Here is a 144,179-nt window from a genome sequence, read left to right on the forward strand (position 1 = left end):
CCCACCTGACCCATCATGGCAGGATTGCCCATCCTGCAAACAACTAACCCCCCTTTATTTCACTCTCTGGGAGGAATACACAAAGACCAACTGCCAAGGTATTCAGAGCCATGTGGCCCAGGACCCAGGCTGCAGACACTAAATGGTTGGGAAAAAATGTCAATTCTCCAAAAGTGGCTTTTTCAGAATTGGTACTTAAAATCCAACTTTACCATTAAAAGAGGGTTTCACCTTACAATTGATTGGAGTCCAACCTTAACATTCCTATCTGGTCCCAATCGAAAGTTAGCACTTATAAATCGTAATAAAGGTAACCCAGAGATGCAATGAAGCATGAATGGTGGGTAATGAGACAGAGACAATGACATCATAACATTGAATATATTACATAGTGAGCATATTTACATTGGAATGCAAGAGATGTAGAGGGTCAATAGCCAGATATGGGGGGGAAATGGAATGAGAGGTGATGGTTCTGATAGTTGATTTTCAAGGGGACTTACCAAAGCAAAAAATTAACATTGTTGGCTACAGTAGACTAGGATTTCATTCAAATGGATTTGCTCAGGAAGAATGAAAGATCTCATCCTGAATACTACACACGGCAATTTGGCAAGTTCTATTGGATGATGGCTGGAAGAGTGCAGTGATTGTGGGAGGGCACAATGCCAGAGGATCTGGCCAAGATAGAAGAGAGGGGTACCGTGGATTGCAGGAAAACAAGGGTAATTTGTACTTTGCTATATGTACCAGTTGGCTTGGAGTCAGTAGTTAGAAGTAGGCATTGCGGAGTTGATCATTTTATCCAATAGGAGACAAAACATATTATTGCAATCAGTTGAGGAGGCTGTAACTTCAGTCTTTTGTGCATAACTATTCACAATGTACAATGGGATACAAGGAAAATATGATTATCCTGTAATTTTGTAAAAATGCATTTTGTGACACTAATCAGAGATAGTGTTCCCCTACTTGGGGGCTACTGTGTTCTTTACTTACCTTAACCTTCTTTTAATTTTTAGACATTATTTTTCAGTGCATAGTTTTTCAAACAATATTTTAAATAATTAAATTATTAATATCAGTAAGCACTTTTTTCAATCATTTGCACCTTGATAGAGCCTGATAAAATATAGTTAATATACCTGTGTTTCTTGGGTAAATATATTATTACTAGAACCAAGGATATTTAGTTTTGCATTTGGTAGATACTTTTGGAAAATACTTCATTTAAAAAACATAAATATTAGAAGAAATATATCTGATGACTAGCATGATACAAAGAAACGGATTTCCCAAACAAGATTGCAAACAACCACATCCCTGGATGGATCCCGACTTGGATCAAATTGGTTGACACCTAGGACCGATCTTAATTACACTGGGCCCGATTCACAGACAAAATCCTAAACTTACTGTCAGGCTCCTTCTTCTGGTCTCTTCGGGGCTGTTCTGAATTACCTATAACTTCCCCTACACAACTCCCCCAGAGCCTGAAGTTGTAAACACAGGCAACTAGGATAGTCCCGCAGGGGAAGGAAAGGAAGGGGACAGCGGGGAGGGAGATCTGAAATGAGAATGACAGACAATTAGAATACACCCCGGTACCACCTTATGAGAACCCCCACTTTCTTTCCTTTCTCGTATGTTCTGGTGTTACCCCTACCTGTAAAGGAAAATATGGTGGACCTGAAACCTAGGAGAAGAGATTCAGGGCGATGCCAGGGTGTTGCAACCAACTGCAGAGGAAGACACAATATATAACATGTAACTCTCATTCCTATGTGAGCTGAACTAATGTACAAACTATCCTTCTGCCTACCAAACAATGTCTATTTTCATTTTCTGTAGTTGTAACAATCTCTTTGACTTGAAACCCCCACCTCGTTTCTCCTGTACAGGGATGAAATGAATGACAAAATATCGTGAAGACAACACATAAAGGTTCAGAAGTCAAGAGTGAAATTCTCTCAATGTGTTCTACCGAACCTGCACAACTCCTATGCTCCACAGGCGTCTAATGACTCTTAGACGACCATGCAATCACGTTTTCTCCCTGCAATGAGACGGCAAGGACACGTCTCTTCCAACAGGGAGATAGGGTAAGTATTTTAGAAGGAAACTTAGAAATGCCTCAATATCCCGCTAACAGCGAGTCTCAACTTGGAGCGACTTAGGTAGTGTACCCAAGCCAGAGCGGGGTACTATTAGTTCCAAGGCAATTAGGAACCAAGAAGGATCTTACCGGAACGGCAGCATACCAACCCACTCCGTCATCAGGCAGGAATAATCGGCGCTGTCGGCGTCTTCGGCGAGCTCATTACTTCCTGGTTCTGCGTGGCGTGGTTCACGCACGCAACGTGTCCCACGGAATGCTGGGAAATGTGGTTCTATGCTTGTGCTGTGAACGCCATTGTTACGCTGTGTAGTAACAGCGATCCGCGGATGACAGGAATCATGACACTTACTACTTTTGGTATTCACAGAAGCTAGGATTTTGTCTTCATTTTGTCTTAAGACAGTAGTAAGTTTAGGATTTTGTCTTAAGTTAGTTCTGTGAATCGGGCCCACTGTGTATAAGATATGCAACAACATCCAGTCAGTGTTGGACTCTCACTACCTCTGCCCCTTTTTTCTTCCAAAGACATCCAACCCCAAAACTATAAAAATCTCCTTCATTAGCAACCACAAAACAAAAATGTACTCACTCCTCTGAAGATAATGGCACTCAGAGACTGTAAACTGCTCTCACTGGTAGGTAGGTGGGTAGCTATGTACCTGGTAGGGTACAGGAGTATGGGTGTGAGTGCATGCACCCTACACTTTCCCAGCACCTCTACAGGAGCATGGATAGTGTTATAGGCATCGAGAGAAAACTTCCCCAGCTGCTCATTTAAAAAGAGTTCAAGCTTTCTCTTCCTGCACGTGGTGCAGCTGAAGGGAATCCAGTGGCCAAGATATCCTGCTGGGGTCCCATAACAATCCCGAAGTCCCCATCCAGGTGGGCAGTGTGAACAGCAGCTCTTTTCAACAGCGCCTGCTTGAGTTAAGCGCCTTGAATGTATATGGTAATGCACTAAACACCTTTACCAAACTCTATCTGTTTGCTTGAAAGGACTTGACAAGATGTTAGTTGTGTTTGCACATCAACAGGCTGCGGGAGTAGAGGGGGCAGCAACATAAGGGACAGCAGGAGAAGGGTGGGGCAGGCAACATGAGGGGGGCACAATCTCACTTGCCTAGTGGTTTGTCACTTCTTTAACGCACATGGCCTTGGATGTAGTGCACAGAGAACCTTTGTTGCTGATCACAGGAAAAAAATTGAAGGAACATTGGTAGGTAGGTAACAAAGGTAGTGTCAGTTAAATAAAAACATTACAATAAAAAAAGCATAAACTAAGTTGCATATAAAACAATTTTTGATGATTAAACAATATTCCATTGATAAAATATCCATTTCAAATTAAATAATGCATTTAAAGTATTGGGTAATTGTCTTTGTTCAGAAAAATATTTGAGTGCAGTTAAAAAAATGTAATTGTACAGCTAATATGTCTGTCTATGGGTTTTGCGTTGGAAGCACATGGCGGTGGTGGCTGCGACAGTTCTTACAGCATTCTTTAGGAACACTGGTTTTTCATAAACAGAGAATAGGCTTAATTGTTTCTGCTGTCCTTTTCCACAAACAGCAATCACTGCTAACATTCTAGGGTGCAAACCAGGGGTCATATTAGCAAGAACCTCGTTAAAATTATCGCCGTTTTAGCGGCAGGAAACTGCAGCTAAAACAGCGATAATGGGCTTGCTAATATGCGTTCTCGAATTCCAATACAAGCCCAGGTTAGATGTGCAGGACATCTAACATAGGCTTCTAATGGAATTCTATAACGCATATTATCAAGCCCATTATCGCAGATTGAGCGTCAGTTTCCTGCCGCTAAAACAGCGATAATTTTAAAGAGGTTCTTGCTAATATGCCCCCAGGTTCTTTCAGATTATGATATAGAAATGTAGAACAGCCTAAATCTGGGGACAGCGACTTTGGTTGCTGCAACCAAGTTGGAGTCTAGATAGGGCTGTCTGTGTATTGTTGTGTAAAGTGTTGTTAACATAATTTGAGAATTTGTTTTCCTACAGATTACAGATCTTGATGATATGAAATTAATTTTGTATTTTTCTTGATCAGGACTTTTCATGTCTTTTTTTCCAGTGCTATTAAATACAATATTCCAAGGAGATTTGAGATATTCATAAGGGACATAAGCTCCTCTCTTGTAGTCATAAATCCAGTTATTCCTCTGCTTCCTACTTTTATGATGTTTTTTGTTCTTATATGGTCAATGTAACAGTCATTTATACAACTGAGAGAGTTGGTGGAGTTTAAGCCTAGTGTCTTTCTAGTCTCAGTCGAGGATATGGTGTCGTTTGGCTTAATTTGAGTATATGTGTATAAGTTTGATCAATACTCATTCTGAATAGTTTATTTCTCTCTTGAAAATTACTGCCCCATATTAGAGATTTGCCAATATTTCGTTTTTTAGACCCGTAATTGTGGGTCCTATTGTGCTTCGTCTGTATTTTTGTGAAAATTGCTTTACAGCTTGTGTTGTAGTGATCAAGCACATGATTTTTTCTTCGTGTCGAAGCCAGTTCAAATTAGCGTTGATTACAAGGCCAAGATTGATGTAATGCAGCACTTGTTGGCCCAGATTTGAGTTATGTTATATGCTGTTTTATAACACGCTCAACTACTACCATCCTTTACGGGGTTTGATTCACAAAATTTACATAACCCAGCGCAAACTTAAAAAAACTTTTAAAAAGTTCTTTCTATCACAAAACTTTTTTTGTGCTGGAAAACTGCCTCAAAGCGCTGCAATGCGTTACTCTGCATCATATGGCATTCCTTGAGTGCTGTATGGGCGTCCCATTGCAGCCACCCATTGTTTTTTTTATTTTTATTTTTTATTTCAAATCTTTTTTATTTAAGAAGGCAGAAGGTACAACAAAGAAAAGAAAAAGCAACAGAGAAATATGCATGGGTGTACACATAAGATTTATACATGAGGATAATGTAACCTAATATATATAACAAATCATAAACAGAGAGTTCTCAGTCGGTAAGCAATGAACATAATATCCATACATATGAAAACCCATTGTTTTTGACGCAAAACCCTAGCTACAAAGAATAGTAGACAGGGAGTTACTCCAAAAATAATGCCACTTTGAAACAGAGAAATGCTTTTATTTCTCCTAACTTTCCCACTTCACAGGTGTGCTGCACAGTGCAGAAAACATCGGAATTGGACAAAAGTTTTTAAGTTAGTCTAAGTAAAGTGTTTTGTACTAGAAGGTCACACTTCCAATACATTACCATTGGAAGACTCACACAGACACTCTTGCACTATGGTTCACACTTCCAGTACATAACCTGTGCAAGACTCACACAGGCTGCCTTGCACTATGTTGCAAAGGTGTGTGCATGACTCTCGGCTGTCTGAATGTGCTCCGGTGCTACGGAGAGTGGAGGAGAGTGCAATATCTCTGTAGATATGACACTTTTATGCTCTTTCCCTGTCGTGCAATGCAGCACAGCAACGTTTACTGCTGCTCTTCGTTCTAGGACATCCTTGTAGATCTGGCCATTATATTCTATTGCCAGCTCTCACTGCCTTCACTCTGCTCGTGACAATGCTAATTCACCATACACTCAAGAACCCATCAATTATGACGCTTGCACTCCCAATCACAGCTTTGCACTTCTCTTCTAAAATACCCACGATTCATTCCACCCTGCTCTCATCCTTCACCTCCACAATATTTGCCAGTCTAATGCCAATACTTACGGAAAGCCAGTCCATGCTGTGCGACCTCTGACCTTTTCAGGTGTCACATTTTCAAAGATTGTACTCCAGCATTTTCTCCCATTTAACCTCTTTATTAACCCACTCCTTTCTCACTGAACTCTACCTTCAATGCTTCAAAACTTGTGTTATGTAGTCACTATTAAAAGAAATGATCTATAACCCATTGATAACACTGTCTCACCAGGTTCCCCGTTTATCATGGTCCTTGAGCGTCTGCTCCAGTATTTTACTTGTCACATCTAATCATGTGTCTAACTTCATCACCCCAGTGCATCATGACTGGACATCTTCTATCCCCTATTCTGCTTGACCTCTCAGGAGCCTTACACATTTATGATTATATCATATCATATCATATCATATCATATTATACCATAAAATATCATATCATATATCATATCATATTATATCATATCATATCATATTATACCATAACATATCATATCATATATCATATCATATTATATCATATCATATCATATTATACCATAAAATATCATATCATATATCATATCATATTATTTCATATCATATCATATTATACCATAAAATATCATATCATATATCATATCTTATTATATCATGCCATATCATATCATATCATATCGCTTATCTCATCATATTATATCATATCATATTTTATCATGTCATATCATATATCATATCATATCATGTTATATCATGTCATAACATATTTTATCATATCATAGCATAACATATCGTATCATATTATATCATGTCATAACATATTATATCATTTCATATTTTATCAACATCTTCCATCCCTGGTTTAACATGAGAGAAGATGCTCGGGTTGCATAGTGATGTTGAAACTGGGCACAAAATTGTGCTGTGTCCTCTGGAATGAGCTGGTTCCTTCTATGGTTTGGGGTGTGTTTTAGGGCATTCGTTTTTTGGATGGAGACTGGGGCGGTGAAAGCCAGGCAGGTTAGAGGAGCATTGTGGAAGAAAATTAATGGAGTGAGGGTTTCATTCTCAATTCTCAAATGAGCCATGCATGCACACCACAATTTCCCTTGTTAGGCTGAAATAGCTGCTGATAGTGAGTCATATAACAGGCGTGCCACTTTTACAACACGCTGGATATAAATTAGTCTTTTCCATAATTGAAAACGTTATTTAAACAATTTATCGCTGTTTTTATTTTTTTTCCAAGTCCTTTAAGAAAAGATTAGCCAGCAGTCCTTCAATTCTGTAATTAAGACAGCTAATGAACTGGCGCAGTACGCTGCGGTTTCCATCGCGTTGGTAATTCAAAATAATGGCGCATTAATTTATTGCAGAATTACAAATGAATTACAAGCTGTATCCATATTCATACCAAGCAAATTCATCATGATCAGACGTTATTACAATGGATAACACACAAATGAATCGTGGCTGGGTAATCAGCGGCGAAGCCTGGGAGTCATGGGTCTTCCTACAAGGAAATGCAGGGAAGGAAAAGTGCCCCTAGTCGGTATATAAATACAGATATAATTGAGGTACAATGGACCAATCACACCCCTGCCCCCCCCCCCGGTACCACTGCACCTGCTGCACTAATCATGACCACACTCTAACTTACGAGTCTCCAAACTCCCCATACCTGCTCGCTCATCTCCTTCTCCCCTTTCACGTCTTCTTCCCCATCCCTATCCACTTCCTCTTTCTTTCCTCTCTTCTGTCTTGCACTCTTCCCTAAATTCTTCCTCCCTTCTCTCCTAACATCCTTTTTTTGGCCCCCTTCTTCTTTTCCCACTTTTGCACCTCCTTAGCTGCTGTCTTTTATTCTGTGATCATGAACTACTTTTTCCATTTCCTCTCCTCTCCTTAACCTTCTCATTTTCTTTCATCCCTTCTCTCCTCCATTTCTCTATCCTCAACTCCGTCCTGAATACCTCAAAACTCCCCAAAGAGTAAACTCAAGCCGGTCTCGAGGCAAACTCGGGGCCTCATTTACTCGTTTTTTGCTGCGCAGGGCAGCGCTGCAAGTCACTCTGTTCTGCTACCCTGCGTTGCAAGGAAAGGGCAGGAGTGTGCCGTATTTGTGACATATGGTGCCTTCCGGTCCTTTGCGCCAGTGCTTGTGCACAATTTGCTGCCTATCGCTAATGCATGCACCCTTGCAAGAGTGTCTGCCTTGTTGGCAGGATTGTTGTTGCGCAGGTAGGGGCACCTTTCTGCACAAAAACAATCCATGGAGGCGTTTCCCTCGTTCTATGTGTGCTGCAGAATACAGTACACATGGAAGTACACATGGAAAGAAGGAAAAACTTTGGGAAAAGACATTTCTCATTGCACCTGCTCAGGGGAGGTGTAAGGTTTTGGTGCTGCCCCAGGTTAATGTGATTTTGTAAATCAGGGCTGCTGCAAAATCCATACGTGGTGCGTGGGAACACCCACCGCAACGTCCATGGAATGACTCCTTCATGCAGAGTAAAGCAACACAGCAGTTTGGGCTGCCTTGCCTTACTCCATATCTATCAATCAATCAATTAATCAATCTGTATTTATATAGAATGGCTTGTTACCCCGGGGGGGTGGGGTATCAAGGTGCTAATGGAATGGAGAGTGGCTTTGTGTCGCCTCATACATATGACTGAGGGGCCTGCTCTACTGGGGAGACACAAAAAGTGATGCTATGGCTGCGCAGGCCTCTTGCAAATGACCCCCTTTTGGTTTGAAACAAATGTTAAAGGGCTGCCTTCAAACTAAGTACGATTCAGAAAAGGGGGTGGTGATGAACAGAGTGTCTGAATTAAGCAGTAATTTGCATACAGCCAGGTTCTGAAACTGGGATGGTGCAGTGAGCTAAAAAACGGTGTTGGATCTAGCCCTGATCTCTTGACTGGGTGAGAGCTTTCTGCTTAATTCAGAGACTCTGTCCCTCACCACCCCTTGTTGTAAATATTCAAACTAAGTACAGCTTGTGCACGGCAGACTGTGCCCCGCCCTCGCACATCTGAGCCCCGTTGCCACTGCACCTGCTGCATCACTGGAAGGTACATCCCTGGCTGGCTTCTCGTTTTATTGAATGGCCGGTGCTGGAGCAGGATTTTTTATCAGCAAGTCGTAGTTCAAGTACACTGAGATGGCGGCTTAGGTTCTTATGCGGTGGGTGACATTGCGGCCTTTCTATAAGACGTCTGAGCCGAACTGACTGGGAATGCATGCATTGACTCCATATGTTGAATTTGAATAAACAACGTAAATGTTTTTTTTTATCTAGACAAAAGAAGGAAGTGTTTTTCCAAAGGCAAAAAGTCAGTTTACCCCCCAAAAAAGAAGAAGTGGTGCATATAGATGAAGGAAATGCACTTCAAATCACTAAGGGCCCAATAACGGCTAACCCCAGGCGAAGCACTACGCTACGCTCGCATAGTTTGCGAAGTTTGCGCAACTTTGCACTACGCGAGCTGCACGTAGCACAGTGCCAATACGGGTAGCGCTGCGTAGCCTAGTGCAGCTGTCATGTTTTGCTTGCTCGCGGTCCTCAACGTCATGTTCGCGACCGTGAGGAAGCAAAATGACATCCCGGTGGGATTCTCAACGCGGGGAGGTCAGGTTTCTCATTGCGAGTGGTCGCGCATGCTCGCGATGAGAAACTACCAGTCCGCGTTGAGAAAGCTGTCGCTCGAGTAAAAATCCACTCGAGCAGCAGAAAACTACAGCTCGCACTGTGCAAGATGCCGTTTTCAATGATTGCACAGTGCCGGATGCTTGCCCGCACTGTGCAATCATTGAAAAAGCATCTTGCACAGTGCGAACATGCTACTACGCAGCTCGCGTAGTGCTATGTGAAGTTCGCGTAGTGCGAAGTGCACTTCGCGTAGCTTCACGTAGCGCTACTTCGCGAACAACGCCCACCCCTATTAACGACTCTAGCAGTCCAAGGAATGCCAGACTCGTGTGGGTGCAGCAGTGGCAGTTCAGCCACTGCCAGACTTGTGATCCGACTGCCCCTTTACAAATTTGGCAATCAGGTAAAGCATGTAAGAACAATGAACGTTTTGGGTTGATGGAGTCCCTGTGTTGCCATGGAAGAAGACAACTTCTAAATGCTGTTCTTCCTCTTCATTATTGGTCCTCAATTGTGGAATCAACATTATTAGTAGTGCCATCTAGAATAATATTTAAGCATATTTATTAATTTAGAGGCACAAACTTTACTGTTTGAGTAAGCAATCGTCTTCTCCTTTTAACTTCTGTTCTAAAAATAGTTCCCTGTTCTAAAAATTAATCACTGCAAATGATAATGCTCCTCCACTTCCTTCATGCATTTTTCGCTATTGTCATAGTAAAGCTATCTGCAGTCACCAGTCTTGCACTGCACCTCACAGAGATAGAGACTGTTTACCGACAGAGGAGTCATGGAGTCCCAGCACCCTGTAGATCTGGCTGTATTCCTCACTTCCTGCCCTTCAACTTTTACCTCAGGTGACATCCAGTCATCATGGAATGGATATTTTATTAATCCATATTTAGTAAGCCATAATCTGTATTTTATATATGTAGGGAATTGGGTTGGAGGTTGGCTGGGGTATAAGCCACAGTCAGGCAACAAACGCAATCCTAATCAAGATAAGAAGTAGGCAAAGCCCCATTTAACCCATGCTCACCCTCTGGTTTGGCACAGAGGAGTTAGGTTTAACTTAACGGCAATGCGTAGAGTATTTTTGCAACGCTTCAAACAATAAAACAGTGAAACACCACACAAAAAGATTCCACACCTGGTATAATAAATAGAACTTTATTTAATAAATAAAACAAGAAAAAAGCAACATAAATCCAATGAGCAGAACATGAGATATGAATTTTTAAAGAATAAACTGTAAAAGTGCTTGGAAGTGAAAATTGCTTTCTTAGGATATCTGATCTTGCCGGCCTGGACAAAGTTGAAAGTTCAGGCCGACTGCAATGGAGCGCAGACTAGATACTGGAACCCAGTGAGGCTCGCAGAACAAAAGTACCTTGATCCTGGCAGCGTTAACACCGAAGGTGCAGGGTGCAGCCGAAGTGAAGTGTTGGTGTTGATACACATAGTGGTAGTGATACGCCTGTCCTGATCCACGCAGCAGTGGCAATGATCCTGCTCTGATGAGTGAAGAGCTGAGATGCAGAGACTCGGCATAGTCGTTGAGGATGCTGTTGATTGAGATGCAAAGATTTTGCCCCCGGAAGAGCATTAAACAGTGGTGGTTCCAAATGTGATGCCGAATCTGGCCGGCCCACGAAGCACCGGAAATGCGTAGGTTCTGGTCCACACAACAGGATCGATGAGCTGGTTTGGGTCCAGGCAGCAGGAGAGATGCACTGGTTCTGATCCATGCCAAGGTGCAATAAGCTGGTTTTGATCTACTTAACAGAGGTGATGCGCTGGTTTGACAGAGGACTCATGGATTTAGCTGGAGCAAGCACCTTAGGCCCCCTTCCAAGGGTCAAGGACTGGGGTGACACCACTTTGCAGGGCATAATCACACATGGCAGAGTCTGGGTGCAGCATTAGGTTGGTTGGAAGTCTTTTATGTCCCTAAGACTTCAGATCAGGACGTCAACCAGCTAGACCTTGAGGTCACTCTGGGGTCAAGTGATGCAATTCCTGTCCTTCTCACCCAGGCAGGGGAACAGCAGGCAACAGGACAACACACCAAGACAGGAGTCCAACCAGGCAGTAGTCCTGCATAATAGCAGTCTTTCAGTAGCACTACAGGTCTACTTCCTGGCAGAGTCTTAACAGGTTCAGAAGTGTACTGAAGTGGTGCTGCAGAATATATACATTACCTACTGGTGATTGCCAGAAGGTAGCTATAGTTAGGATGCAGTTTCCATAGGAAGAACGTTTTTTCAGTTGCCAATAACTTTGGCGTCATTTGATGAATCCTTGCGAAAGGTTAAAAAATAATACACCAGTCCCTTCAGTTGCTGCCTTGAAAAATGTTGGGGTGATCCATCACGCAAGTGCCTAGAAAAGGGGGGTGTCCCAAAATGCTTTTTCTCCAAGTTAATTTCCTTAAGAAACTTTAGACATGGCTACAGCTCAAACTGCTCACCGGATTTACACCAAATTCGGCACAAAGGTAGCTCTTGGTCCAGAAAGCACTCCTTTTGTTGAGTGGTGTAAATCCGCTTAGTAGTTGCTGGGAAATGTAAAGATTTTTCAGATATTCCATTGTGTCCATGGTGGCTCTGTGCCCTCCTCTGATCTTGTGCCTCAGATCTCATTGGCTGTCAACACTTCAAATCAGGAAGTGTTTGGCAGCCAAATTGTGACTCGGTTGAACTGAGTCACAAGAAAAAAGATTAAAAGAAAAAGGAAAGGGGTAGGGTAGTAGCACCCTGACCAACCTATCGCTCTTGGGTGGGTCCTACAGGGAACCCCCAGGGCCAGAAATACATTTACCAAAAAATATTTCAGCTAGAAACAAAAAAAAAATAATAAAGCACGGGCTACAGCGCTTCATGTAATTTAGGCCCCGGGTGAGCCAGGTCCCGAGATCAATTAAAAACCTCCCTGGGGATGAAGACAAAGGAAATTGGGGGGCAACGCTGCCCTCTGCAGCCCCAGGGACGGCTACCTCCTGAGGCCATCTGAAAATATTATGCGTGGGGGGCCTCTGGCCCCTCCACGCAGCCCTGGGGACCACCACCTCCTTGAGGCTTAATTAATTTTGGAGGGGGAGCTGTAGATGGCCCTAGGAACTGCCACCCCTGCCACCCCTGCCTGTAAATATGAAACAAAACACAACAAAATGCAAAAGAAAATATGTACACTTTCGAAATCATAAACATTCGATATGTCAAACCAGTCGTTCACATGTATGTGTAGCAATGAGTCGAAGCATAGTCCTATAAATTACATATTATTATAGTTGCATGTCATCAAGTGTAAAGGCGCACGTGTGGCTAGACTAGTTCCCAGTGACAGCTGCCCACCTCTTCCAATGATATCTCATATGTTAACGAATCACTAGTATCCAGGCATGGCATGCAAATATAGGTGCCCAGTGTTGTGGAGCCAGGAGAACAAATACAGTACTATGACATTCGTCAATGTTGAATTGCAATAACTGAGTGTCACATTGTGTGAGACGCCATGACTCACAATAGGAGAGGTAGGCAGCTCTTTAGGTTGATGTTCTAGTCAAATGTGTAGTGCGTGCTGTTTATAATGCAATGTGGATAAACCCATCTCCTAGGGGTACTACCAATTGTGTCTAAGTGGGCAAAATATGCACTCTGTACACGTGAGAAGAAAGTATAATATCACACATAATTTGGAGGTTCAAAATATAATTTAATGATGCCTTGTGCATCAAAAGTGTATCTACAAGCAAATTGACTAATAGTAAAACAGTCTACACTTGGAAAGAACAACATGGGCCTACTAGTTATTGTCATAGTATGGAATATCGGCATTACCACAAATGGTCACTATGGATAAACACATATCTCTAAAATGTCTTGCCCATACCGCCCAAGTATGTCACCAATCACACGTTGTATAAATTAGATTATTCAAAATTGTCATGGCGATAAAATTATAACTCTTGAACACATTGTATAACAATAGTAGACTGATCTACCTATTAGGCCCAAGTTGGCGAATGTCTTACAGTTCAGCTGGAGGCCATTTTTAGTAAGGCAGTGATTAACAAAAGTGAACAAGGGAATGATCAACTCACTACTTTTAAGTCTGGCCAGTGTGGATACCCAAGAGAGAAAAGACAAAATAAGTGATTAAAACAAATTAAAATCAATACTACTCTCTACAAAAAAACTAAAGGAAGGAAACACTGCTACAATACACAAAAATGTCAACCCAGATGTACTGATAATCCCCACTGGAGTTGAGGCCCAATAGTGTCTTAGTGTCAAAGTCTAGAACAATTCTAGATTCAAGGGCGCACAATCTTATCTACCGATTGCCACCCTGATATCTAGTCAAGTGGCATCAATTACTACAACTCTCAGGAGTTTCTCATTTTGAAATTGTGTATCAGCAAAATGTTGTGCCATGGAATACAGTTTGTTCATGTTGCGTATCGCCCGCCAGTATCTGATGAAGGATGCGTTTTTGGCCTTGTGGTTGGTACTGCTGAAGAGATGACACCAGTGGTAAGTTGGGATCCACTTTATTCCGTCTGGTTACCTCCAGATCACTGCACCATCTGCCGCTGGCACTGCACCACGCATTCCAAGGTAGAACCTCCATAAGCCTTCACGAGCTCCGACCCCAAAACAATCCAACCAGATCCCAACACACCCCCCTTCGTTCAGAACACCAAAATAACTGAAAAAGAGAAAACAGAAATTAGCAATATGAAGTAAATGCATAATATATAGAAATAACATAGCAGAGTAATGTATAAGAGCAATAACACAAGCACATCACATAAAATCGGTGAGGAAATCCATGAAAACATAAAACTCTACAACATAATGTAATCTTGAAACTTGGAAGGAAAAGATATCAACCTTGTAGAGGCACCCCTCATAGGAATACAACCAAAATGAACATCTTCCATCCTATGAACAATACTAGACACAATCGCAGGAGAAGAATGAACACCAATTCTCTTGTTGACATAACCTACCTTAGATTCCGGTACCACAAAAACAGCACACTTATTCCATACCTTGCCGTTCTCTAACACCTCCACATGATCCTTCACCACAGACACACTCGTGACTCGCCTTTGTGGATAAGGCCAGGTTTCTTGACTCTGACCCAATCACCCACCTTAACTGACAAACCACCAGAATTTCCAGATCTAGTATATACTTGGCTTAAACGGCAGCTCTGACATCCAACACATCCATTGTTGTAATATCTTCCTATCAACCTCTCTCCAGGACATCCATTATTTGGAACCTGCAACTCTACCTCTGAGTAAGGTGAATGGAGCCATGCCCGTGCTAACATGAGGTGTAGTCCTAACAGCCCACAACATGTCGTTAACAGCTTGCCGCCAATGCAAACCATTGACTAAGACCAGCTGTAAATGTTCCTTGATGACACAGTTGAAGTGCCCAACTAAACTGTTGCTGCAGGGATGATAAAGGGAAGTAAGAATATGTCTTGCATTTCCCTGGAAACAAACTGAGTTCCATTGTCCGACACCAATTCTTCAAGAAAACTCTCCCTGAGAAACACACCATAAAAAAAATTAATGACAGACAAAGAATTCACATTATCCACGAATCTGACCTCAGGCCATTTTGACATGTTATCAATAAGGACCAAAGCATACTTGGGAGAACTCCCAATGAACCCAAAATGACCAGCAATATCAAAGGCCAATTTACACCATGGTGAATTTTTCACTGCCATGGGAACAACAGGGGAAGGAAGGGGATCACCTGAGACTTACAACACAGATACAGCAGTCATGAACATAGTGTTCAACATCTCTGTCTAAGCCAGGCCACCAAAAATACTCCCTGACTCTGCATTTCATGGCACGAATTCCCAGATGACCTTCATGGGCCAAGTCCAAAATCTTCTAGCGCATGGACACTGGAACCACCAATAAGCCACCTCTCCTTAACACACCATCAACCACAGATAACTCCTCACCGATCCTTTTGTAAGGAATCAACTAGGAGGGACAATCTTTGTTGTTGGACCAAATACCAGCTAAAAAGTAAATAACCATTCTGACCTCTGCATCACTTGATATGGCTTGCAACCAATCTTGTTCAAAAAGTGCACGCCTACAGTGTGGCATATTAACAAGCGGCAGCGTTAATTATCGCTGGCTGCGCCTAGCGCGTGTTTCCCTATCACCGGCTATTGCTGGAATTCATCGCCAAGCTAGCGCTGTATTTTTACAACGCTTAGCGCATTGGCGATGAAAATTCCAGCGATAACAGGGAGATGTCCCAACATCGCAGGAAAACCAGCGATGTTCCCTGCTGAACAGTGATGACCTTGCTGATACGACCCTGTGGTCATAGCCCCACATTCCACCTCCCATGCAAAGTATGCCTAACACTGGATTTTAGCAGACGTTAAAATCCAGCGTTAATGGGCGGTTTGCGCGATTTTGTTCATCGCTACGCTGACCGGGGCATTGTTGTAAATATCATGAAGCTGCCTTCGCGATGTTTCCCAATGTAGTCTATTGGGGCACGCTTACTTTACATCTCACTAACGAGGCAATGCAAAGCTGGTGCTAAATCACGGAAACACGCGCTAGCGTGTCCTTGCTAATATTGAGATAAAATTATCGCCGCTTTTTGGCCGAAAACGGACGCTAAAGTGGCGATAATTTTACCTCACCCTCGTGTTAATATGCCTTGACAGTGTTCTCAACCGCACAAACCATTTCCAAGTCGTCAGATGCCAACACACACTCACCACATGAGAGGGGTAACCTAGATAAACAATCAGCTACATGGTTCATAGCACCAGCTACAGATTATAGATGGTAATAAAACTCTTGCACTCTGTTGCACCCCTGAATCGTGCATATGTGCACATGTGGCACACATTCATGCCCTAGGGGCATGTATGTCTGCCACATGCCACTTTTAAAAAAGCACAAAATTGCTTTTTTAAATGTTTTTGATATTCACCACCAACTTGTAGTTGGTGGTAAATACCGAATCCTTAAATAAAAAATGCACTCACTTGAGTGCTCCCTACATAGGATTTAAGGAATTTACCGATTCTGTATTTTAAGGATTCGGTAATTTACCGATTCCTAAAATTACCGAATCTGTAAATTACCGAATCCTTAAATCCATCCACCTACATTAGAAAAAGCTAAATACCGGTCGGTAACGGCAAATTTACTGATTTTCGGCCGTTACCGACCGGTATTAAGCTACCTACATATGGCCCTAAATCTTTTGTCTAAAGTTTTGACAATGGATGCACAGTGATCAACAATGAGTGAATCTGCATCATTACCACCACTCACATGAGTGCTTACTAGTAACAAAGGTAATGTTTTTAAAAAATACCTACCATCAGAACCTAAGTTGTAAATTAACAAAGCTTTCTTCTTTTTTAGAAGTAAAAGTATCTCCATCAATGGCCTCCAAATAGGCATCAAACGTATCTTTCCACTGCTGCCGTTGTAGAGGTGGAGTACCTGCTGATTGCAAAAAAGGTGGAGGTGCCAAAACACGATCCATGGCTGTGCGTGGATGAGTTGCTGCCCAATACCTACAGCAACCAATAAGTCCTTATGTCACAAATTTAGCTAAAACAACATACAAAAAATAATTACACTTGTGACAATGCTACAACGCAGATGTGTACATAGGAGAAAAAAATATAAGCGTTAATGGTTAACACAAAAGCATTCTTTCGCTAAGCAGATATCCAAATTTGAAAAGATATTACCAGTTGGTGTGCGCATCACCGAGTGCGCAAACAAAATGTAAATGGAGAATCAAGCAGTGATGAAGTCTTAGGGTGTGTACATCACCGAATGCACAAAGTGAACAGAGTTCAGTGTGTGTGCGCATCACCGAAAGCACAAGGAGAAACGGATTCAGCACTCAGTAGAGTAAAAATGGTGTGCGCATCACTGGATACACAGCGTTGGAGAGAAAGCCCTGATGTGGCCTTGATGCGACAGATGCGTCAGACTTGATTGTTTCCGTCTGACGTTGGAGCAGCTTTTCACGCAACTGCGCAAATGCAGAAATAACATCACACGCCTTGTGACAATAGTAACAATCTGTGACCAGGCAACAGTGAAAGCCTGCACGGACTGCCACAACTCTGTGAGCACAACCACCGCCTTGAAGACAAGGCTGGAGCACGGAGATCATCCACAGGATCGCTTCAAACCCCAAAACCACACTTGGGGACCACGAAGGACACGACGCTCCGTGCTCCACACCGACAAAGAGCGCGAAACAGAGCAGGCAGAGGAGAATTTCCAGGTCTACACAGCTGAACAAATCAAAGCGAAACAGGAAACAGCGTGGGGCTGCACCCAAGCACACCACAGATGGGGAACCAAAGGCACCAGACCAACTAATCGCCACTGCTGAGATGACACCAGGTAAGTTGGGATCAACTTTATTCTGTCTGGTTACCTCCAGCTCCCGGCATCAACTGCCGCTGGCACCACACTACACATTCCAAGGCAGAACCCTACGAGCCCTCACGATCTCCTAACCCAACACATTCCAAGTAGATCCCAACAACTGCCAATGTACATTTTTCCACATAGACACAGTAAGTGCAATTTTCAGTGTTACACTGCTAAAAATGGGCGCTCTAATTGACACCTCTCTCCAAGTAGGTACCCTTGCTTATAGTAAGGGTAAGGGGAATACACACTTTTGATCCCTGCTCACCCCCTTGGTTGTTTGGTCCGAGCAGATAGGGTTATACCAGAGGCAATGTGTAAAGTATTTGTACTCAAATCACACAGTAGCACAGTGAAAACAACACAAATGAACCCCACACCAGTTAAACAAATAAGGTATCTTTATCTAAACCAACAATGTCAGAACATAAAAAATCCAACATACATATATTAAAATAGCACTCAAAATCAGTTACTTGCAGAAATAGCACTTGTAGAAACAAATTGCTCCACCTGGGTCTATTACGGCGTTGTGACAGGCATAAATCCAAAGTACGGTGTCAACCGCGAGGTGCACCATGGCAGGCACAGAGTCATGCAGACCCCCAAACAACAGTACTTTGGTAAATGAAGTCTATGGATAATGCACAGCCTCCTTGAGGTGAATCGTTGCTTCCGAGGTCTAGGCCTGTTTCCTGGTTGCCACAGGGGAGGTGAGGCATCATGTCCGTGTCGACGAGGCGATGTATTAAGTACAGAACAGGGGAAGTGCCATCGGCGGTGAGGCTTCCATTCCGATGAGGCAATGCGTAAACAAAGAGGTCATGAAGTCATCCTCGTCAGTGTTAGGCTCCGCGATAGTGGGATGCCGGCGATGGAGGTGACAGCGGTGGTGCATGCACTGGCATCGGAAAGGCTGATAACTGCAGTTGTTGGTATGCATGGGAGCTGCGGTGTAGGTGGGGCTGTGCATATTGCACTGCACAAGTGATGGCCGTGACCTCAGTGCAGGTCGCGGCATCATTGCGGACGGTGTTGGAGTTGTTTTTCTTGCATTCTTTAAGTTTCTTCCAGCTCCCAACAGCAGGAACAACCTCCAGAGGCCCAACCCTGAAGGAGGCACCTCCTGACAGGTCAGAACTCCCAGCAGTTTAGTTCAGGGAAGCTGGTGGTGAAGTCTTTGTGGTCCTGACTCTTCAGAACAGGAAGCCTGCACACACAAGCACTTTGAAATTAGTCTTCAAGCAGGTTCTCAGCAAAGTTACAGTCCTTGTCCTCTTCCTTGGCAAGCAGTAAATGCAGGCCAACCCAGAAAAGCACACAGCAAAGGGGCAGAACTCCTCCTTACAGCGCTCCAGCTCTTCTCCTTGGCAAAAAGTTAATCTTGAGCCAGGTAGTGATCTAATTCTCTGGGGTTTAAGGTCTGCTACTCAAACCCCATGTTATCTTTGTGCTCTTTGTGGCAATGGTCTCTGAGCCCAGTCCAAACCAGTTCTGTCCTCTCTAGTGCAGTATCACTACTGGAGGTGGAGACATTTTGCAGAGGAGACACTGCCTATTGAGGTGTAGGTTAAAGTCCTTCCACCACCCTCAATGCAGCCAAGGTCTATTCAGCTCAGCTCTGAATCCCCCAGGAAAGGTATAACACGCCTCAACCCCCCTTGTGGCTGTCAACAGTGAATGCACATCCCCAGCCCCTGTCACTTTAAAACCAGACAGTCAATACACAAACCAGCAAAGGGACAGAATGGTTAAATAAGAAAATGCCTACTTTCTAAAAATGGCATCTTCAAACACACAGTTTAAAAACTATCTCCCTTAAAAAATGGGATATTACATTCTGAGGTCAGAGATCCTAAAATCAATTTTTCCATCATGTCCCAATTATACCATTAAGATGTTACTAAATAATTCCCATGTATGCCTATTAGACAGATAGCCTCTCAATAGTGAAAAAGTGATATTTAAAACACACCAGTACATTTCCCATATTTTACATACACAGCTCCGTACCCATGGGAGTACCTTGGACCTACCCGAGGGGTACCTTACGTGTAAGAAAAGGGAAGGTGGGGGGCTGGCAAGTGGGTGCACTTGCCAGGTCGACATGGCAGTAAAGACTGCGTGCAGACACTGAAGTGGCAGGTCTGTGGCACATTTGGGAGGCTACTGGTGTGGGTGGCACAATCAGTGCTGCAGGCCTACTAAAAGTAGCCTTTGATTTACAAGCGCTGGGCACACTCAGTGCACTTTACTAGGTGCCTATTAGTAATTCAAATATGCCAATCAGGTATAGATAATTATGATAAGAATTTACACAGGGAGCACTTGCACTTTGACACTGATCAGCAGTAGCAAAGTGCCCAAAGCATCCAAGCCAGTAAAAATAACAGAATCCAGCACAGCATCAAAATTACAGGAGGTAGAGGCAAAACGTCAAGGGGAACCACCCTAAGGCAATCAAGTCTAACATAGACAGTAGAGTTTTCTTCATAGTGAAGTACCTAAAGGAGCTCGGGATCTGGACTTGGGAACAGTTTGAGCTGCTGCTGCAGGCCTTTTATTTCATGCCACAGTAGAATCAACATGTGATTTGAAGAGTGATATGTACATACTTAGCCCCGATTTCATCTGTCTTTAGTATGTGTCAATGCTTAATAAATATCCTCCTGATATTTTAAGCCTGGTTGGAAAATGTAGTGATGAACTTTACACTGTCTGTCTCATCTTTATGTTTGCCATACCATGCTAAAGTTTAGAAATAGGCACTATATCTACTCTAGCACTTGATTTTCCTATTATTTTCTGGCTATATCCTCCTTCTTAGAATCTATGACTCATGCTTTCCCTTTCTCTTTCGAAGTGTACTTTAGTGCTGCAATTAGTTTTGGCAAGAAATAGTTTCCCATAGGGGATGCTGTAAATTAGGCTAGTAGGGTGTACACAGTTAGCAACCAATAATCTGTTACTGGGTTTAGGTTTTTTTAATAGCCTTTTGTCAAGTTTATTATCATGTACTGAAATCTCTACAAGAAGAAACGAAATCTACCCTAATGGTCCGGTCATTAAAATTTAAATTGTACTTGTTCCTTTTCAATACAGAAATAAATTATTTGGCTGACTTCTCATCACCTTACTAGTTGCTGAACACGTCGTCATTAAACCACCGTTTCTTCAAAACTTTCTACAGTGCTGGCCATGTGCTCCTCCCACCAGCCCAAACTTGTTCAGGTAGCTGGGAGCAAAGCAGGTGGCCATCTCAGTTCCTTGAGACTGTTTTTATAGTTGGGCATCGAAAAAGAAAATATTGTGACCCAGTAGTCTATCATGTCAAGTGGCATTTCTGAATGAAGTAGGAGGGAGGTGCACCTAGCTCTCATAAAGTGCCTGCATGTTTGCAAAGCTAGATTGTGCTTATTGCCTGTGTATAGACTGCTGACATCACCTTGGGGTACGTGTTATAGGTACTAGAGATAATTTTAACTGTATCTGCTGAATTTGTATGGTTTAGTTTGTGTGAAATTTGATCCTATATTACTCTGTAACCTTTGTGTTTTTCATTGAATTCCTATATTTGTATGTGTTAAGTAATAATTACCATTTGTTAATCTAACCTCTCCCATGCCAGGCCCTAGGTCCAACCCCAAAAGGCAGTCAACACAGGTCCGGGGCACACAGCCCCCTCCCCAGGCCAGTGCCAGCCCTGGTGACCCCATCCATCGTGGCATGCCACCTTTTGTTAGGTCGATGGAGGTACATGGCCCCCCAGCTGTATCTGGCCCCGTGGACCCTATCCCCCAAGGCCCATCGCATGAATTATGGTGGAAGGGGGCCCACAGCCCCCCTCCCCAGGGCAATTTAGACACCGGCCACCCCAACTTCTGGGCCTGTTCTAATTATAAAGGGGTGGGCATGCCGCCCCCCCCTAACAGGGCCTCAGGAACCCGTCGCCCAATGCCCACCCAGTAAATGATGGGTGTCCTGAAGCCTACCCAGAGAACACAATTCATATAAAAGATTTGCCATCTCCTGGGGCACGGCCTTATTCTCAACAGGGAGGGGGTTATGCAATTTAAATCTCCTGCCAAGCAAGAGCAAAGCGTCAGTCTGCTCCCAGCGGGTGAAAGCTTCAAAAATCCTCCAGCCTACTGGGAGCTAACTTTTCATCAGCTTCCCTGCCCGCCATGAAGCAGGTAGGGAAACAGATGAAAAAAGGTATTCCGCACACAGGGAGCAGCTGTCCTTGCTGCTCCCTGTGTGTGGGAGCAATGCCTACTTCAGCTGGAGGCAGGGAACTGGCAGCGACCAGGGGGGACACTGGGGATAGCCCTGCAGCCCCCAAAGAAAAGAAACTGGGTACCCAGGAGTGGGACAGGGCACACACCATTGACAGGAAAGGCCCCGGGATGGGATTCCCTGGCCAATATTGGCCCAGGGAGGAAGGCTGTGTGTTCCTATTCCCTTTTAGATATTGGCCAGGCCCCGGGTGATGGGATATCCGGGACCAATATTGGCCATGAGGAGGGTGGCTGCTTGCCTCCCTCCCACTTCAGACAATGGCGGGGCTATGCGAGATGGGGTCCCTGGGTAAAAATTCACCACGAGGAGGGGAGCAGCATGGCCCCCTTCCCCAATTATCAAAAGAATAAGCCCTGGGGAATGGACTCCCCGGACCAATATTGGTTCATGGATAGGGGCTGTGTGACCACATCCATTTATAATAAGGCCGGGCCCCAGGAGATGGGGTTCCTGGGCCCATGCCCTCTCCCCTTCTAAATTTGTCTGGGCCCTGGGATGGGTTTCTAGGGGCCAGGTGTCAGCCCGGGGAGCTGGACGGCTGCCCCCTCCCAATTTACAATAAGACCGGTCCCCGGGAGATGGGGGTCTTCAGCGCTGAAATATGACCCAGGGAGGGGGGCCACATACCCCCTCCCATAAAAAGAACTGTGGCAGGCCACAGGAAATTGGGTACCCGGGTCTAAAATCAGCACAGGGAGTGGGGCCCCATGTCATCCTTCCAGCTTGGCTGCCTTTGGTAGATTGACCACAGGACCTGGCCACAGGCCAGTCACTCCCTGTGGCCATCCCCTGCTGTGCATGGCCACGCATGGCCAAGCCTAAATGATTATCTGTATATTTAGAGAGAGATAAAAATAACTCACTTAAACACACCACAATAATATTAGCCCTCCTGCAATGTAATAAAAATAACATGAAGACATGTTAAACGTCACTTTCCTGACAGCCCAGCAAATCCCCCTCGCAATCAAGCATGTCAGCCCAGCAATGCATGACCTGCAACTGGGTGTGTGTGATTCCAGTGTAGTGGTGCGTGCTGCACCACTCTTGCCTCCAGTGTACCTTCCTCTTGGAAAGACTGTAGCGCTTACCAATCCTGCTGCCTTCTGCCTGCATGGGAGGGGGGGGGGGTGTACAAAACAAAACAGCACTGTCACCTGCTTCTCTAAAAATATGCTGCCTTCAAATGGCCGGCACAGCGCCTTCAGTAGCTCGTGATGTCCTGCCTGCCTCTACCTGAGGGGTGGGGTGGGACAAAAATAAAATTAAGATAGGCGGGGGAAACAATCTAAAGAGAAAACACCGGAATAGGGAAGTTACAGAAAAAGTAAGAGTGAAGCTGGAGAAATGGGAGGGGGCAGGAAAAATGTTGGAGGTACTTCTATGGGCAGGGCAACACTTGGGAAAGGGCAGGAAGGGGCAGATTGGAGTCAGGCCCATACCCTCATCAAAAATGTTGAATGGATTGTGTATGTTGGTTTTGTGCATCACAGTCATTTGTGCTTTTTATCTTGGAAAATCTATCTTCATGCCAGTTTTAGCTTGAGGAGCCAAAACCACATTTTTCATAATACATTGTAGTATTGTGTAGTTTATGAGATATTTTGCAAAATTTCAATAAGAAAAGAAAATTAGCCAGGTTACACCTAGGCCTCTTAAAGACTCTCTTTTTACCATGCTTCCATAAATCACAAACAATTACTATAGTGAAATTTCTACTCCGGCACTGCACTTTGATGATGGCACAGATATTAATTTTAATTTGGCCTACTAGAAAATATCACTTTTTACACCAAAGCATGTTTGCTAGTATAAATATTGCACACATTTTTTCAACATTGTTTGAAAAAATGTGTTTTCGTTTATGCGATAGACTCACTTGTAGCAGCTAAACTATCTATGGGGAGAACATGTGGTCTTTCAATATTTACAAACACTAGGGTTATGTTATCGTTTCCTTAACCACTCCCCTGTTCCCTGCGAGACCCCTTCCAACCAATATCTTGTGGTACTCTTGAAGATTTCAGTGACGTGTCACCCTCATTAGTACTGCACTCAAATGTGGATTCTTTCAGCTCAGCATTTGTATTACTCAAGGTTGTTCCCATGGATTCTGTTGGGTATTAATACATATATAATATGTGCCAATAATAAAAGCTGCTTTATAATTGGCTAAAACTAGTTCAACCATAAGCACATATCCAAAACACACAAAAGTCTACTTCTGTTAACTAGATTCTGAGCTTGTAAAATTAGTAACCATATTTAAATACAACCATTCCTACCAATTAAACATTTCAACTTATATCAACTGCCAGTGTCAACCATATATTGCTAATAAAGCATTTAAAGTCAACAAAAAATGTTTGAATCTTTTTATACACCTTTTGACTCCATTAAATGCAATCATAGAACCAACCACCAGAGGTCGTTGCACTCCCAGACTGTAGAACAGGGGTACTCATAGTACGGCCCGTGGACCGGTGGCGGCCCGGCAAGCCTTCCCTGGCGGCCCGCGGACCTTGCACACATCATACCAGTGTTTTATTTTATTTTATTTTTTAAAAGAGTGTCTGCAAACTAAGTTACATCAGCGCGACTCGTAGACTCTGCTGCTCTGTGGGGGCCGGCCGGGCGATTCCTGCCATAGTTAGAGTGGAGCTGCAGGGGCGCTAAGAGGTGAACAACACAGCCTCATTAACATGCTAATGGTCTGTTAAAGACCTGTTAATGCGCTTGTGCGGCTATGTGTGTTTGTGTGCTCCGAAGCTGTCTCAGTCCGGGCTGACACAGAGGCAGGGTGAGATGACAGAGGGAGAGGGAGGGAGAGGGAAAGAAAGGGAGACAAAGGGAAGGTAAGGGAAAGGGAGACCGGGTGACGGAGTAAGAGAGGGAAGGAGGGAAAGGGAGGTAGGAAGGGAAAGGGAGGGTGAGGGTGAGGGAGGGAAAGGGAGTGATAGTGAGGGAGTGAGGGAGGGAAAGGGAGACCAGGTGAGGGAGTGAGACAGGGAAAGGGCAGGAGGGAAAGGGAGGGAGGAAGGGAGGGGAGGGAGGGAAAGGGAGTGACAGTGAGGGAGGGAAAGGGAGACCGGGTGAGGGAATGAGAGAGGGACAGGGAGACAGAGGGAGGGAGTGAGGGAGGGAAAGGGAGACAGAGCGAGTGAGGGAAAGGGAGGGAGAGAAAGGGAGTGACAGAGTGAGGGATGGAAAGGGAGACAGAGTGAGGGAGTGAGAGAGGGAAAGGGAGACAGAGTGAGGGAGTAAGAGAGAGAAGGAGGGAAAGGGAGGGTGAGGGTGAGGGTGGGCAAGGGAGTGACAGTGAGGGAGTGAGGGAGGGAAAGGGAGACCAGGTGAGGGAGTGAGAGAGGGAAAGGGTAGGAGGGAAAGGGAGGGAGGAAGGGAAAGGGAGGGGAAGGGAGGGAAAGGGAGTGACAGTGAGGGAGGGAGGGACAGGGAGACAGAGGGAGGGAGTGAGGGAGGGAAAGGAAGACAGAGGGAGGGAGTGAAGGAGGGAAAGGGAGACAGAGGGAGGGTAAGGAAGTGACAGAGTGAGGGAGTAAGGGAGGGAAAGGGAGATAGAGCGAGGGAGGGAAAGGGAGACAGAGCGAGGGAGGGAAAGGGAGACAGTGTGAGGGAGTGAGAGAGGGAAATGGATGCAGGGAAAGTGAGGGAGGGTAAGGGATGGAGGGAAAGGGCGTGACAGAGTGAGGGAGTGAGGGAGGGAAAGGGAGACAGAGTGAGGGAGTGAGATAGGGAAAGAGAGACAGAGTGAGGGAGTGAGAGGGAAAGGGAGACAGAATGAGGGAGTGAGAGAGGGAAAGGGAGGGAGAGAAAGGAAGGGAGGGAAAGGGAGTGACAGAGTGAGGGAGTGAGAGAGGGAAAGGGAGCGAGGGAAAGGGAGTGACAGAGTGAGGGAGTGAGAGAAGGAAGGGGAAACCGAGTGAGGGAGTGAGAGCAGGAAAGGGAGACAGATGGAGGGAGACAGAGTAAGGGAGAGGGAGGGAGAGGGAGGGAGGGAGACAGAGAGAGAAAGAGAGCGAGAGAGAGAGAGAGAGAGATGTGTGTATGCCGGGTCTGGTGGCTCAGTGGACGAAGGTGTCCGCTGCAGGGATCAGTGATCAACCTCATGGTCATTTTTTTTAATGCCGTAGCCCCGCCCCTCCCCCACTGACCCCGCCCCCACTGGTGCTGCCCTCGGACACAAACCACAGTGTAAATTTGGCCCCCGAGAGAAAGTTTGTGAGTACCCATGCTGTAGAACAAACGTTCTACCCTTGGAGGCGCCTGAAAAGGAATGAAAAGTCTTGCCAGGTCATGCCCTTTAGGACCTGGGAAACATAGGGTTTATGTTTGAAAGTTAGTTGTGGGGCTGACTACTGCAGCCCCAGACACTTCTTTGAACATAATGATGGTGCCCCTGCTTGCCTTGGGTTACCACAAAAGGCCAAAAAGTACGCAAATCATCCTCTCCTGCCAGGAACTATGCATATTTTATAACTGGCTTCTGCTGATATACTTCTCTTGTGCGGTCTCATGCTACGCATTACCCAGTGCACCTCCAGCCACCAACAACAGTGCGGCAGTGTGGGAAGTCCACCCCAGTGATGTGCAGCAGGCTTTTCAGCTTCCGTTTCCAGCAGGGGCCGGTGGTTCTTGGTTGATGCCCCCGCCAGAACAGAAGCACTGCACCTGCTGTGCTTGGGCTCTGGTGCTGCAGCAGCAGCCCCAGACACATCCTTCTGCTCCCACCTGCAGGTGAGTGCAAAGCAGACTGCTCGCCTTCTCCTGCTCCTTGAGTTGCCACTTCGTTATTGCATGGCTCAGCCTTTCTTTCTTTCTTGCTGCCCCCTGGGGTGTTGGGGGATCCAGGAGGCAATTGAAGATGGGGGAGAGGGACGCACGCATGCCTCATCCCTTGGGAATTATTTATATCAATCAAGTGCCACTCCTGGACTGTGGCCCATCCCGGGAATACTTTTAAAAATACAGTGGAGTACCAAACACTCCTTTTCTGCAAAAGGGATTAGGGTAAAATATTTGAAAGGTTATAACTTTAGGCCTGCTGGTCTGATTTGGACAATCCTGGGCTCATTGCATTTCTGGTGGTGGGCCCTAGCCATCTGTAACCTTTACAGCAGGACTCGAGGCCTCAAGAGTGGCAAACATTTCTGGAAGCTGGTTCCAATGACTCTCTTTACTACCTTTTCTCCAATGTTTAGTCTCTGGTGCCCTTCACCTCCTACTGAGGCACAGACACCCAGATCTTATCCCACGTGGTCCTGTGGGGGGTAAGAGGGAACCAGCCTCACTGGCCCTAGAGAGATTCAGTGGTCCTAGGGTCAGCTCTAGTCAGAGTCCTTAGTCCAATAGGCTGTCAGAAAGTTTGTCCTTTCCTGCTCTCCATGGTCTTGCCCCAGTGCAATTCCTGTGCCCAACTCTATTTCTGTCCCTCATGCAAGAGCGTTTAAATGGAGGTCGAAATCTTTAGATACCAGGCACTCCCGGACAAATCCTCGGGTGCCAGTCTACCCCTGCAAACCTCTCCCAACCTCTACCAGACCATGCTGGGACAAAGTTAGATGGCTCCATCAAGTGGTCTCTCTGCACATCTCTTCTGTGAGCCTCTGCTCCAACCCTAGCTAACATCATTGGCAGGTACTTCCTAACAAGACTTCCAAGTGAACCCCCTCTTGTGTTGTTTCCAGAGGTCTGGACTTCCTCCTTTGTTCAGTGGGCCTGGGCTGCCCCAACCCTAGTACAGCGTGACAGCTAATGAAAAGATGCAGATTTTCTCCCCCCCCCTTCCTCCTGAAGCAGTATTAATTACTTTTTTTGTGGGGAGTACTTTGTTGCCTCTGCAGGGGAGCAGAGTAATTAACCTGGCCCAGTAGAGTGACAAAAGACCTGGAATTTAACTCTTAGCTGAAACAAATAAAATGTCAATTCTGAACAACTCATAAGATGTACATGTTTACATATTCAAATTTGGCACTCATGTTTCACCCCAGCTTGATGCCTTTCTGGACTTTGTAGGCTTCAGGAAAGCAAAACTGCATTGGGCAGATTTCCCCTTTGTATATAATACAGTGACCCTAAGGCCTAGCCCAGGTAAATATCCAACCTTGCAGAGTCCCCTCTATGCCAGGCTACCTGTACACAGTGATTGGGCTTTGCACAAAGGTAGTCTCACATGTGCATCTCACACACATTGGTACACATATGTCCACGTGATCATGGGTAACCATTAATCAGCCAGGTGCCACCTTACCCTTACTGCATTACAGCGGTCTTATCTTAAAAGGCGGACACTGACAGTAAACATGCGCAGTACATTCACCATGTGATTACCATGGGTGAGATACAAGCTATGAGACTAACCAAAGTAAAACATTTAAAAAACACAGGCGATGGCAAAAGCAACATATCCAGGTGGATTGAATGCCTTAAACAGGTTCCCAAAAGTGAGTGCTGGTGTCATCCACCTGCAACCACCACCACAGATTAATAACTGCTGTTACGAGCAGCAGTCATTTGAACCAGTGCCTGTAATAAGGCTTTAGTTGCAGACCGAGTGATGGAGGAAATGTGATGGCTGGGATCAATGTGTAATCATTATTCAAAGAGTGGTCCTGCACACCATGTGTTAGGCTAATTAATCCAAAGTATTTGACCTAAGTAGTCAATTGAATACGCTGTTTTGCGGGCTTTCACGTGTAAAAGGGATTTGGCCCCACATCCCTGGGTACTATAACAAAAGTGGAGACAGTGGAAAACCACTGCCTGCGTGAAGCACAGCTGTAGACAATCAATGTCTCTAAAAATTTCAACAAACTCTAGTGATGTCAAACATAATGTTTATACATTCTCATCAATGGTAGATGCATTTCTTTTTAGGAAACAAAAGAGTAATACTTGACAGAGTGAAGAATTAATGTCATTCTCAGCAGTTCAAGTCATATCCAAAACAATTTAGAACATCAACACTTGTACATGTACATAAATCAATGTGCAGCCACTGTTACAGAAAAAGAGTACAAATTTCAATCCCAATACATTTCGGGTTCTGAATGAAACCTTCTTCAGGGGTTATATAATATGCAAATGATAAACAATTCTCCGAATCCAAGGGAGCGATATGCTCCTCCTTAAGTGACTTGTTGTGCGTTATGTTGCATTTCAAGCAAAGTGTCGTCCCACGGGTGGCGCATGGTAGTTTTCATGCATGTACCCATGGATTTGATGCTCGTTATTCAATATTTACAAAAGTTTGTAAACCTTGCATTATGTCAAATTGGTATGCCTCTGCGTATGAAGGAACAAAATAAATTCTCCTCATTATGTCTTCATTCTGCATTTGAAACCACACAAACAAATAGGAAAGTGGCTCTTTGGATTGTTTTTGTGCAGGAAGTAATTCCTTCCTGCTCAAAATCAATCCTGCCTTTAACATAAGCACTGTTGTACTTGCTGCAAGGGTGCCAACATTGGCGTAAGTAGCTACCAGTGCAACAGGTAAAGAAGATAGCAGAAACGCTCCATATCTTTGTAAATAAGGAGCATTTCTGCCGTCTCCCTTTGACCAACACTGTGTGAAATAGAGGTGTTGTGAAACATAAAATATATTTAAATGATTGCCAAGCAAGGAGTGTGGCCACAGAATGTTCTTCAACGTGCCAACACCAGTGGACAATCTGTTAAGGATCTTGCGGTACCCACAGGGCACTCATACTGTGTTCTCTTGGTATGCTGATTAAATCTCATCCTTCCTTATTAATAACTCCATGTATGACCCTGTATGCTTGTAGGTGTGGTAAGCTATGAAGGACTTCGGGTGCAATGATTTCAAATGGATCAGTGATTTGAAAACGTATCCCAAAGGGGCAATCTTGATATCTATCAACAAATAATGTGGATGGTTAACATTTTCTACAGGCTGGTCAGTGGCTGGTCAGTTTCCATATTAATGCTTGCTTAGTTTTGATTTGTGAAGTGCATACTCAGGTCATTTTTTTCGGTTTAGCCACAGAAGTAACCCAAGATGATCTGCAATGAAGATACTTGTGCCACAAGTTTTGCCTGCCCTCCAACTGGCGAGTATAGATGTTAATAAAATGCCTTCACTTCTGGTGTAACTTTTGAAACCATGGCATGCAAGCCTGGATTTAATCCACTTGATTCACCTCAGCTCTGACAGAAAGTGTCCTTGAAATGGGAGCCTTTTGAAAGGTAATTCTTTGGAAAGGCTTCGGAAAAATAAATTGTTGTTTTTTATTAAAATTGCCAAATGGGACATGTTCTTTGAAGAATGTCTTTAAAGCCTGGTGTTAATGAAAGACAATCCATCACAAATGAGATTGTGTCACCTTTACTTCTACTCTTCATGCTCCAATAAGTATTTCGCTGTGTAAAGGCAGTCTGTGCTATGCAAAGGATAAACTGGCACCTGGGGGCAGATTTATGTGAACTGGCGCATCCCCAGGGATGCGCCAGTTAACTAGCGCCACAGTGCGCCACAGCTCCGCCAGCCATGGTGCGCCGCATTTATAATGCGGCGCACCATGGTGCAAAAACGGCACAGATGCGTCACGCATCTGTGCCGGAAATGTGGCGCATTGCTGGAGTTGCGTCGCAAGCGCAACGCAGCTCCAGCAAGGCTCGGGGGTGCCCCATTTTAACAATGCTGCGTCAAGACCTACGCCTGCTTCAAGCAGGCGCAGGGTTTTGACGCAGCATTGGCTTAAAAGTGACTGAGTGAAATCTCATAGATTTCACTCAGCCACTTTTGCGAGGCGCACCTGCCCCGGAACGCCCACCCTGCGCCGGAACGCCCACAAGCGCGCAGGGCTTTACAACGTGACGCATCTGCCTAGATGCGTCACGTTGTAAATCGTTCGTAGGGATGCGCCACGTTTACGTCGCCTTGCGTGACGCAAAAGCGGCGTAAACGTGGCGCAAGGGCCTCATAAATCTGCCCGGTATGGTCTTGTGAGCAGAGATATTGTTGAATACACGTTTCCTCATTGTAATATTCAAAGCGCTAGCCTGAAGATGCGGGGTTTCACGTGATGTACGTGGAATTTTGTCCACTTTAAAAACAGCTGGGCCTCATTTATGAAAAGTGACGCATCGCTGCGTGAAAACAGCGAGGCGTCACTTTTCATTGCGCCCTCCTTGCAACACCAATGATGCGTCATATTTACAGTATGACGCATCATTGCGCAAGGAGTTACAGATATGTCAGTATTTCTAATGTATCTGTATGGCGCAAAAGTGATGCATTGCTGGAGTGTGTCACAAAAGTGACGCAACTCCAGCAATGCGTCCTTTCACATGGGGCAAGCCCCATGTGAAAGGGCCTGTGTCAGTCCTCCGCCTGCTGTGAGGCAGGCGTAAGATATTGACGCATTTGCGTCCTAGAAGTGGCGCGGTGAAATCTTATAGATTTCACTGTGTCACTTCTATGATCTTTTCCTGCGTCAGAACGCCCCCCCTGCATACATTATACCTGGCGCAGGTATAATGTAGCGCAGGGGTTTACAAAGCGACGCATCTACCTACATGCGTCACTTTGTAAATATGGTGCAACAAGGCCCATTTTTTACGCTGCTGGTGCGTCACAAAAAGCGGCATCGTAAAAGTGACGCACAGCCTCATAAAGGAGGCCCAGCTGATGGTAGGAGTTTATTTTCAAGACAGCAGAGGTGCACACCCCGGAAAGGGAAATACAAATGTGTTTTGAATTGTTAATGTAATTGCATAGGATGAAGCCAGCTGACCTCCTATCAAAAGGGCTGGGCTTGAAGATGGCGTTTCCAACTGAAAGTGAATTTGTTGAATGAAAGAAGAAGTTTGTAAGAAAATTGAAGAACTTCTTTTACTTAATTATTTATTAGGAGCTTCAATCAATGTCATACTGTCATCATTTGTTATTTCATTGTTTCGGAATATACCATGAAACGTAAACGTAAACAGGAAAGTGTTACCTTTGCAGTTAGAGGCTGGGGTTACATGTTTAAGTAGTTTGAAGGTAGTGACTGGTATTGTTAGTTTTCGACCTGGTTCCTTTGCAGGATAACCCCCAGAGGTTTGTGTCCTGTTGCCGAACCTGTGTTTTTCGCTATTAGGACTGTGCCTCTTACCAATGTTAACAAGTGTGAAGGGGCTTGCATTCTCTCCCTAAACATAAAATTGGCATGCACCTAATTGGCACATGTAAGTTACTAGTAAGTCCCTAGTAAATGGTACTACATGTACAGAGGGCCTGTAAATAAATGCTACTGCAGTACTCATTCTACCACTCACTGAATTACCCTTGTAGAACATGTAAAAGGTCTGCCACTGCTGCCTGTAGTTGGATTTTATGTTACAATACTGAAACTTCCACTTTCAGAAAGTTGGCATTTTCATGTCCTAACCAATTGTGCCTTCTACAATTGTCCTGGGTGACATGACTGTGAATGGCTTTAATGTTGGAGGTTGTGTATTGCTTATAGACGGTAGCACAAAGAGGGCTAGGGTGTGGACAGGATGGGCCATCCTGGCAAGATGAATGTGAGGGGCTGTGGTTGTAGACGCAGATGTAACGCAGGGAGACACATTGGCAGCGCTGATGCTGTAAGGTGCGGGGAAGCAGCAGGCAGAGCGGGCGGACAGCATTCATGGTATTGGATTTCTGACCTCCTTGCGGATGCCAAGGGGCCAGAGCTTAGAACTGGCTATTCAGGGTTGAAACTCTCCCCAACATGATGACTTCATGGATGGTCGAGAACTACTTAAGACTCAATGGGATAAAATGGAGGTCCTATTTTTTGGAGATAAGAAGGACATCTGATGGGAGGCTTGGTGGTCTGACACGCTTGGTTCTTGCCCTTGCCCTTGCATTAGTGCCAAAAAAGGAAGCATCATTGTTGACTCTTCCCTTTCCCATGGCCCACAAATAAATAGAATAGCTCTACCTGTTTTGGGATGATACGGATTCTCAGGAAGATCTTACGTTTTTTTCTCCTTACCATCACAGAAACAGGCCCTTGTGTTGTCTAGATTAGACTACTGCAATGTCTTTTATGTCGGGATAAAAAAGGGGCTCTTACACCGACTTCAACTTGTGCAGAATGCCGGCTAGGCTGGTGATGGGCCTCCCTAAATTCCACTCTGTTTCAGCCACCATCAGAAGTCTGATTAGATTTTATTCCACTCTTTGACTCTGATTATTCTTGAACCAGTCCTCCTTACTTGCTTGTTTTAATCCAAATTAGTGATATTAATTTGGTTTCTCTGTTACACACGGGGTCCGAACCAAATGGAAGATAACTGTCTATAAAAAATTATTGTGAATAGCATATTATAAAATTGAGAAAGTTTGCACTGCAGAAGTATTGATGTTCTCCCATTGTTTGAAGAGAGGGGAGAAAAATATGTAAGCCTGGATTCTTGCCAGAGTATTGAGACGGTTGGGGGGGTTATCTCATCCCTTTCTCTTTAATGGTGATCTGTTGGTAGACTCCCAGAGGTTGAAACTCCACCTTGGAAAAAGTGGAAGATGAGTGTCTTTTAGGGAACCTAAAAAAGTCTATGATCAATGTATAAATGATGAATTACAAAGGTGTAATTGGATTCCTGGCATTTTAAATAGTGTATGCATGACCCGTTGTCTTCTGCTACCCTTTGATTAGCAATGAGCTAAAGGTAATCTCCTGGAATGCAGCAGGAATAAAGAATAGCAGGAAGAAGTTGCAATTCTTATGCTTGTTAAAGGTGGATGTGATTTGCCTCCAGGAGTCATGGTGTGATGGGGAGTTTCAATGTGAAGACTATTTTATTTTATATTATAAAGCTAGGCCATCTAGTAGGGGAGACGCAAATGGGGGAGTAGCATTTCTCTTGTCCAATAAGTTCAAGTGGAAGTATGTTTGTCATACAGATCGCTCCAATTTATTTATAGCTGTAACTCTGTTCCATTTGGTGGGGAGCTTGGTGCACTACCCCTTTTACTGGTGAACGTTTATATTCCGCCCGATATACCCTATGACTCACTCTTGCATAATGTTTTTTTCCTCTGCATGCACCCTCTGATGCACTCGAGTATGTTTTTTTCCTCTATCAAAAAATCCTTAGATAAGGAACAGGCTCCTCATGAAATACTGGTATGGAAATTAAATTTCAAAATATCCGATCATGCTTTGTATCAAATATGTGATGCTGAAAAGAGGAAGCCCTGAAAATCCCTCCTATTGTTTTTCCAGCAAAGATAAAAACTGATAAGAGTGGGGCACTTTTATTTGACCTATTGAGAAGCTATGAGTGTATTGCTCCACATGGGAGATTACCCTCGGACTCCCCTGCACAATACACGCACAAATCTCAGAGGGTAGGGGCTACAATGGATTATGTGGTGATTTGCAGTATCTCATTTTACTTGTTGGATGACTTAAAGGTGGTGGACACGTCCATTAGCATCCATTGCTTGTTGTTCTTTTCCCTGGGATTGAACATGTTTCCGATTTGTTTGTGGAGGTTAGATGGGATTATGTGGTGATTTGCAGTATCTCATTTTACTTGTTGGATGACTTAAAGGTGGTGGACACGTCCACTAGCACCCATTGCTTGTTAATCTTTTCCCTGGGATTGAACATGTCTCCGATTTGTTTGTGGAGGTTAGATGGGACCTCACCTACATTTGATAAACAAACAGGGTGAACCCAGTGTGATCATAGGATGAATACTAGTCTAAAGAGTAAATTAGAAACTACTCTTGAAAATGTAGATGCTTGGGTGGGTGATGAATTGAATAGTTTCATTATATTTATGAAGTTGATAGTAGTAAGGGCCAATTGAAAATCACCCAAGTCCAACTTCAAGCCTATCCCCCTCCAGATTCTCTCAATAAATAGTGAAATAAATTCCCAAGTTAGGAAACAACATGTGCTGTACTCACCTGAGAGGAATTCTAGGGCATATTTATTAAAGAGGCAAAGGAGTCAGTTAAAAGCACGCCTAAAAACAGGCGAGTGACCGGCTATGGGTTGATGTATGAGAGGCAGCTGCTAAGGGACATATGAGGTCCTTCTGACTTCTAGTGGCAGAAGTTTGTCGGTGAAGAATTAAATCTGTTCACTGAGCATTGAGGAAGTTAGCTGGATTGACTTAATCTCTAACCTTTATGCAGCAAATTGAAGGGTGGTTGATCTTTCCAAGCTTCCATTAGTAAAGAAAATTGAGCTGGCTATCTGAGGAACGCGTGCCTCTGCCATGAGGAGCCCGGATGAAGTCCTAATCTCTGCAATAAAACCAGAAGCATCACTTTGAAGCAAAATATTGTTCCAGGTTTTTAAAAGCTTCTACAACAGTCGGAGAGTTCCCCCTCCTGGTCTGTAAGCATTATAGTCCCACTATTTAAGAAGGAAGATCGTAAACTGCCAAGGAATTATCGTCAGTTCGCTCTTCTATATGCAGTGGGAAAAGTTTTCTCAAACTGCTTTCTGTTTCAGATAAGCGAGTGGGCTAAAGATAATAAAATTATACCACTTGAGCAAATGGGGTTCAGGAGAAACCATAGAACCATTGATAATGTAGCTGCTCTCCAGTTGATCAATGAGACATATGTCAGAGGAGGAGTGAATTATGCATCTTTGACAGACTTCTCCGGAGCATTTGATAAAGTAGATCAATCTCTGCTGTGGAGAAAACTCTTAAGATTGAGTGTAGAGTATTGTTAGGCAGAGATCAGGGCCTTTCTAAAGAAATCACAACCCAAAATGGTCTAAAACAAGGGTACCTCCAAGCCCTGTTACTTTTTTCGCTATATATTTCGGACCTCCCTGCCCACCTAACACAGGGTAAGGGTATAGCTCCGACAATTGGATGAAAAGAAATAGCTTGTCTATGATGTGTAGATGATGTAATAATTGTGCACCTTATTCCTAAAGGTCTAAATAGTTGTCTGGAGGCATTGCAACCATTCACTGATATTCATCATTTGAAGATCAACATCTCTAAAAGTAAAACAATGTGTTTTCATGGTAAGAACGAACCCACATACACCCATTTCTCTTTGTTCCTGAATCCCCAAAAGCTAGAAATCTGAGGAATATAATCTGTGGTAACCTTGGCGATAATGCCCATATTGAGAATAACATGAGTAAAGCACAGTCTCAGGCTAAAGGTTTGGGTGCTCTTTATAGGGTCACTGACAGAAGACATTTCTCCTATCTCTTAGAGCTTTACCAAGTGAAAATCCCTGCCTCACTGCTCTATGGTTTGGAGCCGATTGGAGTAGCTAAATGGGGCTTCTTAAATATAATGGAAGGGCAAGTGTTAAGAAATATCACCTCCGTGATTTCGGTGAGAGCTTTAAGGTTTGAAATGGGCTTGAGAAACAGGATTCAAGACCGGAATCCTGTATTTTTTGTCTGCCCGGCGCTTTTACTACATCGAGGAAAATGGCTGAGGCCCACATGCTTGCAGTTATCTATAAAATTTGCCTCAGAAATACTACAGTAACTTTATGATCCCCCTAATGAAATTTTCTGCAATCGAACGTTTTACTTGTTTATGTATTTTTTCGTATTGATTTTACTGTGTTCATAGTACTCTTGTTTTAATGTTGTACTGTATTTTAATAAATTGCTAGGAATTAGAATATCAAGTGTATTCGTATTTTGCTTGTACAAGTCAGAGCTTTATTTGTAAAATATTACATCCAGGTGCTCAAATTATTTCCGGAGGCAATGCCAATTTTTCTGGCTCCACTCACTACCTCCACTGGCTCCTCCCACTTATTCTATTGGCTCTGCCCACATCCTCAATTGGCACTGCTAAAAGCCTTATGCAATACCGATCTGAATTTCAGCAAGGGAGACTTCCTCAAGTAAGGTTTTAATAGATTGTTCCCCCGACCCTGTGAAAATGTTGAAAAAATTGGAAGCATTTAAGGCACAATTTAGGATACATTGGCTAAAATGACTGATGCAACTTCTGCAATTTAACACATCAGTTAGGGTTGACTTTACTAATACCAATTTAAATCTACCCAAACAAACACTTTTTAGTTAAATTAGGATAGCCAAAGACTGGGAAAAACATAGCTTTCTAACCTGTACCATGCTGTTTACATCTAGCGCATTGATGGCAGTTTACAGCTCATTGTGCTAGATCATGATTGTAACTTATTAATTGCACAGTAACAAAGGGGTCTTTGTGACATAAGCAGCATTCCACTGAACATTGCACATGGAAAGGGGCGACCACTCGGTCCCCTTGAACGTATGGTTGGGTGCCCCGATCCCCCCGGGAAGCCATTTTGGGCGGGGGCGTGTCTCGGCTGGTATGCCCGAAGCGGCGTAGCCGGGGCGTGCCTTTTACCGCCCAAGAGGGGTTGTCCTAGACACCTACACCGATGACCACGCCCAGTAGGCGTACCGGAGGAGGGTACACGCCCTCCCGCAGAAGAATAAATAGAGCGGGAATCCGAAGAAGCGTCCTCTTGTTCCTGTGCTCTGAAGGCTGCACCCACCCATCGCTCGTGAGCCCTCGACGGAACAAGCAGCAATTTTGAGAACTTGTAATTTTGTGGTTTCTCTTTCAGTTATTTGGAGTTCAGAGAGTCCAGGACCTCGTTGATCGACTGGGAGCAGAAGACTCGAAACCATGGCTGGCAAGAAAGCGGGAAAGGGTTCCGAGACGGATAAGGTGTTGCGCTTATTGTCGAACCGGATGGTTTGCATGGACCGAAAACTCGGACAAGTCCAATCGATCGGTAGAGGTTTGGCAGAGGTCAAAAAGCAGCTGGCTGCACTGAGCAACCAGGGTCATCCGAAGAAGGTAATAGGCCCGGCCTTGCCGGGAGTCGTCCCCGAGGGTAGAGGGAAACGGGTCAAGACGAGGGCGGTTTCAGGGGAGGTCACGGTCCCAGAGGTGCCCCCGGTCACCCCCCTCATGCCGGCAGACAACCCGATACCAAACCCAGATATGGGTCAGCCGATCCCGGTTGCGATTACTCCCGTTAATAATGAGGAAATGCCTCCCGAATTGGCCATCCAGTTGGCAGCATGGCTCAAGAAAAAGGCAGGAGGCGCAGTGACCCCTGGAGACCCGGCCAAAGAGGCCAGACTACTAATCAAGCAATTGCGGCAGTCGAGAGATGTCGCAAAGGCAAATGTTCCTCTTGTTTCCCCACAGGTGGCACCGGTAGGACCTGCAGTTGGTAACGAGAAAACGGCGGGAACAACGGCCGAACCGGGTAAGCTCGCATTGCCAATGGCGGGGGAGGGTTCAATACCCTTGAGGCGGGAGAAGGTGGCACAGCACATCCCTATGGCCACAAAAGAGTTAATATGGGGAGACAAATATGTTAACATGTTTTCATTATTAACTGACCATCGCGAGATGGAATATGCTAAAACCCAGAAGGTTTGTGGCACCCGAGCATCTGGCGCGCCAAAATGGCGGAATTCAGGGTGGATGAGACAGTAACGAACTGGGTCAAGGCCTTTTCCATATTTACTGCAGTTATGGGGGAACGTAAACCCGAGGTGATGACTGAATTGTCTTGTCATCAAAATCGTATTATGGATTTCTATGCAATGTATGAGGGGGAGGAATGGAAAGGTTATGACATGAAATTCCGAAAAGCGAAAGAGTATGATGCTACTTTAACTTGGGATTGCCTGGACTCGGTGTCATGGCACAAGCAGCTCCTGCCAGGGGCGGCAGGTACGTCCTCGCCAGGTGGGAGCGGGTCAGGGGTCGTCCGCCAAAAGCACGCAGTGCCCTTTCGAGCGGGCGCCGGTGGGGATTACCAGCCTAAGACCGGCGGGAATGGCAGCAAGCGTGGAGTCTGTTGGGGCTTCAATCGAGGCAACTGTAACAGACCGCATGGAACATGTAGGTTCCGGCATGCGTGTGCGGGCTGTGGGAACTCCTCACACCCGGAGAGTACATGTAGATCTAAAAATAGCGGGTCGGGAGGGAAAGGAGGGTCTAAACAGGAGTGAGGTAGAATGTTGTGACCGATTACCTACACCCGTTGATCTCATGGCTATGACTCCTTGGTTGAACAAATACCCTGATCATGTATCCGCTGGGGTATTGAGGAAGGGATTCTTACATGGCTTCCACATCCCGGCGGGGGATTTTCGGGGGGACTCCTTTTGTAAAAAACAGTTATCAGTACAGCACAACCCAAGCGTGGCAGAGAAGAAGATTGCAAAAGAAGTCAGCTTAGGGCGAGTGGCAGGCCCTTTTCATCGCCCGCCGGTGGCGGAGTTCATCTGTTCCCCGATAGGGGTTGTCCCGAAGAAAGACCCAGGGGAGTTTAGACTTATTCATAATCTGTCTGCTCCAAGGGGTTCCTCGGTGAACGAGGCCATTGACCCAGAAGTTTGTTCAGTGCGGTACGCATCGTTTGATGATGCCGTGGCCATGTTGAATCGCCTGGGCACCGGGGCGCTGATGGCGAAATCGGATATCGAATCGGCGTTCCGGTTGCTCCCGGTACACCCACAGGATCAGCGCTTGCTAGGTTTTGCATTTCAAGGGAGTTATTACATGGATAAATGTATGCCTATGGGTTGCTCTATTTCTTGTGCCTATTTTGAAATGTTCAGCTGTTTTTTAGAGTGGGCATTCACCGAGGCCACAGGGCATAGGCATGTTATGCACTATCTTGATGACTTCCTGTTCTTGGGAGCAGCCGGCGATACGAAATGTGCGCAGGCGCTGCATGACTTCTGCATCCTCATGAGGGATTTCGGAGTCCCATTGGCACCAGGTAAGACGGTTGGACCATCTACTTCACTGGAGTTTCTGGGAATTGAGCTCGATTCGGTGGAGGGATGTTTCCGTCTTCCGATGGAAAAGGTGGCCAAGTTTAGGGCTTCCTTGACGCAATTTCTGGGCAAGGAGAAAGTGACCCTGCACCAGTTACAACAAACAGTAGGTCAGCTTAACTTTGCCTTAAGGGTGATACCAATGGCCCGCCCCTTCTCACGCTCTATTGCACAAGCTATGGTTGGTCTCAAAGAGGGACACCACTGTACGAGACTGTCGGCAGAGGTTCGCCAGGATATGCGCATTTGGTTGGCATTTCTGGCGGACTTCAACGGTCGAGTCGTGTGGAACAAGCCGCCAGCGTCTTCAGATGAACTAGGTCTGTGGACTGACTCAGCGGGGAGCGTGGGATTTGGCGCCATCTTTGGTAATCGATGGTCGGCGCAAACATGGCCGACGTGGTGGCACTCCAGCGGTCTCACAGGTAACATTGGGTTCTTGGAGTTATTCCCCATTTGGGTTGCTCTGATGGCATGGCCAGACGACTTCAGGGACCGCTCAGTAGTATTTTGGTCGGATAATATGACTGTTGTCGAATGCATTAACCAACAGGCAGCACGCTGCAAATGGATCTTGAGATTGTTGAAAGAAGTGGTGCTGCTTTGCATGAGACTGAATGTACAGTTCAGGGCGAAACATGTGCCAGGCGTACTGAATCATGCAGCTGATGCACTCTCTCGTTCACATATGCAGGCGTTCAGGGGTTATCTACCCACAGCGGACCTAGTGGCGGCACCATTCCCCGAAGCACTATGGCTAATCGGTGCCCCGGATTACAAGACCTCGTGGCAGCAAGCTTAGCCCCCAGGACGAGGAAGGCATACGAAGGAGCGTTTCGTTCCTATTGCACATTTTTGGGTCCAACAGGGAGTCAGAGCTGGGGTCAGGAGGAATCCTTCCTGGGGTTCCTGGTAGCGCTGCACAGAGAAGGCCGATCAGCGACAACGGCCAGTAGGCATAGGGCGGCCATTTCATTCATGGCGCAGGTGCATGTCATAAAAGACCCAACGGGTTCCTTTTTGGTTAAGAAGGCCCTTCGTGGCTGGCAGCGCCTCGAGGGTCGCAAGCAAGATGCGAGGCGCCCGATTGGCTTAGACAGGTTGTCTCTACTTGTAGCGAAACTAGACGAGACGTGCTCCTCCCATTTCAAAGCAGTTCTGTTCCGGGCAGCGTTCGCATTAGCATTCCATGGGGCTATGCGGGTGAGCAAACTGGTCGCAAGGAATAAGAAAGACGTTGAGGGAGGTTTGTGCAGGGATCACGTCCAAATTAGGGGTGATTCGATGATGGTCTCGATAGCCAGGTCCAAGACTGACCAGGGGGCTATGGGAAACAGTGTTGTCGTGCAGCGCGCACGAGGGTCCCCCACCTGCCCGATAGAGTGTATAGAGGAATACTTGGCACTAAGGGCGGCTACATGGGGGGGGAGTTTGCTGAGGCACAAGGATGGCACCCCACTGACGAGGTTTCAGTTCCGGAGGGTGCTAGCACTGACAATCGCTGCTGCGGGCATGGACCCGGGCGATTTTGGGACCCACTCCTTTAGGATAGGGGGTGCTACTGAGGCTACAGCCAGGGGTCAGAGTGCAGAGGAAGTGAAGCAGTTGGGACGATGGTCCTCGAATTGCTTCAAAAGGTATGTGCGATTGCACATGTTGTAATGATCAATTGACATGCACTCACGCTTCTTGTCTTTTGTTTGAATTACAGTTTCGCGAGCCTGTCACGCGGGGCGGAATTTGCAGTCGACCCAGCACCAGGAGACCAGCGGTCAAGGACCACCGTCTGGAGAGAGAGTGGTATGGGTCGTGGGCCACTCATATGTGAGGCGCGCCGGGGACGTATTCAAAGCAGGTGACACGACTCACGCAGCTGGGGAATATGGGTACAGAGTGGCCTTCCATGGGAAGGGCGGGCTCGTTTTGACCAATTCGAGTCATTTTTTGAGGGTCTCTTAGGGGGGCAAAGGTCACCGCCATCTGTAGTCATAGTACACCTGGGGGGCAATGACTTGGTGACACTGGGTAGACGAGTGTTGTTTGAACAAATTTTGTCTGCTGTTAGCTGGTTGGCTAAAAGAATCCTGGGGTGCACGATTGCCTGGTCTCACATGATTCCCAGGAAGGTATGGCGGGGGGGCCTTTTGGTGTCAGCACTGAACCATTCGGTGAAAAGGGTTAACAATAAAACTGGTAAATTGTTTCGCTCTTCGCAGTTGCATAGCATTCCTCACGGGTGTATTCGGGGTGATCTCATGTATCTGAATGATGGGGTTCACCTGTCCAGGGAGGGGAATGATTTACTCATAGGAGACTTCAAAGCATGGCTAAGGGGTTTGAGGAAGCATGACCTTTAGGAGGAGTAGGGGGGGCCGGATAGTCGGTCAACTATCCGGCCTGTGGCGATAAGGTCATGATCGGTGAGCAGTAATTTCAAGGTCCCTATAGAGGGGCGCCACCCAGAATGGATGGGAGCGCCCGGGGGGAGGCGGCCATTGGCCCCTCCCACGGGGAAGCGGCACCCACTAAGGATGGGTCGCCTAGGGGGAGACGGCCATAGGCCCCTCCCAGGGGGGAGGTGGCTAGATGCCCCTCCTACTAATTTCCCGGGGGCCGGATATCCGCTACGGCGGATAGAGAGTGTGGGGATGGGGGGGAGTCCACGCTGTCCTTCCTACAGATACCTCCCACGGGAACTCGGACGACCTTTAAGATGGCGTCGAGAGGAAAGGGGGCCCCCACCACGACAAGGGAAGTTACAGTTGGCAACGAGGGTAGAGTCCTCTGCGCATGCGCCACTCACACCGTGAGGTCGAGAGTTTTGGTAGTAGGGATCTGACACCGGTTAAGACCTTGCCGTTGGCCTTTAATGCTAGGATGTACAATTTTAATTTAGAATGGTTGCATTTGCAGGATGTTAGACTCGGCTAGGAAACCTTTGTATTAGAGATCTGTTAAGGTTAGCCAAAGAACATGTCTTCATCGAAATGTAATAAATGTAAAATTGTACATGATTATGAAACTTTTATTTAATGTTTTAAATTTTGTTTCATATTTTAATAAATACGGCCGGGAGGGTGACTCCCTCCCGCCTTCCAAAAAGTTCAAACCTGTGTCCGACTTCCCATCCTTGGGGATTGTGTTGGGAGGGGGTGACGGGCATCCCGGCCATATGGAAAGGGGCGACCACTCGGTCCCCCCGAACGTATGGTTGGGTGCCCCGATCCCCCCGGGAAGCCATTTTGGGCGGGGGGCGTGTCTCGGCTGGTATGCCCGAAGCGGCATAGCCGGGGCGCGCCTTTTCCCGCCCAAGAGGGGTTGTCCTTGACACCTACACCGATGACCACGCCCAGTAGGCGTACCGGAGAAGGGTACACGCCCTCCCGCAGAAGAATAAATAGAGCGGGAATCCGAAGAAGCGTCCTCTTGTTCCTGTGCTCTGAAGGCTGCACCCACCCGTCGCTCGTGAGCCCTCGACGGAACAAGCAGCAATTTTGACCCACCCACCAGCCCCTTATGGCAATGTTTGTTTTGAATAAAGTTTTGCTGAGATAGGCCTTTTTTCCTTTGTAGAAAAGTAAAGGAATGTTAAGTTAAGGATGTGACTACTGCCTGTAGGATAATAATTTTCTTTGTAGGAGTGAGCAGTCGATGACACATCAAGGCAATGTCAGAATTTTTTCCTTCCTTAGTAGGTAAACAACTGTCGTATTTATTTTTTGGTCGGGCGGTAAGGTCATGATCGGTGAGCAGTAATTTCATGGTCCCTAGAGGGGGGCGCCACCCAGAATGGATGGGAGCGCCCGGGGGGAGGCGGCCATTGGCCCCTCCCACGGGGAGGCAGCACCCACTAAGGATGGGTCGCCTAGGGGGAGACGGCCATAGGCCCCTCCCAGGGGGGAGGCAGCTAGATGCGCCTCCTACTAATTTCCCGGGGGCCGGAAATCCGCGACGGCGGATAGAGAGTGTGGGGATGGGGGGAGTCCACGCTGTCCTTCCTACAGATACCTCACACGGGAACTCGGACGACCTTTAAGATGGCGTCGAGTGGAAAGGGGGCCCCCACCACGACAAGGGAAGTTACAGTTGGCAACGAGGGTAGAGTCCTCTGCGCATGCGCCACTCACACCGTGAGGGCGAGAGTTTTGGTAGTAGGGATCTGACACCGGTTAAGACCTTGCCGTTGGCCCTTAATGCTAGTATGTACAATTTTAATTTAGAATGGTTGCATTTGCAGGATGTTAGACTCGGCTAGGAAACCTTTGTATTAGAGATCTGTTAAGGTTAGCCAAAGAACATGTCTTCATCAAAATGTAATAAATGTAAAATTGTACATGATTATGAAACTTTTATTTAATGTTTTAAATTTTGTTTCATATTTTAATAAATACGGCCGGGAGGGTGACTCCCTCCCGCCTTCCAAAAAGTTCAAACCTGTGTCCGACTTCCCATCCTTGGGGATTGTGTTGGGAGGGGGTGACGGGCATCCCGGCCATATGCATTACCATCCTTTAATCTCCATAGTACACATTATTTGCAGCAGGCATATCAACCATCTGTGCTACCTTAGATGAGTCAAAACTGTCACTAGGCGAAACTCTGATCTCTCTCCAGCAGGTACTTTCATCACCACAGTTAACTCGGCAAACTTATTGTTCCATAAAAACTGTCTTTGACATACAAGGAACTCTGCAGTGCTTTTCAAACTCCTACACTGCTACAAAGGTGGGCCCCCACCCTTCTAGCCTCCGTGTACAGCATGACCGGCCTTGATGTAGATCATATATTCAGTACAGATGTAAGTCTGTGCTAAAGGGAACAGAGCAATCTTTACATTATGTATAGGTAGCTCACTCTTAGTAGCAAAGAGTAGTCTTCCAACATTCGGTATTATAGAAAAGCAGCACAATGTGTGCAGTAAGGACAGCTGACACCATCTCTGCATTTAGGAAGGTGAGTGGCCTCTGTGTAATCCAACCCAAAACTCTCCCCACCACTTTGTTCCACTCTTGTAGGTTCTTTCTCATGCCTGCTTTTTCCCACTGTCACAGTTTTTCTGTCTTGTTCCGTTTTGATCTATCACAAAATCTTTCAATTTGTATGCAGGGCAGTTCCCCTTAGGGAAAATAATATTTTAAAGTGCAAGGAATTTGATAGACTGTTACCTGAGGCCTTAAGGTATTTATTTGTTTTAATGTCCAAGCTCTTTGCGCACAATACACAAAAGTCAGTGCTCCTCAACCACGTTTGACGACCGCGAGGCCCGGTAAATCTGCACTTCTTACACCGGGTTTGCAAACAAAATGTGTTTAATTCGAACCAGCCATGACTTTATACACAGGTCTGTTGTTGCTGTGTTCTACCCATCCGCATAGCCCCTGAGTCAACCTGCATGGTTCAGCCACAGGAAGCCTCATCGTTCTGTGGACGAGATCGACTGTTCTCCCCACACGCCCCCAACTGGGACTTAGGCAGTGGAAGTTGGCCTTTACTTTCTGCATAATAAGGCTTTCAAGTGAGGTGACAGGAAACCCTTGTAGCTTAGGGGGAGAAACCCTAGGACTCTATAACTAAAATTTGAGGTTAATGAATTTGCAGTAGGGTTCTGCCAATCCTATGTAACATGAGGTGACATCCAGTAGTCCTGTTACTGATGGCTTGCCCCGTGATTTTTCCAAGGTACATAAAATCAGTATTGAGTATTGACCGCAGATGTAATACTAGACTGACTCCTTCCCAGCTCTTCTAACTTTTCAGCTGCTTGTTGGTAAGCTATCATATTTCCCTTAGGAGGGACTGCCTCTGGATGACGAGGAGAAAGCAGACAGAAAGGAGGGTGTGCTCTGTGCTGAGAAAATTTGCAACAAAATGAGCGCGCGTCTCTTCGATTCAACCTCAAGAGCTAGTGCCCAACCGCTGGTGCCTGCGAAAGGAACATTTTGTGATATCCTCCCAGGGCAGAGGTGGTGTGTGAGGAGAGACTTAAAGCAGAGGAAGAGCAGAATAAATAATATGCACAATGTGCAAAAGAACTTGGGGCTCTCTGTCTTTGGAAATTCCAAGCGAATATATGGCGAGACCCACCTACTGCACAATGGTGCAACATGCAAGGTAGCGTACATTTGACAGTCCATACTTGCTTCGCCTTCACAGTTCACACTCTACTACTAGCATCACGTTACAAAATCACTACTTACTGCTACAGCCTTCTAGTTTTATTGAATCTGAGGCATGCTGCACAACACACTTCTTGCTTCATGTCATCGGTTGAAAAGCGCTGCGGCTGCACAGTATGCTTGGGCAGGCCGTGTCGAAAACACTGACCCCATTGGTCCGACTCAGGACACACATTTGATGATTTGCCAAATGGGGCCGGAGCGCGCTAATGAGATAGTTTGTAAGCGGTCATCATTGGTAACGCTTGATTGGAGTGACCTGAAATTTGTGATGAGGCAGGAACCCTGGTAGTTTCGGAGTGGGTGCCTCATAAGACAGGCTGCTGCGGCATCGAATTTGTAATGTTTTACACACACAATCATGTGCAATATCAGCTCTTCACCGGGGAGACCCATGTGAATTTAGTGAGCAGCCAATATCGTGTGTAGACCTGGCCCTGAAAATGAAGTGCCGGTGCTTAGCACCAGAAACCACTGGCACAAATGAAGCAGTGGTCCATGTGTAATATTGTATGTATTTTAGGTGGATCCCTTTGTATTTCTGTAACATAAATAAAATAAAATAAACTTGAAAACTGTATCCAACCCCACTTACATTTCAAAAGACTGTGCCTCCTACACACAGAAAGGAATCTGACACAAAGCCTGCCCAGTTGTTTTGTTACCTCAAACTTCTTGGAGTCTTGACAGGGCAAGGGAAGAATTTTCAAGAACCAGACTTGGGCATAGGCCAGTGTTTTCCCCAGACACAAAGGCTGGAACCAGGTATAAATATTGGACCTCCAAGAGCCACTCATCATTATACTCCTGGACCTGTGGAAATTAAAGAAGGACTGTCCTGCCCCCAGCAGACTGCCTTGCTGCTAACAGAGGACTACCATGCTGATTGAGGACTACTGTGCTCTCTGAGAAGGAAGACTGGACCTACTCCTTTCATCCCAGGCTAACTTCAGTTGGCTGACCTCCTGTACAAGCTACAGGGACACAACAAGCTCCAAAGGCTACCCAGCGAACCGGCTGAAACTGGAACTGCGTGGACCTGCAATTGGACCTGTCTGAACCCTGCTGGCTTCTGCTGGAGTCCTGATACCCAAAGGGTCCCCCCCAAGGCCCTGGATGCTTGGTTGGCATCGGGCTGAAATCCCCTCAAGAAAAAAAGGTGATATCCTAAAGTTAGGGCTCTTTGCGCCCCTGAACAGGTAGTACCTTCATACTGAGACTGCCAGCACAAAGTTCAGGTGAAGGCCTGCACATTGTGCTACAGCAGTGACAGCCTGCGGTGACTGCAACGTGAAGCTCCACAATGACCATCCAAGAAGCATGACTTGCTCTTGGTGCTAGAGTAATGACCATCTGTGCTGCTTTCCCTGCTCTTTGAGGTCTCCTCCACAGCAATGAGATCCCTTCACAATGGACTTTGAGAGGGTATCTCTTTCAGCAGGACTAACCTGGTCCATGCATCTGACCCATGCTCTATTGTGGTCGCTTTTGCTTGTGACTTTACCCCAGGTCCAGCATGACCAGATGAGTGTGAGTGGTGCTTTGTGCTTTTAGGCACTATATCTAATTACAAATTTACAATTAACAACTAACAAGAATTGGGGTTCTTGCCTGAGTGGGGCTTCATCCCCCCTCACCAATAACCCAATTTCTTGCAGACGGAAAATTATTAAAGCTCTTGGGAAATATGCTCTAGGTGGGCTGCAAGTACCATGAATCTCTTCGTAGCCGAGCCATTCACAGAGATAGGGCATGGAATCTGTTGGTGGTTATAATTTATATTTCAAGAAAAGGATGCCTTGGACCTCATGCAGTCCAAAATGTAGGAATGTGGGACCTTTCAAATGGATCTAAGGTATATATTGGAAAACCAACATTAGACATGATGTTATAACATTCTGTTAGTTTTCATATTTGCCTCCGATTGATCATTGAAGTAATTTCTATAAGTGATAATGCTGTTTTGTGAGCCTAAAGGTATCATTTGTCTTTCTGTTCTCTTTTTAATCAGGCGTACACATGTTTACAAACTGAATATCTTATCCTAATATGAAATGAGGAGGAGGCATATATAAAACTTAACATGTTTCATGATTAAGAAATGTATTTCTTTAGATATTGCTAGTTGTCAGGTTTATGTGTAATGTAGAAGTTGCAGTTCAATTTGTAACATTTTGTGGCCTTCCTTTTCATCGAGTCCAGAACTAATATTAATCTTCGTGTTGACTGGTTCAGCATGGCCTGCTTTCCACATTGACTCTGAGGAAAGAAACCCTGACTGCTCGGTGCAAAGCTACCCAAAGGTGAGCACAGGTTAGACAGCGAGTGTAATCACCCGCCCCTGACAGGAGCTGGAGGTTCTGCCTGGCTGGGGACTTCCCTTCAGCCAACCAGAAAGTGCCTGGTTCCAACAAAGTGTGCTTGGAACTCTAGGGGCATATGTACAAGGAGCTTGCACCACCGCAGCGTCATTTTTGTTGACGCAGTGGCAGCGCTTTCTTAGCTTCATTTTTACAGGGGTGACGCATCGAGGCAGAAGCGTCAATTTTTGTCAGCCTGTGTTAGTTTTTACCTTCATCGAAATCAGCTTTGTCGTGTTAGTTTTAATATATGCAAGGTAGGCGTTCCCACCTAAAATACACCGCAAAACAGACTCAATGGTATTTTTGAGATTTTGCAAAAGTGGCGCATCTTTGGGAAGCAGGTCGATGAGCTTGAGATGCTTCAAAATTCCTACACCTCTGAAACTCAGGCGTACGAATGACGCATTGGCTGTGGCATAAGTATCTGACCAGCTGAAGTGACTTGAATCAGTGTAATATGCAATGTCGTCACATCCCCTCATCAGGAAAGTGTAGGTAACATAGTAAATATCACATCACACATCATCTCAGACTTGTATGCACTCACACTATACTTTCACGTAATATGTCGCACATACGTAGTCATAGTGGTACGCATGAGTACAGTATGCCCACTTGTATGTGTGACATCCAGGACCACTGTAATAGAGTGCAAGGTGAGTTTTTCACCTTTTCACACTCTATTTCTTTGGTCTCCACACATAAGGCTATTTTATTCACTCAAAATGAACGTGAGAGAGCGCAATTTGAATGGAAAATATATCCGTACCATATTTACAGGCTTGTAATGTAAAGATTAGCACTGTAATGTAAAGTTAGAACTTGTAACGTGAAATTAGCCCTTGTAGCGTAAAGTTAGCACATGTAACTTTAGTAATGAGAAATGTATCTGTATTTACTCTAGAATGTGCATTAGAATTAGAAAGGCCCGTATATAGGTTGGGCTAATATAGAAACGTGTGAAAATGCTTAAGAACAGTAGAACGTGCTAAACGGAATTCATGTACGTATGCAATTAATTAAACGGAGAACGAGATGAAATGTAAATTGAAGAAACGTGCAGACTACATAGCACTGTGTAAGAACGAGGGTATAACATTGTATTTTATGTAACATGGATTCGATTATAATGAATAAGTTACTAATTCGACTATGTATATGTGTGTTAAAAGTCATACGGTATAGAAGAGTTTGTAGGAATTCTAGAATGGTGTGTTCATATGCTATTTTAACCTAACGGACCAAGGGTTCGCAAGAGAGTAGTCCACTGCATGTAATTTAGTGGTCCCAGGGATAGGGGGATAGCTTTGATCTGTACGTGCGAGCCAAGAGTCAAAGGCCTCGTTAAGTTAAAGTGACAATGCTGGATGAAGTTTTATGGCCTAGTGCGATAAGGGACGTTTGGAATTTGGGGTCCTGTTTCGAAGTGTCTGTTTTCGAAGTGACCAGGGGGTTACAATCACAATTGTAATGAATAGAGCTCTCTTGAGGTGATAGACTTTGGTCTGGAGGTGTCAACTGGAATGTCATGGGGTTACCAGCACGACGGAGACGGCGCCATGAGAAGCAAGGTCAACTTAACAGACGACACGAAGAGACGAAACTATGGAAAAAACCCAGAAGCAGGACTACGTGAAATGTGTACGTAGTGGGCGTCTCAAAGGGGCGTTCCACCCATGCTGTGATTTTGTATTTAGGGACAGCACCCCGGGGAGAAGGCAGAGCAGAAGAGAGCAGATGGCCTGAGCAGAAGGAGAGCAGTAGGCCGAGGACCCTTAGAGAGAGGATGGGTAGGCAGAAAGGGTACTGCTTCTCGACATAGGTTTCATCAGAGATTAAGAGAGTTTGAACTTCTTTGGAAGTCAAACGGCTGACACCTTTTTAGGTCTCGGAACTGCGAACAGATTGCGAAGCAATCTGTCGTTCCGAGACTCTTTTGTAATCATTCTGGCTTTCAAGGAGTCAAGGGAGACAGACAAGTGAGGTGCACGCGCAACCTTGGAACTGGGATCAGGTCGCGCGCGCTTCCTGTTTCCCATGGCTCCTTGGAAGCAGACTCACACGAACGCACACACATACAGACCCCCCCCCCGCCGCACATACACACACTCACCCACACACACTCACTCACACATACACATACAGAACATCCCCCCCTCGCCGCAGCTCATGCGCACGCACACAGAGACACCTCCCCCCCCCTTCCTACCTCGTCTTGGCGTGTCTTTGCGCTCCATGGTGACGTTCGCCAAATGAGGGTGAGCACTGGACAGACGGTCTTGCACAAGGACGGGCAGGTGCACAGTCGTCAACAGGCCCCCAACATGTCACCGAGCACCTAAGGAGGGGCACCCTCTTTCAACAGGACACACCGGCTTGCCCCAATCGCGTGCCGTCCCTGCCTCTCAGATTACGTGCTAGTGCTCGCGCGCAGCCGCCGTTCACGGCTGTACGTTTTTGTGTCCCATAAAATGTGTCCTTCGAATATATTTGATTTAACGTTGCCACTAACGGGTTATGCTTTTTGGGTATTGAATGTATGTTTGTTTAATTTCACCACTTCATTCGTCTATAAACATGCGCTACTCCCCTTTGTCACTTGGGTCAGAGAAAAAAATAAAGATAATGTTTTGGTATTTTGGAAATGCCAAGTGCTAAGTGATTACGCCAACTCCATTTTGTACATTAATGCATCGTTGTGGTTACCGGTTCTATTATCACTTCAGCGTTTTCATATCGAGTCTTTTGTGGTAGTTTCGTCAACTTCTTTAAATTAGGGTCATTTTAAGAATGTGGGGGTCCTCGAACAAGAACTATACTTGGGGGAGGCTGTTCAGTTCAACTGTTTTATTTATACTGTTTTATTTATTCTAATGCAAGTAGCATGGTGCTAAACAACATTGAATTTTATGCGAAATGTTGTGACGCAGTCATCTATACACAGGAACTATAAACGTCCCTTTCCCGGAGGTGCCGTGCGGGGTTTAAGGCTTGGAACGTGTCCCCTCTGGGCAAACTTGCCCATTTATGTAAAAGCCTGAGCTGTAACTTATCAAATATTTTACTTTGCGCACCCTCGTCCCCTTGCTTTATCCAGAAGTACATAGGGGCTTATTTACAAGCCCCTTGCTCTGCCGGTGCGCCACTTTTAATTGCGGGAAAAAGTGACTCAACGGTGGCGCAAGGGGCTTGTAAAAAGCCCCATAGTGTATATGTTTATACATTTTCGACTTGTTGTAGGATGCTAACCCACTTAGTGCAGATGAACCATAACCACTTAAGAAGATGTAGACAAAAACCTTCATATTCAATGTATTTTCCATATACTATGGCTTGCATAGTCTGATAATTACATTAGAAAAATTGGTCGTACTTTTCTGTATTTTCATCCGTTTGACCCAGCCTGCACGCGGTCGCACTTCCTTTTACATGGAAGACAGTAAAATGTCTTGCATCCCCACCACTGCCATGCAAACACGCACACCACCACTGCCATGCACACACAGACACCACCAGCTGAGTGCAGAGTGCTGAGTAGTGAGTAGTGAGTTTCCAGAGTGCAGAGTAGTGAGTGCAGAGTAGTGAGTAGTGAGTGCAGAGTAGTGAGTAGTGAGTGCAGAGTAGTGAGTGCAGAGTAGTGAGTGCAGAGTAGTGAGTAGTGAGTGCAGAGTAGTGAGTAGTGAGTGCAGAGTAGTGAGTAGTGAGTGCACAGTAGTGAGTAGTGAGTGCACAGTAGTGAGTGCAGAGTAGTGAGTGCAGAGTAGTGAGTGCAGAGTAGTGAGTGCAGAGTAGTGAGTAGTGAGTGCACAGTAGTGAGTGCAGAGTAGTGAGTCGTGAGTGCACAGTAGTGAATGCTGAGTAGTGAGTGCAGAGTAGTGAGTAGTGAGTGCACAGTAGTGAGTAGTGAGTGCAGAGTAGTGAGTAGTGAATGCAGAGTAGTGAGTGCAGAGTAGTGAGTGCAGAGTAGTGAGTGCAGAGTAGTGAGTGCAGAGTAGTGAGTGCAGAGTAGTGAGTCGTGAGTGCACAGTAGTGAATGCAGAGTAGTGAGTGCAGAGTAGTGAGTGCAGAGTAGTGAGTAGTGAGTGCACAGTAGTGAGTAGTGAGTGCAGAGTAGTGAGTAGTGAGTGCAGAGTAGTGAGTGCAGAGTAGTGAGTGCAGAGTAGTGAGTGCAGAGTAGTGAGTGCAGAGTAGTGAGTAGTGAGTGCAGAGTAGTGAGTAGTGAGTGCAGAGTAGTGAGTAGTGAGTAGTGAGTGCAGAGTAGTGAGTAGTGAGTGCAGAGTAGTGAGTAGTGAGTGCACAGTAGTGAGTGCACAGTAGTGAGTGCACAGTAGTGAGTGCAGAGTAGTGAGTGCAGAGTAGTGAGTGCAGAGTAGTGAGTGCAGAGTAGTGAGTAGTGAGTGCACAGTAGTGAGTGCAGAGTAGTGAGTCATGAATGCACAGTAGTGAATGCAGAGTAGTGAGTGCAGAGTAGTGAGTAGTGAGTGCACAGTAGTGAGTGCAGAGTAGTGAGTCGTGAGTGCACAGTAGTGAATGCAGATTAGTGAGTAGTGAGTGCAGAGTAGTGAGTGCAGAGTAGTGAGTAGTGAGTGCACAGTAGTGAGTAGTGAGTGCAGAGTAGTGAGTAGTGAGTGCAGAGTAGTGAGTGCAGAGTAGTGAGTGCAGAGTAGTGAGTAGTGAGTGCAGAGTAGTGAGTGCAGAGTAGTGAGTGCAGAGTTGTGAGTAGTGAGTGCAGAGTAGTGAGTAGTGAGTGCAGAGTAGTGAGTGCACAGTAGTGAGTGCAGAGTAGTGAGTTGTGAGTGCACAGTAGTGAGTGCAGAGTAGTGAGTCGTGAGTGCACAGTAGTGAGTGCAGAGTAGTGAGTCGGGAGTGCACAGTAGTGAGTGCAGAGTAGTGAGTAGTGAGTGCAGAGTAGTGAGTGCAGAGTAGTGAGTAGTGAGTGCACAGTAGTGAGTGCAGAGTAGTGAGTAGTGAGTGCAGAGTAGTGAGTGCAGAGTAGTGAGTAGTGAGTGCAGAGTAGTGAGTGCAGAGTAGTGAGTAGTGAGTGCAGAGTAGTGAGTAGTGAGTGCAGAGTAGTGAGTGCAGAGTAGTGAGTGCAGAGTAGTGAGTGCAGAGTAGTGAGTAGTGAGTGCACAGTAGTGAGTAGTGAGTGCAGAGTAGTGAGTAGTGAGTGCAGAGTAGTGAGTGCAGAGTAGTGAGTAGTGAGTGCAGAGTAGTGAGTAGTGAGTGCAGAGTAGTGAGTAGTGAGTGCAGAGTAGTGAGTGCAGAGTAGTGAGTAGTGAGTGCACAGTAGTGAGTGCAGAGTAGTGAGTAGTGATTGCACAGTAGTGAGTAGTGAGTGCAGAGTAGTGAGTGCAGAGTAGTGAGTGCAGAGTAGTGAGTGCAGAGTAGTGAGTAGTGAGTGCAGAGTAGTGAGTAGTGAGTGCAGAGTAGTGAGTGCAGAGTAGTGAGTGCAGAGTAGTGAGGGCAGAGTAGTGAGGGCAGAGTAGTGAGGGCAGAGTAGTGAGTGGTGAGTGCAGAGTAGTGAGTAGTGAGTGCAGAGTAGTGAGTGCAGAGTAGTGAGTGCAGAGTAGTGAGTGCAGAGTAGTGAGTGCAGAGTAGTGAGTGCAGAGTAGTGAGTAGTGAGTCCAGAGTAGTGAGTGCAGAGTAGTGAGGGCAGAGTAGTGAGTGCAGAGTAGTGAGTGCAGAGTAGTGAGTGCAGAGTAGTGAGTGCAGAGTAGTGAGTGCACAGTAGTGAGTGCACAGTAGTGAGTGCACAGTAGTGAGTAGTGAGTGCAGAGTAGTGAGTACAGAGTAGTGAGTAGTGAGTCCAGAGTAGTGAGTCCAGAGTAGTGAGTGCAGAGTAGTGAGTAGTGAGTCCAGAGTAGTGAGTGCAGAGTAGTGAGTGCAGAGTAGTGAGTGCAGAGTAGTGAGTGCAGAGTAGTGAGTGCAGAGTAGTGAGTGCAGAGTAGTGAGTAGTGAGTGCAGAGTAGTGAGTGCAGAGTAGTGAGTGCAGAGTAGTGAGTAGTGAGTGCAGAGTAGTGAGTGCAGAGTAGTGAGTAGTGAGTGCAGAGTAGTGAGTAGTGAGTGCAGAGTAGTGAGTGCAGAGTAGGGAGTAGTGAGTGCAGAGTAGTGAGTAGTGAGTGCAGAGTAGTGAGTGCAGAGTAGTGAGTCCAGAGTAGTGAGTCCAGAGTAGTGAGTGCAGAGTAGTGAGTAGTGAGTCCAGAGTAGTGAGTGCAGAGTAGTGAGTGCAGAGTAGTGAGTGCAGAGTAGTGAGTGCAGAGTAGTGAGTGCAGAGTAGTGAGTACAGAGTAGTGAGTGCAGAGTAGTGAGTGCAGAGTAGTGAGTGCAGAGTAGTGAGTGCAGAGTAGTGAGTGCAGAGTAGTGAGTAGTGAGTGCAGAGTAGTGAGGGCAGAGTAGTGATTGCAGAGTAGTGAGTGCAGAGTAGTGAGTGCAGAGTAGTGAGTGCAGAGTAGTGAGTGCAGAGTAGTGAGTGCACAGTAGTGAGTGCACAGTAGTGAGTAGTGAGTGCAGAGTAGTGAGTACAGAGTAGTGAGTAGTGAGTCCAGAGTAGTGAGTCCAGAGTAGTGAGTGCAGAGTAGTGAGTAGTGAGTCCAGAGTAGTGAGTGCAGAGTAGTGAGTGCAGAGTAGTGAGTGCAGAGTAGTGAGTGCAGAGTAGTGAGTGCAGAGTAGTGAGTGCAGAGTAGTGAGTGCAGAGTAGTGAGTGCAGAGTAGTGAGTGCAGAGTAGTGAGTGCAGAGTAGTGAGTGCAGAGTAGTGAGTGCAGAGTAGTGAGTGCAGAGTAGTGAGTAGTGAGTGCAGAGTAGTGAGTGCAGAGTAGTGAGTGCAGAGTAGTGAGTAGTGAGTGCAGAGTAGTGAGTGCAGAGTAGTGAGTAGTGAGTGCAGAGTAGTGAGTGCAGAGTAGTGAGTAGTGAGTGCAGAGTAGTGAGTGCAGAGTAGTGAGTAGTGAGTGCAGAGTAGTGAGTGCAGAGTAGTGAGTCCAGAGTAGTGAGTCTAGAGTAGTGAGTGCAGAGTAGTGAGTAGTGAGTCCAGAGTAGTGAGTGCAGAGTAGTGAGTGCAGAGTAGTGAGTGCAGAGTAGTGAGTGCAGAGTAGTGAGTACAGAGTAGTGAGTGCAGAGTAGTGAGTGCAGAGTAGTGAGTGCAGAGTAGTGAGTGCAGAGTAGTGAGTAGTGAGTGCAGAGTAGTGAGTGCAGAGTAGTGAGTGCAGAGTAGTGAGTAGTGAGTGCAGAGTAGTGAGTGCAGAGTAGTGAGTAGTGAGTGCAGAGTAGTGAGTAGTGAGTGCAGAGTAGTGAGTAGTGAGTGCAGAGTAGTCAGTGCAGAGTAGTGAGTAGTGAGTGCAGAGTAGTGAGTGCAGAGTAGTGAGTGCAGAGTAGTGAGTGCAGAGTAGTGAGTGCAGAGTAGTGAGTGCAGAGTAATGAGTAGTGAGTGCAGAGTAGTGAGTAGTGAGTGCAGAGTAGTGAGTAGTGAGTGCAGAGTAGTGAGTGCAGAGTAGTGAGTGCAGAGTAGTGAGTGCAGAGTAGTGAGTGCAGAGTAGTGAGTGCAGAGTAGTGAGTGCAGAGTAGTGAGTAGTGAGTGCAGGGTATTGAGTAGTGAGTGCAGAGTAGTGAGTAGTGAGTGCAGAGTAGTGAGTGCAGAGTAGTGAGTGCAGAGTAGTGAGTCCAGAGTAGTGAGTGCAGAGTAGTGAGTACAGAGTAGTGAGTAGTGAGTCCAGAGTAGTGAGTCCAGAATAGTGAGTGCAGAGTAGTGAGTAGTGAGTGCAGAGTAGTGAGTGCAGAGTAGTGAGTGCAGAGTAGTGAGTGCAGAGTAGTGAGTGCAGAGTAGTGAATGCAGAGTAGTGAGTGCAGAGTAGTGAGTGCAGAGTAGTGTGTTCAGAGTAGTGAGTGCAGAGTAGTGAGTAGTGAGTGCAGAGTAGTGAGTGCAGAGTAGTGAGTAGTGAGTGCGGAGTAGTGAGTAGTGAGTGCAGAGTAGTGAGTAGTGAGTGCAGAGTAGTGAGTAGTGAGTGCAGAGTAGTGAGTAGTGAGTGCAGAGTAGTGAGTGCAGAGTAGTGAGTGCAGAGTAGTGAGTGCAGAGTAGTGAGTAGTGAGTGCAGAGTAGTGAGTGCAGAGTAGTGAGTAGTGAGTGCGGAGTAGTGAGTAGTGAGTGCAGAGTAGTGAGTAGTGAGTGCAGAGTAGTGAGTAGTGAGTGCAGAGTAGTGAGTAGTGAGTGCAGAGTAGTGAGTAGTGAGTGCAGGGTATTGAGTAGTGAGTGCAGAGTAGTGAGTAGTGAGTGCAGAGTAGTGAGTGCAGAGTAGTGAGTGCAGAGTAGTGAGTGCAGAGTAGTGAGTGCAGAGTAGTGAGTGCAGAGTAGTGAGTGCAGAGTAGTGAGTACAGAGTAGTGAGTGCAGAGTAGTGAGTGCAGAGTAGTGAGTGCAGAGTAGTGAGTGCAGAGTAGTGAGTGCAGAGTAGTGAGTGCAGAGTAGTGAGTAGTGAGTGCACAGTAGAGAGTAGTGAGTGCACAGTAGTGAGTGCACAGTAGTGAGTGCACAGTAGTGAGTGCAGAGTAGTGTGTGCAGAGTAGTGAGTATTGAGTGCAGAGTAGTGAGTATTGAGTGCAGAGTAGTGAGTATTGAGTAGTGAGTAGTGAGTGCAGAGTAGTGAGTGCAGAGTAGTGAGTGCAGAGTAGTGAGTGCAGAGTAGTGAGTGCAGAGTAGTGAGTGCAGAGTAGTGAGTGCAGAGTAGTGAGTGCAGAGTAGTGAGTGCAGAGTAGTGAATGCAGAGTAGTGAGTGCAGAGTAGTGAGTGCAGAGTAGTGAGTTCAGAGTAGTGAGTGCAGAGTAGTGAGTAGTGAGTGCAGAGTAGTGAGTGCAGAGTAGTGAGTAGTGAGTGCGGAGTAGTGAGTAGTGAGTGCAGAGTAGTGAGTAGTGAGTGCAGAGTAGTGAGTAGTGAGTGCAGAGTAGTGAGTAGTGAGTGCAGAGTAGTGAGTGCAGAGTAGTGAGTGCAGAGTAGTGAGTGCAGAGTAGTGAGTAGTGAGTGCAGAGTAGTGAGTGCAGAGTAGTGAGTAGTGAGTGCGGAGTAGTGAGTAGTGAGTGCAGAGTAGTGAGTAGTGAGTGCAGAGTAGTGAGTAGTGAGTGCAGAGTAGTGAGTAGTGAGTGCAGAGTAGTGAGTAGTGAGTGCAGGGTATTGAGTAGTGAGTGCAGAGTAGTGAGTAGTGAGTGCAGAGTAGTGAGTGCAGAGTAGTGAGTGCAGAGTAGTGAGTGCAGAGTAGTGAGTGCAGAGTAGTGAGTGCAGAGTAGTGAGTGCAGAGTAGTGAGTACAGAGTAGTGAGTGCAGAGTAGTGAGTGCAGAGTAGTGAGTGCAGAGTAGTGAGTGCAGAGTAGTGAGTGCAGAGTAGTGAGTAGTGAGTGCACAGTAGAGAGTAGTGAGTGCACAGTAGTGAGTGCACAGTAGTGAGTGCACAGTAGTGAGTGCAGAGTAGTGTGTGCAGAGTAGTGAGTATTGAGTGCAGAGTAGTGAGTATTGAGTGCAGAGTAGTGAGTATTGAGTAGTGAGTAGTGAGTGCAGAGTAGTGAGTGCAGAGTAGTGAGTGCAGAGTAGTGAGTGCAGAGTAGTGAGTGCAGAGTAGTGAGTGCAGAGTAGTGAGTGCACAGTAGTGAGTGAGTGCACAGTAGTGAGTAGTGAGTGCACAGTAGTGAGTAGTGAGTGCACAGTAGTGAGTGAGTGCACAGTAGTGAGTAGTGAGTGCACAGTAGTGAGTAGTGAGTGCACAGTAGTGAGTAGTGAGTGCACAGTAGTGAGTGCACAGTAGTGAGTGCACAGTAGTGAGTGCAGAGTAGTGAGTATTGAGTGCAGAGTAGTGAGTATTGAGTGCAGAGTAGTGAGTATTGAGTGCAGAGTAGTGAGTATTGAGTGCAGAGTAGTGAGTATTGAGTAGTGAGTAGCGAGTGCAGAGTAGTGAGTAGTGAGTGCAGAGTAGTGAGTGCAGAGTAGTGAGTGCAGAGTAGTGAGTGCAGAGTAGTGAGTAGTGAGTGCACAGTAGTGAGTAGTGAGTGCACAGTAGTGAGTAGTGAGTGCACAGTAGTGAGTAGTGAGTGCACAGTAGTGAGTGAGTGCACAGTAGTGAGTAGTGAGTGCACAGTAGTGAGTAGTGAGTGCACAGTAGTGAGTAGTGAGTGCACAGTAGTGAGTAGTGAGTGCACAGTAGTGAGTGCACAGTAGTGAGTGCACAGTAGTGAGTGCAGAGTAGTGAGTGCAGAGTAGTGAGTATTGAGTGCAGAGTAGTGAGTATTGAGTAGTGAGTAGTTAGTGCAGAGTAGTGAGTAGTGAGTGCAGAGTAGTGAGTAGTGAGTGCACAGTAGTGAGTGCAGAGTAGTGAGTGCAGAGTAGTGAGTGCAGAGTAGTGAGTGCAGAGTAGTGAGTGCAGAGTAGTGAGTGCAGAGTAGTGAGTGTGCAGGGTGAACAATTCCAATCCATACCACATAATTCCATTACACACCACATGCATACACTCCATAACACATGGCTAAAAGGCATTGCCATTTACAATGCCATTAGCTCTAACTCAAATAAATTCGAGACCTATTGCATTTCCAATGCTTGTTAGGTAAAGAACTTGTTGAGTAGGGATGTCATCTAGCATAGAGTAGGGACAGATTTAACTTGTTCATTCTTTTCTGTAAATGACGCAGCGTATCCATTTTGTGTCTATGCTATTCAATTTGCTGATTCTAGAATTGGTTTTGATTGTATTCTTTTGTAGACTGAGATTCTTTAGGGAATTTATGTTCCTTTTAGTTCCTGTATACTTGTTTAATCTTATATTGAGAGGATTGTATTTGCAAATAACTTTGGGATTATATTAAACTTTTAAACTCTACCAGTCGTAAGTGGTTCCTCAGAGTTGCGTCAGTCTATGGGGTTGATTTAACTTATATGGGTTTGCCTTTTACTCAATGACAGTCAATAATCGATCCAAAAAGGATGAATGAGATAGGTATCTAGGTGATCAGATAAGATATCAAAATCTCATTCCCCGCAAATGCATCCCCTCTGATTGCTGTAGTTGTGTTAGTCTTATGACCAACTACAGCAATGCGCCACTTTTGGGCTAGATGCCTTTCAGGATCCTACCCATGGATGTTTCAGAAATACTGAAGCCTCCTTGGAACCTTGCGCTGGAGCCCTGTATTGTAAATAGGGCGCATCCATGGCTTCATAAGGTTTTTTATGCAGACGCAAGAAATGTTAATGCATCGCTGCCTTGGAGCAGCAATACATCATTTCTTGTAAATAAGGCCCCTAGAGGTTTGTGGCATGTTCCTTGGTATTCAGTGAATCTTGAAAAATAAGGAAATCTAAGCACTATACTATATTCTGCCAGTGTCACATTGATCATACCTTTCATTATCATCCAAAGGGGACATGTGGTGTTTCACTAGCGGAGAAGATGTGACCGAGCGGCCAGAGCTGCTGACTTGGGAGCTGGCGATCTGTGTTTGAGTCTTGGCATTGATGTAACATCCTGTAATTCTGGGCAAATCACTTAATCTCCCTGTGCCCATGGACAGCGCCTGGATACCCTCATGGGTGATAAGCCACGCTATATAAATTTACTAACGAGTAATCCCATTGATTACCAGGTCCACCACTTACCTTTGCAGTGCCACATTATTTTAACAGCTGTTTTCACTAACGTGGGTTAAAATTCCAGTGACCTGGGATGACCTTGCTTATAATGTAATATGGATGCTAATGCAAAAACTGTATGCTATGATCACCTCCATGAAGGTTGCTCGGGAAACTGGGATACATATCCCCTCAGCCCTTTATTGAGGTAATCAGCCCACTGAAAACTCACACAGCCACTTTCAGTCAACCTAGCCTAAACATTTCTAATGTCATCCCCACCTATTGGTAGCATCTGTATTGCCTTAAAATGCTTATAGCTGCCAGAATCAGATTCCCAATCCGCTGCATTGTCCACGAAGCAACCCGTAGTAATGCTCCGCCTTATCTAATCTAGTTGGTCAAGATCTCCCATAGGCATAGAGTTCAAGAAGTGATAATTCGCTCCTTCATGAAACCCCAAAGATTAGAACCTCTTCTGCTCAGAGACAACCTTTCTCCAGTGTTGCTCTCTCAACATGGTACTCTCTTAATCTGTGTCTCAGAACTCTAACACAAATAACCGCCTTCCTAAAACAACCAAAGAACCACCTTGTCAAACAAATAATTACTCTGTTTTTGCAACTAAGGCTGGTGACCATCAAATAGTCTGTCTCGGATTCTCAGTTCATAGGCTGTCCATTCTGTTGATCTCCAATTCCCCTTCTCAGTATAGAATGTTTCAAAGTAAAGTGCCCTATTGCAATGAGGTCCAGGTGCACTAAAGCTAAACATAAAAAATGACTTGAATAGATGTTCGTCTGAGTAAAACACACACCGCCCTCACATGGACAGAAGCTTAAAACTCTAGTACAAATGCAGCACCTGAAATACACACTAAAGGAAGCTGATCAAAAGGTCACCCAACCTTAAGCAAATCAAAGCATAGAACAGCTTCAAACTCGATACCTCATAAGAGGGGTGGGTATGAACACACGAAAATTGTGAAAGTTAACACATTTTCACAAAACTTTTGTAACATTTTGCAAAATGCACTTGTCCGTATTTTGCATGGAAATTTAAAGTGGGTACATACTGTGAATTTAGGTCATGCGAGATGCAGGCAGGAGACTGGTTTGAGAAGAAAGTGTCTCTTGGCAGTGATTTTACTCTTTCCGTGAGACATGTGTTGTCTTTCAGTTGCAAAGCATGTGAAATTTCACACCTGTAAAAATCTTGTAAAATTTCACAATATTCATGGAACACAAAAATTCCCAAATTTCATGAGATATTTCACATTGCAAAAATATTTTACTGGGCCTACTCCATATTACAAACAACTCCACCTGTACATCTCCTAGGTTAGAGGGATGTTTCCATATTGAGAGGTTGTCATTTGTCTATTGACTGCTAAATGTTTCTGTATTTCAAGTGTACGAGGCTAACGGATCCTATCTGAGACAAGGATATAAGTAGAGCAGCTAATATTTTAGTCTAGTCTTATCGCCAGGATATTGTTTTTCCGAACAATTCAAACATATTATACTTTACAGAACAATGGGGCATATTATCAAGGGGGCGATGGGCAATTTTCGCGCTTTAGCAACCGTTTTCGCCGCTAAGCTGTGAAAATTCTCTCGCCCTATTAGCAAGCTGTCGCTAACAGCAGTTAGCGGCAAAAACGAACACCTGCCCAGACCAGTTCTTAGCCATGTTATCCAATGGGAGGTGGATAACATGGCTAGAACATTTAGTTGCTAATGCGTGAATATCGCTGTATTCTCAGCGATATTCACGTTATCGCAGTAAAAATTATCGCTTTGGAGATAAGCGTAGATAATAGCACATTATCTCAGCGATAATTTCCGGCAATGCTAAGCCTAGTTAGCGATAAATATCGCTAATCGTTGGTAATATGCCCCAAGACCTTTAGTTAAATAGTTTCATCCATTTGTCTTTTAAATAGATATTCACTGTTTTGTCCGCCCACCACAGCATATAACATGGGTCCGCCCGCTTTACCCATTGGCTCCCATCAGATTGAGTGACAGCAAAAAACATATGCACATTGTTCAAATTATTATTATCAACAAGCTTTTATAAAGCGCAACGTTCATCTATACACAGAGGCGGTGCCTCCATTAGTGCAGAGAAGCATGGCTCCCCGCCCGCTCACAGCAGAGAAAGCATGAAAAATACAACAGTAATGAAGAGATTTAATTACCAATTTATTTTTCAGTTTAGTCAAGCTGAGTGGCAGTGCTGTGCGGGGCAATAGCTGTTGATTGACAGCAGGGAGCAGTGTTGCTGGCTACTCTAGTGTATACTGCGCATGTCATTTTGGCTGCCTGCCTTGCGACAGCCAGCCTGACACGCGCATTTTAAACCTCTCCACTCAGCTGTGTGGGTGGAGAGCAGGCAGAGGCCCCCTGAGGCTGCAGGAGTGTTGAGACAGCCTGCTCCAGCCAATCCTGGCACTGCTCTCATGCTACCTAAGATTATCAGCAGCATGAGAGAAGCATCAGGAGCAGTTAAGAAAGTTGCCCAGACACTTCTTGATGCCTTGGTGCCTCAAACTGCAGCAGGACCCAAGAGATACACAAGGCGAGGTAGTGGGTAAGTTGTTATTTTCTTTTTCAATAAAATTGCTTTCATGCCCACTTGCAGTCAGTGTGAGAAACGTGCATTGCCTTGGTTGAGAGCTGTGCTAGTTTCTCACAGTGCCTGTAAACTGATGAATGATTTTGCCCCACCATTTTAAAATTTAAATTTTAAGCGGTAACAACTGCCTATACAGGTATCATGGAACTGCTATGTTGCATGTCATCCTCTTAAAAGAAAGAACCTTTCTTCTCAGTGACAAAACTGATTTGAAGTGTACACTTTTATTATGTTTATTTTTTATAATAATTTTAAATACTGCACCTTTATTTTGACTACACTATTTTTAAAGTTTATGTTATAGAGTGTTTAGTGATATTGTAACATTGTAGTCACCTGTAATATGAATGAAGATTTTGTATAGTTGTAAAGTATTATACAGTGGAGTAAAGGTGATGATTTATTCTTAAGTCATCATAAAATAATAATAAAAAGAATACATTGCACAACTGACAGTCTTGCTGTTTAAAAAACATCACCAGCAAAACAGCTGCATGGTGAATATTTTTAAATGTTGCATTTTTATTGCCAGCATTTGGTGGGCATCTTTAAATGGTGGCTTGTCTTTTTTTCATATTTTTTTGTTGCATACCCTTGCAAAAAAAGGAAAAAATAAACAAATAACCAAGGAACCAGCGTGCTACACCAGCCTGCCAAGGCAAGAACTATTGGCTTTGCCAATGTTAACTCATTGCAAAGCTGCTGCCATCAAGCGCTATTTAACTATGTGCTGATTGACAGCACTGGCTCTATTAATCCCTGATTAGATTAAAAATGGAAAGTTAGACTTTTTCTGACAGGTTTACCCAAAAAAATATCAGCTGATACAATGGAAGCCTAGCAGAGAAGATTAAAATCACCAGAAGGATACCGTGTACATGATTTTCAAACACACTGCAGCAATGAGGTGACGTCGACAAAATGGCGTCAAACGTTCAGGAGCGAGACTTGTTGCAGCAATGAGGTGACATCGACAAAATGGAGTCTAATGAGCAAGACGACCTTATTGAATGCGAACCTCTACATTTGTAGAGGTTCGCATTCAATAAGGTCGTCAATAAGAACAGAAAAAATCCTCATTAGTGGAGCCTTCCTGCAACCCATGGCATATACTACCACGAAGGGAATGCGCAATGAAGTCACAGCGCATTATTTTTATTGACAAAAATAATTAAATAACCGTTTTTCTTTCACAAGGGCACTGGTGCGGCACATACCCTGGGGCCTGCTCAAAAGGCGATGCTTCCCCTTGCCGCCTCTTTCTTGTTAGCAGAATATTTTCACAAAACAAAACAAGTATTGATGTGCTGCGCAGATTGATTGATGGGGGTTACATGGCTGATCGATGTCCGTTAAGAATTCTAATATTTCCCGCGCCACTCACAGGCCAAACAGAGGCTCTTTGAAGGCAGGCATGCTTGTGTGAGAGGGAAACACGGTTTGCCTTATTGAGTAAGAGGAAGGCAAACCTGCGGGTGAAAAATAAATCGCCTCCTTTGATACTGAAGGAATAGTACTTTTTAGCTATAGCTACAAATTGGAAACTGTTGACCAATTTCTGCTTTTTTAGCCATCAGCACTATCAGAGAATGCACAAAAGCTTCTAGTCTTGTCTCAGAGCACTGATTCTCCCTTTCTCGTCCCAGAAGTTCTACGGATGGATGCTTGAATTACCTTGGTGGGTGACTCATAACTAGGTTTACTTTCTCCAAGCTGATAATCCATGTCGTTTCGGCCCCTTTTGTTATTAACCCCTCCCCTGCTGGTGACGGAACCACTCCGTCATCAGCCGCGGTCGCGCTGTGCTTATGACGGAGCGGTTCCGTCACGGCCCGCTCGGCACGCCTGCGCATCGCGGATTCCGCGCCTGCGCTGAGCGTTCCATTGAGCAGGCGGGGCCGTGACAGAACCGCTCCATCATGAGCACAGCGCGACCGCGGCTGGTGACGGAGCGGTTCCGTCACCAGCATGGGCGCGCCGCGCGGCACCCCCGCCCCCTTATCACAGCGGCGGAATAGCCGCCGCAGCGAAGGGGTTAATTTCCACATGAGCACCATAAATACACCTAATGTTCTAGTACCACTTGACTGGACACTAACACAACAAGCATTTGCAATGCAATAGGTCTTGCATTTGCGAGAGTTTATGATATTGGTATTGTAAATGCCAATGCCTTTTATTTCTCTGTTTTGATAATTAACACATAAATAAAAGGCATTGACATGTACAATGGCAATAACTCAAACTCTTGTAAATGCAAAACCTATTAAAAGAGGCGGCCGCCATTGTCCCGGGCTTGGAAAGTGAAAGCGCGCATGATGCAGTAGGAGAAAATCATTAAAGAAAATAGTTCTTACAGACTAAATAAATCATACAGTGTAACTAGAAAAATAAAAGGGCCAGTCCTCATGCGAGGTTACAAATAAAGACAAGGCGGTACTAAGGAGGGATTATAAAGCCTATGAACAAATTAGAAGCCAGCATTTACGAAGGACAATGACACAAGCCAATGAAAAATATAGATGTAGAGTGGTCGGAGCTTCAAGTCCATACTCGATTACAGCATGTCTCGCAGAACAGTGCATACGCTGCCCAGGCTCGACTTAAAAATTATGTAAAAGTGTGGCAGTTATTATACAAAAGCTTAATGAAGGACATGAAATAGGAGAAAAATGTTTCTGTGATTTGAGAATGTGATGTCTTAAAAATACATGCATTTATTAATTTTATTAATTTATAGATGTTGCACAAAGCCAGCATAGCGCTTTGGTTCACATCGATTGGACTGGCCGGTGTTTATACAACTTGAATCATGTCTACATTTGTATATACGATGAAACAGCAACTCAATTCTATGATTTTAGACAATGCGCCAAATCTGCAACATAAATGATTGAACTGTGCACCTAGTATAATAAGGTGTGCTTATTGGTTTGTACAGAAAGTGGACATCCACTAATTTGTAAAATGGCAAGTACATTTTTGGGTGAACATTAGCCACATATTAATGAAGTTTCTTTATCGTGCTGCAAAACTGGCACAGTACACATAAAAACACCAACAAATAAATATTGCCACATTCTTCGTTCCCTCAGTTATTAACGACTGTGACTTTTCTGTACCAATTCTCTAAATTTGCCTAGTTAATTGATTAAAAAAACTGAGGCATCATTTGTAATGTTATATGCACTATTTACTTACTTAAGTCCATCAAATATTAAACAGACTTAGAACTGGAGTCTTTAAGGATAAACACGTGCTCAGAAACGGCACACTGAAGAGCGCTTTACATCTGATTCCAAAGCCACATAGCATCCATCGATGAGATGCGGCAAATCAATGTAACCCTCTTTTTTTTGACTGCCTGAGGAAGTGCTCCCCATCTCTTCTTCTGACCTGTGATAATCATTGACCAATCATCTCCAAAAGAGGTTCTGCTTTACTTCAATCTCATTGAGCCATTGAAATATCTCTGTTTCTCTTATTAAGAGCGAGATAGAGAAGTGTCAATGGTTCAATGAAATTGCTGTAAAGAAGAACCTCCGTTGGAGAAGATTAACTACTATCTTACCAGTTGGCGATGGTTTTGAAGGGACAAGATCCAGGCTACATATCCCTGTAACCACAATTTGTCACATCATCATGACCATGTTTTATCACCACAGGTGCTTTCACTTCACTTCACTAAACGAGGGTCACCTACAGAATGAAATGACCCTACTGTCTGCAGTGCCCCTCTGCCATCTCATGACATAACTTGCGAATGCTTTTTTTGTGTCCTGGACTGTAGGACTGTCTTATAGGTAAATCATGGCATTTTCCAGCTGGTCATTGCCTCCGAATCCCTTCAAGTCCCTAAAGGTTGAACACACACCAGAACGCATAGACAACCATCTGTTCCGTAGAGCCATGTTTCTCATAAACTTCTTTTTGGTGTGCACTGTGGATTCTGCTTTTATTCTTCATGTCTGCAATCATTCTATCTCTTTTGTGTGAAAGAGCAGGACGCCAAGGGTGTAGGCAGCGTGTAAGAAGGGTGATGGTGTGACCATGCCTGCTATATGTTAAAAGGATAGAGCAAGTCACCTCTGAGTTCCATTACCTTATAAAGGAACTCGGCCTTCGGTCCCGCACCTGGATATAGAGACCGTCTTGGTGATTTGCAATATCCTTATAATGTGTGACAGGGGTGCTTCATCTTATATATCATCTGACTTTAGTCTCTTCCTTTGCCCAGTTACTTTGCTGTCTTCAAAAGCATCTAACATGTCTGACCAACAACACTCCATAAAGTAACAAAGTTGAAATAAACAGATGCAATAAATCAATAGGAATTGTGTGTGCTCCTCTGCAGGCAGTAGTGTAATTTTAAGGAATTTGTGGGCCCTTGTTTGGAACACTTTCAGTCTTATTACCCATGTTTTGCTAATTCAAGCCCTATCTTGCCTAACAGTATTGAATTGAAGCAGTGTACTAGAGAGAAACTTCACTTTGTCAGTGAGGTCCTTAGAAGGTGGGAGTCCTGGGCACATGTTAAAAAGGGATCACTGAAATAATATCGAGGGACAAAATATCGACTTGCAAAAATATCGTGGACAAAATATCGACAGTCAAAATATCGAGTTTGTATCTACAAATAGGTAAGTACAAAAATATTGAGTACAAAATATCGTTTACAATAATATAGTTGTAAAAAATATCGACTTTATTAAAAACAGTGTTAAATTAAATTAATATTCAAATTTAATTACTAAAATATACTTAAAAATACTTAAATTAACTTATAATAAATAAATAATAAATGAAAATAATAAAAATATTTTTTTACAATCTTATTTGTTAAAACATATATATATATAGTAACATACTATAATTAAATAAGATACTATTATATTACCGTACGATACCAGAAGTGTAAAAAATACAATTCCCACTCCAAAGAGTGCAAGCGTAGGGAAAGCATTGGATAGCGTAGGGGTTAAAATTACTATTCCCACTCCAGTGGGTGCAACAGTAGGAAAAACTGACCCTGAACCCAAAAAATACCCCTTTACCCAAGAACTGAAAACTGACCCTGAACCCTAAAAATACCCCTTTACCCAAAAACCCAAAACTGACCATGAACCCTAAAAATACCCCTTTACCCAAAAACTGAAAACTGACCCTGAACCCTAAAAATACCCCTTTACTCAAAAACTGAAAACTGACCCTGAACCCTAAAAATACCCCTTTACCCAAGAACTGAAAACTGACCCTGAACCCTAAAAATACCCCTTTACCAAAAAACTAAAAACTGACCCTAAACCCTAAAAATACCCCTTTACCCAAAAACTGAAAACTGACCCTGAACCCTAAAAATACCCCTTTACCCAAAAACTGAAAACTGACCCTGAACCCTAAAAATATCCCTTTACCCAAAAAGCCAAAACTGACCCTGAACCCAAAAAATACCCCTTTACTCAAAAACCCAAAACTAACCCTGAACCCTAAAAATACTCCTTTACCCAAAATTAATTAATATTATTTAATTACCAATTACTTATTAATTAACAATAACAATAAAGTAAATATATTAGCACATTAGCTGTAATTAATTCAATAATTAATATTATTTTTCCCAAATAATTAATTAACAATAACACAAAATTACATATATTAAAAAAGTACTCTAATTAATTTAATTAACTAATTAAAATTAATTAATTACCAATTAACTACTAATTAAAAATATGTACAAAATTATATTAATTAATTAACTAATTAATATTAATTAATTACCAAATAATTATTATTTAAAAATATTTACAAACATATATTAATTAATTAATTATTATTAAATTACTTCCCACCCTATTCCCCTATAAACCCACAACCCGCTACAGAGTTAAATTACTTTAATTTACATAATTAACAATTAATCAATTAATCTAAAATAATTAACTATTTTATTTAAATTAATTAACAAATATAAATAATTAGCAATTAATTACTAATTACTATCAATAAATAAATTTACATATTTAATTACTTATAATTAAATTACTTCCCACCCTATTCCCCTATAAACCCACAAGCCGCTACAGATTTAAATTACTCAAAAATTATTATAACAAAATTAGTTAAATATATTATTTCTAACATAAATACACAAATTTCACACATATTATAACATAAAAATACACTATAAATATTATATATTATTAAAAATTGGATATTTTTTAATATCTATATTATATACTTCGATATTTTAACTATCTATATTTTGTACAGTCGATATTACTTCACATACCTTAAAAACAATATTTTTGTAGTCGATATTCTGTCCTGTCGATATTTTGTCCAATTGATATTAAATACTCGATATTATGTCCAAACGATATTTTGGAATCGATATTATGTCTGTGCACCGTTAAAAAGCAGTGCAGTGGAATGCTGCCCACAGTAATTCCCCATGGTTGAAAAGTGTCGGCTTTAGCACTTTGATCAATCATTTTTCTATTGATGACTTATAAAAGCAGGTGTATTCAGCATGAGCCTTTTATCTATCTCTGGTCTGTTGTAGATCCCATGTGACAATCAGGCCAAACCAGAACCGGGCCAAGCCATCCCGGTACCGTTTTTATTTTACTATGCATTGTTGACAAGAGCTGGGTGTTTTTACCGATTTATTTCGTTCGCTTCATTAAGATGTTAGACGTCTCTTGCACTATTTACATTTGCTAAGCCTTCTTTACATTTTAATCTGTACTATTCACAGAAATACAGAGGCATCTTTAACACACGGTGTTTACAAGATTATGGGGCATATTATCAAGGAGGTTTATCTCCGCTTTTTTTGCTTTAAAAGCCAAGAAAGCGGAGATAAAATTATCTCCCTATTACCTAGCTGTCGCTAACACCAGTTAGCGACAGCTAGTAAGAGATAGGGACCATCTTGGGCCCCACTTTGCATGTCAGTGATATTTATCACTAATGATATGCAAAGTGGGCGTGCCAAGATGTTAGCGACTGAAAACATTTGCTAACATCCCTATCTCCTATTACCAACTTTTGGAGATATTCGCGCTAAGCACGAATATCTCCAAAAGCTAACACCTGCCCTGAGCAGTTCTTAGCCATGTTATCCAATGGGAGGTGGAAAACATGGTTAAGAGCATTAGCTCGGTAATGCATGAATATCGCTGACTTTTCAGCGATATTCATTCATTTGCGGCGATTTTTATCGCATTTGCGATAAACCTTGGTAATACCAAGGTTTATTTGCGGTAAAAATCGCCGCAGCGCAGCGATAAATTTTTGTCTCTAACCAAGCAATAGCGATAATTATCGCTATTGCTTGGTAATATGCCCATATGTATTTGTTTTTCATATAGCCGTTATAGTTTGTGCTCTTTGTCTTTTTGCTAATACTTTTTTTCTGACATATTTCCATAGTATAAACATTCTTATACTGTTTCTGGCTGATTTTTTTTTATTTTCCTTGAATTTTTATATAGTGTGAACTTGACCCGAAATCAGGTATCAGCGCGCTTTACATGAAGACACATTCATTTTTGTTAGGCACAGGGAGAGTAAGTGATTTGCCCTGGATCACAGGGTGTTGTGCGTCCTTGCCGAGACTCAAACTCGGTTCCCTGGATTTGAAGTCCACCGGCCTAACCGTTAAGCTACATCCTCTCCCGAATTTATCACGAGATGTGGGCTCTTTCCTTTAAGGGTTATTGAAGGCAGTGTGGCATTTTTCTGGTTCAGAGGCAACGATACACAAAGCATTGCCCTTGGTTTAAAATTGGAGAACCGAGGAAATGTGATTTGTAACAGAATTTCAGACTTTTTGGCCAAGAACTATAGGTGCGGCTCCTGGTTTGTAAAATGACCAAATTATTTCATACTCGATAGATAGTTTACATCAGTATGCTACATTTTGCATTCTGCTCAGAGTATGTTTATACAAAACTCACTCACTGAAGAATGTTTACCATCAATCACTCATAAATATATAGCATTGATACTCGCTGAGTATGCATCTATTTATTTGGTTAGGTTCTTCATCTAGCAGGTCTAGCCCCTCGGCACAGGGTGGCAGAGCGTTTTACTTAAAATTACATAGAAATAACAGTATCAACCAAAAAACTGGGGGCCATATTATCAAGAAAGGGCGATACATTATCGCCGCTTTTATCGGCAGGAAACTGATGCTAAAGCGGCGATAATGGGCTTGATAATATGCCCTTGTGAATTCCCAAAGAAGCTCAGGTTCTGGTGTTAACCTGGGCTTCTATGGGAATTCACGAGGGCATATTATCAAGCTCATTATCGCCGCTTTAGCTGCAGTTTCCTGCCGATAAAAGCCGCAATAATGTAGTGCCCTTTCTTGATAATATGGCCCCGGGTCATGAAAATAAGAGATGAAGCCTTCTGAAAGAGAGGTGTCCTTGCAGGTTTCGGAAGACCAGATACGACAGCAGTATACATATTATGAAAGGTCATTTAGGTAGTACACACAACAAACTGAGCTGTTTCTTGGATTATTGGTGTGAATTGGCACTTGTGTCTCAGTGGCTCTCTCCTTACTGATCTGTTAACCAAATAATATATGCAAAGCCACAGAAAATGTTAATCGATGCGGCCCAGCGTTTTCGGTATCAATGTGGATTTGACGCACTTGCCACATAATCCATCATCTGATGCATACTTTGGTTACAGGTTACGAACAACTCTGCGGCAAGCGCTGCTGTACAGTCACGGGCCCTTGTGAAAGATTGCCGGTCACCTTTAAATTGCTCAATGCTATAGTTAGGTGTTAAACTTGTACCAGTGAGTAAATTGTCTTTGTCCACACAACATATGAAAAAATACCTAATTATTGAAGGAATACTACCACAAAATGTACTGCTTTTAGGCTGCAACACTTTTTTTTTCTTGCCGTGTAATGAACTATGACGCAAAATTAGAGTGCACTGAATATATGGAAGTATTCTGACTTGTGACAATAGCCTTGGTGCCTTGGCTGGCCAGGCATTTACTCAGCTTTTCCTATGACTCTTTGTTTACTTGTCCTTACATGGCACTGCCACAAGGTGAGGGAAATGAAGAAAAGCGCTAGTGCAAACCCACAGCTCAGGACAATTTTGAGCTGCAGTTTTGGGGTAGTTGACCTCCTTGGACCCACAGCACTTAAGGGAATCTTTCCCCAAACGCGTAAAGCGTGAGGAGAGGCGCCTGCACAGTCTGCCCTAAGGGGGCGTGGACTCATCCCACTGTGCTGAACAGCGCTAGTGCAAACCCACGGCTCGGGACTTTTTGAGCTGAAGTTTTGGGGTAGCTGACCTCCTTGGACCCACAGCACCGAAGAGGAATCCTTCCCCCAAGGCGTAAATAGCCAGGAGAGGGCCCTGCACAGTCTTCCCTGAGGGGCGTGGCCTCACCCCAACGTGCTGAAAAGCGCTAGTGCAAACCCACGGCTCGGGACATTTTGAGCTGCAGTCTTGGGGTAGCTGACCTCCTTGGACCCACAGCACTTATGGGGAATCTTTCCCCCAACGTGTTAAGCGACAGGAGAGTCGCCTGCACAGTCTGCCTTGAGGTTGAAAAGCGATAGTTCGGAAGGGACCATTTATTAACTCAAGTAACTATACAGTGAAGACTTGAGTAAATGGCTCAAGTAACTATACAGTGAAGACTGGAGTAAATGGGCTAGTAGCCATGGAAGGATACAAATGACGACATGGCCGTCATGAGGAGGGACTAACAAACCTAAACCCAATCGGAAGGCAGCATTTAGGACCTAAGCCAATGAAAAAAATGGGCAGAGAGTGGGCGGAGCTTCCATGAAGCTTCCAGTCTATACTGAATACGGCATGCTTGCAAAGCGAGCAGCGCATGCGCTGCAACGCAAGGCTCGACCTAAAAAGCAAACTGGAAGTAACAGGCCTTGTCTGGCCTGCAAAGGGAAATGAATGTGAAAGCATCAACACAAGTGTCACCTCAGCAGATCTTTGAATGGAAGATTCCCCGGCCCTCGCCCATGATATCACCATCCCCCTTGTACAGCTTCACTGGATCTGACTGAAAGTACAAGTCTGGTGTAATCATAAACCAAAGAATTTAAACAATAATCCCTTTGGCCAAAGGTTTTAGCGTCATTGGACAGATCTCATCTATGACATTTGCCACCCTGCTGTACTTGCTCCATGCACAATGCCCATTCTGACCCTGAAATCACCATGCATTACAATCCACCCTGCATCAAGGAGGGTGGATTGCAGCTGCCTAGTAGCAGACATGTCAAGTGTCAAAGCTTCTCTTGGCAATGCACATAGGCAATGATTCATCAAAGTACCATGAGTAGTGGAAGTGACTTCACATACCTTTTGACCTTAATGACATCACAGGAAGTGACATCATATGATCCTTGACACAGATTGTTTTCCAGGAAGGCATGACATATGACCCTAACATCACACTCACCCTCCTACACCCTCTCATTCTTATTTATTCTCACACACTCAGATGCATTCACTCTTAATTTCACTTATACTCACTCATACTTACTGAAACTCAGGCTCAAGTTTACTAGGGCTTTCCACTATGTCTATGTCACTTTTGTGATGCCAGGTGGAAAGTGTTAGGGTAAGATGTACTATCCAACCCAAATCCTGATTTGTATTGGATAATATGCCAAAGTAACGCAAAATTAGGCTATGCACTGCTTTGCATTTTTTTGCGTCAAGTCGGTGTTTTATGGGTTGTACATGTGCGTTCGCATTCAACCACCCATTGGTTTTGAACCAAATCCCTTTCTGCAAACATTGGTAGAGAGGAATTTGCACTAAAATCTTATGACTCCGTGAGCAGGCATAACAAGCAGAAATGTTTTCATTCCTCCTTGTTTTTCCAAGTTTGCATATGTGCTGTACAATGCAGCACACATGCAGAGTGAGAAAAGCTTTAAAGCAAAGTTTTTGTACTGGAATTAATTATTCGTAGTACAAAACCTATGCTTCAAAGAATGCACACATGCTCACACTATGGCGTAAGGAGGGTGTGTGCATGGTCTTTCCCATAAGGAGAGAAACAATGCACCTTATCTTTTCTCTCTCACTTTGAAGCAAGGCAGCACAACATCTTTGCTGCAGTGTTGGCTTGCATCAAAGGAAGGTAAATCTGGGCCTCAATCTCCCACAATCTCACTCACTACCTGCCACTGACTGTCACTCGCTTTCACTTACACTCAAACACGCTCAACATTTTTACTTACCACAAATGTCACCATAGGTGTCATTACAGCTAAATCTTCTCTATTTTGTAGTACACTATAGTGAATAATATAATTTTACTGTTAGACTTGGCATCCTTGGAGTGGTTTCCCCTCTCTTTTTGCCTCTACTGCCTGTATTTTTGATGTTATGCTGGACTTCATTTTTGTTGGATTATATACGCTGGGCACTGTACCACTACTGATCATTGCTAAAGTGCCAGTGCTCCCGATGTAAATTGTAATTCTGATTGGTTCTCGATGATTGGCATATTTTCTTTACTGGTAAGTGGTTAGTAAAGTGCACTGTGTTTGCCCGGGTCCTGTAAATCAAATGCTACTAGTGGGTCTGCAGCACTTGTGCCACCCACATGAGTAGCCTTGTAAACATGTCTCAGGCCTGCCATTGCAGTGACTGCCTTATCTACCTGGCAAGGGCACCCACTTGCTAGGCCCTAACGTTCCCTTTTACTAAATGCAAGACACCCCTAAGGTAGGTCCAGGGTACCACGATGGGTAGGGTGCAGTGTATGTGAAAGGTCGGATATGTAATGACTTGTTTTACATATCCTGATAGTCAAATACTGCCAATTTCGTTTCTCACTATTGCATTGACTAACTCTTTCATTAGCTATCATTGGAGCTGCTTATAACATTTTAAAAGTGTAACTTTCAATTGGGAACAGCTAGATTTTTGGAGACTCCGCTTTCTGAGCTCAGAATTTAGAAACACATATTTGAATGAATGTGGTTTTTAAATTGTGTGTTTGGAAATACCACTTTTAAAAATTGAGCATTTTTTGATTAACCATCTTGTGCCTCTGCATGTATGTGGATTCAACATCTGGTTTAGATTGACAGGTGGACTGTTTGTGTATTCATTCTAGACAGTCACAATAAGGGAGTTGCGGTGTGCCTATTATATCCTATTGGCCCATCACCAGGCTGATGGTCATTCCTGAACTAGAGTGGTAAGAGGAGCAGGTACATGCACCTGAATAGGGCTGTGTCTGGCCTCTTACAATGCTGTCTCCACCCACTAGGGTGTGCCTGGAGCCAAGACCAGACAGGATAAGAGCTGGTGCCCTACAAAGACAAGCCTTTGAAGAATGCCTACTTCAAAGGCCAAAAGGGATTTATGTATTGGACCTAGAACCCCAGACTTTTAGAACACTTCTGGATCAAGAGAAACTTCTGCCAAGGTGAAGAGCTTCAGGCCATCGATTTGTCCCAAAAGGGTTTTCAGCCCACACACAATAAAGGTCATCTTTTAGACCACGTCTATAGCAATTTAGACAACTTATCGGTAGAAGCACCACTACCACTACCTTGGACCGACCATTTTTTAATTCCCCTTATTTGGTCCACTAACATTTCCTCTACCCCACAAACTCACGACAGGCACTGGGGTAGGAAATGGAGTTCTCTTCCGCTTCTTAAGTGGGAACAGGCTCTCTCTGAACAGCCACCTCAAAAATCCAGGAATTCCGATACGGCAGCTTTCAATTTTGACAGCTGGATTTCCACAACATTAGATCAAGTTCTTCCGAAGGGCTATCGGCAAGTGATAAAAAGATCTAAAGTTGCACCTTGGTATTCCCCCTCCCTTAGGACTTTGAAACAAGTTTGCCGCAAAGCGGAGAGAGCCTGGAGGAAAGACCGCTCTCAAAGTAAGAAATTGGAGTATAGAGTGGCAATTAGGCAATACAAGAATGAAATAAAACTTGCTCAAGCCAAGTTCTATGAAACCAAAATCAACATGGCAGCTAACTCCCCTAGGGAAATTTTTAAAATTGCCAAATCTTTAATTTCCCCTCCTTCAGAGATCTTGCCATCAGAGGGTGCACAGGCTCAGTGTGAGAATCTGGCCACTTTCTTCTCTCAGAAGATTCAGGCCATCTATTCCCAACTCTCGAATGGTAGTGAAGATATGGCTTCCTCCGTCACCTTGGACTCTGATCTACCTGTATCTTGTTCTTTAGTCTCTTTTCCACTTCTGGATCCCAGTATTTTAGATATCCTGGCCCATAAAGTTACCTCAGGATCTCCAAACGATCCAGCTCCCCCACAGACCTTAGTAAAATTGATGGATACTATTCGCCCGTTTATTCTGGAGACCCTTAACACCTCCATTACCTCCAACTCTGTCCCAGCCACATAGAAGTGCGCGATTGTAAGGGCATTGCTGAAAAAGCCGAATTTGGACCAGAACAATCTGTCCAACTTCCGCCCCATCTCGCTGCTCCCATGGATGAGCAAATTGTTGGAGAGACATATTAATAAAATCTTAGGGGACTATTTAGAGTCCAACAATCTTCTACAGGTCTCCCAGACGGGGTTTCGTCCCCAGCATGGCACAGAAACTGCCCTTCTGGCAGTAACAGAGGCAGCCAGAGCTATAATGGACCAGGGAGGAAAAACAGCCATTATACTTCTCGACCTCAGTGCCGCGTTCGACACTGTTAACCATGCCACACTTTTACATCGTTTGAAGGGCATGGGAGTGTCGGGCGCGGCCTTGACTTGGCTGACCTCCTTCCTGGAGGAACGCTTTTTTCAGGTGTTTGAGGGAGAGGTGGCATCATCAAAACATCCGCTTAGCTGTGGGGTTCCACAGGGCTCCTCCCTGAGCCCCACACTTTTTAATGTCTATATGCAGCCTCTAGAGAAGATAGTCCTCCCTTTTGGTGTGCGAATTGTCACCTACGCAGACGATACCCAACTTGTGGTCTCTCTGGACCACAATGAGGGTTCGTCTAACACCTTGGGCCCTTGTCTAGAGGCTGTTGCTAAGTGGATGCAACTCTCCCACCTCAAACTCAACGGGGAGAAGACTGAGATCATGTTACTAGGTAACCCCTCCCCAACCTCCTTAGCCTCTAGCTGGCCTACATGCCTCGGTGTCCCCCCTACTCCGAAGGACCAAATAAAGAGCCTAGGAATCTGGCTTGATAGAGCGCTGGATTTCTCAGCCCAAGCTACCAAAACGGCCTCCATTTGTGTGGGGCTAATGAAAATGCTCCGCAAAGTGCTCCCCCTACTTCCATTTCAGGCGAGAAGGGTCATGGTCCAGGCCCGATACTCTCTCGCCTGGACTATGGAAACGTTCTATATCTAGGAGCCCCGGCAGCAGTGACCAAAAGACTCCAAGTCACCCAAAACTGTGCCGCCCGTCTATTGTTTAACATCCCCCGTTGTGAATCAGCTAGGAATGCCTTAAAAGAACTTCATTGGCTCCCAGTGGCTGCCAGAACACAGTTTAAGGCCATGTGCATTTTGCACAAATCTTTCCATCGTACTGGCCCGGCAGTTCTGTACCCCCTAGTGTTACCTTACTCACCATCCAGAGCTCTTCGTTCGGCCTCATTGCATCTGGCTACCATGTCAAAAATCAAGAAAGCCCGCTGGGGCGGCCGCTCTTTCACTCATACAGCGGCGAAACTCTGGAACTCCCTGCCTCTAACCCTTAGACAAAATAACAACCGAATGTCATTTAGGAGAGATTTAAAAACCTACCTGTTTTCAAAAGCGTACTAATTCATCCAGTAGCCCGATACAATAATCAGTCTAAAGCGCTGCGAGGCCTCCGGGTGGTTATGCGCTATATAAATGGAATTTTTCATTTCATTTCATTTCATTTCATTTCATTTCATACTTCACTGGCAGCATCCCTGAACTCCACTGCTCGGAGTTCTGACCTTCCAAGGGGAGCCAATTCCAGTCCTGGGACCTTGGGGGTTGTTCCTGCTGCAAAGATCTGATTGAAACCATCATAATCAGTGCATCACCCTTCCAGTGCCTGTTTGTCTGATGTACAGAAGTTGGTGGTGATGGACGGAGCATCTGAACCAATCAAACACTCCCACCCAGTCAACAGATCTGGGTTTAATCCATCACCGTTCTTTAGCCCACTCTGCCACCCCAGTTCAGACATGGCCATATGCAAATCAGTCATGGGAACAGTCCAGCCCGAACTGCCAAGCCCTTGTTCACTTTGCCACTGGATTCAAGCAAGCCTGTCTGAAGACGTCTGTAATGCCAGAAACCGGTCCTAGGAAGCGTGTGCCCTGCTGTGCCCTGACAAGATCGACACATTGAGGGACTGCGGCAGAATAAATCAATGCAGCACCTGTTTGCAACCCCCGCTATGACCTTCTGCACTTCAAGAATACCACACATCATTCCTGTGTGACAAATTACCCCAAGCATTACTCGCAGACCAGAACTGTCTTGGATTTTGGTGCATCGCTTCCCTTTACAGTTTGGATTCGATGCAACACATTTCCTGCATTGAGCAGAACTGACGCATCGCCTCTCCACGGATTCAGGAACCAATGCATTCCACCGCTTCCATAGTTCTATGGACAGATTTGCTTGAAATGTTTTAAAAGTCATATTATGAGTTGTGTTTGTTGAATTTTTTATATTAAAATCATTAACGAATGAATCACTTATATCAACAAGTCAGAGTCTCCAAGAATTGTATCAAAGACCCTCAAACACACATTCACAGTGCTCCGTATATATTTTTTCTCTGCTCATGTGGTTAGGGTAGATTGCATCATCATTGGGTTATCATCACTTGAAGGTTCGATTCTCCAAGTGATTAACCATTCTACACAAGGAGGGAGACTTTCTGGGTCGTGATGAAGTGACTAAAAATATCTCCTGTCCTGTGAAAAATGCTTATTGGTCAGGAGAGGGATATGGTTAAAAGAAAACATTGGGCTAGGGTGGATTAGTTACTAGTCTATTGCACCTCATAGGTGGTCAACATGTTTCCGCCGAAAATTGCCCATATGGGTCTGCTTGCCCTCATCAGGACCTAAGTGTAAGTGAGTGGTCTCAATTTTCGAGCACTCTGAAAATGGTGAGGGTGAGTAGATTCACTTGCCCTTCTTCGTCAGTGAGCGTGACGTGGTCATTGGTGCAGACTTTTGCCTATGACTTTTATTGGAGGCTGTGTTTCCTCCATAGGATGCAGAAGGTAATTGCGGTCCTTGTTTGTACGGCCATCTCTGCAGGCATTGCTGCATTCCTCCCTGTCCCAAAGGGTCATCTTGTTTTTTTAGATAAAGATACTTCATTTTTCTAAACTGGTGTAGTGTCCATTTGTAGTGTTTTCACTGTATTACTGTATGCCCCATTGAACTGTATGTGTTATGTAGAAATACTTTACACATTGCCTCTTAAATAAGCCTGACTGCTCTTGCCAAGCTACCTAGGGGCTGAGTAGGGGTTGTATGCGTGTGTAATTCCCTTAGTCTGACTAGAAGAACCATACTTGTACAGGGTGCAAGCCACTGCCAACCAAGACACCCATTCGTAACAATTATTAGCTATTAGTATAAAGAATAATGGGATAAAAATAAGAAAAGCGGAGAAGTCCCTGAGTTCTTGGTCCTGATTTTCCAACCTCTGAGGCAAGAGATCGTAAAAGCAGTGTCAGAGGTTGTAAAGGACAAGCCAGGGGCTGCAGCTGCGACCCCTAGTTACTCAATTCTGCAATTGGATCAGCCAAGCCCTGGATAATCTGATCCCCACTAAATTGATCAAAGCACGTACACATGAATCCAGTCCCTGGTATAACAAAGAACTTGCAGCACTAAAAAAGGAATGCAAAAAAGCGGAAAGATGCTGGAGGAAAAACTATGATCCCGCCCTTAAGATTCTATATACAAAATCCCAAAAAACCTACCATCGTAGTATATGCAAGACCAGGGCAATCTACTATGCCACGGAGATCAAAAATAGCCACAACACATCAAAAACCGTCTTTAAAATTCTTAAAGAATTGAGCACCAAAAAAACAACGGCTAACCTAAACTCCTCACCTACGCTATGTGACAATCTGGCCTCTTACTTCCTAGAAAAAATCCGTAAAATATACAGCACCTTTCCCCCCCCCCCCAGAACTCACCCCAGCTGATGATCTTAACATACCCAACCTCGCTAGTATCCCGTCCCTTAGTCAAGAAGACTTTTCGAAAATCTGTAACAAAATCAAATCCGGCTCTCCAGCAGACCCCCTCAAACCTGAAATCTTCCGAGAAGCAGACAAAATCATTCTAGGCCCTCTGCGAGGGATCATCAACAAATCCTTCTCCACTGGCACAATCCCCTCCAAGTGGAAACAGGCCCGGATATCACCTATCATCAAGAAGCCTACTCTTGACCCCAATAAACCCGAAAACTTTAGAACTATATCCCTCCTCCCTTGGCCAGCCAAGGTAGCAGAAGCCCATGTAAACAACATCTTGACCAATCATCTGACATCTAATAACATCTTAGACTGGTCTCAACATGGCTTCCGGGCTGGCCACAGCACTGAGACAGCGCTACTAAGTGTGACTGAACACCTCCGCACCATTCTAGACTCTGGTGGAATGGCAGCACTGATTCTTCTAGATCTCAGTGCTGCCTTCGACACGGTGTCACACGAGGTCCTGCTGTTCAGGCTAAAGAGGTCGGGGTAACAGGGTTAGCCCTTGAATGGTTCAGAGACTTCCTCTTGGGCCGGTCCTTCCGAGTCTCCACCCCCCCCCATCTCTCCAGGGAATGCCCCATTGAACAGGGCGTACCCCAGGGCTCGGCTCTTAGCCCTACCCTGTTCAATGTGTATGTTCAGCCCCTGGCTGAAGTAGCCAGAAGACACGGATTATCGCTTGTATCCTACGCTGACGATACTCAGCTGGTGGTGGCACTAAACGATGATAGTGGACCCAGTACCCAAAAATTCCAACGCACCCTCGTGGACATCACAGAATGGATGACAGCGAACTACCTTCAGCTCAACGCCGGAAAAACCGAGGTGTTGGTAGTAGGAAAAAACACCAAAGCTTGGGGGGACAACTGGTGGCCAGCAGACCTAGGACAGCCACCGGAACCCAAGGACTGTGTAAAAAACCTGGGAGTCTGGGTAGACTCCGCCCTTAAATTTACTCAGCACACAAAAAAAGTGGCAGCTACCTGCTTCGGAATTCTAAGAAATCTCAGACCCATCCTTGGATTCTTTGACAACCAAACCCGTCAGACGATAGTACAGGCAGCCATTCTCTCCAGATTGGATTATGCCAATTCCCTCCTCCTAGGGACTAACGTAGCTGAAAAAACTAGACTCCAACGAGTACAGAACGCTGCCACCAGGGCACTGGTAGGCACCCCCCGCCAAGCATCCGTAACCAGTACTCTCACTAAACTCCACTGGCTCTCAATGGAGAAACGAATTCATTTCAAAACACTGTGCCTAGATTTTAAAATTCTAAAAATGGCTTCTCCACCCATGCTCAGCCCCCTCCTGTCTAACTACGTTCCCCGACGCACGTTGCGCTCAGAAGGTCAAAATCTGGCAACAGTACCGCGTATCAAATTATCCAGGATGGGCGGCCGTTCCTTCAGGTACTTGGCCGCAAAGCTCTGGAACGACCTCCCTGACTCTATCAGAGGGATACAGGACCTGAAGTCCCTTAGGAAAGCGATAAAACCTCACCTCTTCTGCTAGTCTCTTTCCTTCTCCTGACCCCTCCCTCTGATCACGTCTCTTACAGGAAGCGCCGGGACGCCCCTTAGCTGGGGCAGCTGTTGCGCTATACAAGCCCATTTAACATTAACATTAGCATTAACATAAATGATGTCCATAGCAATGCAGTTATGGGGTGACCATTATTCTGGAAGGTGTGTCACCGGACTTAGTGCATCCAAACGTGGACCGCATTTCCACTGTCAGTGCACCCCTCTGGGCATCTCAGAATATGCCAGAAACCTGTGATGACCATGTCTGACAACAAAGGGTCCCCTCTTCTTGCTGAAAGACTTCAAAATTGTTGGCCAAATTCCAGAGGATGTTGAATTGCAGCAATAACCTTCATGTCACATACAAAGGTCACCCTGATAGACAGGGCAATGATCTTTAATCTATACTAGGCCTGGGAAAAATTTGCATCATTTCCTTTGTGGAAATTAGGTTAAATGCCCAAACATAAAAAGATGTGTAATTATGCGCTATTGAACAGGACAGAAGGCAAAACAAATTCACAAGATGTCAGCGTAGAAGAAAAGCCAGGAAAAGAACAATCATATAATGTATCCAGGCAGCTAGAGAAACAAGCATTTGTAATGCAATAGGTCTCGCATTAGAAAAGTTTGAGCTTTTAGTATTGTAAATGGCAATGGTTTTTTTTTATGCAGTAGTTAAGTTTTGTTTCTATAAAAATGAGCACCTTGAAGGAGTGAAGGATTTCAAACTAATAATAAAAGCATATACAGACAATAACTAACACACACAAATGGGGAACGGTGCTGTCAGGAAACTGCAGGTAATTTATATACATGCCTTGCAGGGGCACCTTCAGGATGCTTTAACTTCAGTGCTCCCAGGCCCCACGCAGCTTTAGCGTGCTCATTAGGAGGTTATGCCTATTTCTTGGTGCATTTCCACAGAGCACTTTGGTATTCCCCCGCAGCCCTACAGGCCTGTATGCTGCCCCAGGTTGTCTCGTTTTAATTGTCTCACCTTGGCTGCCCCTCCCTCTGACCCAACCTCAGTAGGGGAGCCCCCCACTTTATGACACCTCCAGCTTCACATTGGTCACTTACTTCTGGCTCTATCAGCCCTCATACCGGTCCCTTATTCGTTTACAAAGCATATATACAGTCTGTACTAAGAATGTAAGTGCGGATTAAGTATGTATACATAAATGTATGAAAGTGTACTAAACGAATAATGAGCGTTTACGTCTACACAGACATTCGTTTTACTACACACGCGCATAGGGGCTTGTAGCGCGATATATTTCATAAACATATACAAAGTACATAATAAGTGCTTCTTCACTATAAATGTTTCATTGTTATAACAGACAAAATGTCCATCTGGACTAGTCTTGAGAACCAGTCATTAAATATGAATCTAGGCAGCGCTTAATGTCTTTTTAGTCCGCTAACGGCAAAAGATGTAGGCACGCACACAAACTATATTCATGCGAACACGTTTACCTCACACGCACACACCTGTGGGGTAAGAGAAGGTAGTGTGCCTATATATATTTTATTCTGATCTAGGTTCTGTTTTCCCCTTTCTGTGCAACAGCAAACTGTACTTTCCTTTAAAAAGAAGAGCAGGCGAATATCTTAAGAAATTGAATTATTTGATTATAAATCAAGCCGGGTTTCATTGTACGCCAGGTCTTCCCGGTGCTCAGCCTGTGACTGAGGATCAGCCCCCACTGCCCCCGAACGAACAGAACACCTAGACCTCCGAATCGGGCATGCAACCTTTGTAATGGTCCACACTAGCATAGACTCCAGTCCAGACCACCCCATACCCCTCTCAGAAACATGATCGCCGAGGCAGGTTAATACTTAAAAGCAGATGATATAAAGGACCGCTGTTAGCGCCAAGCGGCTCTAGTCGGAGCGCTTGGGAAGCGCAGCTGAAAGGGGCCCCACTTACGGAAGAGAAGGGCAATCCCGCTGAAACCAGGTATATAAATGTGTGAATTTATATGATAAATGTTATGGAGGTTAGCAAAATAAATATAAAAGGTCGGTCTTAATATGGGTTCCATCATGCTCACGTATATCAACTTGCATTGTAGTTGTAATGTGTTTTGTAAACCATGGACAACATTAGCAAACAAACAAAACATAATAGTGTATCAAAACGTAACATACTTTAACCCCTAGAGTATGTTATCTAACATATCGGCCGCAAGTGGCATCACGTTTGCATGAGCTCAGCTCCTGCCTGCCCTAAGGCCGTGCTGGCTGGTAAAAAGCAGCAAAGCGTGGCCCTCGCAGCGCGTGGTGGGTGGTTTCCAGCTATGGACCCAGCCGGCGGCTCACATACCGGCTTTCACACACTGCTGCCCTGCCGAGAGCAATACGGAAAACAGCTCACCATGGCAGTGGCCCACGCGTAGACAACCGGACAGTTGATCCCACCGGCAGCGCCTGTAAAACAGTGTGTGTATGCTCAGGTCCCGGCTGGGACAGAATCATGCAGCATGAAGAGTCGTTAATGCCATGCTCAAAAGAAGTGTGCTGCTGAGTCCAATACATCAGTTGCTTTAAGTGCGAAGGCCACACAATTATATTGGAAGAAGGGCTGGGCACACGGCAATACTTTAAAAATTATTAGCACTGCAATGCAACCGATGGACCCGGATGGTCCCAAACCCCGCCGGGAAGGACCACGGCCAGCGGCCTGGGGGAGCCCAGCACACAAGAGTTTCTTTGTATTGTTACGTAAAGATTATAGTGCGAAATCGACCTGAAGGTATTGGAGCGCACTTTACATGAGCACCAATTACATTGTACTAGCACACGTTCACATTTTTTCCCCGACATTAAATTGGAATGCAACCTCGGCGACAAACTCATTGACAGGCTGCAAAACTACCCGAACAGAAGACAGGTAAGAGGCACTAGATTTTAATTCACTTCTAATATGTAGCTCAAGTTGATAGCATAACTTAACCCTTAAAGAAACCATTGGTTCCTACCGAGCACATAGTTTTCTACACACAATGCTCATGGAATCCGGCGCCCAACCTACCAGTCCAGAATGACCTTCTAATCAAATATACATACCAGCATCTAATGTTCCAACCTGAGAGCCCGGTACAAACGGAACATCGCTGCCGGCCTGCGACCAGGAAGTCAGGCAGGCCGGGCGGGACAACCGGAAACAGGAAGAACGAGGGGCGGGAGCCTACCCCGCCTCCCACGGAAGAGCCGCGGCTGTTTGGAGCACCGGAGCAGGCAGGAGCCTACCCTGCGCCCCGGTGCCGAAGGAGGGAGGAAGAGTCCTGCTGCTGGGCCCTGCAGCTGCCGATGAGAGGAGAGCCGCCGCACCAAGGAAGCCGGTGAGTGGGGCTTCGCCTTGTTGCTGAGCTGCGAGGGCGGAGGGGGGCATGTGTGTGTGCGTGCGTGCGATGGCGGAGGGCTGTGTATGTGTGTGAGCGTGCGTGTGTGTATGTGTCTTGGAGTCTGTGTGTATGCGTGTGTGTGTGTGTGACTGTGGGGGGGAGAGCGGGTGTGTGTGTAGGTGTGGCGGCGACGGGCAGGGGTGTGCCTGTGTATGCGTGTGGCTGTGTATGCATGTGGCTGTGCGCATGCGTGAATGTGGGTGCGCGTGCACGCAGTGAAATCCAGCCGGAGAGAAGAGCGTGGCACTTTCTTGTCCTTCATTCCCCCGAGTCAGCTAGCTATAGTTCTCCACCTGGACGCATCCTTTGGATGCTAATTCCAGGCTCGACCTAAAAACTGAAATGGTGAGTGTGTATTACCTGTTCCCAACCATGGCATATACAGAATCTATCATGCGTGCCATTAGAAAAAGCACTATGTTAATATGTGGAAGACATCAGGGTGTTCCTCAAGGCCCACTAGAGTGTCAGACTTCAATTAGAACACAGAGTAATTTTAACATCCTGGTCATAACATGGAGGAAAGCTAAAGATGTGAATCTGAGTCCCCTCTAAAGTCGATGAGTCCAGACATTTGAACAAAATGTTGTCTCTTGCTAGACTATCATGTCATTGTGCTTGGGGCAACCCAAAACTATCTATAAGCAATTGGTGCCATCGGAGAAACATTTAATTGTCACCGCATACATTCAAACATCAAAAGTGAATCTAAACTGTTGTAGTGCTTAATTTGTAAGAAAAAAAAAGTTCCTGGGCCCTTCTCAAGAGGCCACCACAGCTTGCACCACCCATTGCCCCTGCCAGCGCTGCCAATGACAGTACCTACACAACTACTAACCATCACACTGCAGCAAGTTTGATAATTTAGACTGTACGAGGCCCACAAATCTATATGAATGGTTTGCCAGCAGGTATTACTTATTTTAAATGCATAGTGAAATCATTTTCAACTGTTGTTCTGATTATCTTTAAATTACACAAACAAGGCCACCCGTGTGGGAGCTGTCAAAAGTGCTATGTTGACAATTAAGTGCTGGTGTCGAGCACCAGAAACCACCGGCTCAAATTATGCACTGGGCTGTTGGACACTGGATAGGAATTTGATGTTCCACATAACACAGAATACCAGGCGAGTTCTTATTTCACCTTAATGATAGAATCCCCCAAAAAAATTCAAACAGTAACATCATGACTCTGTTACTAAGGAACTCTTTCATCATGTGGCCACATTTGTTTAAATATGGCGTACATGCTGCAGCATGACAAATTAAGCATTAACCTATGTTTATGGCTGAAAATACCTTTGTGGATTGCCCCCACTATTCGTAGGCACAAGTTTCTGTGAGATAGAACTATAGGAATCCTAAAAAATATTTGCACCTCAAAGTTCTGGCACTGAGCTGCCTCTAACTGCAATGATGTAATTTAACAAAGCGGGCTGCCCCACCCTCCAGGGTGTTAAGACATTGGTGCATCAGATTTGCTTCCACAAGGGTGTACTCAAGGGTGCCATGGGAACAAGTGTAGACAGTGAAGGTCGAATGATGTGAGTGTCTTGCATGAGCACATTTTAAATCAGATTTCCTACCTCTGTAATAATTGACCAGCAAGAGCACACCGAAATGGGTGGTGGCTAAACTCGTTTGACAATATTTACAAAAAAAAGTAGTAAATCAACATTCACACATTTTCTTCTATGTACTGATGTAGATTTTCTTCTTTGAGGAAATCAACAATTGCTATTGCCATTGGAAATTGAATGGAAAGCTGAGCCTCGCGCAGATTCCGGGTGGATTTTCTTTATTGGAGAAATCTAGAGCAGATGTGTGTAGGAAATCGTTGGTGATTACCAAATACTGATTTTTTTTGCTATTTTCTATCTGTTAATCGTAAACACCCATGCACAAATGTATGGTTTGCATATTTTGCGTTTCCCAGTGAGTCGCAAACACACCTACCTCATGAACATTAATGAGGTAGGTCTCTGTTGGCGACTCATTGGGAATCGCAAAAATCACAGGGATGGTGGCTTGCTGGAATCAGCAGACCACCATGTCTGTTTTCTTTTCTTTTTTATAAGAGTAGGCAGAGGTCCGTGGAAGCACTGCCTGCTCTTAAAACTATGTGAACAAAAATTCACAAATGGGAATGGTTCCAGGGTCCCTTGGCGACCCCTTGATATTTGCCAATGGCTTACAACTTTCTTGAAGTAGGTAGCAAAATGTGATTCGGTATTGTGAAGGGATGCCCAAAACAGGCCACTTCCTAATACCTAATGGCAAACCCAATTTGTGATTCGGTTATAGATTACCAAATCACATTTAGGGATATGTACATTTCAAAAACCCCTTTGTAAACACGCTTGGTACATCTGGCCCCTAGATAGTAGTGTGGGAAGCCAAAACAGAACAATGGTTCAGCACTCCCCACTTTACACAATATTAATCAAATAAGAATTTAAGGAATCCATTCAGTAGGGCTTTAAAAATTTTCTTTTATTCTTTTTTCTTCAAACAACAAACGTAGCCAACGCGTTTGGTCCAGTGGACTTCTTCAGGGCAAGAAGTGATGAGACTATAAAAATAGTCAATTCGATGAGAAGTAAATGTATTTCCTGATTTTGTATATCAAAAGAGTCCCAAAATGAACCAAGACAGCCACCTTTTTATTATCTTGTAGGCCAGTCTTTCAAGATTTCTTCCTATTGTCTTTTGAGACCAAAAAATGTGTCTTAGGATAGTACCCAGTTTCACGTCCAATCAGTGGTTTATATCATCACCTTGTTTGACATTTCGTCACCTCTACCACGTAGCCGGTTCCAAAAAGGTAGCTTTAAAGCCCTACTGAATAAATTCCTCAAATTCTTATTTGATTATTATTGTGTAAAGTGGGTAGTGCTGAACAATTGTGCTGTTTTGATAAAGTTTTGGGCAATGCCCTTTGAAGCCTAGGGGTATGTGACTTCAGGTTCTTGGCACCCAGATTGCATAATTACTTAAAGACCAAATCAGATAGGTGCAGTCATCTTTTGCCTTGTACCCTTGATATTTCTCTGTTGTTTGCTAGTGTGGGAAGCCAATAAGAATTCCACTGTTTGTGGAAGTTCCCAAACGTTCTATGTAAGCTACACCTTGAAATGCCCATTTTCTTATCCCTTTTCAGGATTCAGGACTACAGAAATCTCTGGCATAGATCTTTGCTGGCGTAAATGGGCTTACTTGCCTGGAATCTCTTTGCAAATCTCCACCAAGTGCAGAAAATGAAAATTGGGTTATAAATTTAAGTTTTCCTTTGTGAATAGAGCCCTTTGTCCTTAAGGACGCTCAGTGACTGTATAGCATATCACCAAAGCGGACATTATAGATTTCTGAAACTATGTAGCCCAGGCACTAGCCAAAATGAAAAACAAGTATCTCACTGCACGTTGATGCAACATGCACCAGTGCAGAGCATCATTAAACATTGACACTAAAGTAGAATGGATTAGGAATCTAATTGCACAAATGTGCCTTGAAACAGGCCATACTTGTAGCTATATAAAAGCAAAATCGGTGCTGCCTACAGACTGCCTATGTTATGATGGGCTGTGCTGTCACTGCACAGAGCAGAGTGCTTGTTAGGTCTCGCCCACGCAGCGTGCATGTGCTGCTTAGGAAAAGACCTGGAGCAATCGCTTCAGCTTTGCTGACAAAAACATGCACACATTGAATTGCTTTGAATGCAACGCATGCACGTTTGGCGATTTCCTTGCGGGTGCGATCTTTCAAATATTGTGTTAATTACAAACATATGGATCCTGCTCGCTCCTGCAAGGGAAACAGGTTCAGGCCCCCTCCTCTCGCCCCTCCCTTTGCTGTTCCCTCCTCTCCTCCTCTTTTTTTCCCCCTTCAGCGCGAGGGGCGCGCTCTTCTTTTTTGTGGCATTTGTGCCTGACATCAGCTGTGTCATGAACTTGGCCCCTTGTTCCTTTGATTACACATTCGCCTTTTATTTATTTAGTTTTAAAAATTAAAACAATAATAAAAGCTGCAAGTGTGGGCATTGTGCTGCCTTATTACACAGAATGGAGTTGAAGCCACTCCGAGTAGGGAGGAGCGCGCACACTGCTGAGCACTGAGGCAGGCTCAAGCATTGACCCACGTCTTGCGTTACGCTGGGTGAAGGAATGGTGCGTTCTTGCACCTTCTCTTAGGGGCACTTCCGTGAGCGTGACACCAGGCTCTCCGGGGCTCTCTGTTCCAGCCGGTGAGTATGAATTGCGCTCTCTGTTCATCTGTGGCGGGGGCACCCATCACCCTAGGCTTCACCTGCCCCCAGCCGCCCTCATTGGCATCCGGCACCGAGGTCTGGCAGGGTGAGAGCCCTGCACGGGCACAAGAGGAGACTCCTAGCCCCATACAATGCGGGGTTTCCCGACACTTGCTCCGTGGGCTTCTGATGGGCATCCCCCCGCCCAATGGGGGTTGCTTTTCCAGGTCGCTCTTCCCTGGACGTTTATGTTGTCTGGGTTATTGCATTGAGTCAGGGTGACATTATAAAACCGAAAGGTTTGGGGTTCAAAGTACTCCGCCTAGAATCTCTTGTCTTCGTTATGTTTTTCTACACTCCTCTGCATTCCCCTGTTCGATGAAATGTGTGTATCCCTTCTTTAAAAAAATACACACCTTGCGCCTTAATCTCTGGTCCTGCCGCGCTGGGTCAGGTGGGTTTCACCTGAGATACGACCCAGCCCCCTACATCTTAAACGGATGTTGTTACAGTAAATTGATTCATCCTTTCATATGCCGCTGCTGAAAATTAAACATATTAGGTTATTACACAGACGTCCAAAGTGCTGACATAACCTCGCATGTACTGAAGTCACGTCAGTAAGACTGAAGCTATGATGAATTACTACCATATAACAAAGATTTCAATAAAAAGTCGTAAGAGGTTGTCACACTAAAATGCCTCTTAAGTCAGTACACTCCAAATCGAACTAGTGCTTGGAAACTTGTAATTTGAAAATAATTGAATAAGACCACCAACCACGCTACAGTATAACTCACATGACGACATAAACATCACCAATGAACAATGTATCTCAAAGACACACACCGTAGTGCCACAAAGAAGGCATTTGCTGCTTGCAGCACTCTTTGCTTTCCATACTCAAAGTATGTATGGGACAAGCATTGGCATAGCCAATAGGTCTCGCCTTTGAGACCTTATAAGTGTTTAGCCATGCAACACTTGATGTTGTTGCACCAAGGAAATTGTGCTGGATAACTTAACACTTATAAGATCCCAAAGGCGAGACCTATTGGCTATGCCAATGCTTGATTTTAAGAGCCTCTAGTTGGTACAGTGATTTAATTTAAATCGATATTTCTCCTAGTTAGTAGGGGCGGCTCCTTCGTAATGGCGGAGGAGCACTGCCACACTTGTCAGGGTCAGTCACAGAAAAATAAAATGCTAATAGAACAACATTTTATTTTTCTGTCACTGCCTTAGGCATGGGTGTAGGGCGGGACGGGCTGAAAGGAGTGGTGGGCGCTTAGACGTGCGCATGTAAGTTTGGCTGGCTGTCTTAGACAGGCCAAAAAGACAAGCATTTCTATTTCACCAGCCACAGGCTCCCAGGGACTGTCTGAGCAGCAGACCAGGTCACTCAGAACCAGGCGCACAACGTCCATTGGACTTACAGGGCTTCAGTGCCCCTCTCCCCCGTTGTGTGTGGCAGCCCGGGATGAGACAGCTTCCTGGGCGCACACACAGACCCACCTGTGTACTTGAAGGTTCTTTTAAAGTCCTTTTGCTTGTTAATGAAGCTTTGATGTTTTTCACCCCTCCGCAGAGGCCCCTGCAACTCAACTCTGCCTTTTGTTTGAAGAATCAGCCCCCCCCCCCCCCCGGAAATTTTTTCTTAGCCACCCCGAAATTTGACTCTAGGTGCGCCTCTACTCAGAACAATCCTGTGGCTGCTCTCATACCATGAGAGTAGTGCCTGTATTGGGAAGGAAGCCTGCTTTCCCAGAGACCGCTGAGAGAGTACCAGGGTGGGCGTCAGAGTCAGCGGCAGCGAAAGGAAAGGTAAGGTGTTTTTCATTATATTTATTTTCCTCGTCCCACCCCCATCCCCCTTCCCACCCCCATCCGTCCGTCCGCCCACTTTCGTTTTATGACGTCCATTAGTGCATTATTTTAGGCAACCTAGCTCAGAAACAGAACTCCGCTAACCCTTCTGCTGTTCCTGAGCTGCGCAGTCTGAAAATCAAGCCCTAATTAAGGGAAATATTCGGATAAATGAATTCACTTTACAAACTGCAGACTTAAGAGGCCCTCATCTCTGAGCTGAGCCAGCACAACCCATCATGATACAGACCCATATGCATAGAGGTTGCACTTTCAAGGAGTGATGGGAAAGAAAAAAACTAAAAGTCCAATCATATAGGGCTGTCCACCAGGGATTAAAAAAGACGGAAGTCAGGTGGTATTTCGTAGCGAACCACGAACACCTGCCAGATGACTCCCTCATCCTTCCTGTGTACCACAACCTGCTTAATTTTTTTCCCGAGAAATGCATAAAAGGGGCAATCTGTGTTTTTTTTTCCTAGTCTGCCTGTGAAGCAGATGCTGTCTACAGCCGCTCTGTAGGTGCATTAAAACCCTGGTGCCTTTTCACATTTCGCCAAAGGATTTCTCACCACACTACTCCCAGCCTGCCACAACATCCAACCGCACGTGACATTTCTTCCTTTCACATCCCTCAGGCTTCTTTCCAGCCATTCAACCTTCACCACAAGAAGCAGGCAGGGGCCATTGTGTATATCAACACGCTCTGCGCTGGCACGCCCCCTGGCAGCCATTCAGTGCTACTGCACAACTGGGAAGAAAAAACGCATTTACATATTAATGCTTTTGGAAAAAAATCAAAGCTGGTTAGTCAGAGCCAATAGTCTCCGAAGATAATATTGTGATGGAGAAAAATCACTGTAATACGAACAGCAAAGTCATCCAACTTGCAGTGTGCGGTGCTGTGCTGAGCCAAAATCAGCTTGTCGGAAACCAGCGTCTGGAATGAAATAAATAGACAAAGTATTTATAAATTAAATGAATGGCTGGCAAATGATTATTCTGTTCATTTATTCAGACAGGCAGAGGAGGCATACGAGAGAGCATCTGTCAGATACAAAACGCTTCGCTACCCGGCAGAGAAGCTGCGGGGAGTGCCTGTCAGGCGGTGTGATCCGTGGCCCTCGCCCTGTCTGACGGGGTCACTGCCGGTATCTGGTGGGTGTGTAACCACGCTGCGGCGGGAGGGCCTTCACACCGCCATCTTTTACTAAGGGTGCATCTGTGACAGGTGAATGGCGGGTGGCGGTCTCGCATTGATCGGTCTGAAGCTGTCAAGAGCCCCTAGGGATTAGCAGAATGCTTTCTCAAGTCTAGAGCTTTCTCATTGACAGTTTGCCTGAGGAAGTTGCCGTCTCCTTTTTGACCCCATGACCTCGGCGTTTATTTGTCATCTTTTGAATTAAAATAATTGAGGAGGCCGTCTTTAGCTTTGATGGTATTGGGGATGCCTGGGAGGAAAGAGGAGAGGAGTAGAGCCCATGGGGCCTCATTAATGAGGCCGTGCGTCACTTTTATGCCGCTGGTGCGTCACTTTTTGTGACGCACCAGTGTCTTGTTGCACCATATTTACAAAGTGACGCATCTAGGTAGATGCGTCACTTTGTAAACCCCTGCGCTACATTATACCTACGCCAGGTGTAATGTATGCAGGGGGGGTGTTCTGAGGCAAGAAAGGGCCATAGAAGTGACGCAGTGAAATCTATAAGATTTCACTGCGCCACTTCTAGGACACAAATGCATCAATTTCTTACGCCTGCCTCACAGCAACTCCAGCAATGTGTCCTTTCACATGGGGCTTGCCCCATGTGAAAGGACACATTGCTGGAGTTGTGTCAGGACACGCTCCAGCAATGCATCACTTTTGCGCCATACAGATACGTCTGAAATACAGACGAATCTGTAACTCCTTGCGACTTGATGCGTCATACTGTAAATATGACGCATTATTGGGGTCGCAAGGAGGGCGCAGTGAAAAGTGACGCATCGCTGTTTTCACTCAGCAAAGCGTCACTTTTCATAAATGAGGCCCCATGTGTTCATCTGTCTACACATTACTGAATTTTTTTTCTTTCTTTCTTTATTTCTTTGTTTCTTTTTTTCTTTCTTTCTTTCTTTCTTTCTTTCTTTTTTTCTTTCTTTCTTTCTTTCTTTCTTTCTTTCTTTCTTTTTTTCTTTCTTTCTTTCTTTCTTTCTTTCTTTCTTTCTTTTTTTCTTTCTTTCTTTCTTTCTTTCTTTCTTTTTTTCTTTCTTTCTTTCTTTCTTTCTTTCTTTCTTTCTTTTTTTCTTTCTTTCTCTTTTTCTTTCTTTCTTACAGTGAGCTGCATTGCATTACCATTACCTCAGGCATTCAACAATTCTGGAAATACCAGGCACAGAACCAGATTTAGAATTTGATGCAAAGAGGATTCACATCTGACTTTATGCAGATTCTGCCCCAGGGGAACAGCTCGGTGTTGTGATATGCATTGAACCGGTTCTGCCACTATGCATGGGTTGGAGCATTCCAAAGTTTGGTACCTTGCACCCTCCCAGTGATGAACACTATGCTTCAGTCAGGGCCGTTTTAGCAGCATTATAGGCCCTGGTCAAAGCAATGCACTGGGTCCTGCCTACACAACCACACACAGGAATACAAATGTTTAACTGAAATTTAGAGTTAAATTCTGTTCTGCATGTGGCCCCAATGCTCGTGGGTCCCCCAGGCAACTGCCCAGTGTGCCAATGTGTGAAGACGGCACTGGCTTTAGTCAGAAATGGAGTTATTATTGCAGCAGGTTATGTGCAACTAATATTATTTTAATCTTATTCCTGCAGAGAGCTTCCAAGGCTGCTTTAATGGGATTTTGTTTCTGCAGTGGTAAGCATAAACCCAGTTTGCTGTTTTTCAGATGCCTGCATTCAGTCTATTAGTATTTTGGGCAGACTAATATAAATAATTTTCACAGTTCAGTACTCTAGTCCTGCAGTCACTAGACCTCCTCACCTCTTGTTAGTTCTGCGCGGTACACAAATTAAACAAACTGAACCATTCTCGGAGTCATGATGGACCACTGCACACTGATGCACAAGACCGCTGCATAAAAAATGTTACCCAGGTTTTTGCGTTTCTAGGACAACTATTTCCTCTCGCGGTACTGCTTTCGGGTCTTTCTCATTTAGAACTAGAATCTTGAGTTTGGCTCGGTTTCTGCAGGGGAACATTTCATCTAGTCTTGAATATGGTCAAGGCGACCTCGTGATGTTTAAAATAAAAATGTGCAATTTAAAATCTTCAAAAAAGTCCCTCCTGCATGCATCTTGACTTGGAGCCTTCATTAGTTCTGTAAATACATCATGTACTAGTTCATAATTGTCTAATTTTAAACATTAGTCATTTGTATATGCCAAATCTATTTCATTAGATTTTTTTTTATGCCTGATGCATTTTGCCTAATGATTGCGCTTCTGCAAGGGATTACATTTTGCATTAAAACACAAATCAATCAATAAGCATTTATAGAGCGTGTCACTGTCACCCCTGGGGGCACTGGGGTGCGAGATCTTGTACAAAAGCCAGGTCTTGAGGAAACGGTGGAAAGAGGAAAGGAATGAACAGAAAAAGACAATTCAAAGGGCAGAAGAATGAGCGAGTAGAAAAGGCAAACCAAGGGCAGGAAAACGAGCAGAATGGCAAAACAAAGCAGAAAAAGGGAAAACAGGAGGGCAGAAAACGCCAAACAGAAGGCAGAAAAAGAAAAAATGGTCCGAAAAACGAGCAGTAAAAGGCAAAACAGAGGACATAAAAATGAGCGGAAAGCAAAACAGAGCAGGAGAGGGCACAACAGAAGGCAGAAACGTGAGCAGGAAAGGCAAAACAGAGGGTCGAAAAACAAGCAGAAAAGACAAAAGAGAGAGCAGAAAAACGAGTGGAAAAGGCAAAACAGAGCAAGAAATGAGTAGAAGAGGAAGAAACGGAGTGCTGCAGGTAGACAGGCAGCAGAGGGTAGCAGTCTACGGACCAATTGGATAGGAGAACTGTTGCAGGGGAGCTGGTAAGAGGACCTTCTCAATGCAGACCCTCCAGGATTTCACGATTTCGCGGTTTGCAGCGAAATCGGCACTTTGTAAAAATGCCGCGATTTTTGCAAGAGTGCCCGCGAAATCTGCTCTTTTGTAAAAGTGCAGCGATTTTTACAAAAGTGCCTGCGAAATCCACACATCCAGACCCCACAGAAGACATGTAAAACTGGTAAAGACAAAACTTGAGAACACGTGTGTCGACAGCCGTAGAGAGCTTATGCCCCCATAACACTGCTTCAAAGAGCAGAGGAGGAATCATTGCAGGAAGAAGTAGGGTGATAAGAGTTAGCAGAGAAAATACGGGAGAAGGCATGAATGGACAATTATATCACGTAGGTGCTTGTATGCAGGTTACACTGCTCAAGTAGGGAAAACAGCAGGGAGAAGGAGGCCTGGAGAGTAGACCAGCAGAAAAGGACCAGGATTGAGGAAAGTAGAGTATAAGGTCTGGGTAAAAGAGGGTGAATTATGTTATGTCATTTTGGTGTTTGTCTCCTAGTTCAAAAACTCCATATTGGACCCAATACATGTAATTCTCCATCATCCAGTTTGAATTGTATGCCATTCACGTGCACCTGAAATTGGAGGTAGTGTGATGTGATAGCGGCGTAGGTCAGTGCATTTACTGCAATGATGGTGAACAACTTCTCAAGTGGTGTTCCTTGGAATGCTACACATCCAGTAGTTTTACAGCAGAAGGTAATACATCCTACACTAATTGAGTGTCAGTGATCAGCGAGAAGAGAAAAAGTCAACTCCACAGCTGACTCTGACACCTCACAACAATTTTATGTGTGTTTCTTTTAGGATGACTTGCAGGGCTTTTCAAGATTGAGATGAGCAGTGACTGAAGATCAGCCCTCGTCTGATTGTGAAAAGAGTAGCATCTCTGGTCCCTGTTGTGGTGTTTATTTCTGTGGAAGGACTGAAAGTCAATTGACAATCATTGAGGAGTTTGTGAATTTTTACTTATTGCTGTAGTTGTTTTGTGACCTCGTGTTTCAGGTGATTAGTTGGGCATGTAAATGTAAATTGATCCTTTTATAGCGCACTACTCACCCACAATGGTCTCAAGGCACTTGTAAGAATACCACTGTGGAACCTATCTTGGCTTTCCCTGTGAGGCGTCCACTCCTGGGCACCCCCAAGGTGGAGGCCAGGCATCCTTAGCGTTGTGGGGGCCGTTGTGGAGATTAAGCAAGCTATTGCCCAGAGTTGCAAAGTGGGACTCCATGATTGGAATAGACACTGAGGCGAGAATTAATAGGTCCGTGGAATTTTGAGCCCAAGACCCCCCGAGGCGGGGAATTGTACCCTGGTCCCGGGCTAGACCTCTGCATCAGGGTCTGCTGCTGTGACCATTAAGCCACACCTCTCCACTTCGCATGGACGGTCTGTGGTATTTAAGCTCATTCAGGGTAGTACCTGGTTCTCACAGAGGTTGGTATGGGCTACATGTTATAAGAGGTGGGGGAATAGCTCCTGCGGATGTATGACGGTACAACGCATACTTTCACAACACATACCATTACAACAAAACTTTTACAACGCAGGACCCATTACAATGCATTCCATTACAACGCATGCCATTACAACGCAGATGCTATTACAACGCATGCCATTACAACGTAAGTATGGGTACGTTTTATTTTATTTTAATTAATGGGAATATAATAGTAGTGTAAATGTTAGATAGTGAAGGGGTTAACATTACTATTCTAACTCCAGGGAATGTAATAGTAGGGTAAGTGTTGGAAAGTGTACGGGTTAAAATTAAATTAAATACTTACACATACTTAAGTTGTAATTGCATGCGTTGTAATAGCATCTGAGTTGTAATGGCATGCGTTGTAATGGCGTGCGTTGTAATGGATCCGGCGTTGTAAAAGTTTCGTTGTAATGGTAGTGCGTTGTGAAAGTTGCATTGTAATGTCTGTTTCCCACTCTTGCAGTAGATGCAGACAGAAGCTCCAAGTCTTCTGGAGTGAGTGTACTTAAGTAGCCTTTGAAAAAAGTTGCCAAGCAGAGTTCAGTGTCTGAGGCTTTTATACTATGCGTAATCAGCAAGACTTGGGACTGGTTCAGCAAATGGAACAAAGTGGAAAGCTTAGATGAGTAGGAGCACAGAAGGCTGCCACTGTATGTTCGCAGAGCAGTGCTTATTTTGAGCTGGTGGTTTCCGGTGCTCGGCACCAGCACTTTATTGTCATCTTCGGCACATATGGCAGTATGCCACATGGGGGCACTTTTGTCTTATTTAGAGAATTAGTTCTTCATTAATCAGACCCTCCAGGATTTTGCGATTTCATGAATTACCGCAAAATTGGCACTTTTGTAAAAATGCTGCGATTTTTACAAAAGTGCCTGCGAAATCCAGACATCCAGACCCCACAGAAGACATGTAAAACTGGAGAAGACAAAACTTGAGAACACGTGCTATGTTGTAAAAGCTCTTGGAGGAAGAAGGAGCTTTTCTTTTACTTCAAATCTTTTTATTGACAGTTTACAAAAACTTTACACTATGGTCCAACGTCAATTAGTCAAACCTTCTTTGGGAATTATTTTAACCCATGAAGGAAAAAAAGAAGGCGAGAATTTAGCCTTTAACCAATCAGGATTATGAAAGAAAGGAATTAATTGACAGTGCACTGTGCTCCCTTATATTTCCGAAGGAGGTAAAAACAACATATTCACAATATTCCCTAAATTAACCCGCCCATCCCATCCAAACAAAATTCCGATAAAGGACGCGAGGGATCCGATAGGCATTTCAACCTTTATGGAAGGATCCAGCAATCTTACTAATAGGAAGATGAGGGACCCTTGCATACAGATTTCAACAGACCCGTGATTTGGGGCACACTGGAGCACGCTGGCAGCCACTGAGCTGGGAGGTGGATACAACAGGTTTTCAATTCAGGATTTTGAGAGGTTTTTAATTTAATCAAAGAGTTGGATGGTCCTCATTTAAGGGATAGTAAAAGAAAGGAATTCTAGTTGGGACACATAGTCAATTAGGGTTTACCATCGAGCTGTGAATAACTTCTCGGAATGGGTGATCTTATGGCTTATCATTTCCATCGCTAACATCAGCCATAGTCTGCTAAACCATAATGTAATGGTGGTGGTGGTGGTGGGGGGTCTTTGTTTTTCCATAATAGGACAATAAGCTGTTTAGCTGCACTCGACATATGGGCGACCAAGGTCCAGTCTGGCCCTTGTCATGCAGTGTGCGGCAGGCCTTGGGGGGCATTGCTTTTAGAGCCCACCGCACACGGGGCACATGGCAGACCAGGGGGGGACATTGCTTATGGGGCCTGTCGCTCACGGGCCCGGCCCCCACTGCCATATTTGTTTTTAAAATGTTTCTTGGCGGGCCTGCTGCATGCCCAGTGTGTGGCGGGCCCTGGGGGGATTGCCTTTGGGGCATTTATCCATTAATATGTTTATGTCCTATATGTAGCCTTGAAGCCAAACAAAGTGTCTTCATTGTAAATAAACCAAATATACATAGCTTCATGTTGTTAAATAACTAAAAAAAACTACGAGTAGGCACTAAGCAGGTCCTGGGGCAGAGTGAGGTGCTGGCTGGGGGAGGCAGGAAACAGCATGAGCAGGAAAACGGAGGGAAGAGAGAAGAAACAAGCTGAAAATGGCAAAACAGCGGCAGAAAAACAAACAGGAAGGCAAAACAGTGGCAGAAAAGGCAAAACAGAGCGAAAGAGTGCAAAACCGAGGGTAAAAAAATTTGCAGAAAAAGCAAAAAAGGGAGCACAACAAGGAGCAGAAAAAGGCTAAACCGAGGGCAGAAAAGGGCAAAACAGAGCAAGAAACGAGCAGAGGCGACACAAACAGAGGGCAGCAAGTAGACAGGCAGCAGGGGGTTGTGGGCTGCGGGTAAGCTGAACAGGAGAACTGGTGTAGAGAGAGCAATGATGAGGCCCAGCTCCAAATCAGAATAATATTAAAAATGAATCAATTGTCAACAAGGAGAGTGGGCCTTTTAAAGAAACAGAACAAATCTCATAGAATTTTTCTAAACAACATTTCAAACAAAAGCAAATGATAGCAACATTTTGCAGATTATTGCCAGATTTCTTCATTAGCTCCTCACTCCTCATTCACACAAGATGTTCTCGGACTTGTGTGCATGCAGGTCCAATGCATCAATCTTTTCTTGTTCATTCTCTTTCAGTAGGTATCCCAACGCACTTGGAGGCAAAAAGACCATTCTATATCTGTTACAGCTCAGTAAAAGGTTTGATTGTACAGTTGTTTATTTAGCTCGTAGGTCCATTCAGTAGTCAGATAATGTATCCAAAGTGCCTCTCGATTTAGTAATTCATTATCCATATTCAGAATAAATTCTTACTCAATGCGCAGGAGTAGTGAGTAATGCCAGGCCATCTTTTATTAAATATGGTTCTGATGTATTAATTTGTTGTGCTGCATTGCAATAGAAACAATAATCCTACCTCTGCTTGCTATCAAGCATTCTTTTGAACAAGATGTAACCAGAGGCCTGTGAACGAAAGTAGTAAGAACAGATCTATGTAATCCTGACCAAACCAAAAGGATCTTGCAGTGGATGCCAGACAACTCGCCGGCTGATTGACCAATCATGAGATGTTAGAGCACAGTGTATTTCTCAGTTTCTACATAATATTCCTCAAAATATGATATTTCTCTTCTGCCCCCTTAACTGTGAACATATAGGTCGGCTAAATACGCATTGCCGTCTTTGTTAATAGTGCAGAGGAATGCAGCATGTACTGGTTTGCCTTAAAGTAAGGACTCTCACAGTATCAGTGGAGGGGAGCAGAAAGCTAAGAAAGCTTCATGCCCTTCATGTGAACCAGCATAACCTTATTACTGTAGTAAACACAGCAACCCTTCGTTAGATTTTTATTACTCTGTGAGTGTCAACAAGAGTGTGTCACTGTATGCAGAGGTGGAGGTCAGCTCTGCTGGATGCCAGCCAGCTGAAGGACACCTTATTCCTTGCTGCATTGGGGGCTGTAGTGGGTAGGAAAGAGTAGCATGGCACAAGGTGGCCAAGAAACCAGGATCTGCTTGTGGTGAAGGTGCTTAGCCCTGATGGCACCAAACTATTGGGAAGGAATGGGACCAACAAACTTCCCTACTTCTCCTCACTGCTGCACAATCAATGCATTGGTCAAGTCAAGACAAAACGTATTGCACAAAGATTAGAAATTCTAACATTAAAGAAAATAAATCTCATAACTGAATAACAAACACGGTAAGCTAAGGCCCTAAAACAATGAGATGCACAATATCTCATCATCCTTAAATAGCATATCAAGTAACTTCACAACTGCTATTGTTAATTGTAAATCTACCCCACCCAAAGATGTATTGTAGATTCACTACAAGTCCTATCCTTACTGTCCATCCAAAATGTTCTTAGATATTTCTGAATTTCAGAGATTCAGTCTATTACCTGATGGCATACCAAGGACGCAGACGCAGATGTAGAGTGGGTGAGGCACCAAGGCGAGGCTCTATTCTCCGCTCTCTGCTCCTCACCAGTTGCCTGCGGGTCGCCAGCTGAAATCTTCTTTGGGCCAGAGCTTGCGCTCTCCTCCGCTGCACCGAGCACCATTCACAGCAGTTCACTGTGCACGGCCTGAGGGACCAATGTCTCACGCCTCACTGCAGCACCCCACAGTAAGTGACAAGCATGGCCCGGTTAGTAGGTGGCCATAATAAGAATGAGCCCTCAGCAGCATCACAGAGGCGGCCCAAATAGATAGGATGCAGCCTGTGATCTCCCGTTGGGTGCCCCACTTACCCACCCTCCCGTCACCTCTCCCCCAGCCTTCACTTTTCTGCAAATATTAAACAACAGCACAACATCGAGCCATCAAAAGCACACCAAAAACGCAGGCAGCACAGGCAGTTATAGGATCCAAGTTAAGGAGGCACAGGGGAGATAGTGTGGGATAGTGGAGTGGCAGAAGTGCCAACCCTGCCCCTTCAAGACCTCTCAAGCACCCAGAGCTCAAAGCACCTAAGGACCCCCCTCAGGAAAAAAAGGGGAGGAAGCACTCGGGCAACTCTCCCCTATGGAGCAATGGGAGTAAGCAGAGAGCAGCACTGGGAAGGGATAAATAAATACATTAAAAAAACAATAACAAAATCACCTAGTACCCACTGGGGGCAAAGAAAGCCTCAGTGAAGAGGAGCACAGGGGTTGGGGATAGGGGGAGCAAGATGTGAGAAAAGACAGGAGTGATTCACAAAACATACCACGCCTCAACTTCCACTCCAAGGACATGGTATCTGGGTTCAGGAAGTGACTGCAAAGAGAGTGCCTTTGTCTTCTTCCCCAGAATCTGATAGCACCCTTTGCCTTTCACCTTCAGCTTAGCTTACCCCCAAAGGGACCCATGTGCCATCAACTGACGAGGCTGGATCCATAGAAAGCAAGATCCTGAAGTACCAAGTACCAAGCCACCATACCTGGGATCCGGGACCCAAGATCAAGCTCCTCCATTATTAGATCAGAAAAGTCAGAGGTGCGGAAATAAAACTGCAAAGAAAACCCAAGAGGGAAAAAGGGGCCAACATGATGTGGAAAAAAAAGTTCAAGTATTCAGTGTCGGAGATCGACCCAGACATAGTCAAAGTCGAGGAAAGAGAGCCGAGCATTGCCCAAGTGTCAATGCCAGCAAGTGGGCACTCATCACAGACTTTTTAAAAGAATGTTGCAGGCAGTCCCCCGAGAATCACGATGATTACAAGGAAGCGAAATCAAGCAATTACAATAACAACACCTATAGCTAAGGCATTGAGGCATCTCTCCTCTGTAGCAGGTACAACAAAAATACAGACACTTACTGCATGGAACAAAAAGATAATTTTTCTACCATAAAAGAAAATTCAAGTGAGCAAGTAATCAACCAAGGCACACAAATACACAACGATTCACACCTACTTGCCAACGCCGAAGGGCACCACCATCAGCTCATAGAGACTTTAGTCCACACAGCCAGACCCGATCTGGAAGCCGCTAAACAGTCAATTGGATTAGCCAGCCCAGCAGCATCACCAAACTACAAACCAAAAATCCAATGATAACCCAGTGCTCTGGCAAGGTAATATTCTAAGTATGTTTGCACCAGCTAATTTACCAGGACTTCTAAGTTGTGAATTATTTGAAGTTTTTTTGAAGTAAGTTATTGGTGTTTTTCATTTCCTCGTTGCTTTGCCTGACACCAGTAGAGGAGAGTTCTGCTTTGGAAGCATACCTTTTTACTGATTTTTACTTGGGGACACCTCAAGGACTGTCATAGCCAATTAAAAGCAAGCTCTCTCAAGCAGCTGTAATCGAGTGGATTTAGGAAGAATTAAGTGGAGGTGTCTACACAGTAGGTCTTCTTGTGTCAACTCCCTATTCACAGGAAGACATCCATCACTGTTCAGTTACAAATAGCGGGGGTCTCCTCCAAGGAGCAGATGTATCATGCTGCCTTCCAATGATGCACATATTGACACTTCAGAGGTCCACAAAGATAGAAATTATCTGTGTGTGTTTGCATTTTAGTATGGTTCACTACGGGTCTCTTGATTTATGGGTTTATTTGTGTTCGTACGAGTTTATCGGGGATCAGCATCTCTAATGTATTGAGACTTTACTGCATAAAGTATACACAGTGAAGAGGTAATTCACAAATAGTTCCCAATCCCAATTGTTGATATTAGGAAGAATGTAGCAATGCATTGCCTTCCAGGCAGATATCAAGCACCTTGATTTTTTATACAAGAGGATGATGGGTTGTGGCAGATGTAGCATCACTGGTCTGTGGCCCGCCATCCTACCACTTGGTCCATTCCAGAACCTTGGGATGTTTCTCCATCAAAGATCCACCTGTATGGTTTGAGAGTTCAGAGAAGCTGGGGAAGGCTTGTTGGCTTCACTGTTGTGTGGTGAAACTAATACATTCAGGGTTTTGTATATATCTGCTTATGGACTTCAATACTTTATTTTTAAAACAAAGATGGTATTTGAAGCTTCGCATACAAAGGTCATTCCACATGACATTGTATATAGGACCCTGGCTACATTTCATAAATATTCCTTTACACAGTTGTTAGAAATGGAGGTCTGTAGTTGGCAGAGGTAGGTACCTTTGTCCAAAAAGGGACCCTGCTTCTAGTCATGGTAAGGGGGAAACACTTCTAAAATAACCCCTGCTCCTCCCCTTGGTAGCTTGGCACAAGCAGACAGGCTTATCTCAGAGGCATTTGTGAACACATACAGTAATACAGTGAAAACACTACAAATAGACACCACACCAATTTAGAAAAATAAGTAATCTTTATCTAAACCATCCACAATAAAGTAATTAAAAAATGACCTTCAAATGGTAGAAATAGTTCAGTTCAAAGCAAATTGCAGATGCAACCCTTTTCACACAAAGTACCTTGGATGTGTCACGCACACACACAAAAAGGGTCGCAGGGAAGGTGATGCATCGGTTCCTTATGCTCAGGGAAGGTGATGCGTCAGTTTCATGCTCCGGGGGAGGTGATGGCCGGTTCCCTACTGCTGCATCGAGGAGGTGATGCGTCGGTTCCTTACCGGAGAGGAGGTGATGCTTCAGTTTCTTACTGAGTGGGGAGGGGATGCGTTGGTTTCTGAATGTGTCCCCCAACAATGCGACAGACTTGCAGCCTCGATGTGATGAGATGATCCGGGATGATGCATGGGTTCTTGTAGCCGCATAGCAGGGCTTGCATTGGAATCCGCGCAGTGATCTCAGAGACCAGTGCACTTGGTGCGGCATGTGGCGATTTCTTGAGCTGCGGGCCGGCGCTGCGACGATTTCTTTGGCGATGTGTCGGAAACAGGTGCGGTCTTGAAGTTGTGTTACTTTTCCAGCTCCTAGTAGCAAACAGCCTCCAGAGGTCCAAAACAACAGCAGGCCCCTCTTAGCAGATCAGAACTCTCACCAAGGAAGTTAAGGGGAGCTGATGGTGAAGTCACTGAGACTTCCAAACATGAGGCAAGCTCAGTTTCAAGCCCTTGGAGATCTTCCTCAAGCAGGGGACCCAGCAAACTGCAAAGTTATTTTTGGCAGAAAGTAGTAGCTACTGCAGGCCAACCCCAGATAGCGAACAGCACAGGGGCAGTATTCCCCCCAGTTTCTCCAGCTCATGTCCTTGGCAAAGGTTCCTCTTGATTTCTGAGAAATGATCTGAAGTTCTGAGGTCTTGGCCCCAATATTTATACAGCAAAGTTATTTTATTCTCTTGTAACAGAGAAGCCCTGTGCTCAGTCAAAACCAGTTCTGTCGTCTCTTGTGCAGCTTCATTACAGGAGGTGGAGACAGCATTGTAGAAGGCAGACCAGGCCCATTAAGGAAAAATTGAAATCTCCTTCTCCTACACTAAAGGCAGCCCATGTCTATTCAGCCCAGCCCTGACTCATCCAGACTCTCTGGAGCCACTGCACATCCCCAACCCCTGTCACTCAAAAAACAGATAGTCAATACACATCCTATCAGAGGCACACTGGATGGCTAGGCAAGAAAATACCTACTTTCTAAAAGTGGTATTTTCAAACACAGAATGTAAAAATTGCTCTCACTAAAAGATGCATTTTACCATTCTGAGTTCAGGCATACTGGCCATTATTTTCCTGCCATGTTCCCAGGGGTAGTTATGTTTATACAATGTTATAAGCAAACTCCCCATTCTATCCTATGGGAACAGGTAGCCTTGCAATAGTGAAAAACAAAATAGGCAGTATTTCCCTATCAGGCAATCCACACACACCAGGGCATGTCCTACCTTTTACATACACTATACCCTACCCACAGGGATAACTTGGGCCTGTCTGAGGGGTGACTCACATGTAAGAAAATGGAAGGTTAGGGGCTGGCAAATGGGTGCATTTGCCATTTCGACATACCAGTACGAGACTGCACACAGGCTCTGTAATGGCAGGCCTGAGTTACATTTATAGGCTGCTTGTGTGGGTGGCAAAATCTGTGCTGCAGACCCACTAGCAGCATTTGATTTGCAGGCCCTGGGCACACACAGTGCACTGTACTAGAAACTGACTAGTAAATTAAATATGCCAATCATGGAATCACTAATCCATAACAACCATTTACAGGGAGCACTTGCACTTTGGCACTGAACAGCAGTGGCCAAGTGCCCAAAGCAGCTAAATCAGCAAAACGAATTCCAACACATAGCAAAAATACAGGAGGTAAAGGCAAAAATACAGGGGAAACCAATTCCGATGATGCCAGGTCTAACAACAGGCATCTGTTAAAACAACAGGGTAGGTCACATGATACAGTGCAATCCATGTTTTAGAACATGCTTTGAGGAATGGCTAGTTTCCAGTAAAAGAATTGGCTTGGTAGTTTGGTCTGCCCTGTTCCCATGATGCACTGGGCCAGGGACAGACTACTTTGCATGTAGCCAGGTTCTGAGCTGGGATGGTGCAGTGAGCTAAAAAACGGTGATGGATCAAGCCCTGATCTGTTGACTGGGTACGAGTGTTCTGTTTAATTCAGATGCTCTGTCCATCACCACCCCCTTTTCTGAATCGTTCTGTCCACCACAAGCGTGGTAGGGTATACTCAGATGTGAGTCCCTTGCTCACTGCACCATCAGGATTCAAGCAAGCCGGGCCGAAGACGGCTGTAATGCCAGAAACCGGTCCCCGGAAGCTTGTTTCCTTTCCAGTAAAAGAATTGGCTTGGTAGTTTGGTCTGCCCTGTTCCCATGATGCACTGGGCCAGGGACAGATAAATTTGCATGTAGCCAGGTTCTGAGCTGGGATGGTGCAGTGAGCTAAAAAACGGTGATGGATCAAGCCCTGATCTGTTGACTGAGTACGAGTGTTCTGTTTAATTCAGATGCTCTGTCCATCACCACCCCCTTTTCTGAATTGATTTCTTTGTATTCCTGGATTTATGAGCTCATTTGAGAGACAAACACATTCTATTACACCTCAGGTTTGCAATCCACTTTTCCAATTTTCCATCAGCTCTGTGACTTATTTGTAGGAAGCGTCAGCTCAACAGAACTGGTTGTGGCAGGCCAAAGCCAAAAGAAAACGTTTTCATTTGGTTCTGTATTGTGTTCTAATGAAGATGATACTTTACAGTCCAGGTCACAGCTCATGGCGATCTCTGGAGTATGATTTATATCTCGTGATAAAATTTAGCTAAAAACATAAAAGACGCGCTAAGTCGTCTTAATGAGGGAGGACAGAGTTTCACAATTTAATGATGGAATTTCTTCGGAGCATTAACTTCGCTTTTATTGATAGTGCAATTATCACGTCATTATGGGAATTATTTGATTCTAAAACGTGCATTTAATGAGTAATTACAGACCTCTGCCTAGATAATGATACTTACTTTTTGGGTGATAGTCAAGCAATTGAGCATGAATGTTATGTCATGTAGTGTTATGTTACTTGTGCAGTGTACTTCTGACACTTGTATGGCCTTTTGAGACTATGAGTAACCATTGATGTTCAGGGAAGTCACCACCATGAAAATACTAGTGCAAATGACTCTGTTTTGGATAATGATCTAGTTTGAAGAAGATATTGGAAGTTTAGTATTCTAGTTATATTATGTAGAAATGAGAATTGCTGATGTGTGTTGGAAGGTGGTGCAATACCAACACTATGTATGGGTGTCTTGTCTCTGTTTAAGGCCCATTGCTCCTTCTTCTTGTTTCCTCACTGTTTATCCACTCTTAAATGCAGCTCAGTGTCTGTGCAAGGCTGTGTCCTCCAGGGAGGGAATATGCAGGGGCAACAGAGCACTCTAGATCAAAGAAAGCAATCAGCACTTGAGTCTGCAACAGAAAGTGTGGTGTCACTTAAGTGTGTTTGTCTCTCTGGGAGTTATGGCTGAACAGTCCATGGTGTAACTCAAGAGATGGTGAGTCTAGGAACAGTACAAACCAGTACTCCAAAAACAATAAAGTATAAATGACCAGCCAAGAGTGTTTTATAATCTCTCTCTCTCTCACGCGCACACACACACACTCACAGACACACACACAGACAGACACACACAGAGACTGACAGACAGACAAACACACGCACACTATATTTACTAACAGATAGAAAGTACATAAAAAAGCCAAACTACACAATACCAAACACAGTGCTCACTACTCTAGGGCCGGCTCTAGGGCAGTGCGATTGGTGCCACTGCCACCTCACCGGGCGCCGACTTGGGGTGGGGGTGTCATTTTTGAAAGTGTATTAACATTTTAAAAGCATCTGCTGCCGTGTTCCTGGCCTCCAGCAATTTTCCAGCATCAATTAAAATGTCAAGATAACTCCGGTGATTAATTGTCTTCTTGGAAAGAGACCGGAGATTTGACTCATCCTAAGGTAGCAGAGAGGGTTAAAATGCCTGCTGTTAAGAACTTGTAGCCTGCAGATCACAAAGGGCATATGATATAAATTGGTTCCCTGGGTTACTACTTCTGTAAAAGAGCTCTTTTTGTTACTTGTAGTTTATGAGTCAAAATCCTAATATAGAACATTGAGCTATTAACTGTCATCAAAAAGCAGCATGCAAACTGCAAGGTATATGTTGGCGCTATATTTTTTTTTGCAGTCTTTCATTTTCCTAATCTGCCTGAAAGGGTTCATTTGGGTAGAAAACAATTCTTATAATTAATATAACCTCTAACAATGCACAAAGCACGCTACATTCGAGGGGACTTCAATCCTCATAATCCCAAGCGTCAGGAGGCGCCAAAGTTGATCTTTCCGTGCCCAAAGGCGGTCAAAGGCACTACACGGCCCCCGCAGCGTGGGAGCCACCAGCAGACACATGCCGCATTCGGGGGGCTCCAATCCCCATCATCGCAAGCACCAGGAAGCGCCAACGCTGACCTTTCAGTGCCCAGAAATGCACAAAGGCACTTCGCAGCCCCCGCAGCATAGGATGAGTGCGGGCAAAGCCCAGGTTAAGGGCTGGCCCATCTTCGCCTATCCATGGCTGATCGAGGCTGGGCTCACCCTCTTGGCCCTAGGCTAGCGGGGCGGTAACTTTTATCAACGCCTGGAGTGGCGTGACTTTGTTGTTCATTGGAAAGGTGCTAGGAGGTCAAGGAAAATGCCCGGGGGCACTGACGGCTGACCGTAGGACAGTGACCACAGACGCAGCCTGTGTGAGTACATTATCTTGCACCTCCTTCCCCTCTGTGACCCTATAAGCGTTTCTGCACATGGTGTGGCAGTGGGTTTGTCAGGTTGACTGATTAAAAACACCATAGGGAAGAGGAAAGGTGCCCCCTCATGCTCCCCGCAGGAGCCGACTGACGACATGGTGGGCATGTGCGTGGCACCGCTCCTGGCTGTCCTAGAATCCACCCACGGGGGAAGCCTTGGGACTTCCCCATGGGTGGCCCTTGAAGCTGCCCCCACCGGGAAAGGCAGGGGAAGACCTTCTCCGACCTCCCCCACCAACTTCCTCCACATCATCTAATGACGTCAGCACGAGGCGCACTAGCGTCATTACAAGATACCGGATGCACTGGCAGCCATTTGCTTCCAGTGCATCCAGGGTAGAGGCGGTGAGTTTCTCCTTAAGGGGGTACTTTTTAAAAGGCATCAGAGGAAAGGAAGGGTTTTCCTTTCTTCCGATGTCTTTTAAAAAAGCATTCCTGCTGCACGTATTTTTTTTTTTAAATGCCCATTGTGTTTCGGGGAGCCCTTGGGCAAGGGTCGCTCCCCTTTGGGGAGCAATGTTTTTGGGGGGGTAGATCGGCTAATATATATAAATATATATATATATATATATATATATATATATATATATATATATATATATATATATATATATATATCCAGAAAGAAAGGAGTTGCCCAACGTGAGAGGCCCACGCAGAAAAGTAAATTCTGTGAAACTTAGTGAAGGTTTACACGCAAAACAGGCATGGTGTCTGGCATAGTTCAAATGTCCTCCCCCGACGCGTTTCGTGCCACGACAGCACTTCCTCATGGGGCTCTGGACTTCAAGAAAAGACCACAGCAGTTTGATGTCGGCACACCTTAAAAGTCTTAACACCCCGCCCGGGTGGCCGTGGCCACCCCGCATAGCCAGTTGGTTCTTGTAGTGTCGACACTTCTACTTCAGTGAGTTGTCGTGCCTTGCTTGAATCAGTGAAAAAATATTAATATCCCATGTGGGGTTGCAAAAAACAGTATATATATATATATATATATATATATATATATATATATATATATATATATATATATATATATATATATATATATATATATATATATATATATATATATATATATATATATATATATATATATATATATATATATATATATATATATATATATATATATATATATATATATATATATGTGTGAGGTACGTAACAAGTGTAGCGAACTTAGCCACTCGAGCAAACAGGAACCACCGAGAACCAAAGAAGGTGCAATTTTTTCTTTATTGGTTTTTAGCCCAGCACCAGTCCGCCATGACGCGTTTCGGCTAGAGATAGCCTTGATCACATGACATCGTCATGAGGGCTGACCACCCATTTAAAGTGCAAAGTGCCATCATATGTCATGGAAACTGAAAAAATACTATTAATGTTTCCATGATGTTGCAAATTTTTACATTACGGCTTAAATAAATGAGTGCGGGCAAAGCCCAGGCTAAGGGCGGACCCATCTTCGCCTATCCATGGCTGATCGAGGCTGAGCTCACCCTCTTGGCCCTAAGCTAGCGTGGTGGTAACTTTTATCAACGCCTGGAGTGGCGTGGCTTTGTTGTTCATTGGAAAGGTGCTAGGAGGTCAAGGAAAATGCCCGGGGGCACTGACGGCTGACCGTAGGACAGTGACCACAGACGCAGCATGTGTGAGTACATTATCTTGCACCTCCTTCCCCTCTGTGACCCTATAAGCGTTTCTGCACATGGTGTGGCTGTGGGTTTGTCAGGTTGACTGATTAAAAACACCATAGGGAAGAGGAAAGGTGCCCCCTCATGCTCCCCGCAGGAGCCGACTGACGTCATGGTGGGCATGTGCGTGGCACCGCTCCTGGCTGTCCTAGCATCCACCCACGGGGAAGCCCTGGCACTTCCCCATGGGTGGCCCTTGAAGCTGCCCCCACCGGGAAAGGCAGGGGAAGACCTTCTCCGACCTCCCCCGCCAACTCCCTCCACATCATCTAATGACGTCAGCACGAGGCGCACTGACGTCATTACAAGATACCGGATGCACTGGAAGCCATTTGCTTCCAGTGCATCCAGGGTAGAGGAGGTGAGTTTCTCCTTAAGGGGGCACTTTTTAAAAGGCATCGGAGGAAAGGAAGGGTTTTCCTTTCTTCCGATGTCTTTTAAAAAAGCATTCCTGCTGCACGTATTTTTTTTTTTAAATGCCCATTGTGTTTCGGGGAGCCCTTGGGCAAGGGTCGCTCCCCTTTGGGGAGCAATGTTTTTGGGGGGGTAGATTGGCTAATATATATATATATATTAATATATATATATCCAGAAAGAAAGGAGTTGCCCAACGTGAGAGGCCCACACAGGAAAGTAAATTCTGTGAAAATTTAGTGAAGGTTTACACGCAAAACAGGCATGGTGTCTGGCATAGTTCAAATGTCCTCCCCCGACGCGTTTCGTGCCACGACAGCACTTCCTCATGGGGCTCTGGACTTCAAGAAAAGACCACAGCAGTTTGATGTCGGCACACCTTAAAAGTCTTAACACCCCGCCCGGGTGGGCGTGGCCACCCCGCATAGCCAGTTGGTTCTTGTAGTGTCGACACTTCTACTTCAGTGAGTTGTCGTGCCTTGCTTGAATCAGTGAAAAAATATTATTATCCCATGTGGGGTTGCAAAAAACAGTATATATATATATATATATATATGAGGTACGTAGAGCTCCCAAAGTTAACAAGTGTAGCGAACTTAGCCACTTGAGCAAACAGGAACCACAGAGACCCAAAGAAGGTGCAATTTTTTCTTTATTGGTTTTTAGCCCAGCACCAGTCCGCCATGACGCGTTTCGGCTAGAGATAGCCTTGATCACATGACATCGTCATGAGGGCTGACCACCCATTTAAAGTGCAAAGTGCCATCACATGTCATGGAAACTGAAAAAATACTATTAATGTTTCCATGATGTTGCAAATTGTATATATATATATATATATATATATATATATATATATATATATATATATATATATATATATATATATATATATATATATATATATATATATATATATATATATATATTCACAGAAAAAACCATAGGTTATACTCCATATATAGTTAGGAATTTGCATTTACAAAACCTTGAAAATTCAATGAAAAAACCATTGGTTTTAGGCCATATATAGTTAGGGATTTGCATTTAGAAAACCTTATTTTACTCGCATAAAACCATTGAAATTCCATATATAGTTATAAGCGCTAACTATATATCGCGCACCCGCAATCCACTGCTGATGATGTCACATATTACATCATTCATGACATGGTTAGTGACATCACTGATGACATCACTGATGACAACATCCAGTGACTGTATGTTTCTGTAAAGTTAAAACATGTCTTACATATTGAAGAATGAGTGGATGTATAAGTGTCTGGATGAAGGATTTAGTAGGTGCATGACTGACTGTATGAGTGAGTGATTAAATGTGTCTCACTGAGTGCACGGGTTAGTGACTAAACTGTCTTAACCCCTTCGAGGCTAATGACGAGCTGGGCTCGTCATGGCGCTTACCTGCCGTGCGCGGATGACAAGGCCAGCTCGTCATGAATAATGGGATCCTGCATATCTCAGCACAGGACGGGAAAACGCCTAGCAGCCAAGTGGTTAATTACTGCATCATTATGTCTGTTGTTCTGTAAACTGCTGCATGTGTTGATCAGTAGCTATATGAGTAACTGTATGGGTTATTGATTGGTTGTCCAAGTATTTGTATGGGAAACTGAGTGTGTGTGTATGGGTGGCTGGGAGGTGTGTGACTCTGTACATAGATGTGTGAGTAGTTGATTCACTATATGTATAGATTGAAAACTGCATGTGGAAACAGCTGTATGGGCAGTTGACTGTGAATGAGTGTATTAGTGAGTGAATGGATATCTCAGTGCTACATGTCAAATTAAGTACATATGTAAAACACAGTACCTGTGAGAGTTGACATCTATAAATAACTGTGCATAAGAGCTAGTGAATGTGTGAGTGGCTGTATGGATCATTGTGAACATGTATCAGAGATTGTATAAGAGAGTAAAGTAAATATGTGTTAGTATATGTTTGAATAAGTAAGGTGTGTATAACTGTATAGTTGAGAAAATGGAGGTGTGATTGATTTTTGGCATAACTGACTAGGTGTGTGAGTAACTCCATGGATGAGTGACTGTCTGTTTACACTGATTGTATCTAAGGTTATATTAGAGTCTGAAGAGGTTCATGGTATTATCACATGAATGATATCATCAGTGATGTGATCAGTCATGTCAAATGAGATGTTATCAGTGATGTCATCAGTGATGTCATTTGAGATGTCATCAGTGATGTCATCAGTGATGTCACTAACCATGTCATGAATGATGTAATATGTGACATCATCAGCAGTGGATTGCGGGTGCGCGATATATAGTTAGCGCTTATAACTATATATGGAATTTCAATGGTTTTATGCGAGTAAAATAAGGTTTTCTAAATGCAAATCCCTAACTATATATGGCCTAAAACCAATGGTTTTTTCATTGAATTTTCAAGGTTTTGTAAATGCAAATTCCTAACTATATATGGAGTATAACCTATGGTTTTTTCTGTGAATTTCAATGGTTTTTTAATAGCAAATATCAAAAGCTGTCAAATGTCAAGTACGTGATAGGTAAAAACGTTTTCGTGTTTATGCACGCTGATGTGCTTTGAACGCTGCCCCCCCCCCCACTCCCCTCTTTTCTCTTAGTAGTACTCTCTCTTTGCAGATAGTGAACGGTAGTTAACTCAGACCTTTACCCCTGTTGTAATCCGTCGTACCTGCTTGTCTCTCCATTTGATTAATTATTATCCAAGCATTTACTGTTTTACAATTGGTTCTCTTTGGATCATTCTCTATTTACAAACAAGCACAAAGTCGCAATACTCTGTTTAGTCTTTGCCGATAGTGAAAAATCGTGTAAAAAAATAAAAGTAATCGAGCAAAATCAGTAGACCACTAATTCGATCTCTTTTTAACCTCGGTAAAATACAAACATTAGGAATAACCCTTCATGAGAAATACGAAAATAGTGAAATGAATTGAGCTCCACACCATGAGGGCTGCAAAACAGCTCGACTCCGCCACCCACACCGCCCAAAATAACGGCAAACCCTATGCAAATATTATAAATATACACAACACACCACCAAAGAAACAGAGTAAAACATTTTATTAAATAACTATTTACATAACTATTTTATACTTTTTATTGCCCGATCCGGCTAGCTCAATCGATCGAGCATGAAAGTCATGCACTGATAACAATCGTTGAGAGTTTGTAGAATGATGGCTTCAGATTTTCCACATACGGTGTAGTGGCGCGAACTGGCAGGGGGCGTTTGGATTCTACCCCTTCTCCAAATAAGATTTTCATACGTGAATGTTCGTTCATGCTTTTTGTCCCTGAGTTGCTTCCATGTCACTGCCTTACATAAATGGCATAAGTCCTGGTTGTTGAGTGCCATACTTCAGAGTTCTAAGCAGCTCTTGTAACACTGTTTAAACCTTATTTGCACCTGCTGCAGCTTCACTATTCAAAGTAAGTGGGGTCCATTTGTGGACCTGACTGCATTGGAAAACAATGTGATACGGTGCCTCCCTAAACCGCTTGACGGAGGCCCCCGAGGGGCGGTGAGATGGCGCGGACTGAGAGGGGGCGCTTGGCTCCTGCCCCCTCCCCAAGTCGTGTTGCCCTGGTGAGGCCTGAGATCGCCCCCGGCATAGGCGGCCGGCTCCCGGGGTCCGGCGGAATTTTTTCCCTTTTGAAGAATCTTTCATTCTGGACCTTGTCCCACAATCCGTTTCACCTGAAGAAACGCTGTCGTAGGGCGCCCCTTTACCGTTTTAGTTGCCATTCCGCCCGCTTTTGGTACTCTGTGCCTCTTCCGCCATTCAGCTGTTTACCGCTCGCTCTTGCGACTACAACGTCTCGCTCACCATGTAGTTGAGTTGCTCCCGCTCTTAAGATTTGACCGAACTTTTTGGACTGCTGAAAGCGGTGGAATTCCGACCGCTGGTTGGTGGAGACATTTTGACTATATTCTGCACCTGCATTGTCGCGTAATGCGTCATATGACGCGACGCGTTAGCGCACCCGGAAGTGCTCCGGTGCGCAAGGCGCAGCTTCCCGGAAACGATCCAAAGCGCGCCGCGCAGCGCGTAACGTAAGCATAACAGGTCATGTGACTTGTTAATAAAACTTTTCATTGGTTCATTTTACTTTTCTTTTCCTAATTATGTAAGACTAGGTCATGTGACCTAAAAATAACACTTTTCATTGGATTAAAACATTTTTTTTCCCCAAACGATGAAAGCCCCACCTTGTTTCTGGATGTTTCAGACTGAAGCTGGCGTCACCATGAGAGCACCACCATCTCGTAGCTCCGTCGTGGCCATTCCGCAAGCAATCATGGCAGCCGCTCCCCACCGGAAGCCTGCGGGAGTCGAGGGCCCCCAAGACTTTTGTACAATCTTCAAGGCTGAGGGGACGCTTTCGAGAATGGAACCCAAGCCCTGGCAGACAAGCGTCCGAGTTCCAAGGTGTCCCAGGGCCATTTTACTGGACCAGGCCCAAATCCGAAGAGCCGGCCGCCATTTTACGAGTCCTGTGGCAGCCGCCTACCGCTGCACCGCAAGAGTGGGAGCAACTCAACTACATGGTGAGCGAGACGCTGTAGCCGTAAGAGCGGGCGCTAAACAGCTGAATGGCGGAAAAGGCACAGTGTAGCAAAAGCGGGCGGAATGGCGACTGAAACGATAAAGGGGCGCCCCACTACAGCAGACAAGCCTCCGCCATGTGCTTCAAAACTGCATAAGTATCTCGTGATATCAAGGTTGGGCAACCAGTACAGAACAAGCATTTACGAGTCCCATTTACACCGGCGCCATTTTGGGCGCGGCCGGGCAGGTCCAGGATCTACTGAAACATAAAAAATGAGGCTGACGTCTCTGAAGCAGTTGACGAACAGCAGGACATAGCAAATAAACATGAACTCTCTAAAGCTGTTAACTCACTGCAGAACAAAACAAGTGAACCTGAAACCTCTGGAATAATTGTCGCTCAAAAGAACAACACACAAAACTCTGTAGAGCCTGAAGAAAAAAAAACAGAAGGGCACTGTAGTTTCAGACACACTTAACACTAATGACTAAACAAAGATATCATCTGTTTATAAAGCAGTTATCATCTTGACAGAATTGACAAAGAAGTGTACAGACACCAATGCATCAGCAATCTCGGAGATAACATCTTAAGGAACAAAGAAAGACCTGTTCACTTTTGACACCCCAGGTGCTGTGTATATTGCACTATAGTGCTGCATCGAGAAAACGGGCAACCCTATTGATGTGGATTTTTCATTATTGATTATTGGAAAGAAATGGCGACTCCCCCCTTTAGCAGATTAGCTAAATGTTTGCGTAATTTAGGCATAAAAGTTATAATATTGTTGTTGTTGTTGTTATCGTTATAGTTCTGGTTAATTTAAAAAAATGGTTAAATATATTTACAGTTTTTGTTGCGTTCGTTATATTTAAATATTAATAAAGTTTTAAAATGTAACTGTCTTGGAGTACTATATTTTTTTTAAAAATCGGGTGAATGGGGCCTTGAATCGGGTTATTGTCATGTGTGGGCTTTGCAAGTGTACTGCTACAAGATCGGACATTTCAAACTCAAATGCACGTTCTTTTTCTTACCTTTCCGAAGCATGGAGCGCAATAGCAGGCAGAGAAAGGGTGATGCACGTGTTGAACACTGCCTGGCCTGCAAATTGCTGGCAGTGCCCCCCCGCCCGCTCCTGAAAGAGGGCACACACACACCGCCGCCCGAGTACTTCACAAATCTTTAAAAGACCATGCGCTTGTTCAATGGGAAGTGGATAACATGGCTAAGAGCATTTGCTGACTAATGCATGAATATCGCTGACTTTTCAGCGATATTCATGCATTGCGGCCGTTTTTTATCGCATTTGCGATAAACCTTGCTAATAGCAAGGTTTATGTGCGATAAAATTCGCCGAAGTGCGGCGATAATTATTGTCTCTAAACAAGTTAGAGACAAAAATTGCCGCTAGTTGTTGGAAATATGCCCCCGGGTTTTTCCTTGCAGGAATCGGGAAGCGAAAGACTAGCACTGAAATCAGTAGTCTCACACCTGAATCGGGAGGGTTGGCATGTCTGGATACTCTACAGCTGGGGCCATAAACTACATCCGCAGGGCTAGGTGATAGCCTAGGTCCGGCCTGGACAATCGGACACAGAGGAAGAGGAGTGTCAGAGGGTGCGGTAGTGAATAGGGTGAAAGGGAGGTGTCGAGCGGGCACAGGGTGTGATTCTCAGGGAAGAGCAGCGCAGATGGGGGAAGTATATGGCCCATGCATGAGAGAGAGAGCGGGGGTGACCATTGCGTGGGGGAGATGCGTGCGAGGGTGGGGAGCCATGCTGAGAATCGGCGGCGTGCAGAGAGTGGCCCTGGTCAAGGCATCTAAAATGGCTGCCGTGCACGACAAAATTGTGGCATTGGACAAAAACGCAAGATGGCGCAGACAATGTTTATCAATAAGGATTCATTTATAACAAAATATTTACTCGCAGTGACAAAATGGTGTTCAACACTTCCTGATTTCCATCGAATCGAACGTTAACAAACGTCACGCAGCAAAAAAAAAAAAAAAAAAAAGCTCACGCACAGAGCAGTTTTTAGCCATGTTATCCAATGGAAGGTGGATAACATGGCTAAGAGCATTTGCTGGATAATGCATGAATATCGCTGACTTTTCAAAGATATTCATGCATTGTGGCCGATGTGCGGCGATAATTTTTGTCTCTAAACAATTAAAACGAAGCAAAAAATGGCGAATTCCCGTTTCGCTACCAGTTTGCGGCCCAGTTCGCGGCCCGTGAAGCGCTTCTACCGTGAAAAATCATTTTTTTTTATTTTCCCCACGGGACCCTTTAATAACCCCAACAACATTCCTAGGGGGTCAAGAGGGGTATACCTTGCCCCCTTTCAATAAATTCCCCCTTCGTTTTTCACCTCTTCTTCTCTCTCGATCCTACCGAGAGATAAGATGGCGGCCGCTCCGGACTATTTAGAATGTTGACAGACACCGTAGAGCCAATCAGCTTTCTGTTATCCAAAGGAAGGTGGATAACATGGCTAAGAGCATTTGCTGGATAATGCATGAATATCGCGGACTTTTCAATGATATTCATGCATTGTGGCCGATGTGCGGCGATAATTTTTGTCTCTAAACAATTAAAACGAAGCACAAAATGGCGAATTCCCGTTTCGCTACCAGTTTGCGGCACAGTTCCCGGCCCGGGAAACGCTTCTACCGTGAAAAATATATATTTTTTTATTTTCCCCACGGGACCCTTTAATAACCCCAACAACAATCCTAGGGGGTCAAGAGGGGTATACCTTGCACCCTTTCAATAAATTCCCCCTTCGTTTTTCACCTCTTCTCTCTCGATCCTACCGAGAGATAAGATGGCGGCCGCTCCGGACTGTTTAGAATGTTGACAGACACCGGAGAGCCAATCAGCTTTCTGCGCGCAAAGTTCCGTTTCGCGAAAAGTAAGCGGACCGGATCGCTGCCCGGAGCGCTGTTACAGATATATATCTTGTTTTGAACGTTAATTTCTCAAAAACTACTGGAGCACATATATTGAGACCTAGCAAAGGCACATCGGGCTAACAGTCCCTACAATTTTGCCAAGTTTCGTGCAAATCCATTCAGCCGTTCGAGCTAAAAGTGAGTCCAACCGCCCTATGGAAAAATGAATGGGAAAAACGCGTTTTGGGACCCCCCTTTTTTCTCAGCCCCCCCTTGACGAAACTCCAACAAATTTTCAGGGGCTGCTCAGAAACAAAATGTGCCATTTTCCTGAAAATTTCAGCCGATTCCGTCCTCAAACGCCAAAGTTATTAGACATAGAATTTTCAAAAATCCCATAGGGAATTAATCCTAACTATATATACCTACTGGCGATAGCCAGTAGGTAATATATATATATATATATATATATATATATATATATATATATATATATATATATATATATATATATATATATATATGTGTGTGTGTGTGTGTGTTGGACATGGCCCTTTCTGCAGGGTCATCCCTGAACTTTTTGCCTTCCTCCTGTATTTTTTCTGACCAGTGTTTGTTGATTTTATGACTCTCTGCACTTTACCACTGCTGATCAATGCTAACATGCATATTCTCTCCCTATTGTAAAGTATTAGTGACTCCATGATTGGCTATTTGATTTACTTGTCAGACCCTAGTACAGTGCACTGCGTGCGCCCAGGGCTTGTAAATCAAATGCTGTTGGTGGGCTTGCATCACTGTTTGTGCTACCCACCAGAGCAGCTGGTAAAGTGTGTCTCAGGCCTGCCATTGCAGAGCCTGTGTGCAGTCTGGTACTGCCATGTTGACTTGGCAAGTGCACCCACTTGCCAGTCCCTAAACCTTCCTTTTTCTACATATTAGTAACCCTATGGTAGGCCCAAGGGCGGGGTGCATTGCAGGTAAAAGGTAGTACATGTCCTGATGTGTGTGTCATGTCTTGATAGTGAAATACAGCCATTTTCGTTTTTCACTATTGCAAGGGTACCTGTTCCCCATGGGCCAGAATGGACAGTTTGAATATAATATCTTATAATCCTAACTGACTCAGGGAACTAGGTAGAAGTTCGAGTTTAGTATGTCTGAACTCAGAATGATAAACTACATCTTTTAGTGAAGTTGGTTTTAACATTCTGTGTTTGAAAATACCACTTTTAGAAAGTAGGTATTTTCTTGCCTAACCATCCAAGACTGCCTCTGCTAGGTTGTGTATTCTTTGGCTGGTTTGTGAGTGACATGGGCGGGGGTGGCTCTAGGAGACAGGGTGAGTCAGCAAAGGGCTGAAAAGACCCATCTGAATGTAGAGTGGTGGGAGGAGTGCACCTGGGATCTGAATAGGGTTGTGCCTGCCTTCCACAATGCTGGTTCCACCTCCTGTGGAGTTTCTGATGACCCTGGCCCACACTGTCAGAAGGAGTCCTGTAAATAAAGTGCTCCAGGACTGACCAGAACTGTTTTGGACTAGGCACAGACACTCTCTGCCTTCAGAGAACAAAGAGAATAGTAGTATAAATATTGGGGCCCAGACCCGAGGACTTTAGATCACTTCTGGGAATCAAGACGAACCTTTGCAGAGGAGAAGAACTAAAGAAGCTGAAAGGAGGAGTCTGCCCCTGTGCTGTGCTGTTGTGTTTAGCCTGCAGGGGTTACTTTATTTTCCAAGGAAAGGGGAAAATAAACTTTGTGTGTACTTTTGCAATCTTGAAGAAGAATTCCAAGGGCTTGAACTGAGCTTGCCTCCTGCCAGAAGTCTCAGGCCTACAAGACTTCACCCCCAGCTCCCCTGAATTCCCTTGCTGTGGAATTCTGCCTGCAGAGAGGTACCTACTGTTGTTTGGGTCCTCTGAGAAGACTGCGAGTCGCTGGGAGCAGGAAGCCCGACGCAACGAGGAGAAGAGTATCACCTCTGCAGCACTTGCCTTTGCATTGCTGAAGAAGCGTGCCTCCGCCGCAGTTGTTCGCCATCGCATCATCGACAAATCGCATCAGGCATCACTGGAGAATCAAGTCGCCGCCCCAGAGGTCGCCATCGAATCACCTAAGAAGCATATCGCAGGGCCTTTGCGACTCAGAAGTTACAGAGTTCGACGCACGGCCATTTGGCGTGCACGCATCACATCCAACGTTGTTTTATCGCATCAAGATGCCATTTTCTCGCATCGCACCAGTTTGTCACATCACATCGAGGAGCCATCTTGTCACACCTCACCGGATCACTGTAAGAAACAGACTCATCACCTCTTCTTCGGTAAGGAACCAACGCATCACCTCCCTTGCGCTGCAGTAAGGAACAGATGTATCACCTCCCCTGAAGCCAGGAACCGGCGCATCACCTTCCCTGCAACACTTTTGTTTGTATTGCATGACGCATCCAAGGTACTTTGAGAGTAAAGTGTTGCATTTACCATCTAAGTTGAACTGAACTATTTATACCATTTTAAACCTATGTTTGATTACAGTATTGTAGATTTGTGTCGTTTGGTCTTGTGTTAAGTCTATATACAAATAGCTATTATTATAATACAACCTGTGTGGTGTCTATCTGTAGTGTTTTCACTATATTACTGTATGTGTTCACAAATGCTTTACACACTGCCTCTGAGATATGCCTATCTGCTCATGCCAAGCTACCAAGGGGGGTGAGCAGGGGTAATATTAGGAGTGTACCCCCTTACCATGATTAGATGCAAGCGTCCCTATTTGGTCAAAGGTACCTACCTCTGCCAACTAGAGACTCCAGTTCTTAAAAAAAAAATATATAGCCAAACACCAGATATAACACCCACAGAGAGTGATAATCCACCCAATACAATTGCAACCCCCTTCAAACCCAGATCCAGATTTAGGCCACAACTCCCTAGAGACAATATTGATCTCTTCCATGACTTAGTCACCAATGACATGCTCAAACTCCTACACAAACCCCCTGAGAAACAGAACCTCTCACTAGAGATGAGGGAGGCCCTAAAATCACTAAGAAATGACGACTCAATAATTATTAAGCCGTCAGACAAGGGAGGGAACATTGTCCTATGGGACAGGAAGCTATACATCACAGAGGCAATGAGAAAATTGTCAGACGAGACATGCTATGTGAAAGTTAACCACACTTACCTGACCAAACTACAAAGTAGAGTCCATCAGTACATTCACGAATGGAACAATAAGGGTCTGTTAAACTGGGATGAGACCAAATTTCTCATCAACAAAAATCCCACTACACCCACACTCTATTTACTACCCAAGGTACATAAGAACCCCACTACACCACCAGGGAGACCTATCGTGTCCTCTATTAACAGTCTCATGGAGAATATATCTCACTATGTGGATTACTTTTTGAAAGATTATGTAAAGGGTTTAACCTCCCATATACAGGACACCAAGGATTTCCTCCAGAAAGTGGAGAATATCAATTGGGAGCAACACTTCTGGTTGGTTTCATTGGACGTAGAGAGCCTCTACACGTCCATAAGACATAGAGATGGCCTCAAAGCATGCGAGTACTTTTTACAGACCAGAAGCAACCATTTGAAAGCACACTCCAATATGTTGTTACAAATGATCGAATTATGCTTAGAAGAAAATGTATTTCTGTTTGATGGATCCTTGTATAAACAAATACAGGGCACGTCGATGGGCACCTGTTTTGCCCCCAGCTACGCCAATCTTTTGGTAGGCTGGTGGGAGGAACAGGTGCTCAGGGACGATGCCCATGAAGAATGGACAAAAAATGTAAATGTTTGGGTCAGGTTCATTGACGACATTTTCTTTGTCTGGGAGGGTAATGAGAACGATCTTGCTACGTTTGTAAACATCTTAAATTCCAATAACTTGAACTTGAAATTTACTATAAAGTATAGTCAAACAACCCTAGACTTCCTGGACATTAGAATGAATGTTGTTGAAAATAAGATCGAAACTGAAATTTACAGAAAAGAGACAGCAGGTTACTCACTGCTACATTCCACTAGCTGTCACCCCCCTAGCTTCAGATGGGCCATACCATTTGGCGAGTTCCTACGAGCAAAAAGAAACTGTAGCTCCACGACCTCGTTCGAGAAACATAAAAAAGAAATGCATGGGAGGTTTGTAACAAGGGGGTACCACCAGAATATGCTCCAGAAAGGTGAAGCGAGAGTAGCCCTTATTGACCGGAAAGACACCCTGTTCCAAGCACCGAAATGCAGGCAAGATTCCTCTACTGAACCAATTAGGTTGATAACTACCTACAACACTCAATCACCAGATTTCAGTAAAATAATAAGGAAACGATGGGATATCCTTTTACAGGATAAAACACTAAAAGAAAAACTAGGCAAACACCCATCGATAACCTACAGGAGAGACAAATCTATTAAAGATTTGATCGTACATAGCCACATGGAGAAGAAAAAGACATGGCTTGAACCCAGGGGTGGATTTTCAACATGCGGGAAATGTAAAGCCTGTAGGCATAGCACCAATGTGAAGGAGGTGTTACTCAGTAGAGTAAACAAAAGGTGGAAGATAAACAAAAAAATCACCTGTAACACTGAATTTGTCATTTATGTTGTGACATGCCCTTGTGGGAAATGGTATATAGGGTCTACAACATTTCCAGCCAAAAAGAGAATTCTGGAGCACTGGAGGGCCATTACTAACAAAGATTTCACCTACAGTACAGCCAAACACTTCCATAGCCATCATGATGGGGACTGGACTAAGGCCAAATTTTTCGTCCTTGACTCTATACCAAAACACGTGAGAGGTGGTGATAGAGTAACAGCACTACATAGAGCAGAATCAAGATTTATTCTCCAGGCAGGCAGTATCGCTCCAATAGGGATGAACGTTGATGAAGAGATGTATGTTTATCTGTAAAATTTCTCCTCTGTGAACTTCCTCTGTCGACCTTTAAAGACTCTGATTCTTTTGACCATACGGTTTTTTTAAATACAAAAATTTTTTACGTTTTGTCTTTGATATATGTTTTGTTGAGCAAATTATTGTGTATAAAGCAGGAGAATAGGAATAATGAATCAGGAATCAAGTAATGGACTGTATGAATAATTATGTATGAATATTGGTATGACTGACATAATTTTGTCTTTATCTTATCTTTAATATACAGGCCAAGGACACACCTCTGAAACCAAAATACCTCACGGATATGTGATATCGATATGAGCACGACTACGTTCACTCTCCGATAGTGATAATTAATAAGAGCACGGTATTGCATGAATGAATAGTGAATATTATGTACACCATTGTTACTCAGTATAACAATTATTGAGTTTAGATTGTTGGAAAAGAATAATCACCATTAGAACATAGGAAAACCTTTGACATAATCACCACTCTAAGTAATGACAACCATACTCTTCTATCACTCTCACCATGGGTACTACACCCTGTATTTTCTGTAACTCCAGTTACTTTATGCTCAACCTACACGATATCATCTACCATATCTGGTGTCACAAACCTTATTAGGCCATTTTCACTCACAGTCCTTAGTCATCCAATCTGACAAACACAAGTATGATTCTCCCGCCTTTCCTCTCCAATCTATACAAACTGGAGCTATAAAATGAATTGGGTACTACACCCGCAATTTTGTACCAAAATAAATCACTTTGCACAATATATTGCATAAATACAAAAATGTATAAAAATGTGCTTTTTGTAAATTACCTATTTACATGTCTTTACATGATGTAATGTAACTCGTTAAAGCACATGTTTGAATTCAATGTGAAAGAAACATTGAGTCTTTCTTTCATTTTCTTTAAACCTATGTTACTTAATGCAACAATATGTCTGCTATGGTCATGTGACCAAGAGCCTGTGCGCTCGAAACGCGTCTGTTTCTTTGCCCATTAAAAATACCTTGAACCCTACCTGGCTGGAGTGGCTCGTGATTCCTTCGCATCTACATGGCTTGTGCAGGAGACCGGATAGAATATATATATATATATATATATATATATATATATATATATATATATATATATATATATATATATATATATATATATATATATATTCACTGAAGAAACATAGGTTTCAGACACGTTATAGTTAGAAATTAGCATTTTAAAAACCTTTTAAATTCACTGAATAAACCATAGGTTTCTCACACCAGTTATAGTTAGCTGGTCATTTTACTCATACAAAACCTATTTAATTCCCCTGTTATAGTTAGTTCAGCTAACTATAACTCGCGCGCCCGCAATGTACTGCTGATGACGTCACATGTTACATCACTCATGACATGGTCAGTGACATCACTCATGACATCACTGATGACATCTCAAATGACATCCCTGATGCTGTAACGCATCCCTAGGTGCTTTTGCAGAGGGGGGACTAATTCCCCTTGCATACTCGGGGTCCCTGGGGACCAACTAGCCCACCTGGAACCTCCAGTATGCGCCAGGGGGTTGCATTGCAGAGAGGTGTAATGAGGCCACACCCTTTTATACACCTCTCTGCAACGCAGCCCCCGGGCGCTTTTGCAGAGGGGGAACTAATTCCCCTTTCATACTGGGTGTCCCTGGGGGCCAACTAGCCCACCAGGAGCCTCCAGTATGCGCCAAGGGGCTGAGTTGCTTTCCCCCGGGGCAGCGGTCCCCAGGGCAGTGTGGGGGGGATTGGGGACCCCCACACTTCTTTATCACTATGCCCCTGTGATTTGGTCCCCCCCGGGGGTAATTTTTAAAAAAACAGACCAGGTTTTTTAAAAAGAACAATTTGGGCCTTTTTTGTCCTTGTGGTACCACCTGGGCAGGCCTAGGGGTTCAGGGTGTGTCTACCCTGCCCCCTTTTTGTGTTCTTCACGTTTGTTTTTCTGCTTTCTTGTGCCTCGATCTACCGATCACAAGATGGATGCCAACACTTCCTGGTTAGAAGTGTTGACAGCCAATGAGCATGCTGTTTTCTTGGGAAGGTATGCTCATTGGCTGCCACTGTCTGTCAACACTGGCACAAGATGGAGGCCAACACTTCCTGGTTAGAAGTGTTGACAGCCAATAAGTATGCAGCTTTCTCAGGAAGGCATGCTGATTGGCTGCCTCTGTCTGTCAACACTCCAAACCAGGAAGTGTTGGCAGCCATCTTGTGCCTCAGTAGACCCAAGGCACAAGAAAGCAGTGAAACAAAGGTGGAAAACACGCAAAGGGGGCAGGGTAGAATCACCCTGACCCCCTAGGCCTGCTCAGGGGGTCCCACAAGGAGCCCCTAGGCCCCAAATTATTATTTTTTTCAAAACATCGCGGGGTGCGCGTACAGTGCGCGCACAGTACGCGTACGGTACTTGCACGGTACGCGTCCCCCGCGATTTTTGGAAAAAAAAAGACATTTTTGGGGCCTAGGGGCGCTTGTGGGACCCCCTGAGCAGGCCTAGGGGATCAGGGTGATTCTACCCTGCCCCCTTTTTGAGTTCTACACGTTTTTTTTCCTGCTTTCCTGTGCCTCAGTCTACCGAGGCACAAGATGGCAGCCAACAATTTCTGTTTTGGAGTGTTGACAGACATTGGCAGCCAATCAGAATGCAGCTCGCGCATGTGAAGGTCCGCGCAGGTACGCGTACCGCGCGAGCCCATTACACGTACGGTGCGCGCTTATAGATATATACATTTTTTTAAATTTGATTTTCTCAACAACAACTGGAGGGATTTACACCATTTAACCAAAAGCGTGATCTGCGTACCAGACCCCACCATTTTCCCAAATTTGGTGTAATTCCGTTCAGCGGTTCGGGCTGTAGCCGTGTCTAATCGTCCTATGGAAATTAACATAGGGAAAATAAGTTTTGGGACCCCCCTTTTTTCTTGGCCCCCGCTTGACGAATCTTCCCAAGACTTTCAGGGGAGGAGCGGAGCAGAGCGGGCCATCTTCTTTGAGAAATTTGCGGCGATTCATCAACCGGCGCCAAAGTTATTCCCAATGGAATGTTGCGGATTTCCTATGGAAACTAGGTCCTAACTATAACTACCTACTGGCAACCGCCAGTAGGTAATATATATATATATATATATATATATATATATATATATATATATATATATATATATATATATATATATATATATATATATATATATATATATATATATATATGTGTATATGTGCCCACTGGGCTTGTTTTGGGGAGCGCCCCCTTGGGCAAGGGTCATTCCCCTTGGGGGAGCAATGTGTTTAGTTAGTTCTGCCACTCTTGGGGGGCGGGGCAGATGAGTTAATTAAAAAAAAAATAATAATAAATATGAATGTGCCCACTGGGTGTCGGGGAGCAGCCCCTTGGGCAAGGTTTGCTCCCCTTGGGGGGGCAATGTCTGTAGTTGGTTCTGCCCCCCTTGGGGGGTGGCAGATGGCTAACTAATAAAAAAAGTATATGCGGGCCCACTGTGCCACCAGGTATTTTTTTTAAATGCCCTTTTTGTTGGGAGCGGCCCCTTGGACAAGGGTTGCTCCCTTTGGTGGAGCAATGTGTTTTGGGAAGTGGCGCCTTCGGCAAGGGTCACTCCCCTTTGGGTATAATTTATTTTGCCCATTTCCACCCCCCTAGGGTGCAGATCAACTAAAATAAACAATTAATTTTATTGCATACTCACTAGGTCACTAGGGTTTGTTTTAGTGTTGTTGTGAGCGACCCCTTGGACAAGGGTCACTCCCCTTTGTGGGGTGAATATTGTAGCCGTTTCCGCCCCATTTGTGGGGAAGATCATCCATATGTTTTCAGGCCCATCTGTCCCCTGGGGACTAGAAGCTACTAGACACCAGGGATTTTTAAATGTTGATTTTGGGGGGTGACCCCTTGGGAAAGGGTCTTTCCCACCTTTATAATTGTGAATTCTTTGGCTGTTTCTGCTCCCCGCAGTGGCAGATCATCCTTATGCTTTTAGGCCCATCTACTACCTTTGTTTGGCTGGTGGATAGTGTGTTGGCTAGTGCATTATTTGCATATGTGATTGTAATGTTTTTTCTCCTTTTTATTCTAGTGCAAAGTTTTTGATTCTTGTTTGCGGTTTCGCCAGTGGTTGATCTGCAGTTTTGTGTAGTTGCATTTTTTGGTAAGAATTTTTTTTTCGTTGTGTTTACTCCAATTGAGTATTAATGCCATGTTTGAATGATTTTTTTGTAAGTGGCGTCATAATAGCAGTATATTTAGTTACTGTTTTGTGCATGAAATTCATTGCGATGTGTTTTGCATTGTCTTACGTGTAGTTTTCTTTTTTTCTTTCTTTTTTAGTGGGCTACTGTTAGTCCTTACTGTGTCCGTACAGAGTAAGTGGTGGTGAGTGTAGCTGCTTCTGGCAAGTCAGTGGTATGGTGTTGGAGTATATAGGTCTTTGTGCTAAAGCTATGTTTTGTTTATTTCTTTTTTTACAAAGGGTTTGTTGTTCTTGACTTGTGTGACAAGTTACCTTTATTAGTAAGCAATATGGCTAACTGTAGAATTACTGTTAGCAGGTGGTTGGTATGCTTCTTGAATCTTCGTCTGAGCAGGATTATGATACTGACAGTGCGTCTGTGGGAGAGGAGGGAGGGGAAGATTCAGGCAGTGAGTTTTCTCTCCACATATAAGCATCAGTTGATGAAGCTACTCTCAGTGCTGATGAAGCTACTATCAGTGCAGATGAAGGCCCTGTTTTAGAGGAGGGCAGCACTTGCACCATCAGCAGATGGTGCAAAAGGCATCTGGATTGTAGCCTGGGGCTTTAAGGCTTCCAATTGGAAATGCTGGAATCTGGGCCGATTCAAACATGGTGCAGCCTGTGTTGCCTGCTTTTAGTGGTGATGCAGGGTGTAGAGAGGATTGTGACATTTTTTCGCCTATACAGTTTTTTCCGTTGTTCATGGACGATGTATTTTTGGGTGAGATTGTTAAGCAGACTAATTTGTATGCTGAACAGTTTTTGAGGGACAACAGTGCCAGAATTAGGCCCGCTATAGAGCTACCTGGTGGACTCCCACAAATCTGCATGAGATAAAGAAGTTTTTGGGTTTGACTTTTTTGATGGGCTTGATAAGGAAGCCGTCCCTGGATTAATATTGATCTACCAGTCCCTTGATGGAAACAGCCATATTTCCTGCAATTATGAGTCGTGATCAGTATTTACATTTGCTTCGGATGCTGCATTTTGTTGATAAGGGCACGTTATGGAATTAAGATGTATATGTTGTCTGAGAGTAGGACAGGATATATCTATAATTTCCAGATTCCACTATTGACCCCCCTGGTTGTCCGTCCACTTTTGGAGTTTCAGAGAAAATTGTGTGGGATCTGACTAGAGGATTGTTTAACAGAGGCCACCATTTGTACCTTGATACCTTCTACACTACTGTGCAATTGTTTAAGGAATTGTTCAACGTGGACACGTTTGCTCATGGCACAAGCAGCTCTAACCATAAAGGTTACCCAAAAGAGCTTGTTTGCAAAAAGCTTCAGTGCAGAGTCTTGCATAGTGAGGAATTGCCAGCTGCGAAATTTGTGGACAGGAGGGATGTGTACATGCTGACTGCCTTTCATGATGAGAGTACTTCACCTGTGACTGTTTGGGGTCAGGTTGCTGAAGTGTGCAAACCTGTGTGCTTTGTAGACTACAATAAACACATGGGTGGTGTTGATAGAGTAGATCAGAGGTTTGAACATTACACTGCTGTTCGTAAGGCTTACATTTGTTAAAAGAAGTTGGCCATCCATCTCTTCAATTTAGCAAATTTCAATTATTTTGTTGTGTTCAAGGAGTGTTTTCCTGCGTCAAATATGACTATTTTTCAGTTTCAGTACTCTGTTTTAGGCAGCTTTGTTGTTGTGGAACAGGCAAGTGTTCCTAGAGTTGAAGTGGTGGAGGATGTAACTAGGATGTAACTAGATTTAAAGATCGCCACTTTCCTGATTTAATTCCTCCCACGCCCAAAAAAAACAATCCCTGTAAGAGATGTAGAATCTGCTTGCGAAGAGGTATGCGGAAGGAGAGTCGTATGCACTGTGCCGATTGTCCTTCTAAACCTGGGCTTTGTGTGCCAACATGTTTCAGATTGTATCACACTCAAAAGAGTTTTTGGGAGCAACCGTGAGTCGATTCGATTCAATAAACTTAATTTTGATTTATAAAAAAGAATCATAAAAGTATACACAAATTTCAGAAGGACATTACACAATACACAAATAATTTAAAAAGGCCGTACAGTTATTTTCGCATCCATAAACATGTTCTCTATCCAGATTTAAAATTTCAGTACATTCAAGATATATTACAAATAAAATCACTTAATAAAACCAATCTATACACTATTCTGCTAAATGTAAGTCAAGAAGAAAACCATTAGTGTACATAATGCTGATCAATATCGATTTCTAATTTTGAGCGCCAGTCTGATAAAACTGAGCACAGCACTACATATAGCTGGAGTTGATAAGGATATTCAACTCCATCCTTGTAACAGCGAGATCCAAGGGCTAACAAAACAGGCTTGATAAATCGGTTTCTTGGATATTTGTACAAATTACAAAAAGAATAAGATACAGAATATTTTGTGAAACTTTGTTGTTACAAGGGCAAGGAGTTAGTCTCTCACACCACCTCGCCTGCTTAGGAAAAGCAAAAAGAAAATGCAGTGTCTCAAGACACAACCTAGTCAAATAAAAACGCCATTGGGTATGTATAATATATGATAGGTAAGGTTGTTGCTGCATCCTACCCCCTTCATATATCGCGCTCTCACTATTTCGCAACATACCCAATCTAGTACGATAGGCATCTTTTATTATTAATTAGGTCTCTTTACCAACTGCTTCAGGATTTAGGTAGATGTCTCCCAGACCTATCTTGCGAAAAGTATCCCTGACATATGATAGCCATGGGATCTTCGCCGGATAATCAAGCTTAATACAGTCTTGCAAAATTTCCTTTGTAAGATTCAGGTCTACGGAGCTCCATACCTTACTCCAAATCAACAGAGGGGAGACACGAATAATGTCGTTCACAAATTCAAGACCCACCTCAGCATGGCAGAAAGTATTAGAAGTGCCCGGTAGGACAGATAGGAGGAGCTTTATGAATTTATTTTCCATAATTTGGATTTTATTTGGGTTTTGTGTCCCCCAAACACCCGCACCATATATTGCAACAGGGAGGCATTTAGCTTTATATAAAGTTTTTAACTCTGCAATCGGCTTCTGACCCAGCTTACTTGAGAAACGGAAATGGGCCTCTATAGATTGCGTGGTCTTTTGGACACGAGCTGAGATTAGATGGTCCCAACTCAGGGTTTTATTAAATAGGTTCCCCAGATAATTAAAACTGTCAACTTTCACAATGGTTGAGTCCTTTACAATAAGCCTTCGAGTTTTAGCACCTTTCGGTCCACAGACCATTGCAAAGGACTTTGTGAAATTGACCCTTAGATCTAATCCTTGCATGAAAGCTTCAAAAGCATTCAAACAAGTTTGCATGCTATTGGCTGTGAGGGTCATTAGGACTGTGTCATCTGCATAAAATAACATCAGTATCCGTTTACCATTTGCCTCAGGGAAGTCTGCACCAGTTTCCAACTGAAGCCTTCAAGACCGTTGGTGTACACCAGAAACAGAAAAGGCGCCAAAATACATCCCTGGCGGACACCTTCGGTCGATGGGATGGGCTTTGTCTTCTCCCCACCCGGGCCGAATCGGATCCTCACTGAAGTGGCTGCATGCAGTCTACGGAGAAGAGCAACCAACGGTTCTTCGAACCCCATAGACTCCATCATCGACCACAATTTGTCTCTACATACCGTGTTAAAGGCACTGGCGAGTCCATGAAATCCAAGTGAATATGACCACGCTTGGCCTTCATGTATTTGCCCATAATTATTGCAACCGTGAGTCTAATAGTGTACTGCCTGGTCTGTATGGTTTTATATAGTCAGTTTCACGTTTGGAAATAGAATGATGTTGTAGTTATAGTTTTGTAGATAGTTGCAATTGTCTTGTGTTTTCTTTCCTGTTAAAACAAATGTAATGACGCTGTGCGTGGACTGGTGTTTCGCTGGCGGTGTGCGTGGACTGGTGCTTGGTTGGCGGTGAGTGGGCTGGCACGTGGCTGGCGATGTGTGTGGATTGGCGTTTGGCTGGCGGTGAGTGGACTGGCACTTTGCTGGTGGTGTGCGTGGATTGGCGCTTGGCTGGTGGTGTGCATGCATTGGAGCTTGGCTGGCACTGTGCGTGGCATGGCACTTGGCTGGTGGTGTGCGTAGACTGGCGCTTGGCTGGCAGTGAGTAGACTGTCGCTTGGCTGGTGGTGTGCGTGGACTGGCGCTTGGCTAGCAGTGAGTGGACTGGCGATAGGCTGGCGGTGTGCATGGATTGGCGCTTGGCTGGCGGTGTGCGTGTATTGGCACTTAGTTCGCTGTGTGGTTGACTGGTGCTTGGCTGGCGGTGTGCGTGGACTGGTGCTTGGCTCGCCTTTTCCATGGATTGGCGCTTGGCTGGCAGTGTGTGTGGATTGGCACTTGGCTGGTGGTTTACGTGGACTGGTGCATGGCTGGCAGAGAGTGGACTAGCGCTTGGCTGGTGGTGTGTGTGTGTGTATGGATTGGCGCTTGGCTGGTGGTTTGCGTGAATTGGCGCTTGGCTGACAGTGTGCGTGGCATGGCACTAGGCTGGTGGTGTGCATGGACTGGCGCTTGGCTGGCAGTTAGTGGACTGGTGCTTGGCTGGTGGAGTGTGTGGATTGGCACTTGGCTGGTGGTGTGCGATTGGTGCTTGGCTGGCAGTGTGCGTGGACTGGCGCTTGGCTGGTGGTGAGCTTGGACTGGCGCTCGGCTGGCGGTGTGTGAGTAGTGACTTGCTTCTGGTCACTACACACACTGCTAGCAAAACGCCACACCACGCAATCCATGAGCTGGTGTGGTTGCTGTGTCAGGGATGTGGGTGGGTGAAAGTGATGGGCCCTTGAATCTCGCTGTCTGCTGGTGTGAGTGTTGTAATGTGCTGGGGCCACGGCTGGCGATGTGAATGGATTTGTATGTGCCACAAGTATGAAAGGTGTATGAATGGCCTGTAAAGAGGTTGGTGCCTTGTTGAGGCTTTACAGCTAATGAGTTGTGAGTCAATGGTTCAGTTTCTTGTCCATTCAATTATTAAAACATTGCATTTCATTTTTGTGAAATCTCTGATTAATACAACTGTATATACTGAACCATCACTCACCCTCGTGCCAAATCCAACCGGTATGTATGTGTGCTTGAGGAATAGGTGGTTGTGCAGAAATATTTGTCTTTTCAATCTTACTCATGCAGTGTGTACCTTGTCCCTTTTTGTGAATATTGTAATGTGTTGGTTTTGTGCCTTGTGATGTGAATGGTCTTGTGTGGATCGACTGTAAAGTGGTTAGGACCTTGATGTGGCTTTACAGCTCACGAGCTGCGAGTCACTGGTTCAGTTTTTTGTCCTTTCAATTATTGACAGTGCATTTCATTTTTGTGAAATCTCTTGTTAATAAAATGTTATATACTGAACTATCACTCGCCCTTGTACCAAATCCAACCAGTATGTGTGTGTACTTGAGGAATAGATGGCTGTGCAGTAATCTTTGCTTTTTTGTCTATCTGCCAGGGTTTACATTTCTGCTAAGAAAAGCCTAGAAACTGTACATATTGTTGTAAACTAAACACCCATGGGAGTACATGGTGATGTCTCTCTTGTGGATCCCAACAAGTTATCCTACCCACATTGTCCTGCAAACCTTAAAATGTTACTATCACATTTTCCTTGCATTATTTTGCCAAAAAGTTTCAAGCTGCAGAAAGAAACAACAAAGTTACTACACCCCAGCATTTCTCCAAGTATCCCAATAGAAATGGTACCTCACATGTCTGGGTGGGCCAAGTACCCGCGGCAGGGAAGGGCCCAAAACCTATTGAGGAGACATCAAAATTACCTATCACAAACCAACCTGGTTTTGCAAGGGGGGTCAGGAAAAAAACTAAGGGAGTTAGAGGGTTACTAGCTTGGCTCGCCCTCCAGTCATTAAAGTCAAAAAAAGGGTTTCTGTTTCCAGATACCTGAGAGCCTTGCTAGAGGAAAAAACAGCCACTGCTCAATGTGGTTGGCTGTTGGGATAGTGTCTAATGTGTAACAAAGGAAAAATTGTTCCTTTTTTAGGTGTCCCCTCACTCACCGGGGTTGCCCCACGGTGACATGCTTCATCATTGGGGCCATCCCAGTCCTCTACGAGCTGGGGCGTGCTACGACTTGCGGAGTTACGTAGGAGCACTTAAATGGACTATGTGTGGTGCATGTGTATTTGTGGGGAGTGGACTATGTGATGAGTTAAAAAATACCTGCCCAGTAGGTTACTAATAAACTTTATTCTGGCCTCTAGGTGGTAGTATTAAAAACGGGGTAGGGAGATAGGCTGTCCTAAACTTAATGTGTCCAGATGTACCTATCAACTCCTAAGTCGACATGTTTCGTGCATACCCCAAGCACTTCTTCGGGACTACACAGGGACCAGCCCTGTGTTCGCCACTCCTTACTCTGTCACTGAGATATTTACAAAAAAGGGTTTTAAACTGCAGCAAACTCTGTTAAGTGCATGCATTTATACCTACGTATTTTGTTCCAAAAACACGTGGTTCCTGAAAGATAGAAAACAACTTTAAAATTCAAGGGGTGGTTGGCCCCATTAGTTATCACACACAGTTTTTTACAGAAGTGATGTATTCTGTGAATTAGGAAGCGAACTCATTGGCCGTGCTTTTTTTCATGCACAAAAACGTGATTGATTTTGTGCATTTTCGAACGTGGTTTTTAACATAACACCTATCGCAGTGTCACACCCATACATTCAACAGTCATACACACTCATACATACTTTCTTATGAGACCTAACTGGGCCCCATGGAGTCGGAGGGGTATCGGTATCCTCGCAACTCTGATGAGAAAGAAATGGAGTTGTTAAGTCACCCAGTACTGTTCGTTTTCTAGGCATTGTCTCCGTTTCAAAATCGGCATTCCTTCACGCCCTATTCTACTTACTTGTGCTCTGGTTACCTCCTGTATTCAGGCACCTACTCTGTTCTCCCTCCAGTCCGGATGTTATCGGACTGGAGGTTCCGTGTTGTTTAAATGCTGATGCCATTCGCGGTATCCCAGCGCTGTCGAGGGAACGCCCTTTGCGCACGCTAGAGCGTGTGTTTCCCTACCCGTGCCCCATCTGCGTGGCGGCCATCTTAGAGGTGTCGATCTTCGCTAATAGTCGGAATCAGTGTTCTAATGTGACTATTATAGCATTACGACACCTCTAAATCAATTTAGGGTGATATACAAAGTACTTGCCATATTATCAGGGTTTTTACCCGCCGTGTTCGAAAAAGTGGAAATCAGTTCAAAATTGAACCGGTTGAACTGGTTCGCTAATGCCACCCATCCAATGGGTATGGAGTGTCACCAAAATCTCATGGTAGATTTTAGTTGGTAAAATACGGTATTTTTAAGGGATCTTAACCTCCCAGTGGTGAATTCAGCCATACAGGATAATATTTCAACAGTGATTGTACAGTTAATGCCAGGAGATGGTAGGAACTATATACATGAGACTTCGTGAATTTCACATATCCTGGGTCTGGTTTTATAATGTTTACATGTGTCTTTTATGTAAACTGTCCCCAGGGAATGTCGTCATTCAATCCCACGATATGGGAGCGAAGTTTAAACACCCAGCGTTGCTCCTTTTCTAATAGTTTCTTTTCCATGTCAGCATGGGGTGGTTGGGTTTCCAGCACCACCCAGCGCATATCGTTGGGTGTGTGTGCTTTTTCCAAAAAGTGTGTTGTCATTTTGGTGTTCGAGTGTTTGCACCTAAAGTTACTGCGGTGTTCAACCATTCTGGTGTTAACCTTTCTGGTTGTCATCCCAATATAATGCAAATTGCACACACATGTGATCATGTAGACAACTCCTGATGTATTGCAGTTTGAAAACTGTCTTAACTCCCATTTGAGGCCTGTATTACAAATCACTTGTTTGGTGGTTTCAGTCAGGTGGCACACGCTGCAGTTGGAACATGGATGGTGTCCAGCTGGCAAGGGGTGCAGACGTCGGACTGGGCCTTCCATAGATCTAGGGCGTGTGTGCACCATCAAGTCTTTCAGGTTTCTCCCTTTCCGATGACTGAACATTGGTTGGGTGATGTTAAGACCTCCGCTGTTCAGAGTTCTCCAATGTTTTTTCACGATCTTTGTCACCTGTTGTGAGGCTACTGTATATGTAGTAATGCAGATGGGCCTTCTTTCCGATGGATTTGACGGTGGTTCCTTAGGTTTGGACTCCAACAATGCATCCCTGTGGTTATTGGATGCCCTTTTCTTAGCTTTCTGAACAATCTTTTTCGGGTACTGTCTCTGATATAGTTTTTCGCATAGTTCCTTGGCCTGTATTTCATAGTCACATTTTTCTGAACAGTTCCTTCTTAGTCTCAGGAACTGTCCAAATGGCAGGTTTTCACGGAGTTGGCGTGGGTGGAAGCTCTCAAAGCTAAGTAGGCAATTTCTAGACATTGGCTTAAAATGAGTCGTGGTTATTAGTGTCCCTTTTTCCGCCTTAATGTTTAGGTCTAGGAAGACTAGATGTTCACGGCTCATTGTGGAGGTGAACTTCAGGAAAGGGTCCTGGAGATTCAGCCAGTTTAGGAACACATCAGCCTCCTGCTCAGTTCCATTCCAGATGAGGATGACGTCATCGATGTAACGTCTCCACATCTGGATTTTGGTGGCATGAGGGTTGTCTGTATTCAGGATCTTTTTTGTCTCTAGCCAGTGCACATACAGTCCCGCCACGCTCGGCGCGAATGTGCTTCCCATGCTGGTTCCATGGGTCTGTTTGTATATAGTTTCCTGGAAGAGAAAGAAGTTCTCGGTTAGGGCAAGGCGGCAACATTCTAGAACTACATGCCTAGGTGTTTTGTAATCCCATTGGTTTTCGAATAGGATATCCTCTAGTATCTGTAGGGTCTCTCTGTGAGGTAAGCTTGTATACAGGCTCTCTACGTCGAGACCTATTAGTATCTGTGTGGAGGGGTCAAAAGGTAGGTCCTTTAGGAGGCACAGTACTGATTTTGTGTCCTGTAGGTATGTTACTGTCTTCTGTACCAAAGGTCTCAAGAAAGCGTCCGCAAACTTGGACAAAGGCTCAAGTATTGACCCTATGCCTGAGACGATTGGTCTTCCAGGTGGTTTTTCCAACCTTTTGTGGATTTTGGGGATAGTATAAAAATACGGGGTCCTAGGGTGTTTGTTTTCCAGGAAATCTGCCTCCTTTCTAGTTAGCCAGTCGTTGACCAGACATTCTTCCACCATCCCAGCTATCTCAATCCTTAGGCGTTCTGTTGGGTCTGCCCTCAGTACCTCATAATTTCTTTGGTCTGCCAGTAATCTCAGGCATTCCGTCTCATAGTCTTCTGAGTTTTGTATAACAATTGCCCCGCCTTTGTCGGCTGGTTTTATTGTTATTGTTGCATCGTTGGCTAGTTCAGCTATGGCTTCCTTTTCAGCTCTACTGGTATTATGAAATGTATTCAAAGCCCTGGTGTCCAGATCCATTACATCTTTCAAAATTGCCTTTTCAAAAGCCAGTACCTCAACTGGTAGGCTATTCTTAGGGGGGGTAAAAGATGATTTTTTCTTTAGTCCTGTGTCACTAGTAGTTACTATAGGTTGTGGTTTGTCTCTGAAAAAGACTTGTAATTTTATGCTGCGTACAAATTCCTTCAGTTCACAGTACAGCTTGAATTTATCCAGGGTTGTGGTCGGAACAAAACCCAAACCTTTTTCTAAGACTCTCTCCTGAACTGGTGTCAAAATTTTGTCAGAGAGGTTTACCACTAGGCTTAGATGTTGCTGGTTGATGGTGTTGTTACCGGTCCTTGGCTCCTTGTGTGTGTTCTGTTGGTTTCCAGAGGTTAGGCCCATTGGACTTGCTGCCCTCTGGTTTTGCCTCGGCCTGGTTTTTTGCCCCTCCCTAAAAAAGGCTGTTGTGGTATTCCTGACATCTGGGCATTGTCCCAAAATGGGAAAGGTTGTTGTGGGTATGGTTGCTGAAAAGGAGGGGGTCCATAGAAGAACTGCGGCGGTGGTCCTTGGTAGGGTTGCCAGTTGTTTCCCCTGTTCATTCTTCTCCCCGCTCTGCCTCGTCTATTTCGCGGTTGGCTGCGATTATAACTGTTATCAGAGGAGTCGGATCCTGTGTCTGAGGCTCCGCTGTCGCTGTTGTAACCTGGGTTCCTTCCAGAAAGTACATACTCGGCTTTAATGTATGGGTACACCTTTTCATGAGAAAAGGTTTTTTTATCTTTGTAAAATTTAGTATACTTAGTGTCTTTCAGGGATATCTCGAATTCAGTCATTGACTTGTTTAGCTCGTCCAGCCTTTTCTTAAGTTCTGCCGGTGATTGGTATGTTTTTAGTTTAACTTCCAGGTCCTGGATCTGCACCTTCAACGCCTCAGCTCTGCGTGCCGCGGTCTTTACAATGAGGACTAGCCAGTCCCTGGTGCAATGCCAGCTTATCAGTGACCAATCTTTTTTAAAAATGAGGTCATCTTGAAATATGAAAGGTTCATTATTCACTATCAGGCCGCGCGGTGCTGCGTTGGCCCTGTGATACTCACTCATCATTACCCCATGTATTATGGTTTTGACTAGAATGCGTTTAAGTTCCGTTATTTCATCCCAACTCTGTTGGGATTCACTAGTATCCTTGTAGGTAGTGCTTGAATGGGGGAGCATGGAGGCTATTATTCTATCTGCCTCATCTTCTGTAAAGGAGAGCCCTGTGATCTCTGCCATCTTGAACTTTTTCAGTAGGTACTTGTGTCAGACTGGAACGTGGGTGTGTGTCACTATATAGGTGTCTAAAAAGACTCCCGCAGCTGCGCGCTGCAACGTGTCAGGAAAAAACTAAGGGAGTTAGAGGGTTACTAGCTTGGCTCGCCCTCCAGTCATTAAAGTCAAAAAAAGGGTTTCTGTTTCCAGATACCTGAGAGCCTTGCTAGAGGAAAAAACAGCCACTGCTCAATGTGGTTGGCTGTTGTGATAGTGTCTAATGTGTAACAAAGGAAAAATTGTTCCTTTTTTAGGTGTCCCCTCACTCACCGGGGTTGCCCCACGGTGACATGCTTCATCATTGGGGCCATCCCAGTCCTCTACGGGCTGGGGCGTGCTACGACTTGCGGAGTTACGTAGGAGCACTTAAATGGACTATGTGTGGTGCATGTGTATTTGTGGGGAGTGGACTATGTGATGAGTTAAAAAATACCTGCCCAGTAGGTTACTAATAAACTTTATTCTGGCCTCTAGGTGGTAGTATTAAAAACGGGGTAGGGAGATAGGCTGTCCTAAACTTAATGTGTCCAGATGTACCTATCAACTCCTAAGTCGACATGTTTCGTGCATACCCCAAGCACTTCTTCGGGACTACACAGGGACCAGCCCTGTGTTCGCCACTCCTTACTCTGTCACTGAGATATTTACAAAAAAGGGTTTTAAACTGCAGCAAACTCTGTTAAGTGCATGCATTTATACCTACGTATTTTGTTCCAAAAACACGTGGTTCCTGAAAGATAGAAAACAACTTTAAAATTCAAGGGGTGGTTGGCCCCATTAGTTATCACACACAGTTTTTTACAGAAGTGATGTATTCTGTGAATTAGGAAGCGAACTCATTGGCCGTGCTTTTTTCCATGCACAAAAACGTGATTGATTTCGTGCATTTTCGAACGTGGTTTTTAACATAACACCTATCGCAGTGTCACACCCATACATTCAACAGTCATACACACTCATACATACTTTCTTATGAGACCTAACTGGGCCCCATGGAGTCGGAGGGGTATCGGTATCCTCGCAACTCTGATGAGAAAGAAATGGAGTTGTTAAGTCACCCAGTACTGTTCGTTTTCTAGGCATTGTCTCCGTTTCAAAATCGGCATTCCTTCACGCCCTATTCTACTTACTTGTGCTCTGGTTACCTCCTGTATTCAGGCACCTACTCTGTTCTCCCTCCGGTCCGGATGTTATCGGACTGGAGGTTCCGTGTTGTTTAAATGCTGATGCCATTCGCGGTATCCCAGCGCTGTCGAGGGAACGCCCTTTGCGCACGCTAGAGCGTGTGTTTCCCTACCCGTGCCCCGTCTGCGTGGCGGCCATCTTAGGGGTGTCGATCTTCGCAAATAGTCGGAATCAGTGTTCTAATGTGACTATTATAGCATTACGACACCTCTAAATCAATTTAGGGTGATATACAAAGTACTTGCCATATTATCAGGGTTTTTACCCGCCGTGTTCGAAAAAGTGGAAATCAGTTCAAAATTGAACCGGTTGAACTGGTTCGCTAATGCCACCCATCCAATGGGTATGGAGTGTCACCAAAATCTCATGGTAGATTTTAGTTGGTAAAATACGGTATTTTTAAGGGATCTTAACCTCCCAGTGGTGAATTCAGCCATACAGGATAATATTTCAACAGTGATTGTACAGTTAATGCCAGGAGATGGTAGGAACTATATACATGAGACTTCGTGAATTTCACATATCCTGGGTCTGGTTTTATAATGTTTACATGTGTCTTTTATGTAAACTGTCCCCAGGGAATGTCGTCATTCAATCCCACGATATGGGAGCGAAGTTTAAACACCCAGCGTTGCTCCTTTTCTAATAGTTTCTTTTCCATGTCAGCATGGGGTGGTTGGGTTTCCAGCACCACTCAGCGCATATCGTTGGGTGTGTGTGCTTTTTCCAAAAAGTGTGTTGTCATTTTGGTGTTCGAGTGTTTGCACCTAAAGTTACTGCGGTGTTCAACCATTCTGGTGTTAACCTTTCTGGTTGTCATCCCAATATAATGCAAATTGCACACACATGTGATCATGTAGACAACTCCTGATGTATTGCAGTTTGAAAACTGTCTTAACTCCCATTTGAGGCCTGTATTACAAATCACTTGTTTGGTGGTTTCAGTCAGGTGGCACACGCTGCAGTTGGAACATGGATGGTGTCCAGCTGGCAAGGGGTGCAGACGTCGGACTGGGCCTTCCATAGATCTAGGGCGTGTGTGCACCATCAAGTCTTTCAGGTTTTTCCCTTTCCGATGACTGAACATTGGTTGGGTGATGTTAAGACCTCCGCTGTTCAGAGTTCTCCAATGTTTTTTCACGATCTTTGTCACCTGTTGTGAGGCTACTGTATATGTAGTAATGCAGATGGGCCTTCTTTCCGATGGATTTGACGGTGGTTCCTTAGGTTTGGACTCCAACAATGCATCCCTGTGGTTATTGGATGCCCTTTTCTTAGCTTTCTGAACAATCTTTTTCGGGTATTGTCTCTGATATAGTTTTTCGCATAGTTCCTTGGCCTGTATTTCATAGTCACATTTTTCTGAACAGTTCCTTCTTAGTCTCAGGAACTGTCCAAATGGCAGGTTTTCACGGAGTTGGCGTGGGTGGAAGCTCTCAAAGCTAAGTAGGCAATTTCTAGACGTTGGCTTAAAATGTGTCGTGGTTATTAGTGTCCCTTTTTCCGCCTTAATGTTTAGGTCTAGGAAGACTAGATGTTCACGGCTCATTGTGGAGGTGAACTTCAGGAAAGGGTCCTGGAGATTCAGCCAGTTTAGGAACACATCAGCCTCCTGCTCAGTTCCATTCCAGATGAGGATGACGTCATCGATGTAACGTCTCCACATCTGGATTTTGGTGGCATGAGGGTTGTCTGTATTCAGGATCTTTTTTGTCTCTAGCCAGTGCACATACAGTCCCGCCACGCTCGGCGCGAATGTGCTTCCCATGCTGGTTCCATGGGTCTGTTTGTATATAGTTTCCTGGAAGAGAAAGAAGTTCTCGGTTAGGGCAAGGCGGCAACATTCTAGAACTACATGCCTAGGTGTTTTGTAATCCCATTGGTTTTCGAATAGGATATCCTCTAGGATCTGTAGGGTCTCTCTGTGAGGTAAGCTTGTATACAGGCTCTCTACGTCGAGACCTATTAGTATCTGTGTGGAGGGGTCAAAAGGTAGGTCCTTTAGGAGGCACAGTACTGATTTTGTGTCCTGTAGGTATGTTACTGTCTTCTGTACCAAAGGTCTCAAGAAAGCGTCCGCAAACTTGGACAAAGGCTCAAGTATTGACCCTATGCCTGAGACGATTGGTCTTCCAGGTGGTTTTTCCAACCTTTTGTGGATTTTGGGGATAGTATAAAAATACGGGGTCCTAGGGTGTTTGTTTTCCAGGAAATCTGCCTCCTTTCTAGTTAGCCAGTCGTTGACCAGACATTCTTCCACCATCCCAGCTATCTCAATCCTTAGGCGTTCTGTTGGGTCTGCCCTCAGTACCTCATAATTTCTTTGGTCTGCCAGTAATCTCAGGCATTCCGTCTCATAGTCTTCTGAGTTTTGTATAACAATTGCCCCGCCTTTGTCGGCTGGTTTTATTGTTATTGTTGCATCGTTGGCTAGTTCAGCTATGGCTTCCTTTTCAGCTCTACTGGTATTATGAAATGTATTCAAAGCCCTGGTGTCCAGATCCATTACATCTTTCAAAATTGCCTTTTCAAAAGCCAGTACCTCAACTGGTAGGCTATTCGTAGGGGGGGTAAAAGATGATTTTTTCTTTAGTCCTGTGTCACTAGTAGTTACTATAGGTTGTGGTTTGTCTTTGAAAAAGACTTGTAATTTTATGCTGCGTACAAATTCCTTCAGTTCACAGTACAGCTTGAATTTATCCAGGGTTGTGGTCGGAACAAAACCCAAACCTTTTTCTAAGACTCTCTCCTGAACTGGTGTCAAAATTTTGTCAGAGAGGTTTACCACTAGGCTTAGATGTTGCTGGTTGATGGTGTTGGTACCGGTCCTTGGCTCCTTGTGTGTGTTCTGTTGGTTTCCAGAGGTTGGGCCCATTGGACTTGCTGCCCTCTGGTTTTGCCTCGGCCTGGTTTTTTGCCCCTCCCTAAAAAAGGCTGTTGTGGTATTCCTGACATCTGGGCATTGTCCCAAAATGGGAAAGGTTGTTGTGGGTATGGTTGCTGAAAAGGAGGGGGTCCATAGAAGAACTGCGGTGGTGGTCCTTGGTAGGGTTGCCAGTTGTTTCCCCTGTTCATTCTTCTCCCCGCTCTGCCTCGTCTATTTCGCGGTTGGCTGCGATTATAACTGTTATCAGAGGCGTCGGATCCTGTGTCTGAGGCTCCGCTGTCGCTGTTGTAACCTGGGTTCCTTCCAGAAAGTACATACTCGCCTTTAATGTATGGGTACACCTTTTCATGAGAAAAGGTTTTTTTATCTTTGTAAAATTTAGTATACTTAGTGTCTTTCAGGGATATCTCGAATTCAGTCATTGACTTGTTTAGCTCGTCCAGCCTTTTCTTAAGTTCTGCCGGTGATTGGTATGTTTTTAGTTTAACTTCCAGGTCCTGGATCTGCACCTTCAACGCCTCAGCTCTCCTTTTCAGCAACCATACCCACAACAACCTTTCCCATTTTGGGACAATGCCCAGATGTCAGGAATACCACAACAGCCTTTTTTAGGGAGGGGCAAAAAACCAGGCCGAGGCAAAACCAGAGGGCAGCAAGTCCAATGGGCCCAACCTCTGGAAACCAACAGAACACACACAAGGAGCCAAGGACCGGTAACAACACCATCAACCAGCAACATCTAAGCCTAGTGGTAAACCTCTCTGACAAAATTTTGACACCAGTTCAGGAGAGAGTCTTAGAAAAAGGTTTGGGTTTTGTTCCGACCACAACCCTGGATAAATTCAAGCTGTACTGTGAACTGAAGGAATTTGTACGCAGCATAAAATTACAAGTCTTTTTCAAAGACAAACCACAACCTATAGTAACTACTAGTGACACAGGACTAAAGAAAAAATCATCTTTTACCCCCCCTACGAATAGCCTACCAGTTGAGGTACTGGCTTTTGAAAAGGCAATTTTGAAAGATGTATTGGATCTGGACACCAGGGCTTTGAATACATTTCATAATACCAGTAGAGCTGAAAAGGAAGCCATAGCTGAACTAGCCAACGATGCAACAATAACAATAAAACCAGCCGACAAAGGCGGGGCAATTGTTATACAAAACTCAGAAGACTATGAGACGGAATGCCTGAGATTACTGGCAGACCAAAGAAATTATGAGGTACTGAGGGCAGACCCAACAGAACGCCTAAGGATTGAGATAGCTGGGATGGTGGAAGAATGTCTGGTCAACGACTGGCTAACTAGAAAGGAGGCAGATTTCCTGGAAAACAAACACCCTAGGACCCCGTATTTTTATACTATCCCCAAAATCCACAAAAGGTTGGAAAAACCACCTGGAAGACCAATCGTCTCAGGAATAGGGTCAATACTTGAGCCTTTGTCCAAGTTTGCGGACGCTTTCTTGAGACCTTTGGTACAGAAGACAGTAACATACCTACAGGACACAAAATCAGTACTGTGCCTCCTAAAGGACCTACCTTTTGACCCCTCCACACAGATACTAATAGGTCTCGACGTAGAGAGCCTGTATACAAGCTTACCTCACAGAGAGACCCTACAGATCCTAGAGGATATCCTATTCGAAAACCAATGGGATTACAAAACACCTAGGCATGTAGTTCTAGAATGTTGCCGCCTTGCCCTAACCGAGAACTTCTTTCTCTTCCAGGAAACTATATACAAACAGACCCATGGAACCAGCATGGGAAGCACATTCGCGCCGAGCGTGGCGGGACTGTATGTGCACTGGCTAGAGACAAAAAAGATCCTGAATACAGACAACCCTCATGCCACCAAAATCCAGATGTGGAGACGTTACATCGATAACGTCATCCTCATCTGGAATGGAACTGAGCAGGAGGCTGATGTGTTCCTAAACTGGCTGAATCTCCAGGACCCTTTCCTGAAGTTCACCTCCACAATGAGCCGTGAACATCTAGTCTTCCTAGACCTAAACATTAAGGCGGAAAAAGGGACACTAATAACCACGACACATTTTAAGCCAACGTCTAGAAATTGCCTACTTAGCTTTGAGAGCTTCCACCCACGCCAACTCCGTGAAAACCTGCCATTTGGACAGTTCCTGA

The sequence above is a fragment of the Lissotriton vulgaris genome, chromosome 9, assembly GCF_964263255.1.
Source record: "Lissotriton vulgaris chromosome 9, aLisVul1.2, whole genome shotgun sequence".
NCBI lineage: Eukaryota > Metazoa > Chordata > Amphibia > Caudata > Salamandridae > Lissotriton > Lissotriton vulgaris.